At 41.7% G+C, this 144179-nt stretch overlaps 3 protein-coding genes across 7 annotated transcripts; all 3 read left to right on the top strand.

Moving 5' to 3' along the window:
- The first annotated feature begins 5749 nt into the window (after positions 1-5749).
- On the top strand, positions 5750-28172 carry ARHGAP11A (Rho GTPase activating protein 11A). 2 transcript variants are annotated; one of them, XM_014847305.3, is made up of 12 exons: positions 5750-6624; positions 10069-10139; positions 11908-12004; positions 12533-12786; positions 13453-13616; positions 13783-13932; positions 18357-18431; positions 19498-19665; positions 22331-22460; positions 22965-23073; positions 24880-25018; positions 25429-28172. In XM_014847305.3, the coding sequence occupies exons 1-12, from the start codon at positions 6496-6498 to the stop codon at positions 27012-27014; spliced, it is 3072 nt and encodes a 1023-aa protein (XP_014702791.2). In that variant the 5' UTR covers positions 5750-6495; the 3' UTR covers positions 27015-28172. The 2 variants fall into 2 exon arrangements, with proteins under 2 accessions (XP_014702791.2, XP_014702792.2); XM_014847306.3 differs by having other exon boundaries at positions 5762-6624; positions 19498-19578.
- A 2185-nt stretch (positions 28173-30357) lies between these two features.
- On the top strand, positions 30358-86139 carry SCG5 (secretogranin V). 4 transcript variants are annotated; one of them, XM_014847304.2, is made up of 6 exons: positions 30358-30689; positions 32194-32426; positions 70934-71083; positions 74967-75076; positions 81762-81815; positions 85565-86139. In XM_014847304.2, the coding sequence occupies exons 2-6, from the start codon at positions 32201-32203 to the stop codon at positions 85658-85660; spliced, it is 636 nt and encodes a 211-aa protein (XP_014702790.1). In that variant the 5' UTR covers positions 30358-30689; positions 32194-32200; the 3' UTR covers positions 85661-86139. The 4 variants fall into 4 exon arrangements, with proteins under 4 accessions (XP_014702790.1, XP_070359851.1, XP_014702789.1 ...); XM_070503750.1 differs by having other exon boundaries at positions 30383-30689; positions 83464-85919; XM_014847303.2 differs by having other exon boundaries at positions 30466-30689; positions 74964-75076.
- Positions 86140-108813: 22674 nt separating this feature from the next.
- GREM1 (gremlin 1, DAN family BMP antagonist) lies at positions 108814-120611 on the top strand. The gene is made up of 2 exons (XM_014847302.3): positions 108814-109060; positions 117786-120611. The coding sequence occupies exon 2, from the start codon at positions 117787-117789 to the stop codon at positions 118339-118341; it is 555 nt and encodes a 184-aa protein (XP_014702788.1). The 5' UTR covers positions 108814-109060; position 117786; the 3' UTR covers positions 118342-120611.
- The last annotated feature ends 23568 nt before the right edge of the window (positions 120612-144179 follow it).

The following is a 144179-nucleotide window of genomic DNA, read 5'->3' on the forward strand; positions in this document are numbered from 1 at the left end:
TAGGAATTCTTCATTCATTCATTTGAAAAGCATTCACTGGGAACTTTATTCAAAGCTCTGGGCTACACTTTGTGGGAAGGAAGCATGAACTTGGCCCCTGCCTTCTCAAGGGACCTAGACTTAGAGGAGGACAGGTAAGTCATGCAAAGAGATCACTCAACGGGAGTTGCTCCTGACGAGGGCTCTAGTGTCGCTGCTTGAAGCTGTCAGGGAACATTGTGTGGGAGAAGTCACCTTCGTGCTGGCCAACCAGCGTCACCTTCCTTCTTGTTGATTATAGCTCCATTTAATTTCCAAAATGGAAATGACGTTACTTTTTAATGATTATAAGGTAACATGCGTGTATTAGTTTTCCACGGCTACTGTAACAAAGTACTGCAAGGTGGGTGGCTTAAAACAAGAGAAATTGATTCTCTCACAATTCTGGAAAGCAGAAGTCTGAAATTGAGGCGTTGGCAGGGCTGTGATGTCTCTAAAACCTGTAGGGGCAAGCCATTCCTCTCCTCTTCCGAGCTTCTGGTGGTGCCATCAATGCTTGGTGTTTCTTGGCTTGTAGACACAGCACGTCAGTCTCTTTCTCCATCATCGCAGGGTGTTCTCACCTCACAAGGCTGTATCTCCTCTTCTTATAAGGATACTAGCTATATTGGATTAAGGACCCACTCCACTCTGGTATGACCTCATCATAACTAAGTACATCTGCAAATGCGTCACATTTTGAGATTCTGGAGCTTAGGACTTCCACGTATCTTTTTTTGGGGACAGAATTCAACCCATCACAACACACTCATTATAAAAAATTCGGATGATAATAGCAGAAAAGCACAAAGAAGAATGTAAAAGTCACCTGAAAACTTACCAGAGATAACCACTGTTAATGTCTTTCCCTTTTTCTTTGCATACACACATATAAAGTACAATAATCATACATATAATTTTGTGACTTGCTTATTCTCAAATTGTATCCTGGACATCTTCCAAATCAGTAAATACATATCACCCACATAATTGGTACACAATAATCTATCTAATCAAACCTGTACTGTGGTTGAAGGCATTATTAAACTGTCCATTTCTTAGCTTTGTAAGACACAAAAAAGTTCTCAAGCCTTTATGTACTTATAGTTTTTATTTAATCATTTTGGTCTATCTATCATCATCTTTTTCCATCTCATTTTTCCTACCTTCCAAAAAAAAAACGGCAGCTTGAATTTCTTGCTCCAGAACAGAAATTACTTCCTAAAGAGAAACACGTGTTGATCTCTATGACTCACAAGTCTCAGAAGGCTATTACTTTATGTTTGACATGTTTTGTCAGTCGTTTCAGAGTTGGCACAAATCCTGGACTACTCTTTCAGATGTCAGAGCACCATACGAGGCAACCTCAAGGTCAAGAGAAAGCCTTGGGACCTGAGAGACTAGAAGACCTAAAATTGTCTCGTCAGATGATCACATTTCTCCACTTTTTGTTTAATTTGCATATTATAAAGTACAACAAAATATTTTGTTTGGTTTTCCCAACTAATAATCCAGAATAGCTGAGACCATTGTCTTTTGAGCCTAGACCAGAGCTTCTTAAACTTTAATGTACAGACAAATCACCTAGGAATCTTATAAAAATGCAGATTCTGGTTCAGTAGTTCTGGAGGTAGGCCTGAGTTATCTATCTCCTAACTAGCTTCCACGTGATGCCAATGCTGCTGGCCCATGGACCACATTTTGATAGCAAGGTTCTAGTTGAGAGCACTGGTTAGGGAAAACCATTAATCCTGTATCTTAAGTTGGGCTGCCTGAAAAACAGACACTGAGATGGAGATTTGCACGCAGGAGGCTTGCTGGGGTGAGCTCTTGGAATAACACGAGTAAAGGAGTGAAGGAAGCAGGATTGGGCAAATGGAGAGGCTGAGCTGTGATACAGTGGCCACATAGGTCTCAGCACATCCTATAGGAAGCTCTGAAGCTGGGAGGCCCTTCAGTTGTCCTTAACTGAGGCAAGGGGGCCAGGCCTATGTACCCCTACATCAACTAGACACGGCATGCAGACTGCAGACTGCCCCAGGGAGGAGGCATCTTCTGGGGTGAGGGAGCTCCCTTCCATGAGAGCGGTCCTCAGAGGGGACTCGGCTGTGAGCCATCTGTAGCCAATACTCCTACAAGTGGGGAGAAAGCGAGCACCTCAGCCCTGGAGGGGGATCTTGGTGAAGCACCGTTGCTCTGGTGATAGCTCCAGTGACCTGAGGAAATCCTTGTATTATTTTTTATCTTAGTCAAGTCCGAATTTAACATAGACGTTTCCCCCAATGTTTCCATTTTATTAATAAATGGAATCATGTGTCTGTGCAATGTGTCAGGCCTTGGAGCTGTGATTTCAAGGACAAGCATTTTGGCTTTACGGAGAAAAGCTCTGGATCTGATTTGAAAGGCTACACAAGTCTTCTCATTCCAAGCAGGGATGGAGGAAGAGGGTTCAGGAAGGCACTTCAGTAGCTACTTGATTGATGGATTTAACAGAAGAGAGCAAGGTGGTAACATCTAAGAAAAATGATGTGTGCCACCTAGCGGTACTAACTATAATCAAAGTCTAATGTTTCCATAAAGATCATTTCCCTTTATGCAGGCAAGGTATTCCACAGTGGCGTCAGTAGTAGTGCTTTGCTACTTTTAAAGGTAGGTGTGGGAGTTCACCGAAGTGAGATAAAATAAAACTATCTAGGGCTAGATAGCCAGATGAAAACAGATAAAATTGGATCCATTCTTTATTCCATACTGGATAAATTCCAAATGGATCCGAGACCTAAATACAAAAAATAAAACCATACCAGTACTTAAAAAAAGAACAGTGAATTCCTTTATAAGCTGGGACTGGAGAAAACATTGCTATGACTCAGAATCCAGAGAATTAAGGAAAGAGATTGATCAACTACAATTTAAACAAACAAAAAAATGCACAGCAAAAAGTTCCATGAAAGCCATTTAAAAAGTTTAACTTATATCACATAGGGCTAATATGTACAAAGTTTCTAAAATTTTTTTAAAAAATAAGGCCATCCCAATGGAAAATAGGCAAAAGATGGACAATTCAAGTAAAAAGAAATGCAAATAGCCCTTCAACTGGTGAAAATGTTAATTTATGTATTTCAGTTTCTTTTCCATTTTAGAGGTTGCTTTTAAATTTTATTTTGTATTTTAAACATGTTAACCACGGTTCCATGGTCAAACTATAAAACAAGATATATTCAGAGGTCTAATTCCATTCCTATCCACCCCCTACCCCATCCTTGATCTCTCCCTATTGGTTACCATTTTTATTAGATTTTGGTGTACCTTTTCATTGTTATTTTTGAAAATAGAAGCAAGTGTCTGTTTGTGTACATATTTCTAACACCCCTAACACACAAAGTAGCACACTACACACATTCTTTTGTGCCTTGCTTTTCCCCCTTCACTTCGTAACTGTATGTCTCCCACATTCCTTAACAGACTCATCGTGCTTTGCTGTATTCATGCACCATTCGAAAAGATGCTCCATGAGATACCATTTCCCAACTATCGAGTTAGCAAAAATCTAGGAGTTTGACAATCCACTCTATTGGAGAGGTTAAGGGGAAACAGGAACCCTCATACATTGCTACTGTGAATACAAAATCACACAACTCCTGTGAAGGTGATTTTGGTAATATTAAATAAAATAACATGTTCTTTTACCCTGTGATTTAACAATTCCATTTGTGGGAATCTATGCTAAAGATCCATTAGTAAAAGCATATTATGTGTGCACAAGGAACTTTTTGTAATGGCAGAAGACTGGAAAAAGCCTACATATCCATCAATAGGGGCCTCGTTAAATAAACTTCGATGCAACCATAGATAACCAAAGAACAATGTCTAATTCATTTAAAACACAGTATTTTGTTTGTACATCCCTAATGGGATAGAATATGAAGAAAAAAAAGCACAAACTTAAACTTTATTCAGCAGTCTTGTTAGCAATATTGTTATTCTGTTCTATATACGTATATGTGTGTATATATATATATGGATAAAGCAAATAATTATGTTAATATCTTTAAGAACCTCTATGTTCATCTTAATAGAAAGGAGACAAAAAACAAAATCAAAGAGCTTAGCTTTAAAAAAGGATTGGGACATAGATAGAAAAAGGCACTTAGTATTCAAGAGTAGTCGTGGGTCTTTGAGAAAAGGAAATCTGAGACATCTAAAATCCAAAAAAATGTCAAGTTTGGGGGTGGGAGAAGGCTAAAGACAATAGAAGTAACTTTTTATGTCTGAAGCAAGAAGAAAAGAGGAGGAATGGTTTGGTTTAGTCTCTGACACACCAGTTCCTGTTAAACGATGGCTTTTCTGCAGTGCCTTTGTCTCCTAAATGCGGGTCCCACTCCGTCCATCCCTACCTTCACTTTTTACCAAGTTAATTTCTACTGATTCTTCAGATCAGTAAATCATTGGTACATTCTGTTCCCCAACCTCAACAAGGATCTTTTATTCTACCATAACATAGAATCATATTTCTTTCCTTAGTGCACTTCTTTCAGTTTATATGCATGAACCATTAATGTAACCACTTGATTCATATTCTCCCCCACTTCGAGGGCCGAAGCTGTTGCAGATTTTGCTCATCATCCTATACCACAGTACATAGCAGACGCGCAATAAACAATTGTTAAAGTAAAGCAACACCCTTAACTCCCATTTTTTTCCCATTTCTTCAGAGAATCTTCTTTAGATTGGGAAGGACTTGAACTCCAAAGAGAGCAAAATGATTCTAAGAAAACGTACCCTACTCAAGTTTGTTCATTCGGCAAAAATTCATTTAGCCCCCGGCACTGTTAGGCGATTGGGGATACAACAGAGGATAAGGCAGATAAAGTTCTGTCCCTACTCTTACTAAGTAGACATGGGCACGAGCAAGGTGGTAGTAAAAGTGTGGTAGGTTGTCTGTATTTAAATTGAATCCAAGTCTCCTGCTCTAAATGAATTACATCCCAGAAAACAGAGAACACCCCGACGGGATCGCTGATGTTTGAGAATAGAAAAACAGCTTGAGGACACGAGCTGAGGATGTGCAGTCCTGTTTGTCAACAAGCTAACCAAGGTTTCGGCAATGTGTGGGCGCGGAGCCGGCCTCCTCCCGGATCTCCTAACTTCAAATCCCACCAAATGAAGCTTCTGCAGCTGCTGCCTCCTGCGGACTTCGCATTTCTCCCGCACTCTACTCTCTCATGACAGGTCCTCTTTGTTGTAGTTAAGTATGCGATCAGATTTGAGCGTCACCATCAGTCCCCCAAATACGGACCAGTTCCCATAGTCGAAGTTTCCATTAGAGGCCCTGGGTTGGGGTTACGAAAATGAGCGTTTGTGAATCCCGACTTAAGTTGTCTCACTTCGCGTTCTGTAGAACCGGTTTCTCCGGAAGAGGGTCTTCAGTTTCAGCCAAGTTCTGAAAAAATGAGAATGAGGTGTCTACTACATTTCCCCGAATATATTGTCTCAGGCGCAGGCCAGGTGTATTAAAATACGCTTTAAACAGTATTTTTGCTCCAAAAATAAGGCTTTGAAGGAGCAACTAGAACTCATCTTTCTTTTCATGTTTCTTGGGTTTGCCCTCCACACCCTTCGCGGTCTGAACAGGCAGCTCCTGGCCACCCTCAGAGGTCCTGATTTTGAAAAGAGGAGCGGGCCAATCAGAGTGCGGAGCGCAAGTTGGCGCTGCCGTTTGAGCCTGGGCTTCAACTGAGGGTGGGACAGTCACAGTGGCCACCGGTGTCTGCAGAGGCGGTGGGGCGGAGGCATGAGGAGAGCTGCTGGGCTTCAGTGAGCGCACCCGGATGTGCAGGCCGGGGGCGGCAGGCCCGCTGATGGGGGAGGGAAGGAGCAGCCTGTGAAACGGGGTGACGGCGGCCACCAGCCCGGGCGGGGACCGGGACTGGAAGACGCGCCCCAGCAGCCGGCTGGTCCGGCGGCTGGACCAGGGCGGGGGGCGCGGGGACGGGGAGACGAACACCCAACTGATCCTGCCGGGGCAGGAGGGGCGAGGAGCAGGGTCGTCTTTACAGTTCGGAGAGGGATGAGGACAAAGTGAGGTTTGGAGGAAACGGGATCTTAGGAAGTGGCCGGAAGTGGTGGGAAGCTGGTAACAGGCGTTGGTACAAGGAACCGAAAGGATCAGGGAGAAAGAAGGGAGGTCTGTGTAAGTGACTGAAAGGATCGGGGGACAAGAAAGAAGGTCGTTGTAAGTGAAGGAAAGGTGAGCTGTGGGTAGATCAAAGGGCTAAGAGAAGACAGTCGGTGGAAGTGGATAGAGGATCGAGGACGACCGTGGAAGTGGCTGGGGTCCGGGGCCGGAACAGTGCCAGACGGGGCCGGAAGGCAGCGGAGCAGAGGGCAAACCTGAGAGTGTTTGGAAATTGGAAGACTTGGTGGCGAACGAGGGTCAGGACTCAGATCCTGCCTCGGAAAGTGGGCGACGTTTCCGGGATGTGGGATCGGAGGCTGGTGCGGTTGGCCTTGTTGCAGCAGCTTCGGGCTGCCTATGGCATTAAGGTCAAGGGTGGCAGAGGGCAGTGCGATCGCAGGAGACATGAAACAGCAGCCACGGAAATAGTGGTAAGTTCTGGGGAAGGAAGTTTAGGTTAAAAAAAAAAACAAAAAAGAAAGAAAAAGCCTCACCCTGTACCATCACTTATTGCCAGGTCATGCCAAAATGTTCATTCTGTATGGATCCAAAAGAAAATGTGGTTAAGTGTGTCTAATTCACTCCAGATGGTCAACAGCTGAAATTTAAAGAATGGCTTTCTTGATTCTTTACAGGGATTTTTGGTCATTGAGAGAAAGTTGCAGAGTTTTTCAACCTCTGCAACATTGACATTTTGAATTAGATAATTCTTGGGGGCAGGAGGTAGCTGTCCTGTGCATTGTAGGATGTTTAGCAGAATCTCTGGCTTCTACCTATTAGATGCCAGTAGCGTCTCTCCATTGTGACAATTAAAAATGTCTACAGATATTGCCATTTAATTGTATTTTGAACAAGTAGCGTGTGGGAAGGGAGAGAAACAGTACCCCACCGCCAGTGTTTTAGAGTAAGATTTGGAGAGGGATGGGGGACCAGTACTTTTTCCAAATGAATCAGGAGGTATGACAGCATTAGAAACAGGCTTCAGATGATACCTCTATATTCATCAATTTGAAAAAAACAAGCTTGCTGCTTGGCTATATCAGACTTTGGAGACATAAAGCAGTTTTTTTAAGTGGGTAAACTGACAAGCCACAGTGTGATGATTAAAAAGCCATTGATAACTTTTGGGTGCTGAGGGTAAGGGGATTTTGAATGAGATTTTAATGTCTCTACAGAATCATCAATTTCACTGTGAAAAATAAAATAAATAGAATATAATGCATTTTATTTTAAATTTATTTGCCTAATTATATGGTACTTTCTAAGTACTTAGAGAAGAAAACTAGTATAATTAATTTGCATAGCTCTTGGGAGTCTATAATTTCTGAAAGAAAATAGTACGTGGAGAAGAAAATTACAAAAATAACTTGTATACCTTTTAATAGGTTATAAATTCTGGAGAAATTATTTTTGTTGTTTGCAACTTAATAGCAACATAATGTGTTTATATTTAAAAACTAGAGTGGTTTCTTCTGATTGTAAAACTGGCTGTCCAAGATCTCAAATATGGTTGGTTTTGTATGTATATGAATTTGCACGTGGATTTTTTTTTCACTCAAGAAAAACTGACACCTGCCTTTAGAGTCAGATAGACTTGAGTTTGAATCCTGCCCTACTTCTACTAGGTATGTGATCTTGGGCTCTTTGTTTAATTTGCCTAAGCTTCAGTTTCCTACTTTATAAAGTGGGAATAATGCTATCTCTCCTTGGATTGTTTAGGGGATTTAAAAAATGGCAAGATGTGTAGATAGGACTAGCACAGTGTCACATGCCATTTATTCAACTGATGATCATTGTTATGATAATCAGTGGTCTACATCCTAATTGATAGTCATGACCCTAGTAAAAATATTCTAATAAAGAAATACAGAAGATCATTGTGTTATAAGAATGGCATCTAGCAGGATAGGTAATTCTTTGAAAACTGGGTTTCTTTAGCTCTTTGATTTTTTTTTAGCTAATGATAGTTTTGAACTTTTTAAGAAAAGTACTAGAAATCTTTTAAAGATGAGATTGTAAATGGTATTTCAATACATAAAATTTAAAAAGTATGTTATTAGTTTTATTTTGTGATATTAAGTTATAGCAGTTACAGGCTGGCCCAGTGGTGTAGTGGCTGGGTTTGCATGCTCCACTTTGGTGGCCTGAGGTTCACAGGTTGGGATCCCGGGTGTGGGCCTACACACCACTCATTGGGCCATGCTGTGGCAGCCTCCCACCTACAAAACAGAGGAAGACTGCCACAGAAGTTAGATTGGTGACAATCTTCCTCAAGCAAAAAAGGGAAGATTGGCAACAGGTGTTAGCTTAGGGCCAGTCTTCCTCACCAAAAGATAAATAAATAAATAAATTATAGCAGTTACTTGTGAAGCCAATTGTTGACAATAATGAGACTTTAGGAAAAAAAAAACACAACCCTGAATTCTAGTGATGCTTCAGCATCTGATTTGTTTTTGCATTTTGTTTGGTTGCACAATATCAAGGAAATTCTGATTTACCCAAATAAGGGATTGCCCATACTAACATTTTTTTTTTAATAGCTCGTCTTGAAGTGACAATCATAACAGCAACAAATGTTCTTTGAGTTACTTAACTCTGTGTCAGACACTGATTTAAATGCTTTACATCTTTAATTCATTTAATTCTCTCAACAACTCTATGACTTAGCACTTATATGAGGATACTGAGTCGTGGAGAATGTTGGCATGATGAGGTCACTCAGCTAATAAGTGGAAGAGCCAGAATTTAAAACCTGGCAGTCCTCCCTCTAGGAGCCTGCTCTCTTAAGCACTATACTGTACTGTCTTTTCCATATTTGTCAATTAAATGGAGCCAGATGCTTGAAAAGGAACTAGTGAGATTTTGTTAGTCTGTTGAATCATTAACAATGCTGAATGATTTCTTGGTGTAGATAAGAAATCTATAGATTAGATAAGATAGTCTTAAACAGTGCTTCAGGAGCATTCCTGTAGAGCGTATGCCTTTCAGCTCATTAACACTTGTGAGATTAGGTATAGCACTTATTTAATTTTATGTAAGCGACATATACAGGCTTGAGTTTAGTTTTAAGTCCAGTGAAAGCTACCATCTTCATCAGTGACATTTTTAAGGTTGAATGCGTGCTCAAAGATAGTGGCAGATTCTTTATTCAGAGGTGTGTACAAACCCTCGAGTTAACCAATTTACTCTTGGGATCTTCCATGGATAAAATTTGAATGTGACTTTTGAAAAATGGTTCTCAAAGTAATTAAATGAAATTTGAATTAAATGTTTGCAGGATCCCTCCTTGGGTACTTCAGAACATAGTTTGAATAGCACTCTTCCATTGAGTGTAGAAAAGATAATCAGATCTAAAAACAGCCACTTCAGTATAACTTTAGGAAATACTCAATGAGTGACAGGAGTTACATTATATCAACTTATTATTTTGATTATATCAACTTTGCCTTTTGTACAAGTTAGTATTTATAAGGTGAAGGAAGAAAAGTATAAGGGCAGCACGGTATTTATAAGGTTACTGAAGGAGCCTGTAGTATTTTTCAGGAAATGTTAGTGTTGGGGGCCAAATTCTGTTTGAGAATTTCCTGACTGAATGCTAACTGGATTGATTTTCCATTATGGGATTGGAAACTGACAGAATTTGCTACGTTGCTTGAGGGCAATGACTTTATCTTAACTATTTTTGTACTCCTGGTATAATGTAAAGTAATGTAAAGTGGTTACTTTTTACCAAATGTACGTGAAATAATTGTTTTCATTGTCGTGACTGATTATTTCTGCTATCTTTTTTTATTTTCTGAGGTTATTTTGCCTGTTTAAGAAAACTTATATTATGCCTAATATTTGTGTTAGAGTAACTGAATTTGTCATTTCAGGGTAAAATATTTGGAGTACCTTTTAATGCATTGCCCCATTCTCTTGTACCAGAATATGGACATATTCCAAGGTAAGCAAAGTTTGAAATGAAGAATAAATATTTCAAACTGGTGTTTGAGTGTTTAAAAATAAATAGTTGCTTGGCTCACACATTTGATTTGAACTAGCAATTATTTTATTTTCAATATTAACTAATGTAAAAATTGCTTTTAACCTTTTACATATTTTAACTTTGTAATTTGTATTCATTCTCAGGATTGAATTTTAAGGTTCAGTAATGAATGAATGTTAGAAAGCAAATTATTTTTGTTTTATTAAGTCAGAGTTTTCACTTCTATACCAAGTCTTTTGCTGCCAATTCGATTATATTGAGTAATATACTGAATACCAATTCAATTAGAATTTTAATATTTTCTGTTCATTTTAGAAATGTTGAATAAAAGAATATTTAAGCTAAGATATTGGAGTATTTGTGAATAATTATGCAACACTTGAGCTTTTCTCTGTCACTATTTATAACCTTTTGGACTGACTGTATCAGAAATTACTAGGGAAGTTTATATCTTAAGAAAATAATTTAAAAATGCATATAAAGAAACTATCTTAGCTCTTACTAATTCATTTCCCCTCTCTCCAAAATAGAGTTCATTCTGGCTGCTGTAGTCCAGTAACCTAGGTTTTTAATTAACGCATTGTCCAAAAGCGTTTATTGAACACCTTGCTACCTTAGAACAGTTTTCCCTCATTCAGCCTATAGGTAGATTCACAACCTTCATAAGGTAACCACTTACTATTTTGCTTTTTAAATGACCTGTAAAAGGTTTGTTTATAATGATTTTCAGCGTTTAGAATTGCAAAGTCGTATCCCCAGTAATAATGACATTACCTCTCAGAAAAGTCAGATATGTTATGTTGTGAGACTGTGATCTCTAAATATCATTTCCCATTAAAGGGAAGCAGGGCTCTGTGAATCAGTGGCTGATTCTAGATCTGGAGCAGAATATGGAAATGGATCCTGGGTCATCTTGTACAAATAAATCTATTCCAGTCTCTACTCAGCCCTTTCCAGACTCTCCCCCATAACATATCTGACTTTTCTGAGAGGCAATGTTGGGATGAGAAAAGAACCCTGCCTTATTTTTGGGCAAATGTAGTAGACGGTAAATATTTTAAGCTATGTACGCTGTGCAAGATCATATGTGGAGGGTGAATAGATAAAGAAGGCCTTAGACAGAGCTCTGAGGCATCCTAGCATGTAGGGGTCTGACAGAAAAAGAAGAGCCAGGAAAAGAGTTTGAGAAGGAGCAGTCAGGGAGACAGTAGGAAAACCAGAAGAGTAGTAAAAAAGTATTTTCAAGATGAGCAGTGAGAGGTCAAGTGTGTCAAATGCTGGTAGAACAAGCAAGATGAAGACAGTGCATTGATCATGGATTTGGCAAGGCAGAGGTCCTTGGTGATCCTGATGAGAGCTGTTTTCCTGGAGTAATGGGGGAGAGTCTGGAGATGGTTGAGTAGAGACTGGGATATGAAGAAGTGGAGGCAGTAAAAAAGACAAATGTTGTGCTCTGAGTAGAAGCAGAGAAGTGGAGTTGGATTGACAAGGTTGTAGGATTAAGCAGTTCACTGAAGCTGCCATGGGTAAAATTGGGCCTTAGAGAACAATTTAGGAAGCAAGAAGGACAACTAAAAGTAACCTTTCATCACAGAGATTGAAAGGATTTGTGGCATCAGAGCTTCTGAAAAGGGGCATAGTGCTTGGTCTGCTCATGTACTTTGGCAGGAGAATAGGATTTAGTAAGATGTGTATCTGGCCACCTGAAAAGATTTCTCTCTTTCAGTTTTATTGTTGATGCTTGCACATCTTTAGAAGAGCATATTCACACGGAAGGACTTTTCAGGAAATCAGGATCTGTTATTCGTCTAAAAGCACTAAAGGTAAGCATATTTTTGAATGATCGTTTTTCATTTGTACCACTTTTTGATTTGGTTTTTACAATTGAAATATTTAGAACTATCCATGAATTACTGACAGAAATTGAATTTGCAAATAAATTTTCATGGCAGAAGAACTCCCTTTTTTTACTAAAAGAAATTGTATATCATTTATATACTGTTTTTTTTTTTTCAGTTTTATTGTGTACGTTTAAGGTACACAACTTGATGTTTTGGTATACGTATATATTAGGAAATGATCACCACAATCAAGCTATTTATATGTATAATGCTTTAAAAAAGTTTAGAGTACTTTGAAATTTATGGTCCTCGTTCCTATAGAGTACTATTTGAAATGGAAAAAAATTTTTTAATTTTATCGTTTTTAGCCGTCTAAAAGGGAATGACATATTTTTTAAAAAAGTTAAGAGAAATGTATTAAAGATAGCTTTTTAGGGTATAAGAAAGGATACTTTCTTTGCAATAAACTCTTAAGCTCCCATCTGCTCATGGTGATTGCATTCCTTTCAGAATAAACTGGATCACGGAGAAAGCTGCCTGTCTTCTGCACTTCCCTGTGACGTTGCGGGACTTCTTAAGCAGTTTTTTAGGGAATTGCCAGAGCCCATTCTCCCAGTTGATTTGCATGAGGCGCTTTTCAAAGCTCAACAATTAGGAACAGAGGAGAAGAACAAAGCTACATTGTTGCTCTCCTGTCTTATGGCTGACCACACAATTGATATATTAAGATACTTCTTTAACTTTCTCAGGAATGTTTCTCTTAGGTAAGTAGTAATTAAAAGTCTTGGGAAATGATTGTTTGATTTCTCAACTAGCTAGATTTACCCTTATAGATAATAAATTAAATTTCATTTGGAATGGAAATTTTTCTAAAAAATATTATATATTTCCTTACTATAAGAAGTATACCCTCAAGAAACAGTATACCAAATGATTTAATATTTCCTTGCTGTCTTAGAGTCATCATTATGAATGCCTTAATGGCTTATTGGTGTTATAGGATTCTTTGTCCACTGAATGGCTTCAGATTACTGTGTTTTTAAAATATTTGTGTTTTACTTTTCAAATTTGTCCCCTCTCCCTGCTCTCAGTGAGGCTGCTTGTTCTAGACATACTTGCGGCCTTCTGATACTTTGAATTTTCCATGTGTGGGTTTGAAAATCAAATAAACATGTTAAATTTGTGTGGAAGAACAAAAGTTGGAGTCTATGGTTAGCATGATTTTTATGATATATATTAAGCACACAGAAGCTGTATGTTTCCTGTTCTGTCTTATTTCAAGCCATTCACGTAGATGGGTAGATGAAATGTAACTGTATTTTGACTTGTGTTTGATAAAGTAAGAGATCTTCAAAATGTGCTAAATAACGTTATTTTAACTCTGTATTTTTATCTTTGGCTCCATCTGATAAAAGCTTTTTTCGTTTAAGGTCCAGTGAGAATAAGATGGATAGCAGCAATCTTGCTGTAATATTTGCACCAAACCTTCTTCAGACAAGTGAAGGACATGAAAAGATGTCTGCTAACACAGAGAAAAAGCTACGATTACAGGCTGCGGTAGTGCAGACTCTTATTGATTATGCATCAGATATTGGTAAGCTATAGTTGCATTATTAAGCTACAGGATTTGTTTAAATGAGGGAGATCCCAGCTCTTTCCAAGTGAACTATGAAGACAAATGTTAGAAATTTGGTATGTGCTATTTAAACATTTTGAGGGGGAGTAGAGGAAAGATCTTAATTATGAACATTTTTGTTTAGGGCAAGTTCCAGATTTTATCCTGGAAAAGATACCAGCTATGTTGGGCATTGATGGTTTCTGTGCTACTCCATCACTAGAAGGCTTCATTGAAGACGGTGAATGTGAAACTCCTGGTGACTGTAAGAGAAAGCGAAGACAAAGTGTAGGAGGTAAGTGGCAGTTGCAGTCCCATTTTGCAGAGGTCAGCGACTTGCTTTTATCCCTCAAATGCATTTGAACATAAAGAATCATAAGCTGTGGTGTATATCTTTTTGGTGCTTACAGCATAACTGGAAAGACATAACATGCAAGTGAAAAGTAAAAATGACCATGCAATCTAATATTGAGTGCTAGATCTTTAGCACAAACATAAAGTGTGTTCAAAGAAGAACAGTTTCTGTGGTTGTAATGATCAGGGACTCTTCAAAGAGGAGGTCAAACTGAACCTTCTTGAAGAATAGGTAGAATCTGGGAGAATTGGGTGGAGGGTCAGAATACTTGTATCCTATTCTAGATGCGAAGGATATTAAGAAAGATTTGTGTAAGGAAGAAGTAATCTATGTCTGTAAATAGACCAGTGTGACTTGAGTGAAGGGTTCATCCTGAGGATTAGGATGATATTCTGATGATCTCAGTGTCGGGCTAAACAATTAGAACATTAACCTGGGTACTGGAGAACCATTGAAGGCTTATGAGTAGAGGCATAACATGATTAAAATATTTTAGAAAATTATCTGGTTTGAAGAATTGAGACATAGAGGTAGGGAGAATAGAAATGTGTGGCAATAATCCGAGTGTGAGATCATGATTTGAAATAGTGATATAAATTAGTTATGCATATGAACTAAATAATGAAGGAAACGTTACCAAGGAAGAATCAAAAAGACCCAAAGTTTCATCATGTGGAATCAGTCATAAGACTTCTTGTCTCCTTCTTGATCAAGACGACTGAGGCCATTGTCCTCCAGTTGCCTTAGGAAATTTCTTATCTTTTGAGTATCAGAACCAGTTGTTATTAACTATCCCATGCCTTTTTGAATCTTTTGGCTTATTTGGCATTCATTGCCTTCTTTAGTTTCTTCTTTGCCTCCTTTGTAGATTCGCCTTATACCTTCTGTGTTAGTTTCTTAGGGCTGTTGTAACAAAGTACCACAAACTGGGTGGCATAAAACAACCAAAACTTAGTGTCTCAATTCTGTCACAGCATGGCCACTGATAGAGGAGTGGAACTCTAATCATGTATCTCACACACACACACCCATTTAGAAACTTTCATTGATAATACTGATAGTTATAGCCTAGATTAAAGGTCTTTTGTAGGATGGCTTTAGCATGCCTTTCTACTGTTTCCTGTCTCTCCTTTATGCACTCTATATTTTGGTCAAACTGCATTCTTTATTTATTGTTTTCTAGACAGTTTGTTCTTTTGCTTATACCGTTTATTGATGATAATGTTTTTACTTCTGTCTGCCCCTGCTGTTCAAATTATATCCAGTTGTCAAAATTCAGCTGAAATGTCAAGCAAGCCGCCCCCCCACCCTACTTTTTTTTAGTGGACAAATAATCTCTTTTCTGCTCCAACATTCTATAATATTCTAGATTCTAACAGTTTTTATCTGGTTTTATATTTATTCCTTGTGCAAAACTCTCTTACCAGTTATATTTAATACTCTTTGAATACAGAGAACATGTTTTATTTGCGTTCTTTACTGAATAGGCGTAAACTACTGAATGAATACAATAAATCGAGTTACTAATATTTGGCTTAAACCCAGAGGTACTTTATTCATTAGAAAACAGGAAAAGATGGCGTTTGTCAAGTGTCACTAAAATACATCAATTTCATTGCAATTTGAAACTGTTTAGGAGCTCTAAACCATCAGTGTTTATTTTTCATGTTATAGGCTAGCCTTCTATTTTTTTGCATCTCACTTTCAAATGTCGCAAACATCCATATTATTTGATTGCATTTGCTCTGAAGAATCTTTTGACTTTTTTTAAATTGTAGAAAAATATATGTACCATGAAATTTACCATCATAACCATTTTTCAGTGTACAGTTCAGTAGTGTTAAATACATTCACATTGTTGTGCAACCAATCTCCAGAACTTTTAATTTCGGTATTTATTATTTATGAGTTAGTTACTCTACCTTAATTTTATGCTGGGTATGACAGTTCTTAATGATTGTATTGCCCCAGAATCTACACAGGATTCCATGAGCAAACTCTTATAATCTGAGCAAGAGGGATTTGTCTGTCATAATTTTCCTGTTCTTGCTTCTGTACGTGAGTGTGTGTGCTCGTCTGTATTGTTATTGCCCTAACGAATGTCTGTCATGGATGGTGGTGCAGGACTGAACTGATCTGATTAATACGATGCCCTTAATAGTGCGGTGCTTCCTGAAATACATATAATAAGCTCATGAGTTATTAAAGGGATTGAGACTTAATTTTTCCCTTTCTCCAGAGACACAGTCTGTACTTTCAGTGTGGCCCGTGATGCAGTCAAGACAGTTTCAGATTAAGGAGGGAACAGTTTATCTTTCCGTACTTCTGATTTTGCTGCGCTGTACTAATCGTGTTATCTGCTGTGGCTGAGTCTGCTGCTTAGTTGTTTCTTCTCTCTTCTGCTCTGCTTTTCATTTCTCTTCCTTTTTCCTTTGTTTCTTTTCCCTCTCCCATATTAACCTGGTTTAATGCCCAGGTGCCATATAGGTTAGGTTTGTTTAAGCCATTGCCTGCCAGTTAGAGCACTGCCTATTTTTGGCTCTTCATTGAGGTTTTCAGTATTCTCCTCTGGTTTGGACCTATTTCACTTGAGGGTGTATGATTTCTCAATACATAAGTGGGCTCTAACAGAACTTAAATAACTATTTTGATTGATATATGGTGATTAAACAGGTAAACATTCAAAGGACTTTTGTGTTTCATTGTGGCTGAAAATTAGGGGCATATTTTTGCATGAAACTGTTTCCATTGAAATCACAATTTCCCAGTAGCTAAATCCAATGTATATTTTTTAGACTTGTATTTTTCAGAATTTCTTTGACCACTTGACTATTTCCTCCCTGATATATTTTTTTCTTTCCTTGTGTTTTATAATACTGTGCTTTCTCTGTTTCCCAACCTCTTTACAGCCATTTGTTCTGCTCACTTTCTGGACTTTCTTTTTCTGACCACCTCTTAAATGTTCCATTCTTCCATATTTGACCTTCTTCTTTACCCCCTTCTTAATGATCTCATTCACTCTTATTTTTGAAAGCTACCATTTCTGGGCCGATGGCTCCCAAATCTGCTTCTCTAGTCCTGATCTTCCCACAAATGGATTCATATCCATTTCAGTGTCTCATAGGCATGCCGGCTTCTTCTTTGTATAATTACCTTTTTCTTTGGGTGGCACCCTTGTCTACTCAGTCATCAAAGTCAGAATTCTAGATGCCCTTATCTACTCTTTCCTCAATCCCACATCCCACTGATCACCAAGTCTTTTCATCTTGATGTCTTAAATACCTTTATTCCTGCTTCCGTTTCCACTGCACCTGCCTCATTTCCGACCTTCATCTCGTGCCTGGCTAATTCTCACTCTTCCTTCAGGTCTCAACCTAAATATCACTTCCTCAGGGACACCTTCTCTGACTCCCCAGTCTAAATCTGTAGTTACATTTGTACTTCAGACTACTTACCCATTTGTCATTATGTATTTATGTCCTTAGGATATTTAATGTTTGTTTTCTCCACTAGAACGAGTTCCATAAAGGCAAAGACCATGTCTGTTTTGGTCACTGTTGTATCTTCAGTGTTAGCACTGTGCTTGACACTTCATAGGTACAAAATAAATATTTGTTGAATGACTGAGTAATATACTTAGAAGAACCTTCCGCTAGTTTGTCTGCTTCCAAGGAGGCTTACCCCCTTATATCTGTCACATGGCTGCCAAAGTGATTTTTCTAAAATGCAGATCTAATGATTTTGCTCCCCTTTGCCTTTGAAGAAGTTCAAGTTCTTCACAACGACATACAGGCCCTGTTCTGCCTAATACAGAAGACTTATCTTTCACCATATCTGCTGCTCACTGTTTACACTAGCAATATTAAACTACTGGTTCCTAGAGTACATAAATCCTCTTTTCACTCACGTGCCTTTGCATATGCTGTTCACCTTGCCCGCAAGCTATCTTCCTACCTAATCAGCACCTACTAGTCCTTCAGAACACTGTCCAGGTTTTACTTCACTTACAAAGCTTTCTCTCTCATTGCCATTTCCTCCCTTCCTCAACAAGTAAGGATTCCCCTTCCATACTCTTTCTGCATATCTACACACACTTGTTTTACATTTCATTCTGTATTGTATGTCTTTTTTTTTTTTGAAAGAGATAGGGGACTGTAAGTGGGGAATGGACTAAAAATATATCCTTTAGGTTTTTTTCTATTTTAAAGTAATTTCTTTTAAATAACCTTAAGTGACTTTAAAATGGATAAGCTGATATAAACTTAGATTCTAGAAGACCACAAATACCAATAAAGAATTATTGGTGAAAGATAGGTAAATGTTGTTATAATTGATTATATGATTATATATGTCTTGCATTTCAGATTTTGTTAGTGGAGCATTAAATAAACTTAAATCTAACAGAACACCCTCTATTACACCTCAACAGGAAAGAATTGGTAGGTATTGTATATATTTATTTAAATGAAAATTTCTGTATATTATATAAAAAGTAATTATGATAATAATTCCCTAACTTATTTTGGTTTAATCAAATCCAAATATTAGTTTCTTTTTTTTTTTTAAAGATTGGCACTTGAGCTAACAACTGTTGCCAATCTTTTCTTTTCTCTTTCTGCTTTTTCTCCCCAAATCCTGCCAGTATATAGTTGTGTATTTTAGTTGTGGGTCCTTCTAGTTGTAGTATGTGGGACGCCGCCTCAACGTGGCCTGATGAGTGGTGCCAGGTCTGTGCCCAGGATCTGAACCAGAGAAACCCCGGGCCGCCGTAGCAGAGTGTATGAACTTAACCACTCGGCCATGGGGCTGGCCGCACCAAATATTATTTTCAATGGAGATAATGTATTATAATATTGTGTTGTGACATTGCTAATTACATTGGATATAATGAACCTAAAATTGTAGATAAGAATTTCTTTTAGTCTGTTGTTACATGTTTAATCTTCTAAATCCTGTTTTTCTGTTGCTTGTAAATTGAATGCTATTGAACATGTAAAAATAACTCAATCTCATTTTTGTTTTACAACCAGAAGTTTATTAGTATATCTTCCAATTTTTTATCTTGGTTTGCTTGTGGTTGAAATTATTCAGCCCAATAACAGACAATATGATCATTTGTTTTGTTTTCCAGATTGAAGAAATTAACTCATTAACACTGAGTCATGATGAAAAGCAAAAATCCTATTTAGATCCATTTTTGTTTTAACTCTTTGTTGTAATTTTCTTTCCTATGTTAATATTCTTAATGTGAGTGATGTGCATATTTTAGTCTATTTGGTTTAAGTTACTACTGTTTCTTAAGAATCTTGCCTCTAAGACTTCCCTATTTTCATTTTAAGTAATTGCGTAGCATTGATTTAGTTATATATTTGATAATGTAAACATATCCCCCATTCCCCCATTCTTTGGTTAGATCTAAGTAATAGCTTTATAAGAAGAAACTATACAAAGTTTTTGTATTTTATCAACTCTGTGGGAGAAACAACAAATTGTTTTTTTTTTCAGCCCAGCTGTCTGTATCACCAGTGATTCTTACGCCAAATGCTAAGCGTAAACTGCCAGTAGATTCTTCTCAAGGTTTCTCAAGTAAGAAAAGGAAGGCCATCAAGCACAATTTTAACTTTGAGTTGTTGCCAAGTAACCTCTTCGGTAGCAGTTCTACACCAGTATCAGGTAGCAAATAGAACTTTTGTAATTGTGTTGTCAACATTCACAAGAGTGCCTATTCTGGGCAAAGTGCTATTTCATAAGAATACCAGCCTTGAGGAGCCAGAGCTTTATTCTGTTTTGTCAAATGTCTGAATTTTTATAAAGTCCCTTAATTTTTAAAACATTTTTAGATACTAGTTCAGTATAATTAATGTACGTGTGTGTGTGTGTCTGTGTGCGCGTGTGTGTGTTTTATGGCCATGCCTATTGAAAGTTATGATAAATAACTCAGAGTGAGAGTTTGGGCTTCTGTGGATAGCACTGGTGCTATCTGAGCACTGGTGCTCAGGTTTAGTGTGATGAGACATCCTGAATTCTACTTTAGTTACCTCCCGATCTATTGATAGGACTGTACTGCTGTCTTCTGTTGAGTTGAGGTTGCCAGAGTTTGAGCTTCTCTGAATCCAAAGTGAGGGTGTTAACATTGGAGTAACCATTGCGGATTGTTGTTTGGGGAGGCAGGAGTGGGTATTTTTAAAGTTTTATACTCAAGTAGCATTTTTTAAATGAAAACTTTGTGCTGTTCCTTGTGGCATGGTTTCCAGATCCCTTACTAGCCCAGCCATTTTCTTCCAAATGGACTCTGAGTGCCTAATGTGGCCCACCAGAGCCTGCAGAGAGAAATATAATATAATCCTGCTCATTTGGATGCCAGACTTTTGTTAGCATGGTCTTAGATTGAGTTGGCTCCTTTATCATGTTGGCTCAGATAAACCTTTTGGTCAACCCAAAATGAAATGAAACCCTAACTAAGCCCAGAGTCTCCCATCTCATGTTTCTCTCACATTTAGTCAAAATGCGAGTTGATCTCTGATGCTTTTAGATTTTTATTGATTTCAGACAATGTTAAGAGTTTCATTTTGAATTCATTATCTGGGTTACGATCTTCTTCCCAAAAGCCTCTCTTTTGTTTCTATTACCCAAAAGGTTTATATTTTCCTTGTTTATTTTATTAAAAAGTTGAACAAAATAGCAACTTGTTCTCTATATGGCCTTCCACAGGTTCTCTACAGTTCACTAAAGCGTAACAATAAGAACGCTGACTCTATGTCTATGGTTCGTTCACTGTTCAGAGGTTGGAGACTTAAACTCCTTTGAAGTAACTTAGCGTTTTCTTAATATTTAAAGTCTTTTCCTCTTTGGAGGACTATGTCGAAATGTCACATATGAATTGTAGTTCTACCTGCCTTTGTTTATTAGCATTACCACATCTTCCCTAACATCTGTTGATTCCTTTGTTCCAAGCTCCCCAAAAAGAGGTTAAACTTTCTTGTGTTACTGTACCATTACTATGACCCTACTTAACCAGTGAATTTTTTAATTAAAAAAATTAATAAGTTCAACATCAGAAATCCTATTACTTGAATTCACCATTTTTCTTTGACCCTACTTTCTCAGCCAGAATTCAATACATTTAATCTACAAAATTGAAAATGGGTTGGTTTGTAAGTTTGGATTATAACAGATATGATGCTTTTTTAAATGTATAATGGCAACAATATTAATCTATAATCTATAAAGTACTTATTTATAATTGTTTTCTTATATGTGTCATAACTGTGCGTTATTCTGTATATTCTGGCTGCGCCTCCTTGTAACCACTGCTGCATTTTCAGGATGACTAGCCTGCATCCCTAGGATAAAGCCGCCTGTGTCTCATTGGATATATTATGTTGCCTCCAAAACTTTCTTTAGCCAAATGCACCCAAAAGTCACTGGAATGGTTGTATTATTTTCTGGTTTTGTAACTGAAAAATATTGGTTGTCTCTGTTTGGGGACTTAGGTGAATTCTTTACTAATAGCAACGATGAGTTGAGAGGGTTTATATTTAAGAGTACCTGAGCATGATTCAAATATAAGTCAAATGTATATCGAGTCTTTGTTCATAACTATTTTATATTTTTCCTAATTTTTTATTGTAGTCGGTTTCATAAGATAGTATTAAATACCCTAAAACAAAATGAGCTCCTGTAACCACCAGTTGTTAGAATGGAACATAGCAGTAGCCAAGTGGTTAGGCATGAGTTATAGATAATTAATTTTTGTTTGTTTGTCAAAAATATGGGACAAATTACACTCCAGAGTCAGGTGGACGGCAGTTGGCTAGCAGCTGCATACTGGATACTGAGATTCTGAGCTGAATTGTTTTTCAATAGTTCATTGTTGATAATGGCATTAATTAATCTTATGTACCAGGTGCTATGCTGGACATTTTATATACATTACAGTAATATTTATATCCACCATGGAAGTCCATTCTCAGAGCCTAAAGCCATTTAGTAGGTGGTGGGACAAACTCAAGTCTGTCTCGCTCTTTCTCCAGTCTGCAACAGTGCACACTCCTCCCTTGAATTATTAAAAGAGTTTAAAGCAAAACTCTAATATGAAAGTAATGTTTAACCTGACCTTTAATAGGCAAGTAAAAAGTAAGGAATTGATTTTTTTTTCCTTTTTTTTTTTTTAGCTGAGTTGGGTTATTTGGCTCCCAAAATTTCTAACCAGAAATGATATGATTTTGTTGTTGCTTTGGGGTAAAAATTAAGACTTTAAATCTAATTGCTATTAATCCTTTATACTTTGAAAAGAAAGGAAGTATGTGTGGTATATTACATGTGATTATTTTTATAGTTCACTGTGATACAAGCCCAGAAGGGTCATCTCAGAGCTCACTCTCTCCTGTAGCCGTCAGTGGAAACCATTTGATCAGTACAGATGTGCTGAGGCGAAGTAAAAGGATTGCAAGCAAAAAGGTTTGCAGGTAATTTACCCAGGACATTTCATTTTCACTAGATAGATATAGGTATATATAGTTCAGAAAATATTTTGTTTGTCTTTCTATTGAGAATCATATTTGAATCATAATTTTAAAAAATCTCCTCTGCTTTTATAGTCTTATTAGTCAAATGCCCTTTATACATCTTCCAGAGAAAGATTCCTAATTTGAGTCCACTTTGCTTGCTTAAAATCCTATTTTATGTTGATGTGTATAATTTTAAAATTTCCTGTTAATTTAAAAAGCTAGCCTATTCTAATAATTCTAGTTTATAGGTGACTAACTGTTGTGATAAAAAGGAAAGATGATTTTTATATGCAAAACAAGAGTGTTCATATATGGTGTCTTAAAGCTTAACTGATTTTAGAAAATTATTACTCCATTCAATTACTAGCAAGGTGATTTGCTCTGGACTTTCAAATTTAATTTTTCAAGAATTTCTCCAGTTTTTATGCTGTAAACTGACTTTTTTAATTTCACTCTTCTTAGGGTGGAATCAGGAAAAGCAGGTTGCTTCTCTCCTAAAATCAGTCGTAAAGAAAAGGTTCGAAGATCTCTTCGTTTGAAATTTAGTCTGGGGAAAAGTAGCAAAGATGTAGTAAGTGTCTTTCACCATTTCATTGATGTTCACATGAGCATAGAGCTATAGACTTGATGCTAAAAGACCCTCTCAGTCCTGCCTCTCCTCTGTCTACTGTCCCATTCTCTACTCTTTATACCAAACTCTTATACTTGAGTTGCTGTCTCCAGTTCCTTCTTTTTTATTCTGCTTAAATCGATTCCAGTGAGGCTTTCATCCCCAACACCCTCATTAGGTCACCCATGAATTCAACATTGCTCAAACCAGTAGACAAATATGAGTCCTTGTTAGACTTGACCTGGCTGACCATTGCTCTTTTTTGGCATACTTTCTTTCACTGCTTCAAGGACACTTTACTTTCATGATTTGCTTCCTTCTTCACTGGTTACTTTTCTAATTCCTTTACATTGGAATACCCAAGCTTTGTCCTTGGACTTCTCTTTTCTCTCTGCACTCACTCAAGGTGATCATCAGCTTTAATCATCATACACTATTTACTTAAGACTTCCAAGTTTGTATCTCCAGCCCAGAAGGCTCTCCTGAACAACCTGACTGATTCCTAACATCTACCTACTTGACTTCCCCACTTGGATGTCAATCCAATAGATGTCTCAAGTGTAACCTGTCCCAGATAGAGTTCCCAAGATGCATTTCTTCACTGCCGCTGTTTCTCCGCTCCTCCCCCTCACTCCTAACCACACTTCCGCCTTCAGTCTTCACCATCTCAGTTATGGCAGCTCATTCTTCAAGTCTCTTAGGCCAAAAACTATTCAGCCATTCTGGACCCCTCACTTCTGCTCTCAGGCCCTGTCTAAACCATTAAGGAATCCTGTCATACCTCTGCTTTCAGAGCATATCCAGACTGACCAGTTTTCACGGTATTACATCTCGAACCTTCTCTAAGTTCTGTCAACTCAAACTTGGTTTGCTGCACTAAGCTCCTACTAGAGGGCTACCTGCTTCTACCTTGCTGCACTACTGTAGCCAAAATTATCCTTTTAAAACCCAAGGTAAGTCATGTCACTCCTCTGCTCAGAATCTACCAGTGACTCCTCATTTCACTCTGAAAACAACCAGAGTTCTTACGTTGACCTGCAACGCTCCCCATGATCTGTACCTGGCCCACCTGTCTGAGCCCTCCTGCCACTCCCCCTTCTGTCCACTCTTGCCTCCTTGTTATTTGTCGAATGTGCCAGACCTGGCTTCAGCCTTAGACTGGCATTTTCCTCTCACTAGAAAGTTCTTCCCCCTTATGCCTTCATGACTCTCACCCTCATTTTTCTTTACTCACAAATCATCTTCTTCTGATCACTCTGTTTAGTAATACCCTACCCTTCACCACTCCATATCCATCTTACCCTGCTTCCCTTTCTCCACAGCATTATCACCTTATACATTGTATATTATACAATATAATCTACTGTTTATCTTGTTCTGGTCAAAATTCCCCATCTAGAATGTAAATTCCATGAAGGTAAGATTTTGGTCTGTTTTGTTTTGCTTTTCTTTTACTTTTGTGAACAGGCCCTGGCACAGAGCCAGCACAAATTTTTTTTCCTTTTTTTTTGTAATGAATATATGGGGCTTTTATTTTAGATCATAAAATATCAACTAATAGCCAAGTCAGATGCTTGCTGTTTTCATCAGCATGCATGCAAGTATATTTGTGTTTGCTATAAAATTGTTTCTCAATTAGATGTATCATTCTTATTAGCTGTAGAGGATTCTGATAACTATAAAAAATTTAAAACTTTGTCTTAATATCTTGAATTAACTAGGTTTATTTCTTAACCAAAACTTTTTCAATTTTTCTTTTCTGTACAGAATGGGTGTTCTGGTGTCAATAGATGTGAAAATGTTGGTCGACGACTTGCAAATCAACAAAATTTAAAAAATAGGATTGAATCTGTAAAAACAGGTCTGCTTTTTAGCCCAGATATTGATGAAAGATTAACAAAGAAAGGTACGTTTACATGATGTTATTAGAGTATTACCCCAAAGGTCTACTTTAGTTGCTTCTTAAATAAATTTTTTTCCCAGCTTTATTGAGATCAAATTGACATACAACCTTTAGTTGCTTATTTAATGATAAAATATATTGAGTAAGTTACTATTCTAGAAATTTAAAATTTGTGTTTGAATAGTGAAAATATTTGAATTGGCAATGTATTTTTCTGTGAACAGTTGGAGGATGCTTATAAATGTAAATATGAAAATGTTTGATGTTTTTATATTAAAAATTATTTCTTTCAACACAAATCTTTAATTTATTGGAATTAAATGCTTAGTACCTTTATTTGCCACGTATTTGGACAATATTGCAAAACTAAGTCAAATATAAATGATTAAAAACACTGAACTGCTTTATTTTAGGTTCAAAAAAGATCAGTAAGTCTGAGGAAAACTTATTAACTCCAGAGCGACTAGATAGAACAAGTTACCGGATGTCTTGGACAGGACCTAGTAATTCAAGTTTTCAAGAAATAGAGGCAAATGAAGCTTCTCCAATAGAAGGAAATCTTGAGGTGGAAAACTCTTCTTTGGAGTCTGACAGTACGGTTGAAAAGTCACCTGTTAGTTCATATGAACTCACCCCTTCTAATGTACACAGTAACCAAAATAGCAACACAACTGGAAGTTCTCTTAGTGGGGATGAAAATAACTTGACCACAGAGACCTTGGTGAAAATTCAGAAAGCATTTTCTGAATCGGGAGGTAATCTTCATTCATTGATAAATCACAGGCAGTCATCAATAACTAATGTGGGGAAAGTAAAATTAAATGAAACGTCTTCTATGGAATATAGCCCAGAGAAAAACCTACTTGAAACTAATGATTTGACTGTGATAGAATCAAATGAACACTACACTAGTAAAGATGAAAATAGTTTTTCAGAAAGAGACTTCTCATCACATCCAACTCAAAAATTGGATAAAGAAGCAACTATGAAATGTTACTCAACTCAGATGAAGATGGAACATGAAAAAAGCATTCATTCAAATATACCAAAAGATCATTTAAGCAAAGAAGAATTGCCCAGTAATGAAGAAATAAAGAAACAACAGTCCCCAAGGGATAAACGAAATACTGAATTAAAGGCGAACGAGGATCTGATTGAAGAGAACTTACAGACATGCACAGCTTATAGGGAGGACGCGGCTAACTCCTCTTCCTCCGAGCAGAGTACATGCAACATAACAAACTTGTCAAAACCTAGAGTTGTGAGAATTGTTAAACAGCAATCACTTGTGGAAACACGTGATAAAATGGTTTCTGAAAGTTTACAAATGACAGAGCAGGGGAAGGTTTCAGACCACATACAGTGGTTTAACAAGCTTTCTTTACATGAACCGAATAAGACAAAAGTAAAGTCACCTCTTAAGTTTCAGCGAACGCCTGTCCGTCAGTCTGTCAGAAGAATTAATTCTTTGCTGGAGTATGGCAGACAACCTGTAAGGCATAAACTGGCAAGTGTCGGTGACGCCACTTCTCCTCTGGTTAAATCAGTGAGCTGTGACAGCGCTCTTTCCTCTTGTGTAGAAAGTACAAAGTCAAAAGATTCCTCTATTTCATGTCCCAAATCAGGTCCTCAAGAACAGAAGTCGGCATCGTGCAAACAGTCAAATGCTGATGCAGTCTCAAAATCAAGCTTGGAGTTAACTTCTAAATCTTTCTCACAGATGAAGAGGCTCCCGGACTCCGTGAATGCTTCTCTTGGGTCTACCAGAGTTTGTCAACAGGAAGTGAAATCGGATGGCCAAATTAAGGTTCCCTTGGATGATCTGACAAATCATAATATATTAAAATCTGTCATAAATAATAATATGGGCTTTTCTGGGATAAATAACAGGATCCTTAGGAAACCTTCAGAAAGAGAAAGAATCTGGTATAAAGGGTCTCCAAAAAATCCTATTGGAAAAGCTCAACTATTGCCAACAAGTAAACCTGTGGACTTGTAATTGCTAGGAGTTGTCGTTAATGTAAATAAAATTAGCAATTGGTGACATGACTTGCAAGGTAATCCACATGTCAGTCTGTAGCTCAGGATTATTGCTGTGCGCATCTATCCAAGCAACTTGGATTCTTATGCTTACATAAATGACTTTGTTCTTCTTAATTATGGCAATACTTAAACTTTTTAATTTTATTTTGATCTCTTAAAGCAGAGTTTACGCTTTTTTAAAGAAATTGTTGACTGAGTTTATAAGAAATTAATTTTGAGGGGGAGGTAGTAGGAGATTAGCCCTGAGCTAACATCTGCTGCCAGTCCTCCTCTTTTTGCTGAGGAAGATTGACCCTGAGCTAACATCCGTGCCCATCTTCCTCTATTTTATATGTGGGACGCCTGCCACAACATGGCTTGACAAGTGGTGCGTAGGTCCGCGCCTGGGATCCGAACCGGCAAACCCTGGCCACTGAAGTGGAGTGCGCAAACTTAACTACTATGCCACCCAGCCAGCGCCTATAAGAAATTAATTTTTGAAAATTGAATGAATTTTATTTTTTAAGTGTGATAGGAAGAGTGGAATGAGTTGTGCCTAATGCCCTGTTTTTCCTCTTAAGTCATAAGGTTTCTACAAGAAATTTCTAATGCATAAAGGGAAGAGATAAGCCCTGCAAATCGTATTTCTTGAGTTACGTTTATGTTCACTGTCTTTACTAAAACCCCTAGATAGTAATATGCTCCAATAGCATCTTCATCCTTTCTTCCTATTTGGCGCAGTGTAATTGTTTGTCTTGCCTGTAGGTGTGTACAGTGTGTTCACTGAATAAGCATAATGGTGATCAGAGTGACTCACGTGTGCTCATGTAGTGTGATGCTGTAGAAGTAACTGATGACTTTGAAGCCATACCATATTGTTTAAGTTAATTTGCACAAATACATTTGTGTCTGTTTTGTCCAATATAGAATTTAAAATTATGTAAGGAGGAATAATTAAGCTTGGAAAATTCTAATCATGGTGATTTTCTTATATGCAGATGCTTGATTTTAGAATTTGAAATAGTCGCACCTCTGTACATTTACCTTGGATTCTTATAAAAAGCCTATGATGGTTTTGTCTTATGTGTAAATGTTATTTATTTAGCATAGACATTAAAGACAACTTTCTGGAAAATGACTGCCTGAGACTCTAATGAAATTCAAAATACCTTTTAGAATTTGTTCCAGTTTGTCAAGCACGTCTATCTAAATTTTGTATTTTAAATTGTTAGAAATCACAAATCTTGAAGGAAAGAATAATATCAACAATAGAGGATATTTGCTGAAGTTTTAGAGGAGGAGTGTGCAGGCAGAATCAACCACTAAAGAGAGTTGTGTAGGTCAGTTGTCAGAATGCCACATTCGGATGTTGGCAGACTAGAAGAGCCCTGCACACCAACTCAGAGCCATCAGACTCACAGCGTGTGTCTAGATGAGGAATTCAGAGGCACCAGATGTTTGCTTTACCAAGTTATGCTTGATAGCAGTACATCTGTTTTATTTCAAAGCTCTTTCCTGTTTCTATATTTATTACCTAGGAATCAGCCTTTTCTCAGAACTAGAAAGTATTTGACTTACATAAAGACTGTGAAAATCTGTTGATTTTCAGGTTTTCAGATCTGAAACAATCATGTTTATCTGACATCGAAATAGGTTTGTAATATAGACTGGATATGAGTTTCAGATATTTATAGTATTTCTAATAGTAAGTACAGACAGAAAATATTCATAAACTCTGAAATTATGTTGCCTGGTTCAAAGCAATTTTTTAAACTTTTAAAAATGCATTAATGTCATTTTATATCCGGGGGTTGGGCGACATGTTGAATTGGAGGACTAATTCAGTAAGAAGGCATAGGAGACTAACTGTACACATCACCTGAATTAGAGGCTTTTCTAAGAGATGAATCAGTAATCAACATGAAAGATATTAAAAAAAACAAAACCCACGTCACTCCCATTTTTGTTAATGAAAGCTTCAATACAGAGTATAGGACTGAAAGTGAATAGTTTAGAGTGGTAGTAATTGGAGAATTAGGAAAGTTGAGTTTCAGACTTGATTTAACCTCTGTTTTCATTTTATACAAAATGGGGATAATAATGCTACTAACCTCATGGGAATATTTGATCAAATGATATACAAACATACTTAAAATTGTCTTGGACATGTGCAGTAACTTAAGGATTATTTTCACTTTGTTCTTACAAGTAAGTAAAGATCTAATGTTAATGTGATTGTTAGGAGCAACAAACTACAATTACATAGAACTTAGTAGGTTGCTTGGCAACATTCTATAATCACTAACAATTTATAAGGATTTTGATAATCATCAAGCCCAGGATATATATGATAGATGTTTTTAAAATAGCAAATTTCATCTGAAGCGTAAACATTTTGGTGTATTTTGGTCAAATTTTCATTCAACACAAAAGCAGTAAATTGTAATGACTTCTCCATTTTTCGAAGTACAAAATGAAGGTAACTGAACAATGTTAAAATTCAGAATTGAAAAACAAACCCTCAGTATGCATGAATAATAAATACTAAACCCCAGCATGGTCTTTGAGCCTGGAATCAATAGACAGTATTTGTCCTGTTGATTTACCGTGCACTGAAACAAAAAGCTGGAAACCAGGGTATCCGTGGAAGAAAAGGCGCTGGAAGGAGCGTTGGTTCCCAAGCTAAAGGCCACATGTCTCCTGAACGAATTTTGTGGGCCCCTCTTCACTGCACAAAATTACCACAGATGATGGATTTGCTGCGTAGAGCCAGGGCAGAGACCTGGCTTCTAACCTCACCAAGTTAGTTATTCTCAGACCCCCAGTCTTGATGAAAGAAATTTGCAGTACTATATTTACTATATGGTTTACATTTCAATTTTTGTATTTGAACAAAATTCAAATGTTCAAGATTGCTCTATGAATCTTTAACAAAAAATTTGAGTCTACTTGGATAAATTTCTGCAATGTGCCAGGAGTATGGTTTCTTTTCAGGCCAAAGGAATTCTGCTTGATAGTTGATGTGGAAATTTAGAAAAAACACTCAGAACTAATATTCTTAGAGGTTTTCACGTGCTTTTGCTGTATCACTTTGATAGAAGTTTCTAGCATCTTATATTAAATATCCCCATAGTTTTCCTGCTCAATGAAAGGGCTCCTGAAAACCCTTATGATATACCCTATCACTGCCATCATTACAAGTTCTCCGAACCTCTTCATCTTTTGTTTGTCTGTCCTACCATTGCCCCATTGCCTCTTCCTTCTTCAAGCTAAAACTCAAAAAAATAGCTGGAAGGTGGCAAAATTAACAGTGTGCTAGTAGGGGCGAAGGACAGAAGTGGATATGGCACATTGTTTAGATAATTGCTTGAGAAAAGGTGACTTAATTCCACAGAAATCGCTAGACGGAGAGGGTCTCTAGGAGACGCGTACCTGGAATGTGTGGCTTGAACGCTGCCTGACAAGGCACCAGCATCTCGCTTGCATTCTAGGGAGTCCGGGCAAGGCGGCCTCCACCTGCTGAAGGAGGGGCCGGGGCGGAGCTAAGATGGGATGCGGAGGGAGGTGACGCAAGAGCGATCCCGAGCGCCCCGCACCCCGCCCGCCCCCCACCAAGGCCCAGACTGCAGCAGGCTCCTCTGGCTGCCCCTCGGTGAGTCCTGCGCTGATGCCCGCTCGACCTCCTGATGCCGCCCGAGACAAGCGGGTTTTTCTTCGGGATCGGGAGTGGGGGAGGGCATCCTGCTGAAATCCTTGAGCTGGAGGCTGGGGGCAGACAAAGGATGGTTGCGGGATTAGGAGGTTCGGCTCTAAATCAGAGGGAAAGAGTACTGAGGAAGGAGATTGGGTAGCTGTAAATCTGGTGTGGGCTGGGGGTGTAAATGAAACAGGAAGACATCCTGCGTTCAGAGCGGACGAGGGAAAGATGGAGATGACTGGAGAAGCTGGTGTCTGCCTCCGGCCTTTTCCGTCAGAATTGCAGGCTTTGCTGTCTCAGCTCTTTGGGGAACAAGGTTATATATCCAGGAGTGGCCAGAAAAACCCTGTTCTTTATAGGAAAAGAAATTTGGAGTTATGAATATTTCCGTTTCAGGGAAGAAAATGCATGCCCCGCCCCCCCCCCCCCCCCCCACCAAGAATGATCAAAAAGGATTTGCACGGCCGCTGCCTGCAGCGTCCCTCCTAAAGAGGGTCAACAGCTGCAGAGGGAAGCGGCATGAATATTTGTCCCCTTGTTCTGCAGGCTTCTGGTTCCATAGAAGCCAACATTTAGGACAGGCTGACTGCAGACTAGTTTTCTCCTTCACCTGTTCTGTCTTCCCTGTCATCACTACCGCTTCCCCAAATTCTAACCCCCAGGACCATCAGGCAATGTTGTCAATATAACTGCGATATAGGGGGCTCTGTGCCTGGCATCGTTCTGATCCTTCCTGCATGTGCTGCCACACTTATCCTCGCCACAACCCTGTAAGACAGATGCTTTTCTCATCCCGTTTTTGCAGAGGAGGAAGCTGAGGCATTTGGCCAGGATCACCCAGTTATTACATGGTCAACAAGCCTACCTCGTCTCTCCCAGATGCAGAGCAGGCCTGAGTGGCATGTACTTTCAGCCCCGCTCAGGATCTCAAACGTATTAGATGTTTCTAAGCTAAGATGTTCCCTTCCACCGCTCCTAACCTGCTGTGACTTTTCACCGTTTGCAGCTTCCTAACTCCTTCCTGTGAGCCTTTCCTCCCCGAGACTGGGAACACTCAGGCTGTCCCCCTCTCTGTCTCTTTCTCAAAATTGAAGCACATTTTTGCTGTTTGTTTGTTTTAGTAAGAAGGCGATAGTGCTGGGTTTAGGGGTAATGCAGAACTTTCAGGGAGCTGCAAGGAAGATAAAAAATGAGTGAGAACTGCCATTCCAGTCTAGCCTTCCCAAGAACGCAAGCCAGAGGGCATTGGCTATCTCGGACTGTTTTGTTTCTTTAATACCATCCCACAGCAGATGTCCTGCCTGGAGTGGTCACCTGAAACAAAAACAAACCCTTAAGGATTTGTCCTCACAGTCCTTTTCTGGGTGGTCCTTGAGTCACTCCCTGGAGTGACTGCATGATTACATCGTCAAATTACCAATTGTGGCCAATCGATATATGTTTGGTCTCTTTCCTGCAGGTTAAAAATGGTCTCCAGGATGGTCTCTACCATGCTGTCTGGCCTAGTGTTTTGGTTGACATTTGGATTTACCCCAACATCTGCTTATAGCCCGAGGACCCCTGACCGGGTCTCAGAAACAGATATCCAGAGGCTACTCCACGGCGTTATGGAGCAGTTGGGCATTGCCAGGCCACGGGTAGAGTATCCAGCTCACCAGGCCATGAATCTTGTGGGCCCACAGAGCATCGAAGGTACTTACTGTGTTCTGCCAGTTTGAGACTTCCGTTAGCATTTAAAATTATTAACACATATTGAAGAAGCTCTACTTCCTCTGTTTTCCCTTTCTTCTTTTTCTGTGTTGTATCTACATACAAACATCCGTGTGAGAGTCTAAGTCCCATGAGATCAGGGACATTACCATCTAATTCACAGCCAGAGCCCTAGTGTCTGGCACAGTCTGGTACATGAATATTTACTGAGTGAATAAAGGAGCATCTAGTGTTATCCCTGAAGGATGGTTAGAACCCAGACCCCACATCTTCGCCCGTACTGATCTTCGGGAAATTGTGTCCCCCAGCTGGCTGCCTCGTTGAGCCACTGCCAGCCAGTACCTGTAAAACGTAGGACCTGCGGGATCCTCAAAACATAGGACCTGCGGGATCTGATTTGATTCTTACGAATGACACCATAGAAACCCAAAGGGATCCAAACGAGATACTGACATTGAGTTTATGTCAAAAACTTTAAAAAAATATTTAAAAATATAACAAATGTTAATTAAATTGTTTTTGTGTGGCAAGATCATTTTCCTCCAAGATTTTTCTAAGCCTCTGGCAATGTGGTTGTAATACTTTTCTTAGAAAGCAGTACTCTGTTGTTCAATGATTTATTTATGGAGAGAATCTGAATCTGGCTCTTACTAGCTGGTGGCGAGCAGCTCTTAGGAGCAGCTGCCTTATTTCCACGCCTGGCTTTGTGTCCTCTCTGATTCTGAAGGATCTCTTCCTCCGCTGAGGTGGAGCCCTAGGGCAATAGCATGGTTAGTTTAGGTTAAACACAAGGCAGCACTTGAGGTATTTGCCTACGGGAATGAGTCCTAAGGAAAAACGTGAATTCTTTCTCTGAGTTTTGTCAAAACACACACCCAGCAAATGCTATTTCTTGTAGATTGATTATGCATAATTTTGCCTGTGTCTATAATTTCCTAAAAATGCTGTCTACCTTTGGGTCCTGTGAATGCCATGGATATTGTTGATATGTGATTCTCGTTTCTGTCTTGATACCCATAGTTTTAAGCCATCGAGTAAAACTAGCTCTGTGGGACTGTGGTCTGTTTAGGTTGGCGTTTGAGTCCAGGAACGGATTAACACAGGTGATGTGAGTCAGCGAGCGTACGAACCTCGCACAGGGCTTGAATCAGAGCAGATCAGACAGGGCTTCACACCACCGCTTTTATGGAGACTCGAAACCCTTCCCGGCACCTGCCTCCTGTTGTTTCAAGCTCCCCTGTCCATTTCAGACCAGCTCCTTGGAGACAGTCAACACCTGCCCTTTTGATGCAGGAAGTGCTTGGTTAGCCACCCAGCTGCTGTCATGGAGAAGGCTTTCCGAGTTTCCATTAATACCTGCAGCCTGATCATCTGTGTGGAAAAGAAATAGCAACTCCCTGGGCATTAAAAGCCTGTGTTTATCGCCAGCCTCATTTTCTTCACTGGGTCTCCAACTATTTAGCGCCTGCCCTGTGCCAGCCATTGTGCAGGAGCCTGGGGCAGCTCTGCCCTAGGGGATTCTCAGTCCTGGGGTGGGAGCGAGAGGGGAGGTTGTTACAGTGCGTCAAGGCAAGAGTTTTAGTAGATGTACAGAGAAGCTGCTGCTCTGGAAGCAAAGAATCGGAGTAATTTATTCTGCTTGGGAGTGGCTGGGGGTGGCTGTAAGGAAATGCTGCTTTGAAGAAGCAACGTTTGACCTGAGTTTCAAAGTTTGAATAGGAATTCATCAGGGAAGAGCCAATGAAAAGGCATGGGGGTATGCAAGAGCATGGATTATGACACTTTCCAATTAAAAACTCTGTTTTCATCATTACCCTTGGGGTGATGTGCGGTCATTGCCACGTTAGGTCTCCTCTAACAGTGTCTGTGGAAGGGAGGAATATTGGCTTGTGTTTTAGTTTTCCATTACTGTGTAACAGACAGCATCTTAATGCAGTACCCAGGAGCGTTGTAACACAATATCCATGTATTATCTCATGGTTTCCTTTGGTCAGGAGTTGGGCATGGGCTTGCTGAGCCCTCTGCTCAGAGTCTGATCAGGCTGAAATCAAGGTGTTGACCAGGTGCTGGCCAGGTGCCATAGTGGTTAAGTTTGTGTGCTTCAGTTTGGTGGCCCGGGGTTTGCAGCTTTGGATCCTGGGAGCAGACCTAGCACCACTCGTCAAGATACACCGTGGCAGCATCTCACATAAAATAGAGGAAGATTGTCGCAGGTGTTAGCTCAGCGACAATGTTCCTCGAGCAAAAAGAGGAAGATTGGCAACAGATGTTAGCTCAGGGCCAGTATTCCTCACACACAAAAAAAGGTGTTAACTAGAAATGCAATCTCAGCTGGAGCTTGGAGGGGGGTTCCTCTTCCAAACTCATTAAGGTTATTGGCAGAATTCAGTTTCCTGCTGTTGTGGGACCGAGGTCCCCTTTTTCTTGCTGGCTGTCAGCTGGGGTCCCTCTCAGCTCTTAGAGGCCACCCTCAGGTTGTAAGCCACATGGCCCTCTCACAACATGGCAGCTTACTTCGTCAAAGCCAGAGGAAGAATACCCCTTTAGTCTCCTAATTATAATGTATAATTATGGGAGTGACTCTCGCATCACCTTTGTCATTTATCAAGGGGGCACTATCCCATTAGATTCACAGCTTCCACCCACACTCAAATGCAGAGGGTTCTGCAGGGCATGTACACTAGGGTGGGAATCTTGGGGGTCACATTAGAGTTCTGCCTGTTACGGCTTGGATGAAAACTAACAGAGAGAAAGTAGTCCAAAGACTTTGGGGAAAAAAGAAACAAAATAAGAAACTTGGATTTTTCCCAGTCCTGAACCTTGGCATTTAATTTGTTGAGTGGTCTAATACTTATTTATGTGAGTGTAGCATCATTTCCACTCGTCTGTTTGTTTGCATTGTCTCTGCTCAGACATTCACTCCTGCTGATTCCCAGGCTTCTGACAGATGGAAGCAGTATCTTCTATAGGCCTTCCAACATTTATTTTAGGATTTTATTGTGAAGGACCAAGTTAGAAAAACTTTCCTCTAATTTTTATAAAAAGAATATACGTAATACACGAATTCTGATGTGACTTTTAACACACATTTAACATAGACTGTTCCCAAAGATGCCCGGATTTAAGTGCCAGCTCCATCATTTATTAGAGATGCGACCTTGAGCAAATTACTTAACTTCTCTAAGTTTCCGCTTAGCTGGGGGGTAGGATTTAAATTTACTCACGTGCAAGCAGGTAATATTCCAGATCAGAGAAGCAAAAATAAAGTTTCAGCCTTCATGACTGCACTGCTGTGAAATCATTTCTGAAGAATCATCATCACCTTAGATGACAATTACTGGACACTACGATCCTTACAGGCTAACACGTGGCATGTAGAAGACAATTTTCTCTTATTCTGTCTAGTCTGTAATTAATTGTGTGATTTTGAGGTTAATCTCGTTATTGAAGATGTATATTAGCTCTCAAACATAGGATTATAAACTAGCTTTTTAGTATAGGATGCAGTATCAGTACAAATTACTATTAGGTTACTGAGATCATATATCCCGTTGAAAAAAATTCCTCCTTTGATTCCATGTCTCTTCCAGTTACTGTTCGATTTTTCTGCTCTCCGTCCCAGCATCCTTTCGACACATGCTAACTGTACGTCCTTACCTCCCGTTCTGTCCTGGTCCATTGTTGTCCACTGTTCCCACCACTCACTTTCCAGGTCAACAAGTATTTCTTGAATGCCAGGTGCTGGTTCAGGTACTGAGGAAATAAACATGAACCTCGAAGAGTGGCGGGGCACAGGAGACATAGTCTCTAAATAAACAGATAAGTAAAATATATGTCAAATGGCTGTAAGTACTGTAAAAATGTAAAGCGGAGGAGGGGGATGGAGGAAAGAACTGAAATAGGGGTAGGGGGCTCCTCACTGGGAAGGTAAGCAAAAATCTGAGGGCTGAGAGAGTGAGCTGTGTGATGTTTGAAGAGGTTCCAGGCAGAGACAATGCGAGTGCAGAAGCCGTACAGTGGGGCAAGGAGCTAGTGTGGGGAAGCCCAAGACTCAGGAGAGTAGGAGATGAGACTGGGGTAATGGCAGGAAGTGGGGTAGGAGGTTGAGTGCGTGGAGACAGATTGCATCATAGAGTCGTATGGTCCTGTAATGACTTTGGCTTTTCTTCTGAATGTGTGTCTGAAGCCGTTGGAGTCTTTGTACAGAGTGATGTGTTCAGCCTTGCTTCAAAAAGGATCCCTCCAACTGCTGGGTTGGAAACATTCCTGTCGGGAGGGAGGCCTGGAGTCAGGGAGATTAGATAGGAGGCTATTGTCATCATTCAGGTGAGATGTGAACAAGCATGACAGCTAGAGAAGTGGTCAGACATGGGCAGATTGTGGATATATTTTGATGTTAGGGCCAACAGGATTTGCTGGTGTGTTGGAGGTAGGAACTGAAAGAAAGAGAGAATTGAGGGTGACACCAAGGTTTTGGCCTGAGGAACTGGAGAGGAACAGTTTTCTACAAGAGGAGCAAACTGAGGATCTTCAGGGGAAGATCTCAAGTTCGGTTTTGTGCATGTTAATTTTGAGATGCCTTTTGGACTGTTCTTGTCAAGGCCAACAACTTCCATGCCAAATTCACCACATTCTGCCTTCATCCTACTCACCCTCTGCAGCATTCAGCACACTTGACCATGCCCTGCTTAAAACGCTTTTCGTTGGTTTCTTGGTTTTGGGGCCGAGGTGTCGAGACATGCCGAGATGGCACACTTTGGGCTTTCCTCATTTCCGTTTTTGCTTTAACCATTTCTTCACAGTTTTGTCTGCAGGTTCCTCCTGTTCCCCTAGTCCAGACTTTAATTCTTGAGTTCTCCAGGGCTCAGTGCTGGATCCACTTCTCTTATTCTTCTCAATTCTCCCTCTAGATGACCTCATTCATTGTCTTGACTCAAAATACCATTTCTTGGCTGATATCTCCAATATTTGTATTTTCAAGCCAAACTTCTTTCTTGTGTATCTATAGGCTTAATGGATTGCTTTATTACCATGTGCCAATCATAATTTCTCTGCCACCACCTTCCTCAACCTGTTTATATCAATCTTTTCTATCTGAATGACCAGTGCCATCACTTGGCCATACATGCAAGCTAAAAACCTGGAAGTCATCCTTGATTTTCTCCATCACAGATCAAACCAAAATTATAAGCAATTTATTTCATTTCTGTTTCTAAAATGCATCTGTCGTTTGCCTGTCCTCTCTTCTCTTTAGTCCCATTCCAAACACCCTTCTCCAAGATGCCGTGGAGTCGGGCATGGATTTCTAAGATTGTCAGCTCACTGGTCTTCCTGCTTCTACTCTTGCTTTCCTTCAAATTGTTTTCTGTGGGAAAGGTGGAGTTAAAATTTAAAAATAAATAAGTCAGATCAATGTCAATCCCATGGTTAAAATTCAGTCAGTGGCTTCCCATTGCACCTAGATAAAAATAACACTTCTTGCCACGACCTGGAAGGATCATGTCCCCTGTATGCCCTCCCGCTTCCTTTCTCACCCACCCTGGCCTCCCTTCTGTCCTTCAGTCACCCCGGGTCACACCAGTCTCTTCCTACCTCCTGTCTTTCACACGGCTTGTCCTTCCCACTCTGGGTAGCTGTATCTTCCTCTTCAGGTCTCAGTTTCAAATCACCTCCTCAGAGAGGCCTGCCCTGACTGCCCTATCTGAGGAGCCCCATTCTCTGTCACAGTGTCCTTTTGTTTTTTTAAGCTCCATAGCATTTTTTGTAATTTATGTTTAATATTTGTTTCCTTGCTTATTGTCTGCCTCCCCACTGGAATCTAAGCTCCACGAGGCTATGTCTGTTTTATTTACTGATTTATTCCAAGACACATAGTAGGCACTTAGTACATATTTGAAGAATGAACATATAATCTCAGGGAAAAGTAAATATATCTGGAGACAATAGGTATGTAAGCACTATATGACATCCAGATCTGTTGAGACTCTTTTCAGTTCAAGGAAAATATTCCATTTCTATTCTGTACTTTAAAAAAATCTACCTAGAAGTTTTTGCCAAGAGCTCAGTGACTTGTGCTCAGCAAAACTTCTATTTCCTTTGACTGTGATCCCCGTGGGGCAAGGTCTGTGCCCTTGGTACAGCTGCCTATTGAGAACTGACTTTTTGCAGTTCTGGAACGAAACCAGCAGGGGGCCGACTAGACTGGAAGTCCTGCCAATCAGAGGATTCCTGAAACCTGGTGGCCAGCCTCCTGCCTGTTGATTGCCCTAAGCGGTCACTGCGGAGGAAGCATTTGCCAAAAACATCCAGGGAGGATCGGGGGTTATTTTTTACTTCTTCATAGGCACCTTAAATATGACTTGGTAAAGAGCATCTTTCAAATGTATAAATTCTTAGCCCAAAGTAAAACAAAAACACAAAGTAAAGACAAATAGGGACCAACTTGATTTATAGAGAGGAAACGTTGCTTTGATGGCAAGGAGACCCAGGGCTTAGTCTCGGCCATACTATTTATTAGCTGTGCATGATCTTGGCAACTTCTCTTAGCCTTAGTTTTCTCATGTATCAAGTGCGGCTTCTGGCCCGCTCTCTTGTGTGCAGTAAGGGGGTGCTGTTGGTAACCGAATTGCAGGCTTGGCCCCTCCTCTCGCTTGGTGGATTATCGACAACACATTTTCAGTCCTTGGTAGCTTTCCCCGGTATTGTTTTTGATTACCCGGCCAGTTAGCAGCACAGTGCAGATACGCTTCCAGACACCTGTATTTCAGCAGCGCCATCTTCCCCTGAGCCCAAAGTTGCTCATTGGCCCCTATGACATAGCCAAATGGCTACTGTTGTTATATTATCCCTGGAAACAAATAAAGCCACCAGCTGTCTAAGGGGTTGGTTCAGAGAGCCGTTTGCCATGGGATAGAGACTCTTGGGAGTCAGAACAGGCTCTGCCAACTGGCACTCATGTTGGCCTTGGATGAATCCAACCAGAAAATGTGCTTTAGTTTTCGGAATGTTAACAGCTTCAGGTCAAATAGTCGTTCCAGTGCCCCGGGTTCATTTTCCCCACACTTCTAGGCCAGCAGGTATCTAGCACTGTGATGACACCAGATATCGAGCCACTGAGTAGATATTTATAAATGTCTGAAAAAATTTTAAACCTATATTGCCAAACATAAAAATACCCAAATTCTTTTTTATAATACTGACTTTTGGACCTCGCTTTTTTCATTTCAAAATAAAGAGAACCGAGACTATTTTCTTAACAAATATCAGGTAGAAAAAGAGTCCTTTGTAAGATAATGTCTATTTGAAGGGGCAGATCTAAGGAGCCTTTACTTAGCCCACCCTTGGCCTGCGTATAGGAGCTGCAGTGCCTCCATGTTGCCACAGGGTGGCAGCAGTTGCCTCCCATTTGAAGGATGGAGCGGAGAGAGACTTAAACGTTGAACAGGACAGAGACCTCACTTGGTTTCTGGCTCTCCTCTCTCTGCAGCTGGAGGAAGGAGTGGGGCTGATCTTGACCCCAGTATCCTGCCTAAAATCTTTTTGTAGTGCATCCCCATCCTGGAGGACCCAATGAGAGCTGAGGGTTTGAAGACTGTCTTTGAGTGGCCAGGGCCTCATTTGGCCCATGTACTTTGAGGTTCCATAGGCCCACCTGAACTCAAATCCTTAAAAACGTCCCTGGGTGATTTCAGTTTTTTGTTTTGGGCAATTGCACAGATGGTGATAAGAAATTCGGAAGAAAGAGAGGGAGGGTTGGGGCTTTTTAGGGGGTAGCAGGATAGGGAGATGACAATGATGACTTATTTTTATGTTGTGTTTGTGGTACTCTGGGGCTCCCAGGAGGAGGTGTCAGAAGGTGCTTAGACGTCTCTGGCAGAGGAGAGATGTGTGGGTGAAGGGAGAGATTTGGGAGTTATCCTGTGTTTGTGGTGGCTGATGCTACAGGAATGGATGAAGTGACCGTGGGCCAGTATCAGGAAGAAGAGCAGAGCATCTTAGAAAAAGGCCTGGAAGACTCGATACATAAGGGCCAGGTACAAGAAGAAGAATCTGCAGAGGAAACTGAGAAAGACTGGGCATCAAGGAGAACCAGAAAGATGAAGTGTAAAGAAAACAAGGAAAGAGTGTTTCAGCAAGGGGCAGCAGTCACCATTGTCCAGATCTGCAGAGAGCATACGCGACATAAGCACCATTGGGTGTCAAGTGTTCATTGGATACAGCACACAGAAGTCCCTGGGGGCTTTGGGCAGAGTAGCGGGGCAGAAACCACAATGCAGGAAACAGGGAAGAAGGCACAATGTAAAAATCTGTTTCCAGATTCTCAGGTGAGGGGGAGAAGACTGAGGAATAGTTGTGGAAGGATGTGGGAGGTGATGTGGAGATGAGGAAGGTTTTTGTTTAGGTGGTTGTTTTAAGATGGGAGAGATCTGAATTTGTCTAAGTGCTAATTGGCCAGAACTGGGGGAGGGGGGAGTAGAAGATGTGGGATGAAGAGCAGATACCCGAGTGGTACAAGTTCCCGAGGAGGTGGGAGGGGACGAGAACTGGAGCGCAGGGGGAGCCCTGGGTCTGAGGTCTCTCCTCCACGGGGAAGAAAGGGAAGAGGCAGAAGTGCATCAGGATGCAGTAAAATTCAGAGGTTTTGGCCTCAGTATTTGCGATACTTTTTACTATTTCAAGCCACTTGCTCAGAATTAAAATAAGAATACAAGAATGAAATGCAGTCAGCCTCCCAAATCTATACTCTTTGCCACCTCATACATCTCACCTCACCTATATGTTTTTTTGATATTTTAAAATATCAGACAAGCCTGGTTTTAACTTTGTATGAATTGTATTAGAAAAACTCACTTTTCCTCCTGTTTCCCTTTACCATCACACTCCTACCTCACTCACAGCACTTCTGACCTCAGATGTGTGGGTTTTTTCCCACCAAGCAATTCTCTGCAGCACCAGCTGGGTGTCTTACAATTAAACTCAACTCTGACATTGTCTACCCAGAGAGAGCATCAGAGCCCACAGGTAGGGGCTCAGTCCTGCAAGAGGGCTCCCACTCCGCTCCAGAGGCCAATCGCAAGTCCAGGTTGTCACCTGTGCGTCTGACCAATTGGGCCATGAGTCCGTGATTCCCACAGCCCTCTCCTCGGGTTTGATTAGTTAGCTAGAGCAGCTCATAGAACTCAGGGAAACTCTCAGTTACATTTACCAGTTTATTAAAGGACATGATCAAGGATACAGATGAACAGCCAGATGAAAAGATACATAGAGCAGGTCTGGGAGGGTCTTGAGTGCAGGAAATTCTGTCCCCATGGAGTTGGGGAGCCTCACCCTCCCGATGTGGATGTGTTCACCCACCTGGAAGCTCTCCAAACCTCTTACTATTGGGATTTTTATGGAGGCTTCCTCACATAGGCATGATCAATCATTAACTCCATTTTCAGCTCTTCTCCCTTCTCAAGAGAATAGGAGCACAGGGCTGAAAATTGCAGGCTTCTAATCCTGGCTTGGTCTTTCTGGCAACCAGCCGTCATCCGGGAGCCATCCAGGATCCTACCCAGAGTCACCTCATTAGAACTAAAGACACTGCTATCCCCCAGGAAACTCCAAGGGTTTCAAAAACCCTGCATCAGAAATGGGAGTCAAAGACCAAATATTAGAACAAAAGATGCTCCTAGTACTCTTATCGCTTAGGAAATTACAAAGATTTCAGGAGCTCTGTGCAGGAACCAGGGGCAGAGACCAATATATATTTTCTATTATCTCACATGCATATAATCTAACTAGTAGTTATTTAGCAAACATATAATAAAATTTTTATATTGACATTATATAACTCCTAGATATCTTATAAAATATAATCCAAGATCAAAGGATCAAGAGAGTGTCGTCTTTGTTTGTTTTTTTTTTTTGCTTAATAGTAATGTTTTCGTGAGGCACAAACCAAGAACAACAATGGCCACTAATCTTAATGAGCTGTTGGGGAATGCTATGTGTACGTTTTATGTGACTTTGCAACAGTGCACTATTAGAAATTAGTACAGTCACTCTGCATACACAAAATATGGAGTAATGTGAATCCCCCCAAAGTAACAATTTGTCAAGAACTGTCGTTTCAAAGTAGTGGGCTTAGTAATTGTGAACAATGCTCATTGCATTTTAGCTGATAAGTAGAAGTAGTCATCATCCTTGGTCAGGATCGTTCTCGAATTACGTGAATTTTGAATCATATGAGATCTTCAGCTCATCCCTTAAATACAATGTGACTGTCTCAGAATGGCAAAGAGGTGCACAGAAAACCCGCACAATTACTGAGATTAAATTACTTCTATCATGACTGCTAATTGCTCTGCCAGGTGTCTGACTCTGGGACAATCATTGTGAAGAGCTCACCGCCATACAGACTGGAGCCTGAGTGAGTCTGAGCCACAGCGTGTCTTCGTGGAAGTCAGTGGAACCCCGATGTATTAGTCAGGGCTCTCCAGAGAAATAGAAATAGAACAAATTAATAAATAATTATATTAATATTGATTAGTATTAGTATATGATATATAATTATTTACATTATTTATTTCTAAATAAGTCTGTATCTATGTAGGCTGACGTATAAAACTGGGCATGTATGTTTGTTATGGTCTCTAAAGTTCATGGAGTTTATCACTTTCTAGGAGTACAGATGGAAGCAAATCGGTAGTGTATCAGAGTTACTTCTCAGTGCACCATGACATCACTCAGATGAATGCTGTAGTGTTACAGGGCTTTCAGGTTTGTAAAAACATAGCCATAAATTACGTTGACATCATATATGACCTGGGTATCTATAAAATATCACATCTATCTCAAAATATCGGGCTGCTGTTTGACGACTGAATATTGCTGCATAATTTTCTTCTATTGTCCTGTATCCTTTTGGAGAGAGATTTAACAGGATTTGAAATGTGCAAGCTGCCTGCATAAGATGCAGTCAAATAAAGGTGGTTAAAGTAAAAAAAAAAAGAGAAGGAGAGAGATTTATTTTAAGGAATTGGCTCATGCAGTCGTAGGGGCTGGAAAGTCTGAAATCTGCAGGGCTGACTGACTGGTTGGAGACCCAGGGAAGAGCGGATGTTGTGATCCTGAGTCTGAAAGTGGTCTGGAGGCAGAATTCCTTCCTTTTTGGGGGCCCTCGGTCTTTTCTCTTAAGGCCTTCGACTGATTAAACAAGTCTCACCCACATAATGGAGGGTAGTCTGCTTTACTCAAAGTCTACTGATTTAAATGTTAAGCACATCTAAAAAATACCTTCACAGCAGCATCTAGTATGGTGTTTGACCACGCGGTAGGGCACTACAGCCCAGCCAGGCTGGCACGTGAAATTAACCATCACACCAGAGTGGATGAGCAACACAGTAATACACTTGCCATCATGCTGCTATTTTCTAAGGAAAATGATTATAATCCACAAAAAGACAATATTTTGCTTTTGAATACGTCTTTATAGATTCTGGATCTCAGACTGTCTTCATGCTCAGTGTCGTGCTTGCCCCTCACAGTCACTTCCTTGAGACAGACGAGGAGGGCAGGTATTTCTTTCACATTTTCCAGATGTGGGAAGAGAAACTCAGAGAAGTGACTTATCTAGGGCTGCAGCTGGTATTTCTATGTGGGTTCAGAGCCTGAACTCGACCCTGAGCTAGTTCTCTTCTGTTCCGTCCAGCACAGCGTGCTGCTTCTTAGGCTAATTGATTGAAATTATAGTTGTGGACAGGGTTGATCTAGACCCATTTGTGAAACAGGTTTATCTTTGAGGAGGTTCCTTCCTCCTGGGCTCATTGTTGATCCTTCTTTGAATCTACAGCTTACAGACGCTTTGTGAATTGGCATTTCCAAAGACACGCTGCTTGCCTGGCTAGTAGACCGCAAGGTCCGCAAGAGCAGACGTGATGTCTGCCTGCTTTTTGTATCTGCAGGGCTGAGACAGGACCAGGCACATAATAGGCGCTCACGAAATACAACCTCGCTGTATTTGCTCCTTTGAAACAACATTGACCTCTGAGATGCCAGCAAACGAGACTAGTGTTATTCTAGTCAAGCTCATTCAGCCTGTAATACAACCTGTAAGTGCATTTGGAGTATTTAACCCAAATAATCCAAATTCACTGACTTTTCTCACATCTGCTCACTCAGGACCTCAACTTCCTACAAAGTGCCCTAAATATTTCCAGAGATGCTAGAGCACACTCCATGTATGATCCTGAACATAGTGAGCCACCGGGTCCTCCAGCCTCCAGCCACTGAGCCATTGTGACCTCAGGGAGTTCTGTTGTAATGTGTTGGGTGGAGAGGGCAAGGGGAGAGGCCCTCAGTGTACCTTGGGCCTCTAAGTCCCAGAGAGTTCTTAGGAAAACAGAGCTTTCCATTTTATTTCTCATTGTTCCCAACAACCCCTCCATCCCCGGCCCCTGCTTTTCATAGGATTCACGTGAGCAGTTGGGCACAGAGATAGATCTAACTAAGCACTGGGCACCACAGGGTCTAAAACTCCCTCTCTCCCCATGGGCCGTGAAGACATGATCTATTCCTGCCTCGGGGTCCGCAAGCCAGACTCCTCTTTCCCTTAGTGTGAGCTTTTCCCCAGGCGGTGTCTCAGTTCCTCATGCAAATAGGCATCTGGCAGGTGTCCTCCCAGACATGCTGTCCTATCTGAAGCCCACAGTAGGTTCAAGCTGGAACCCTGTTCCGTGTCACCTGAGAGTGCCATCTGGAAAAAGGGTCAGGCAACAAGAAGCATGCCAATTCAGGGACGCCGCAGTGACCCAGTTTTCCATGGATAATTGGCAAAGTGGGTCATGCACATGTAGGAAATGAAATAGTGGTAACTAAATTTTATATAATATTTTATGGTTTGCAAAAATACTTTCTTGTGCTCTGTCTCGTTTGATACAACATTTATAACAGGTAAAAAAGTTTAAAGTTGCCCACAATCACACAGCTCGAGATTTACTAGTCAGTTGGCAAGCCAGCTGTGTTGGGTTTGAATGCGTCTCTCCCACCAGCTGTCTTCTGTCCCCATAGACTTGTATAATCCTGGATCGTTAGCTGAGAGGCTATAATGATGCTGGCAGTCGTGGTAAACCACATGCCGATTTGGGCAGATGTTGTTTCAGGGATATGAAGCTTCAGGAAGCAAATTTTCTGACAGACTGCCCTCATGGAAAAAATTGGCACAAATACCTTGGGCACCACAGTTTGTAAAGAAAGCCATGGAAGCAGGCTGGAAGGGTTTTGCGGACCACAACTTGGCACGGCAATGAAAACTAAAGCGTGCACTTTTGACCATGATGTGCCATGTGACTGGAGTAGCGGAAGGGGTCCGTGGGATGGATGATGCGGAAGGTCGTTGTGTGGGTTGCAGGAAGAGGACCGAGGCAGGAAGCCCAAGGGTTCTAGTCCTGGCTCAGACCAGCCGTGTGGCCCTGAGCAAGTCCCTTATACACTGTGAAGTTTATTTTCCCAATCGAGTCCATCTCACAGGAAAGACATGACAGTCAAATAACGTATATAAAAGTGTTTGGGACAATGTAAAATGTTCCGCAGACGGGAAGCATCATTCTCACGATCGTTACCTCTTCCATCCCACCACAAACATTTCCAGGTGTAAATGGCTTCAGGGCTGGAAGATGGTCCTATCTATGGTCATATCCACTGTTCCCTGTTCTCTCTGTCCTCCTAGGCTCGGTCTGGGGAAACTGCCCCCCATAGTCGCATGTTCAACTTTGAAGAGACCACTCTGCCTCCGCTCTTAGTCAGTGCTCTGCGCCCTATCGTGCTGACCTTAGGAGTTAGGAACGTGCGACTATAGTGAGGACGGACGCTTCCTGAAAACCCTGGTAGACAGCAACTTTTCCATACTCAATCCTATTCTATTTCTTGTCCTTGTGGCTTTGTAATGATTTTGTTTTGCCGTGAAATAGGTTATAGAAGCATCGTTAAAGTCAAGAAGGCTATTTAGTCAGCCACCAGTCCAAGAGTGAAGCCTGCTCATGTGGATGTGAGTCAGTGTAGGAAAAGCATGCAGATGAATTGCAAAGCGTGCTGCCCTCAGTGGTTCGAGAGCAGACTCTCTGCTGGCATGTCAGGCAGGCCGTGATCAATGCCGTTCCCCTGAACCATGCATCCTACCAAAACATCATCTAACATATTTCCATTTTTAATTATTGGATGCCTACCACATGCCAAGAACTGTGGCTTTGCTGTGTTTTAAAACCAACGAACATGGATCTAATTTATTTCCATAAGATCTTTGTAAAATAGGTAAGATTTAGGCATTATCTTCTTTTAACCTGTTCGTAAAGGTTAAACTCTGACCAGAGGCATTGAGTAATTTTACAGAAAATCAGGATGGACAGGATGGGACTGCTTTTTCCCTTACTCCTCCCCTCCCTGGCTGCATTTTCCACTGGTGCGTCAGTCTAGAGGCATCCAGAGGTGTAAGAACGACAGAACACAAGAAAGATCAGAATGGTGCACTGTGTTTTCACACATCACCTCACTCTGGTGAGGTGGGCCAGTGATATGGGCGAGATACAAGCTGATACCCAAGGAGCTGTGCAGAAGAGGAACAGGGCCCAGTTTCTCTTACTGTGACTTGCAGCCCTTGTTTAAGGAACCTGAAGTCTAGGCCAGGGAAAGGGACATAAAAATTGAAATGCATGTCTGCAACATGCTGGGATAGAAGCTGAGAGCCAGGATGTGGATCAGACAGTCACCGCAAAAGGAGTTCTGGGTGGGGGTAAGGCGTTGACCCCCAGAAAAGATGTCACACATCAGTTGAACTCGAGCTGGCCTTCCCTGAGGAGCGGTAGGACGCGGATCATGGGGACTCAGGTTCAGATGGGAAGAAGGGGGAAGAAATATACTTTTTAGCCAGTATGTGTTGAGTGCAGGGTGGTTATGGTGGGAGGTGAAGGGAAGGCTGGATGTTTTTAAGGGTGTCACTAAATTTCTCTACTTAAGAGAACATGTGGGGACAAGAGCATGTGGTGTGTGTTACTCAAGGCCCTAAGCTCCCCCAGAGAAGCTCCTGCCTCCCAAAGCCTATCCCTTTGCCTGCAGAGTGTGCCACACACCTCTCTCTCCTTGCAGATAAACAGGATGCCCCAAATCTGGAGACACCCTTGATGGCGGCAGCGGTGTTGGTGGTGGTATTGGGCGGGAGGGAGGACTGGATATTTCTTTTCGTGTTGGTCAAATACATGCACATTCAGGACCAACACTTGGGATCTCAGGGGACGGAGGTAGGCATTTCTTCAGTCATTCAGCATTGATGGATGTCAGAGAGGTAATAAAGGGGGCGGGGCTCCTGCAATGCTCAGCACGTGCTGAATAATCTGTAGAATGGATCTTTCCTGGGGCAGCTCCACCTTTTCCATGTGGTTATTCGCTTGCACACATTTGATGATAAGTTCCCAGAGGTCAGACACTGACCCAGAGTGACCTCACACTCTTTGGAGTAGACCGGGTGCCCAGTGGGACGTGGCGTAGCACGTAGTGAGAAAAGAAGGTTTCCACTGGCATTTGGCCTGACCAAGACACAGTGATACTTCCTGAAATGATCCTGGTGATGGACCCTCCATGCAGTCTCCTGGTACCACTGGTCGTTTCCCCCAGTAGCCAGTCAAAGTTTTTCTTTGTGTGAGACAGAGGTTGTGGCTGAGGGAACCGTCAGTCCAGGTGACTGGCCTGCCCTGCAGAGGCCTAGAGGAGCTTCCTAAGGCCATCTTTCTGGTACGATAGCTCAGCAGGCCTGTGTCGACAAGCCCTGCATGGTTTGGACAAGATGTGGGTGACTAACGTCTTCCTTCCAAGCAGCAGGAATGGCGGGGCCTGCTGGGAAGGATTCCTGTGCTGTAAACTACCAAAGACGCCTGTCTCCTGAGTGGAACCAGTGGGTCTCTTCTCCTGTCTCTCGCTTTTTTTTCATTTTTTTAAAAAATGATGGGAGGGACCGTTTGTTGAGTTTGTCCAGACTCTGAATAGTCCTTGGTCGCTGAAGTGTGCAAAAATATGGCAACGATGCAGGTGCTATAGTCTGAAAATGTTTTCGAAGGGAAGGGGAAAGAACAGCAGTTATTCTGACAGGAAATGATGCATTATACTAATATCACAAGGATCTTTTTTTCGCATGTGTGGTCAGTGAAGAGAATTTTTTGACAGTTGGCTCTCATTTAACTAGGTCTGTATACAGCACGCTGGAGCCTGGTAAGTGACTCTGGCTTTTTTTACAGGCAGGGTTTTGGTGCCTCGGGGTCTGGGCTGTGGACAGGCAAGACGTGCCTGCAGGCAGGGAGTGGTCAGCTCACTCCCAGCTCACCAGATCCATGGCTGTGACCCGAGGGAGTTCTCTCGACCCACGCAGCTCTCTCCACAGCCTGCCTACCCTCCCAGGCCTTCTGGCCCTCTTCAGTGCATTCATCTGGGCTCCCAGGGAAGTCAGATCACCTCCCTCAGCCTCAGCTCCAGTACAGAGGAGAGTACGTGGATGACCCCTAGCCTCGCTCCAATTTAGGCAAAGGCGCTGAGAGGCTACTGGCGGGATGTCCCACTGCTCCAGGTAGTACCAATACAGTCTGACATAGAAGCAGTAAGAGTGAGGATATCTTGAGACTAGAATTTTGCTCTCTCTAAACCATTCTTAATTTCTGTGAGCATATTTGTAAATAGAGCTTGAGTCATTCAGGGAAGGGGAAAAGTACAGGAAACCCAAATGGACAGATGAACTGTCAATCATTCATGTGTAGCTTTGGTCAATAATGAAAGACGCACACAGGACACCTATGCTTGTGTCCTTTGGTGCTCTGGTCCCCTCTCCAGGCTCAGCCTTTTGACTGCAGGGCAGACCCGTTGGGCAGCATTGGCACAGGAGATCAGCTTTTGACTGACATTGGCTCCAGTACTTAGAATGTTGGCCTCCATGAGTTTTTGGTAATCACTCTTGTAGACCCAAGAATTCATTTTTTTCATCCTATCAACCTGAATATTAAAGCTCTAGAATCTGAGGAGAGCTCATCAAAGCTTACTTGACTCTGAAATTCTGTTTGAAATGGGTAATCTCATTACAGTGAGATGTAATTAAAAGGCTAGAAAGCACTCTTTTTATAATAGCTACCAAAAGGAAACACAAAATTGAGTAATAGTGTTATTTCTTCAAATATGGTTCTAGGGGAAGAGAGCTAATATTTCTTTTGTATCTACTATGTGCCAGACACTTTGTATATTGTTTTTGTCCTCAGAAGTCTGTGCAATGATTCCCTTTGATGAGGGCAAGTTGAGGTGTGGAGTGGGTGAGCAACTGGCCCGGGGTTGACCAGCTAAGGGGGATGGCATCTGGATTGAAATCCTGGGAGTTGGTGTCTAGAGCAAGGTTTTCCGTTAGCACTCGTGACATTGGGCCAGAGAATTCTCCGTTGTGGGTGTTGCATCCCTGGCCTCTGCCCACGACATGCCAGTAGAATCCCCCAAATTGTGACAACCAGCAGTGTCTCCAGATACTGCCAATGTCCTCTGCCAGTCAGCAGTGGAGACCTGCTTCTCTAAATGCCTAATTTCTCCTGCCACTGCACGTTCAGAAGCAAGTTTGGGGTACCTTTAGAGACTATAGGTGGTATGGATTACTTATGTTTGTAGCAATTTTTCTTATAAATGTAGTAAAGGCCATTGTGGATGATTTGGAAAATACATTGTTTATCATCTTGCCAGCTGGAGATACCCACTTTCAACATTTGCTGTCTTTCCTTCTAGTACCTTTTTTAATGCATCTATATGTGGTTTTTAAAAATCATACTGTAGATATTTTTATCTGGATTTTTATACTTTTGTATGCAGCCTTTCGTATATCATTAAAAAATCACTGATATTATTTTTAGTAACTGCATTATGTCTTACCATATGCTTATGCCGCAGTTCAGGCAAGCATTCCCCAAATGTTGGACACTTTCAGTTTTTCCAATTTGTCCCCATCATAAACATTGCTTCGGTGATGATATTTGCATGTAACTTTTTGTGTAGACTCCTGATAAATTCTCTGGGGTCTATGTTTCTATGAAAAGAAGAAGTGGGTCAAGCTCCCTGCGTGTTTTTAGGCTCCACGTCCTCCATACTGTCACATTGCTTTCTGTAAATGTCAGACTAACATGGCTGCTTCTCTCTGTCTCTTCCTGCGAATCTTGTCTCACTTGTTAACTATGAGTATTATTACCTTTTTTAATCTTTTCATTTGAGAGGCAAAAATGACATCTCATTGTTTTAATTGGTCTTTATTTGATTACCAACAAAACTGACCATCTTTCCATCCAGTATATAGCTATTTGCTTTTCATTTTCTCTGAAATATCTGTTAATGAGACCCTTTGCTTCTTTATTAGATCTGACTGTGTCTCACCACTTGAAGGTTTGCTATTCTCCTTTCACACAACACAGACTTGTAGCTGAAGTTCCTTAAGCTTTTTAGCAGCCGTAGAGGGAGACACGGGGCAAGAGTTGGAAGAGATGGAAGGGAATGTTTCTGTATAGATTGGAGATTACCTAAACTAGAATTAACTGAACCTTGAAGCTGGAAGAAGAAAAGAGGGGAGAATGGCTTGTGCATGAGCGCCGTGGGTGGTGAGGGAGAAGGTGGAGCAGAAATATCTGGTGAGGCATTTCCTGTGATGGCCACCAGGTGGTGCCATTGGCCCGGACGAATTGGTTTCTCTGGTGGGAGGGCTGGGGGAGGGGATTAATAAGTACTCATAAGGGAGTAAAGGGATAAGGAGGCTCAGGGCCGGTCACACACAAAGGACATTCATTAGCTGGGCGTTTGTAATTAACCTGCCGCTGATCACGAGTTGGTGTGGTGCACGTGTACACGCATGGAATTGGGGAGCAAGGGAAGGTTATGGCTGGTTTTTAAAATAGATGTATCAGTTTTATTGAGATATAATTCACATACTATACAATTCACACATTTAAAGTATACAGTTTAGTGGTTTTTAGTATAGTCATCTCACCACAATCAATTTTAAAACGTTTTTAATCATGCCAAAAAGAAACCCCATTCCCCTTAGCTATCACTCCCCAATCTCCACCCCCCCTTTCCCTGTCCCTTCACCTCCATCCGCCTGCCCGCCAACCTTGGCAACCACTCATCCACTTTCTGTGTCTATGGATTTGCCCACTCCAGACATTTCATATCAATGGAATCATATAATAGGTGGTCCTTTGTGATAGGGCTGTTTTCTGACTTGCCTCAGCCCTTGACTTGTTATTACTTGCCCCAGCCAACGCTACCCCAGTTTAGTTTGTGGCAAGAGGCATCCAGGTGGCCAGGTCGACTGATTATTTCAAGTGCTCTAGCATTTCCAGGCCTGTTGGGACAGAGAAAACTACTCAGAACAGTGCTATGCTGACATGATAGATAATCCGATTACCTGGGAAGCTCCCAGCGTTAAAGATTCCTGGCCCCCATCTCTCCAGGAATTCAAATTTGGTAGTTTTGGGGAGTCGGGCTGCTTTTTTGGTGCCCCAGGTGAATCTAATAATTGTCTAGCTGTCAGCAATGGGCAGTCAAGTCATGGAGAAGAGGAAACATGGTTTTGAATAGAGGCATGAGAAGAAAATGGCCTTTCCCACAGACTGGCTCGACCCACTGCAGCTTCAAATCCTGTGCCTCTTCTGGGAAAGGAGCTGCACGCTCCTCATTTGCCATGTCGACATGCTACAACGCTGGTTCATGTCAGAGTGTCATCTTTGACTCGGCATGACAACTGTGCATATTTGAAAGCCATCAAAACCAATGACGTCAGCCTTAGTTACTATTCTTCTGGCAAATATCTGCAATGAGGTATAGCAGAAAGAACACTGAATCAGAAGTCTGAAGCTTGCCAGAATATTCCACTGAATACTCCCTAGGGCTATTGTGATCATCCAGTGAGAGAGGGTGTGAGATGTGGCACACTGAGCAAATTAGGGTATTGGGATCACAGGACAAGATGGGACTTCAGAGAGCATTTTGTCCACCTGGCTCGTTTCATAGTAGGCAACGTAGTGGTCCCAGGAGGTGAAGTTCCTCACTGAAGGCCGTGTACCAGCTCTTAGTAGTACAGTCAGCACCAGGGCTGCGGGATCAGATCCTTTGCCTCCTCTCTTTTCCCACTACGCCTTCCTTCTCCACTCTCTCCCTTTTGGGTTCTGAGGAATAATGTCCAATCACCTTTCATTTTCAGGAGTGAGGAAACCCAGGCTTAATTTGTCTGTGGTTACAGAGTGAAATGATTTATGTTTACTTTGGATGAGTAGGAGTTAAAATGACAACAGATGAAAAATCCAAGATGGCGTTCATGGATGGCTTTTAAGAACAGCCCAGAGCAGATCCAAGTTTGTGAGGTCTGAAGCTTACACAATTTGGAAACCCTCTTTCAGAAAGATAATCCAAAATTAACCAATACCAAATTAGGTCCAGGGCCTTGGAAGTGGACTGTGCAGATGAGGCATCCTGAATCTTTAGCTTCACTCACTTCACTGTAAATCCAACTCTAGAAACAGATACAGCGAGATCCCTCATCACATGTGTTCTGCTGGATTCTTTTCTTTGTATAAGTAACGTGTATCCTGCTGAGAACCATTTGGTCACCTCCAGTCTCAAGGAATGGAGCCCATTCTGTCAGCAAATGAGTATTGAGTATCTGCTGTATGTAAAGAATGCTGAAGGGGACAGAGGAGTAAGGAAGCTACAGCCTAACTCGGGAGATGAGGCTCAAACGCATCATTAACAATGGTGCCCGTCTTCCTTCCCCGCTGTGATCTGGGCCTGAGGGAGTCCATCCTCTGTTTGTGTCTCTAATTTTGGTCTCAGAGAGTCCTCTTCCTTTCCTAGTCTTTTTCTCCCTCTGTCGCGTGGAGAATGGACATTGACAGGAGTAAAGCCCTTTGGGATTTCTGGTGAAAAACTTTTCAAGGTTTAGGTGACAGTTCTGTGGTTGGGTACCCCTCTCTCCATCCCACCGCCAACCAAGTCCCTTCAATCTCAAATCATTGCCTTGAAATGAATTAAAAGTATATTTACTCATCAGGGCCACGTTTCCCTAAAAAGTACCTGATGCCGCTAAAATAATTAGAATAGCAGGAGTATCCTGAATAATCTCTGTGCGTATTCTCAGGAAATGGGTTTCCATTTTGGTGAGACAATATCTTTATCCAGTTCTGTTTATTTCAATGATTGCATCGGCATTAGCTCCTATATTAAAAAAAAAAAAAGTCTGGTTTTTGCCGCTTTCTGAAAGATAACACAGAGACAGAGATAAATCTGGGTGAGGAAGAGAGTTACTTTAGTGGAGGGTGTTTTCGTTATTTCATTTTTTATTGCTGCGTTTAGTTTTATTGAATTCCCGTGGGGAAGTGGGGAGTCAGAACTGTGGGGTTGTAAGTCCCTTTAGGTAAAACCAAATACCGTTCGTGTCTTATCAAAAATTTCCCGTTCCGTTGGCAAGAGAAATGACTGAGTCCTCAGTCTCATCCAAAACTCATTTCGTTTTTCATGGCAGTTTTACTGTCATTCGGAAACAAGCCTCCTGGAACGTGAAAGCTCGAAGGGGCATTAAACCTTCGGAGGGTTTACGGCGTCTCCTTGAAGTGCGTGTGGATGGTCCCGAGCCAGCGGTTTGAGGAGTGGCCGGTCACTTCTGATGTCATAACCAATCCCATCACTCTTGTGTCCCTCCCTGTTTTGAATCATGGATTTCAAACATCCTCAAAAGCTCTTCCCTGGTAATTCCAAAACTCTTAACAAATCAATCCTAAGAGAAAATAAACAAAGATGCAGAGGAGCAGAAGGATATTTAGGATATGGTTTTAATTAAAATTTTTAAGTTTTCCTTCTCAAAATCTTGTATAAGCCATTAAATATGAAAAAACAAACCTCTGAGTAGGGAAGCAGTCAAGGCCAATACCATTAGAGATTTTGAGTTATATAAGAAGCAAATAGTTTATTTGTTTTTCTTCTTATTAACACCAAGGGAATCCGGTCATGGCTGTAGCTTTAAAATGCTGGCTGGCTGTCTATTGCATTAGGCATACATGGGGAGTTAGCGTATAAGATGCACATACCGTCCTCCAGCAGCCTGTGAGACAGGGAACCTGCCTGCTGGCGTATAGCTTCGAGTCAAGGGACCACAAAAGAAGCACGTCTAGTGTAGACTCTCAAACTGCCCGAGGGAGGTTGGTGGCACCTGGATGCTTGCCTGCAGCCTAGTTACCTCGAGATGGTCTGGTTTGTCAATTATCCAGGTCCTTTATCTCCATTCCGCTCTGCTGGCCCTGCGGCTGTTTCTCTGTTTATTGACACCTGAATCCAAGGGGCAAGAATCGAACCTTTATTAAGTGCAATGTTCGTACCAGTGAATCTTCTCAATGGAGTATTCTTATCACCCCTGTTTTTCAGAGGAGGAAAACGAATATTCGAAGAGGTAAGATAACTTGTCCAGGATCATGTAAGTTCTTAAGTATAGGGCTCGTGCATTGTAGAATGACAGCCACTTAGTATTTGCAAAAAGCCTTACAAGGGAAGCTAGCCTGGTGGCACAGCAGTTCAGTTCGCACGTTTGTTCCACTTCCAAGGCCCAGGGTTCACCAGTTCGGATCCCAGGTGTGGACATGGCACTGCTTGTCAAGCCATTGCTGTGGCAGGCGTCCCACATAAAATAGAGGAAGATGGGCATGGATGTTAGCTCAGGGCCAGTCTTCCTCAGCAAAAAGAGGAGGATTGGCGGTGGATGTTAGCTCAGGGCTAATTTTCCTAAAAAGAAAAAGTCTCCCTAGGACTATTTTATTTTATTTTATCCTCATACCAATTCCTTAAGATTGGCATTATTGTATCCTCATTTTACAGACGAGGGTGTACAACTGGTATGATGGCACCAAGATTCAGACTCAAGCAGTTGGAGTGTAGAGTTGGCACTTCTGCTCTCCAGGCCAGACCTCTTCCATGTACCTGAGCGGTCCAGCCACGTGTGGCCACTAGACAATTGAAATATGGCTCGTTTGAATTGCAGTGTGCTCTAAGTATAAACTAAACACCAGATTTTGAAGGCAGTATGAGAAAAAGAGTACAAAATATCTAATCAGCCATTTTTTTTTTTTTTTTTGAGAAAGATTAGCCCTGAGCTAACATCTGCTGCCAATCCTCCTCTTTTTGCTGAGGAAGATTGGCCCTGAGCTAACATCCATGCCCATCTTCCTCTGTTTTATATGTGGGACACCTACCACAGCATGGCTTTTGCCATGTCCGCACCCAGGATCCGAACTGGTGAACCCTGGGCCGCTGAAACGGAATGTGTGAACTTAACCGCTTCACCACTGGGCCGGCCCCTAATCAGTCATTTTTATATTGATTACATGTTGAAATGATAATAATTTGGATATATTGGGATAAATAAATTATTAAACTTAATTTCACCTGTTTCTTTTTTGAAATGAGGCTACTAGGCAGTTAAGAATTAACTCTGTGGCTCACATTATATTTCTATCAGATAGCGCTGCTACGTACTGACCCAAGTGAGGAGAGACTGTGAGATGTATTCAAGCCAACATTGTTTCTCAGCAGTAGTGCTGGTTAAACTTTTGGTTGGTGGAGAGGTTGAAGCCATTTAAAAATTTTTTTAAAAATTATTTTTAAAAGTCATGTTTAAATGTAAGTCTGGGTTCATTTATGAATTTGAATTGTGCTTTTTCACCACCATTACCATTTGTGGGTCCGAAAGATTGCCATTTGTAAGGTTCTAAAGAAACAGGTGAGTTATCATTTCGCTGTCCACATGGAGTGCTATCTGGGTGCATATTGCCAGATGCCCCTCTTCTGGACTCCATGCTGTGAGTTGCTTACCAGTTTCCACACAGCTTTGTGATGTCCACCTTTGTGTCTCCCCCAACAGCTGTCGTGGGGCCAGCGCTCCAGGTGTGGTGCCTGGCACTTAGCTGACAGTCAATAAGTATCTAAGTGTTTTGCGTTGTTTTGGATGTTGTTTTATTCTTTTTAAAAATTATTGATGGACGTTTAGTTTTTTCCTATTTTTTGGCTACTGTGTATAACGTTGCTATGAACATTGTCTACAAGTTTTTGTGTGGGTGTATGTTTAATTTGTCCTGGATAGATACCTAGGCATGGAATTGCTGGTTCATATAATGATTTAACTGTTTGAGGATCTGCCAGACTGTTTTCCAAAGTGGCTGCAACATCGTACATTCCCACTGGCAGCATACGAGGATGTTGTGTTGTTCTTCTTATTTCTTTTTTTTTTTTTTTGGTGAGGAAGATTGGCCCTGAGCTAACATCTGTGGCCATCTTCCTCTGTTTTGTATGTGGGACGCTGACACAGCATAGCTTGATGAGCGGTGTGTAGGTCCGTGCCCAGGATCTGAACACAGGGCTGCCGAAGCTGAGCGCACAAACTTAACCACTATGCCACTGGGCCAGTCCCTTATTCTTAATAACTATTGCCAAGCAGATACATGGATACAAAAGGAAGAAGTTGGGATTATTCAAGTGAGACAGAAAAACTATAGACCAGAAAAACCATACCAAAGATTTGCAGAAGATTTTAGTCTGAGCGTTGTTGAGTCCCCCCGACTCCCTACCAACTCGCCCTCTGCTTGCCCTCCCTCCCAAGGCTGGAATTTTAAAAAAGGAAAATAGAAAAAGGTAGGAACTGCTAGAAACTCAGAAACAGAAAAGAATGTCCTCCATAGAGATCACTGTTTGCTTGTCTAAAACAAATGTTTATGCCTGCACGTTATAGAAGACACGTATTTACACCAGCTTTGGATGGAGAAAGGGAAGTCAGGGATGGCTAATTACGCAGGTACTGATTTGTAAGCCCAAGTGAGAACGTTCTTTGTCAGGGCCCGAAGGCCTTCCCTGACCCAAATAGAGTCCCCTTGTCTTAATCTACAGACGAGTAGCGGGCACTGCCATATGAGATCATTGCATTCCCAAGCCATGTGCCCCCAGTCTGGGCTCGGCTGCTGCTCCCATGGCTAGTGCAGAACCTCAGAAAGAAGACTCTTGACCTCAAGCCGGCTGACAGAAGTGGGCTGTGGGCTGGCATAGCGCTGCAGTGCCCTGCCACCTCCCGGCTCCATCCCGTCCAGAATGGGTGAATCGTGGCCTCTGCCACCCTTATTCACACACGTTCCCAGTGACCTGCTTCTCCTGTAAAGCCCAGGATGGCTGGGAAAGTTCGGCCTCAACAGAAACCATCCAAGAGCTTTGAGTCTGGGGCAGAGGATCCCCTCCATCATTGCAGTGTCTTGGTGTCTTTGTCATCTATTGGCTCACCCATTCATTGCATCCCCATTTTCTGGCCTTCTACGCATCTCCTGTATTTTCTTTTGTGTTGGAAACTCTCCCCTTGGATGCTTGATCACTAATTAAGAGCCTCCTAGCCATTTGCTTGGCTCGGGTTTGGCCTATGATGTCCTACTTACGTTGATGTCTACCGGCCCACCAGGATCATCACTGCCATTGCCCTTTCTTCTTACATGGGAACCTGGTGTGTCCTGGTTGTCTCTCTAGCTGGTACGTGATGGAGCATGGATGTCCTGTTAGTGAAGTCACCACTTTAAGCTATAATAATTATCCCGGAAATTCTCTGAGGTGCAAATATCTTATACAGGAGCGGAGTACCACATGCTAACTAGTACTCATTATCATGTTGGTAGAGAACGTTACCCAAACGAATGACACACAGGACTTGTCACGTCTTGGAGGACAGAGAAGTAGGGTCAAGGCTCTGGATGAAGGACATCATCCGTAAGTGAAGTTTCAGAAAGGAAGGTGAAGTTGGGAGCTTTACGTCATTGGAGACAGCAGGACTCTAGATGGAATCAGTTGCTAGAAGGCCCAAAGTCATATTTTGACTTTTTTACAGTTTTCCCCACATCCTCACCTAATCCCAACCCCCAGCACAATTTCTTTTATATGTCACGTTATGTTTTCAAGAATAGTTGATACCTCAACTTAAGCTCTACTCAGTTGTCATAGAATTTCAGCAAGAATCATAGAATAAAGATTTTAAAGGACCCCAAATGAGCCTTAACCTCTGTACAGAAATGTACTTGTCTTCCATACAAATTGCTGAGTAGAGACTTCATTTCAGGCAGCGAATAAAGTTATATGAAGGGGCCAAAAGTGCTACTGCAAATTGCCTATTAAGATGACTTTTTCAAAAGCCTGCAAAATTCACAGCCATCCTAAAAATGCCTCATTTTAAAATTAATGCATTTTATTTTAACTTTGGCTTTTGGGTGTATGCATTGGGGAGGGGGAGGGCTCGTGGTGGCTGCAGGAAAATTAGTTAAATTCACAGAATAAAATGTGAACTTTTGCAAATGAGTAAACAGCCAAAACAAACACCACTTTGGAAAAAATACACATTTTCGTCTTTTGAAAAGCAAACAATGCCTAAGCAAAATACCTTAAAAGTGAACTAAAAAGCTTTTCTAAAATAAACAACTCTGCTTGTGATCCTAAATTGGGACCATATGTAGATGGGAAAGCTACAGACGCAGGACACTTCGGCTCTGAGTTTCTCCCTTTACTGTTTGCGTGCCTCCGAGTAGATGATGATGTTGTTGCCCCTGGTCCCGAAGGAGCCTGAGTTTTTTAGATCCTAGTATGAGGGGGGAAGCAGCAGAAGAAAGAAAGCGAATGAAAACAAATGCCAAGACAAAATATCTGAACAATGAGTTTTATTTTGCTTATCTGCCAGCAGACTCAGCTCAATTCAGATCTCTCCTGCACGCATAGGATGGTGCCGGGGAAGTGCGGTGTGTTGGCCAAAGATGCAGGCCATGTGGGGAAGTCCTTGAGAGGGACCAGGCTCGCACTCAGAGCATTAGGATCATTCTAGCAAACGGCCTGAACCAAACCCCTGCCCTGGGGCAAATCAATGAATAAGCCAATTCAGCATAGATAGAATCATTGCTTTGTTTTTCTCAATTACCAAATGCTGTGTGCTTTGGGGTCACTTGTCATGGGTTTAGAGAATGTGGATATTGCAACATAAGTCCTCACCATTCTAAACAGCTTAAACTAAATTCTCTTACTAGAGAGGTGGAGAGTTGAGGCCATAACATCCATCTCTGATTGTAAACGATCATGTGCTCATTTTCTCATTCTAGGATACATATTTCTCTTCCCCCATAGGGCTCACGGTCTCTCCTACTAAACTGGTACTTAGACATCAGAGGTGTGATTATGTGGATGTGTTCTGTCCCCTATAACTGGATGGCAAATCCTGGAGAGAAGGATTATGCTGCCTCGGTGGGGATGAGGGATGCCTGCCCCCAAAAATGAGTAGGTTAAGTCCAAGTGTTAACTTAATTATTTAGTTTTAAGTGGATAAGGAGGCACTGCTGTTAATAAAAAGTTCAAACATTTTGAGCCCCTGTTGCTCATTACCCCAAATACAGGACTGTGATCACCAGAAGGAAAAATATGTAGGATCATTAATTTGCGCTCTGTTAATTGTGCTGTTAGGAAATGTTGACTGGATAATAAAATTAGTTAATATTTGTTGAGTGCTGACTACATACTAGCCACCTAGCTGAGCATTTTACTTGATCCTCCCATAAGCATACTATCCCCAAGGTACAGAGGAGGAAATTGAGGTCCAGAGAGTCTGGATATTATGAAATACGGGTCAGAATGTGAACTTGAACCCAGAGCCCTAACAACAGGAAGCTATAAATGATTCTTAGTATAAAAGGTGATCTTCTGTCTGTGGGTCCACAGTAAATGAAAATTAGTTGCTTTCAAAACTATGTTTGAATTTTAGGACTCTCATTTCTCACCAGGAATCTAGGCAACAAAGGTCTTAATGCGCAAAGTTAGTTTTGAGGATGGACATGTGCAGAAAATACTCTTAATTCTTTTCATTTCTTTCTTTTAGCCCACTTAAATTACTTGGCTTGAAGGAAGCAGAAACATGGGCGTTAGACATCTAAAATGTTAAAATTTCACTGTTAAGTTTGGCCATGTCTTTCAGGTGTTTTACCCTCCCCATTAATAAGGGCTAATTTATCTTTCTCTGGCTCTTTCTCCTTGCTTCTGTCTTCTTTGCTCCAGGGGAGACAGTAAGCATAGTGCAATGGCCTGATTGCTAAAGAAGGAGAAACCCAAGGCAGGGATTGTACAGAAGGTGACAGAATTGTCCTCTGATCTTTGGGAAGTGATTGCTTTTTGTAACAGTGTATGTTTACTTCAAGTTATGGAAAAACCCAGAACTTGCAGGGCAAGCCAGACCTTCCTCAGTAAGGCCTTCAGGGACTCCTGGGGCTGGGGGGGAGCTCCTCTTCGTCCGCCATGTCCACCCCGTGCTTCGCGATGACCATGACCTTCCTCATCCCCTTTCTTATCTGCTCTGCAGCCTCTGAAACCACATGTCAGATGCCTCGTCTGCTCCACTTTACTTTCACCTGCTCTTGGCTCTGGGGGGGCCCTTTTCCATCCCCACTTTTTTCCTCATTCCTTCAGGTGCTCTCTCCTCTGAGCTCTCTATCAGGAGTCTGAGGGAAAACGCCAAGGGAGGCAGCTTCGGCTGGAATAGCCAGCCTATCTGACTGCTTCAGTCTCCCAGCCCGTTAACAAAAGAAACACTGGTCATCGCTTTATAAATGATGTATCGAGTTGTGCTGGAGGAATGAAGGCCGAGCCCACAGTATATTTTTAGAGTCTGCTGTTTGTGGTAACTTAAGTGAAAACTGCTGGATCCTTTCCCTTCGGTTGAATGGCTGGTATTCAGGAGAGTGTGCCCGCTCCCTGCCAGACTCTCCTCTGGAACTCCCTTTTTATGAGGTGGGTGACTGGCACCTTGGCACCCGGCTGCCCTGCCACAATTCTCCTTTATTGCCCATGTAACTGATGTCCAGTTACATGGTTCTACGGGCTGCCCCAGTGTGGGGCTCTGGGCGGGGGTGACGGTATGGATGAGACTCTGCGGCTGCGAGCTTGTCAGGGTGTTACCAAACTGTGAGGCAGAGCCTGCAGGGCAGGGGCTGTGTCTCTGCTCTAAACCTTCTGGTATGAGGTGGACACTCACACAAAGAAGCCACGGTAGCGAGGACCACAGCTGGCTTCCTATCTCAGTGTCATTCATCTGGTGCCTGTCTATGGTAGGAAGTTGACCTCCCTGGTCACTGACCCTTTGGGTCCTCAGAGTGAGCTGGAAAATACAAGAGAGTTCCCTATTATTCTGATAGGCCATTCTATCAACTATTGCTCTGGAGCTAGAGCTAATCTTTGGAAGATGAAAACCCACTGTAAAGGGTATGGATGGGCTGCATAAGGCTCCTTGGGTGCTCTCCTGGTGCCCTTGTGGAGTGGAAACAGTGCTGAGATCCCCATCTCCAAATAGCACCTACTTGCCGAGTGGCTTTAGGCAAATAACTATCTTCCAGGACTTGCTTTTTCACTTATAATTACTGATGCGGGGTCGGTAAGCCAAGGAGTCGAGAGAAAGATTTCTTGGACTCTCAAGATCTGGCAGTAGTGCTCTTTTATTTAGAGAATAGTGTGGAATAGCATGGGGACGGGGCCCATGGGCAGTCAGAGCTTCTGCTGCCCCCGCTGGCATGGGGACAGGACCCATGGGCAGGCAGAGCTGGTGCGTGGGGACAGGACCCACGGGCAGTCAGAGCTCCTGCTGCTGCTGCTGCCCCCGCTGGCATGGGGACAGGACCCATGGGCAGGCAGAGCTGGTGCGTGGGGACAGGACCCATGGGCAGTCAGAGCTCCTGCTGCTGCCCCGAGTTGAGGGTTAGGGCTAAATTTAAGGCATAGGTATGTGAGTCATCTCTTTACAAAGACAAAGGAGAGAACATGAAAAAAGTTAAAATGGTATCAGTGCAGGTGGGGTCTGGTCATTGGGTGATCCCATGACTTTTAGACAAGAATCAAATCGGATTAAGTAAAGGTTAGAAAGGTTAGAAGCCACCACCCTAAATCAGTTACATGAGATTACCAGACAGCAACCAACTTAAGTTCTTGCCTCTGGCATTAAGAGTTTCTAGAGATAAGGCCATCCCCCTTCTTCCTGGCACAGAGAGGGAGGCATCTTTACAGATAGAGGTTTCCCTTAGAAATGTAAATGTTTCCCAACAAAGGGACAAGCAAGCAAATTCCACTCCTTGGAGCCTGCTTCTCATCTGGAGTTTTAAAATTAAGCAGCCTAAAAATCCTCATCAATTATGAGTAGTAATTCTTGTGTGACTGGCCACACCACAACATTTTTAGCAAAGATACAAAAGTACTTTGAAACTATGGAAACCATAATATTACAAAAAGGTCAGGGGAGTGGCGCAGGCCCCTGTTTGTTTGCTTCATTTCTGACCGACTTTAACTTCTATCAAAACTGCTCCTCCCCCCCACCCCCCCCCCCCACCACCACCCAGTCCAGCCTTGAGGGGCTCTGGCGTGACAGTCTGATCCGCTCAGGCTCTGTGAAGGACATCGCTGCACTGGGATGATTTACCATCATGAGGGATGTCCTCACCTCTGGTTCCCAGAGTATCGGTTTGAATGAGAAAGGGTTCTGCAGGATCCTTTTGTTGTGAAATGTCAGGGAGTGCCTCTATAATTAGAATAAAAGCTTAAAAAAAACCTTCAATAAAAGGACTTCAATGGTAGCTATAGCTGCTTTCTCTGAAATCTCAAGTGACTTTAAAAAAGCCTCTCAGGAGCCACACTGGGTGTCACAAGCTCCGTGAACCAAGATCGTCATGCCAAGGTCTCTCTCTGAGTTAATTTAATCATACGTATCACTAATTTGAATAAGTCTGGCTCTGCCATGTTCCAGCCCTTTGCTACTGTAGGTGGGTTTGTAGACCAACAGCATCACTTCACCTGGGATGATCTTCACCTTGTTAGAAATGCAGAGCCTCAGGCCCCACCCCTCACCTATTGAAGCAGAATCTACATTTTGCCGTGATCCGCACATGGTTCGTGTGTGCTGTAAAGCAAATTAGAAGACAGGACTTGGCAGGGCCTGGGCACACTCTCCACTTATTTATTTGTGAACTGTACTTCATTATGGAAAGGATGGGGGATGACCAGGATTAATAGCGTACAGGGAAGGAGGAAACAGAACTTGAAAAGCTATAGCACCTGGGACCATTTAATATAGTTGTATTTGCTGTTCACACTTTAATACTCTGGAGACACACTGCCGCAGTACTGTATAGTCATCGATAGTCCCAATAGTAGTCCCAGATGATCATCAAGAGGTAAAGTCATACTTTAAAGCTGCTGTTTAAAGTATTTACCTAAAATTCATAGTAAAATTTTTCCTTTAAAATGGTTACGTAAATGAATATTGATGTTAAAGAGAATGCTTCAGTGATCTGTATCCTATGTGGAAAACTACATTCTCTAGTAAAAAGGTAAATGAGATGTTACTATAATTGGAAACCTCAGTTCACTTAGATCTTGTTTTTTATGCACTACACTTAGGAGAGTCAAATGACATGAAGGTAGGGTGGAATACCAGAGATTTACTCTACAACTAAACAACTAAAAAACCCAGCCAATACAAGAACAAACTCACGACTGCTCAGAGCCAAGTAAAATTTCTTGGGTCAATAAATATTCAATTTTCATATTTTTATTTACTAGATACTGGCAGCTGATCTTCAAAATCACTAAGGCAGGAAAATGGATTTGAAATCAAAAGGAGTTTTTAATTAAACAGAAAAGTCAATGTTGTTGATGTGATCTATTGGCTCACCGATTCATTGCATCCCCATTTTCTGGCCTTCTACAGAGCTCCTTTATTTTCTAAGTGAGTATTAGAGGTGCTGGACCCCAGCTGGTGGTCCTCCGGAGTCTTGCTGGAAGCTGCCATGTTGCAACTAGACAAATCTATGGGTGGCAAAGCATGGAGCTGAGGTTGACCAGATGGCCAAATGAAACCAACATGAGAAACTGCCCAGCTGAATTGCCACCCTAAAGGAGACCTGCAGAGGAGGGAGAATCCAGGCACAAATCAGGGAATGGGAATGCTGAAAGCTGATGGAGAAATGTCCCAAAATGTAGAAAAGAGCCTTGGCAGATTTTATGGAGGGTTCGAGCACTGGCCAGGGAGATTTAAGGGCCCTGGCCTGTATCAGACCAACCCAGTCCCCTTCCTCTTCTTCCTCACTCCCTGCCCTCCATGCCTCTGAACATTAATAACAACTGACTGGCTCTTGATTGCCATAACAATGCCAAGAAGACCTACCAATCATGTGATATCTAAAGCTAGGGAAAAAATAACTGGATGGTACCAATCTCATTATGTAAAGCAAAGTTTATATCAACAAAACTGGGCTTAAAACTTATTTGGCAAGAATTAAATGTTTTCTATTTGTTCTAGAGACATATGTGGAGTGCTATGGCTGTGATGGAAACAGATAAATAAAGCATCATCACAGGATAGAATTAATTAATTGCCTGAAATAATTTTAAAGCTGTAGTGAAAGATCCTGTCTTTACCAATGGCATTATTTTCCCAAATCAGGGGGCCTCCAAATTTTGGAAACCTCATGGACTCTGACTCATCTCTCTCTCGTGTGATGTTTGAAACCTCTCTTTTTTCTACTCGTATTGAGGCCATCCTAACCCCAATCCTTGTTGCTTCTGCCTTGAGTTTCAGCAATAGCCTTATAGCAGGCTTTCTTAACTTCCCTCTAATCTACCTTTGTACTGTGGTCTGCAGAAGACACTTGAATACAGTGGATCTGGGGTAGAGGGTATTGGAATTTTTTTTTTTAACTCCACAAATGATTCTGATAAGCACCCTTATGTGGGAACAAGAATTTTAAACTGTTGCTAGATTAATGTTCTACAGGAAATCCAATTATTACATCCCTTCCCAGAAAGCTTTGGTTGCTACTTAATACTCTATCAATTCATACTTTTCTGTTTGGCGTTGGCCTTCTCACCTCCCATCCAGCTCCTCCCTTCCCCAACAGTGCTCATCCCTGATGCTCAAACACCCCATGCTCACACCTACCTCTGTGCCCTCACTTGGGATTTTTTCGTTTGCCACATGTAAGGATGGATCCTGTCTTTCATGATTCAACTCAAGTGTCACCTCTTGCATGGAAGTTTCCCTGGCAGGTTCCCTGTTTCCTGAATTTCTACGTCATTTATAGTCTGTACCATAATGAATTATATCTTATCATGTACCACAGGATTATTGTGTTAGTCTCGAATAATTAACTAGAATGAACAACCACCTAGAGTGCAGGAGCCACGTCTTTCACATTTATATCTTCTACAGCACCTAACAGTCATTGGTAGGTTGCTTCCTGCAGGAAGTCCTCTATGTCTTAGATCTGGGTTAGGTATTTCTTCTCTGTACACCTGTGAAGCCAGCCCTGGTGGTCTAGTGGTTAAGATTTAGGGCTCTCACTGCCACGGTCCAAGGTTCATTTCCCAGTCAGGGAACCATACAGCCCGCCTGTCAGTTGTCATACTGTGGCGGCTGCATGCTGTGTTGCTGAAAGCTATGCCTCCGGTATTTGAAATACCAGCAGGGTCATCCATGGTGGACAGGTTTCATTGGAGCTTCCAGATTAGACAGACCAGGAAGAAGGACCTGGCCACCCACTTCCAAAAACATTGGCCATGAAAACTCTATGAATAACAGGGGAGCAGTGTCTAATAGAGCACCAGAAGGTTAGAGGATGGCACAAAAAGACCGGGCAGGGTTCTGCTCTGCTGTACACAGGGTCTCCTGTACACAGGGTCACTAGGAGTCAGAATCGACTCAATGACACTAACAACAAACACACCTGTGACATCTTGCTGTATGCCAGTTACATTACCAGTGCAACACAACTCTGCGTTTTAAGTGTGTGTCTTTGTGTATCCCCTATAAGCAGCAAACTGTATGAGAGCAGGGCCCACATTTTTCTGGTTCATCATTGGCCCTCTTGCACTTAGTCCAGGTCTCAATAGGTAGTATGTGCTCAGTACATATTTTTTAAACCAACTGAATAATTAATGATTTAAAAGTATATGTTTGCTTGCAACTGGGACAAATGGACCAAATAGCATCCTTAGCACCATAACATTTTGATTGATTTGGCTTCAGGAATAACAGATCAGCATAATTTAAACATTGTAATGAACCAGATAACTAGCGTTTGGTTGTGTACCCAACTATATCATTTTCAAATTATCTTCTGTACGTGGTTACTTTTCTTGTCTATAAAATTCAAGCCTCTGGAGAGCAAAGGATAGCATTTTTACTTCCACATATTTCCTACAGTTCCTCCCTCAGTGAGTGTTTCTTGATTTGATGTCATTCGATGTAGTTTTAAAAGAGCCAGTGTTGGGGGAAGGAATGTCCACCCAACAACAGCCTTATGTCTGTAGTGTGCTGGAACCAGCTGTACTGCTTGTGAAAGCCAACTTAAATTTTCAGGGATTTTGTGAGAGCGTTCGTAAACATAGTCTTAATAAAAATTAAATTATAGTAATTTACAATTAAATAAATTATGTTAAAATGACAGCAATCAATACTCAAAACTCATCACTTCCTAATTATGTTACTACATTTTACTATTATCTATGCTCTTGAGGTTATTTATGCCCATTATATATCTGTTTGTTGGAAATTCTATATAATGGTGTGCTATCGAGCGTCAATTTCCAATCCCCTCTTCAGTGATGTCACTTTGGAAATTTGAAGTGAGCCATGGAAATTGGCTAATGCTACAAATCAGGGTTTGATTTACCGTTTTCTTTTTTTATTATCTAGACTTAAGAAAATAATGGGGAAAATGCAGATTATACATAATGCAAATTAAACTCAAAAGTATTCATGTCTATAGCTATGACACTATAAATAACTACAAAAAATTTGAGGAAGCATTCTTCCAGTATTCAAAAACTATTACCCAATTCAACAAAGAAGTCACTCACATAAATTCTAGCATATATCTTTGTTTCATCATTAAGATAAATGAAAATACCAACCAATGTTCATGTTGAAACCACCTTATCGTCAATGGTAACCATAGGTTGGCCACACACTCAAGAGTTAAGCAAAAATCAGTGAGAGTATCCTGTGAGAATCAACCTGCTATATGGAATTTACAGCAAAGAGTACGGAATATTTTAATATTATGTACTTGAAAATTCTGTGCTACATATCTTGTATAACAGTAGAATTTATAATAAAGTCAAGTATGTATGTAAAAAATTAAATAAAAAATAAAAGAGCCAGTGTTATAATGTATCTGCCTGGTGCTAAACATCTGTTGCTACTAACAAGTGTTGCATTCATGTTAATGGCACCGGTGCATGGAGGTAAGCAGAGCCTTGGCAGGCCTTCCATAAAGGAAACTGTGTTTTCTTCCTTCATTAATTACTAATGGAGCATTAAGACATGCCGTCTCCCTGAAGCCAAGTTGGATAATTCCTGGCACTTAGGGTGCTTTCCAAAGTTGAGACATGTATTGACACACCAGAGAGTATGCCCTAGGGCAAGCTCAGCAGTGGCTGTAGTGCCAAGATTGTACAAAGCTTCCAATATATCGATACCAAGTGTTCTGATCTGTGTGTTTACCTTTTGCAGGTCTTGGGTTAACGTGGGATAATAAATAGGAATCCTTAGGATGTCTCTGAAAGCAGAGTGTGAATTGGACAAACCATCAGAAAGATACAGAAAGGTTAAAAATAAAAGGATGATCGAAGATTTACCAAAAGCAAACAACAGAATGGGAGTGGCAATGCTAAGAGAAGAAATACGAATCAAAGTATGATTTGTCAATTAATTTTTTACTTAACAGCCAATTAATAACACAATGAAAATGAGGAACTTATACTCTTGGACATGCCACCTAGCATAGCCTCAAAATGCAAAAGCAAAAACAGTAAGAAATCAAGAGATTGACAGACACTTATTGCTAGTAATAGATTTTGACCTATAGCCATCAGATTGTGATAGATCAAACAGATAACATATGAATAAGGAAAGAAAAAGAATATAATTAAGAATATTGAATATTTTGCTATATGTAGATGTTTATGGGTTATATAAAAATATGCCTTATTTTAAATATTCACATGGAAAATTTACAAAACAATACTTTTTTAATGCAGAAATTTTGTAGGCTACTTGCTCTCTTCACAAAGCAATGAAATATAATGTAAAGGTAAACCAACAACCCAGCCACTTAGTGGTGTCTATATTTGAGGACTACAGGAATTTGGAATTAATGAAGATAAGGTTATCCTTTTAAAGATAAACTTTAATCAAACATAATAAATTAAGACTGAGTAATACAAAGTCACTTCAAAGAGTCAGTATAATTCCCAGGACACTGAGATCTAGCCTTGATCCTAATGAATGTATTAGTATTTCCAAAGGAAAAAAATGTGTCAATCCAAAGGGGAGATGGTTCTACCAAAAAATTAAAAAAAGAAACCCCAGTGTCAGAAGGTGCACCTTGGCAGTCAGTGCTCATCTAGGGGAGAAAGGAGCCTCCTCCAGCTGCACTTAAATAATACGACCTGTGGCAAGACCATCCATCTCATGGAGGTGGACGTGTGGAGTCATTTTAGCCTGATTTTGGTTCTAATTTCACTTCCACCGAGGCACCTTTTGATTTTGATTTGGCCCTTCGTGTATGGGTCTATGTACAGGGAGATTGTGCATTAAGGCAGCTGGGAGTGTGGGGCCTCTGTGTCCCAATAAAGCTAGTAAATAGAAATTCATTCCAAGAAATGGTCTGCTCTAGTGCTGGAAGAGTAGGATTCCTGAACCTTACAGGGTAGTAAGGCTACAAGAAAAGGAAGAGTCCAGAAATGGATGTGTATTGGGATAGCTAAGTAAGGCGAGTTACACAATGTAAGTTGCTCTTATCTACTCCTGTGCGTTGGCACTTAGAGCAGGTTTGGGGACATGCGGGCACTTAAATATTTGTTGGAGGAATGAAATAAGGGGAGAAGGACAGAATTAACAAATGCTGATGGGATAAATTGGTTAACTATTTTAAATTCACTAAAACACACAGCATATGGATTAAAAGTTAATTTTAAAAATAGAAAAACCCAATTGTTGGTAGTACTGCTGAAGGGGCAACAATTTTGTAAGTTTAGAAGGATGAGATGAAATCACAAAGGAGAATAATAGCAACAAGTCTGACTACATAAATATTACAAACTTATGTTAGCAAAATATTATAATAATATCCAGAATTCACAGTAAGACAGCTTGGGAAAATGTGTGCAGGAATTGTGACAGCCAAAGGTCTGATATCTTTGTTATGTAAAATGTTCATACAAATTGATAAGATTTGATTGATAAAATTCTAAGAGCATGAACAGACAACTCACAAAAAAAGAAATTAGAACTACTAAATAAACACCTGGAAAAATATTTGAGCTGGTAATCAAAGACATTCAAAATAAAACAGTAATTTTTCTAAAAACCTTTTAAATTAGCAAGGAAAACATCAACGTTTATTTTACTAAACCCAATGTTGGTAAGGATGTTGTGAAATGGTATTCTTATATTCTGTTGATGATATTTTATAATTTGGTACCTCCTTTTTGGAAAACAATTTGACAATGTAATGTAAACAGCCAGAAAAATGTTTAGAGCCTTTGACCCAGTGATTTGACTTCTGGGAATCTGTCCTGAGGAAAATTAATCCAAAGTATGGAAAAAATTAAATGCCTAAGAGTAAATTGGGAAACATTAAATGTCCTACAATAGTAAAATGATTAATATGTCACAATAGAGCCTCTGGGTAGAGAAGTGCATAGCCATTTATACTTATGGGAATAGAGACCATGCAGCCACATGGGAAGATGCTTGTGCTTAATATTAAGTGAAAAATGAATAAGCATTTATACGTAAAAAGACATGCAGAGGAGCAAAGGTTGGAGTAAATGTACCAAATTTTAAGTGGCTCATCTAGTATGGAAGGAGGATAGTGACTTTTTTTCTTTATCTACCTTTTGGGCGTTATGTATTATTCTACCTATTCTCATGGGATGCCAATTGCCTCTCTTCTCTTCCCCCACCTTCCCTCTCCCCACCCCCAAGCTCCATGCCCAGCTTCCAAAGCCCTACCCATCTATGCCAGTGCCACTCAAATTCCAGCTCGTCCAAGAAGCCCTCTCCATCCTATCAGCCAAGGACACTCTCCCCTTACTATGCTCCCATAATGCCATGTTAACATGTCTATTATGGCGCTTGTGTAACGTGCCTTATGTGGAAATGATAGACGTGCCGTATGTGTCTGTTTCCACAACTAAGTTCTTAAACCCCTAGAGGGCAGGAATTGGTTGATTTCTTTTTCTCTCCCACAGCATAGAGCACAGTGTTTTGCCTGTGTGGTATGCCTGAATAAATATTTTTATTTAAATAAATAAATAGTTGGAAAGGAATTTAACTACACTGAAATGAACGACTTCTGCTTCCCGGGAAGGTGGAGCGCATGAAGGCCTGCAGCACTTGGGTCCTTTCGGCAACATCCCAAACATCGTGGCAGAGTTGACTGGTGACAACATTCCTAAGGACTTCAGTGAAGATCAGGGCTACCCAGACCCTCCAAATCCCTGTCCCATTGGAAAAACAGGTAACGGACATGCGCTTGGATTCCCATGGAAGGTAGAGGCTTTGGGAGGAAATTAAAAATTCTAACATCAGCTATAAATATTCCAAGAAATAGTATTTCTAGTCCGATGAGCCCCTATGTACTTGTAAATAGATTGGAAAGGGAAGTTTCCTCTAGAACCCTTGGTGAGTTCTGGTGTTCAGATGCACCCACATAGGACTCCCTTGCCAAGGCTTTACCTTCTGTCTCTCTCCGTCTTTGGGAATTGATGCTCTTTTCTGCACTTGCTACTTTTTTCATAAAAAGGGAGACAGATTTTCTTTTTTCCCTCTTCTATGATACAACTGCTGCCCATTTTTAGTGTCTTTGGAACTTACTATGTATTTCGTGGATTATCCATGCCCATCTGTTTTCCTTACTTCTCTTGACAATCAACGTTTCGACTATGTCACAGTTAGCATTTATCCTGAAATATTTCTTCGGGGCCCAGAAGGTGGAATTAAAGAGAAGGGGTCCAGTAAGGTAAAAAGCTGGCTAAAGAAGAAGGTTGAAACATTCCTTGTGACTCCTGTATCTCTCCCACTTTCCTACCCCTAATGGCAAGGAGAATGAATGGTGAGTGGGCTACCCTTACGTTGGACTTTGAGCAGCTTACCTTGCTGGTTAAAAGCAGTAAGTCTAGACTCAGGCTGCCTGAATTCAAAACCAAGGTCAAGATATGTGACCTTGAATGAGTTAATTAACCACTTTGCACCTCAATTTCCTCATTTTCAAAATGGGGGGTGTTATGGGAATTAAATGAACTTATCCATGCGAAGCACTTGACAAAGCACCTAGCACACAGTAAGGACTCATTAAATGGCTTCCTGATTATAATTAGCCTTGCCACTAGCAAATAATGTAACTCTCACCTTGGGCTTGGGCTAGCTTCTAGCACCAAAGTAGTCTTTTTCCCCAAACCTAATAATAATAAAAGTTAGTAATTATTATCCCTACTTTATGGAAACTGAAGCTTAGAGAGTAAACCCAAGGTTGTCTCTGTAGTAAGTAGCTGAACCAAACTCAGATGCAGGTCTACCTAATTCAGGACCATGTACTCAACCCCCATGACATATCACCCTGCTTTGAAAATTGAGAGAGTATTGACCCCTCAGCTTTTCTTAAGCACAATGCAGGCTGTCTCTGAAAGAGGCTCTCTCTGAAAGATATTCCTCCTTTCATTTAGGGTGAGGTCTCTATTTCCTATGTGGCACAGAACCTCCATCCTGGGATAGAACAACCATAGTAGTTGGACGTGGCCAAGCCAATGTGGGGATGCTGGCCCAAGACTGCAAGAAAACCTGAGACACTGCTCACAGCCAATCACTTCAGCCACATTCTACTTGCTTGTAGGGTTTGGGTAGAGTAGGAAGAGAGACCAGTTCAAAGTCTGAAGAGCAACAGTCTCCATGGGGATTTGGTTAAATTGATTAGATATCGTATAGTACAGTGTTTCTTAAAGTGTGGTCCCAGGACCAGCAGCATCAGCATTTGCTGGAAACTTGTTGGAAATGCCAATTTTCAGGCTCTACCCCAGACCTATTGAATAAGAAACTCTGGGGGTAGGACCCAGAAATCTGCATTCTAACCGGCTTTCCATGTGCTTCTGATGCATACTAAAGTTTCAGAACCAATGTTGTAGGAGAATGGAAAGAATGCTGGGGTTTGAACCAAGAGATCTGACTTCTCACCTTAATTACAGTATGTCAGTTTCCTTCCCTGGCCTTCGGTTTCTTCATCTGTAAAATGAAGACATAGTGCTTTAAAAAACATATAATGTAGTTCTGGGTTATCCTGAAAAAAGAAAACTATGAGTCTATTGCAATTAAGCACTACTCCTGTGCACTTAGGAGCTCTGAGTCAAAAGTAATCAAGGCAGGCTGATAGAGTTGGATAAAATTACAACTCCCAGACCCCTTCTTGTCACAGATTGTCTGCCATTTCCTTTGCTGTCTTTCCACTAAGCTAACATATTTCTCATTCTTTGTTCTACCATAATTTGCCTTCTGAAAAGGAAATCACTAGCTAAATTTAGCCATTATTTGTAAGAAATTGCTTGAAATCTTCCTCACTGAGAATCTTCACACCGCACAGTTGAGCAATCCGAGAATAAAACCTTGACTTCCCCTCCCGTGCCATGCTGTCCTCTGATTCATGGCCCACTCACCCTGGGCAGAGCAACAGAACTCAGAGTCCATCCTCAGGGAGAGGATGTGAGTTCCAGGGCACATTTTCAAGCCCCTAAGATACCTTCGGTTCCCAGAGCAAGGCTTTATCTCTGCATCTCAGTCTGGGCCCACTCAGAGGTACTTGAGAACAATTATGAGAAGGTTGTAAAGCTGCCATATGCAGACTGCCTGACCTCTCTTGAGTTGCCATTGCTTTCCTACATGGTAATTGCCATAGATGAAGAAGTTAGATAAATAGTCCAGTGAAAAGTGGAGAGCCACATTAGAGCCACATTAGGGCTTCATTCAGAATGCTGATGACTTCCACACGAGCTGCCTGCTGCTGAGAGCAGAGGGGCTGGATGCTTAAAGCTGCTGGAAGGCTTCAGAGCAGTCTCAAGAGGCTAGACTACCTGGCTGATTGTATTAGACCCCTTCTAGCATTGACTTTGATGCCTTATTATCCCTTTGAAAAGGGACTCTCTTTCCTCCACCTAGCCCTGCACAAAATTCACAATCCCTCCCCTGCCCCCCTTTTAAAGCTGTTGTCTAAAGCACATCAGAAACAGGAACAAATGACTCATTTTCAGAGCCTCTTGTCCAGTAATGATAGGGTGTAGGTAAAAGCAGCAGCCGAGAGGGATAACCTTTCTTGGGTTTGAATGAAAGACATGCTTTATTTCAAAGAGTAGTCTTGGTGTGAACTGTCATTTAAAGAGAGATGGTGGGAAGAGAAGTAAAACATAGAGCAGATCTGTTACATGCCAGATGCTCTATGTGTGACCATCTCTGTTCCTCACAGCTATCCTGTAAGGTAAGGATTTGATTATCCCCAGCTCACAGATAAATGGACTTAGAGAGACTAAGTTAGCTTTCCCAAGAAACTAAACCCAACTATCACTATGAGCTAGGATTTGAACCCTGAGCTCTGGTCTGTCTGACTCCAAGCTTACCCTGTTACCACTGTAACACACAACATCCAGTACTGTCTAGTGATTATTATTGTTCTTGTGTAATGTGCTTTCATTTATAAGCTGAAACTGTTTCTAAAGAGCTCATCCAAGAGAAAACAGTGAGTCATGTGGAGTGAAAGTATATTAGTGAAGGAAATAATTGCTGTTTGACAGACAAAAAATTATAATGGCTTATCACAACAGAAGTTTACTTCTCACTCATGTGAAGTCCTGCCAGAGGTGGGTGAGAGTGTGGTGGGGGTGGATGGTTCAGCATCCCAGACTGCCATCTTTCATCTTTACACTTGACATCCACAGTTGCCGTGATCGGCAACATGTAGCAAGCAGAATAACAGATGCGGGTGGGGTCGGGAGGGGAGAGGGGATCATATAGGAGGTTTTTATGGGCCAAGCCTGGAAGTGGAATACATCACTTCTGCCCACATTCCATTGGCCCAAACTCAGGCATATGACTCCACCTGATTGCAAAGCAAAGCTGGGAAATTAGCTGTGTGCCGAGGGAGAAAGGGAAGTGGGTTTGGTGAGCAGCCAACCAGTCTCTGCCACAGGTTGGAGGAGGAGTGAGAGTTTGGGAAGAGCAAAGCCCAGAGGGAAAGTGGCTTAGAGGGACTGATGTGAATAGATTCTGACCTTTGGCCATCTAGTTGTTTTTAATAAGTTAACTCTTAGAATAACGATAAATGCCTTGGCCATACCTCAAAAACCTTTTGCTGTTTGCAGTAGATGATGGATGTCTAGAAAACACCCCTGACACAGCAGAGTTCAGTCGAGAATTCCAGTTGCACCAGCACCTTTTTGATCCAGAGCATGACTATCCAGGCTTGGGCAAGTGGGTAAGTCCACTCTTAATTACTTGTGGATTTTACACTCTGGTACTCTTAAGCTACTGATGGCAGAGATGAGCAAGATGGGTAGAGAGAGAGAAGAAACATTGTTTAGAAGCTGATTTTTCAGAAATCTCTGGTTGAGAGGACTTTAAGTAATTACATTCCAAACTGCACTCATATGTCTAGGATGCAATATACCAACCCACCCGAAGAGTCAGTGACTTCAGCTGATCTCATCAGCTATAGTCTCCAGAGGCTTCTACTTTGGTCTACTCCACAGCCTGTGTCATAACACGTCTTAAAGTCTCACCAGTGTTTCATGCAGCTTTTATAGGAAGTAAATGATTTTTCTTAAAAAGATACTGAGAAAATTTGCAAATTTTATCTCTAGCCTGAGAGAGATGATCTCTGAAGAACCAAGAAAAAATGATGCCAGAAGCTTAGGGCTTTAAAAAACATAGAGTGTTTTGCATACAAAATCCCCAAACATGTAGCAGTGAACTTGCTGTCAATACCAGGCAAGGGTCTATAACTGTCGGTTAAGGAAATTGTTTATAAGCGCTTGGAAAGAGAAATCATAACCATTTGGCATAGGTTTGCTCAAAACAAGTTTTGTCAATCTAATTGTATTCGTCTACTTGCCAGCATTATTCATCTACTTGCCAGTTTGATGAGGGAAATGAAGAGAGCATGGTGCCTTTGGACGTCGGCAAAGTGTTTGATGAGATCTTTCACGATCTCCTATTGGAAGAGGTGGAGAGATACAGCCTAGGCAAGAGAACATCACCAAAAGGGAGCTTATTAAATAGTCTGTGTCAGTAGGGAGAGAGATTTCACATGGTAGCCTACATGTCTTAGCGCCACTCCGCTCCACAGTTTTATAATGTTTGCAATAAAAAATATAGAGCATATACTTACCAGATTCTCGAAGGATGACACAGAGTTGGAAGGAATAACACTGAATAAGAGTTAGGATTCAAGAAGATCCCAACAGGCTGGAACAATGAGTCAAACAAAATCACAACTGAATGGGGATATGTCTGTGTTCCTGTGGTTGCGCCTATGTAATCAAAAGCTGGAGTCATGTGATAAAAGTGGAAAAATACTAGTAAGTGTTAATTCACGGATAAATAGGTGGTCAATACATCTGTAGAATGAGTGAATGAGCAGAATTCCGAACTGCTGAAGCCCTTCTAAAGCCATTGATCCCTTCTCAGCTCATTACTGGCAGCTGACCTTGCTTCCTGCTTTATTGGGAATAATGTGGTTTCAGGAACAAACTCTCTCCCTCCCTTTTACACTGTTTTAGAGAGAGTCCCTCCCCATTAATGACCGCTTTCATTTTCCCATCATCTTACCTTAACATTGCACTGAGGTGATTCCCTCAGTTCAACATGCATACATTTCCCATCTTCAAAGAACAAAGCAACAACACCCTCTAAGTTAATTTTGCTTCCTCCAATATGCATTATTCTATTTCTCTTCTTTTTCATCCGCGGTTCTGTTAGGGAGAATTGATTTGTGGAGCCATTTTAAAGCATACTGGTAGAATTTAAACATGTTGAGTTACATAGGCAAATATCTGTAGGTTCTTGAATAGGAGACTGAAATCCTGAAAGTCTTCTATTAAAGAAGTTATCCTGGTGGTATACGGAAGGATGAAATAGAGAGAGAAGATAATAAAGGCAGGAAAAAATATAGGAAGTAACTGCATTTATGAAGGCTGTGAACATAGTGAATTCAGGAATCTCACCAACGTGATGAGAATCCAAGACATTTCAAAGAGGGCCGGAGAACTGCTTAGAATTGATATATGGCATAAATATAACATGAAGAAGAAGAAGAAGAGATATGTCAGGTTTATATGAAATGGATGACGTGAACTTTTCCTCTGAGGGAATTTTAAAAAGAAAGGAAAGAAGACAAGAGGGAGACAGGAAGGAGCGAAGGGAGCAGAAAGAGGATGGGAAAGAGTAGAAGATCACAGAGAAGCACTGGGCAAAAGTATTGCCAAACGGGAGCAAGGGCCACGTTCAAGAATGAGCAAATAGAAGATGTTTGAGCCTGCTTCATTCCAGGTGCTGTGCTGGGTGCTCGATAGACAATAGTCATCAAGATGTGCTACTGGTCTTCAGTAAGCTTACTTTGAGATGAACTGCATGAAAATAAAAGGAACCCAGCTTTGCACTGTTCAGCTTCATGTTCTAGCTATAGCATGAGCATCAGGTGCAATTACTGGGTAAGATGGAAGATAAGGGTAGAGGAAGATCCCGTACTGAGGACTCCCATGGCCCATTGTGCCACAGCCATCGAGGAAGTCAAAGGTGCTAGAAAGGGCAGAAGTGAAGTCTAAGGTGAAAAGGTGCCTTGCATAACTGGTAGGCTGGAAATGAGCAAGAGGAAGCAAGAGGGAGACTGAGAAAAGTCTGAGTGAGGGCAGAGAGCCCAGGTGAAGAAGCGGGAGAGACGGAAACTTCTTTCTTGCCAACTTTCCTAGCCTCTCCTTGAAAACCTTTGCAGAATTCTTTCACCAAGTTCGCTGAGTCCCAACACTCCAGTAAGAGATGAACCGCCACCCCTCATTCTCTTTGCTTCCATCTCTAAATACTGATTTGTCTTCTCTCAGTCACTCCCATTCTTCATCTACATCATAGCTAAAGACTGGAAATTAGGACTATTAAAGATCAATGACCAAGAACAAAGTTTACACACCTTTTATCATCTGTAATTATGTCTTTGTTTAACCTTAAGTTTCCTTCTTGTATTTTCTCATTACCACCCAGCAGTAAAACATGATTTGCTTGACCTTCGCATGGAAGTGTGAATTGAGTGTGTCTTGCTTTTCCTAGATGGGGTCCACCAGCCATCCTCAGTGATTATGTAGAATGATGGTCTCAAGCTTATCTTAAGCTCAACCATCCTTTAAGTTAACAAAGTACTTATCTTTCACAAGAGAACCACACACAAGACCCTGACTCCTTATTTGCTAATAATGGCTCCCTGTTTTTGACATTGGCTGGAGCTCAGCTGGGTCTTTAGCAGTGGTTCCTACATTACAAATATCAGCGTCTGTCTTGTTTCCTGCATTTCTCTCTCTTTGTCAGTGCATCAAGACACATTTATTAAATGCACATCATATGCCTCCCAGGCCCTCTGTTAGCTGATGGGGATACAAAGATGGATGATAATACATAATAATTGTATGTTATAATATGATAGTAAATAGTACTATTTATTGAGCACATACTGTGTGTCAGACACTATGCTAAATACTTTACAAGAATTATCTCGTTCAGTCTGCCCATCCCCATCACTTTCATTTTACAGATGAGAAAATGCAGGCTTAGGGAGTTTGCACAGCCTACCCGACCCCACAGAGCTGACGATCGGCAGAGCTAGGATTTGAACCAGATCACCTGACTCCAGGAATTCTTTAAAAACTGGATAAATTCCATATCTCTTCCTGGCTCATTGCTCATAATGTGTTCTGTACAGCGGTCCTCTTGAGTCCTATGTAGGACTGGTTGCCTTTCAGACAATGTGTGTGCCCACAGCATTGAGTGGCTGTACCCAAGGGCTGGCTGCTGTAAATGTCAGTCACCCACCTCCTGCACCCATTAATTGCTGAGTGTTACTCACTTAGCAAAAAGTTCTCTCCAAAAGCAAATGTTTCTCCTTTCCAAGTGCTTTTCACACCTTTTCATCAGCAGCTGGGGTGATTAGAGGCTCTTCTTTAAAGTGAAGCCACTGATCATGGCCAGAGCCTGAGCTATGGGAGGAATGAGAAACATGGACCCTCTCTGCCTTTCTGTATCTTTCATGATCTCAACGTGTCTGAAGAGTTGAATGCCCCTCTGTTTGAGTTTGTCTCCTGTTGCCCTGTGATCAGACTTGAGTTATGCTTTTCTGATAGGTTCTTCTTAGTACTTCACACGTGATGCTGGTTTGTCCCAGAATTGGTGGTGACTTGGTTAGAGTGGTTTCTGCCAGGTTTCTCCAGTGTAAAATTACTATTTTTCCCTTTGAAGTTAATAATTACTCTGTAAGGAGATACTTCACCCCATGTACATATCCTGTCCCCATTAAACTTTCAACGAACTATTTTAGAATCCATTGATGATACTCACCAGAATCAATTATAACTATAGCAGTTGTAAAATGGTGATTTTTTTTTAACTCTATTATTCTTTCTGCATTTGTTGGTTGGCTTTCTAGTCTAAGCAAGGATTTCCCATGCTCCCCCATTTATTTATTTTTTGCTTTTTACATTTGTTTATTTATCATCAATATGGATTCATTGATTCCTCTTATTATTTATTTTGGTGTTGAAACTGTCCTTGATTTAGCCAGTGGGAGTCTGCAAGCTGGCTTTCCTTTCCTTTTGACATGTGTCCTATCATTGTTTGAGCACTTCCTTACTTTCTGGCCCAATCAGATATTTCAGCTTCATTCATCCTTGTACTTTCTCAGCCCTAGCCCTGGAATCAGACACTTCTCCAAGAAGCCTCCCTGGTTCCATTTAGGAATGGAATTTGAAACCAAGATCTGGGCAGTTGTCCAAAATCTTGATGGCACAATGGAAAGCCCTTTTTATGATCTCGAACCTGCTACTCACATGGAAAACAGGCTCACTGCTCTCCCCTCCCCATCCCATCTATAAGGAATGGGTGTCAGGAGAGGGGGCTTGTTTCTTCTCGTTCACTGTGTATACTTCTTTTACCCACACTATGCCTGCCAATCCCTGCCTTTAAATCCATACAAAGCAGAGCTAATGGGGAATGCCCCTGCCACTTCCACCACTTTCATGCAGGGGTAGGGAAGCAGCATCCTGCTAAGCCTAACCCTCTCTCTTAGGGAAACACAGGGACCATCTTTGAAAGGAAGACTTGCCAGAGTCTTGCATGTCCTTTTTTTTTGGTGAGGCAGACTGGCCCTGAGCTAACATCTGTGCCAGTCTTCCTCCATTTTGTATGTGGGACGCTGCCACAGCATGGCTTGATGAGTGTGTAGGTCGGCACTGAGGATCTGAACCTGTGAACCCTGGGCCGCCTAAGCGGAGCACACGAACTTAACCACTGCACCACAGGCTGGCTGCTTGCATTTCTTTCTGAATGAAAGCTTTTATGGGTATAATCTACTCCTTGACCTTCTAAAGGAAACTAACCAAAATGATGCTGCCTTTCCCCTGCTAGTGGCGCAATGAAACTCTGTCATGGCTGATTGGCTATCGTACTCTGTGGTGCCAGCTCTCAGGCCACTATGCACTCCCTTCCACTCAGGCAGCTGAACCCAATGATGCACATGAGTGAAGAAGCCTCTGCCCTGGCCCCCTGTCTCCCAACCCACTTCTCCAACTCTGGCACAAACACCCAGAACATTCTCTGTGCATCAGGAGTTATTACATCCACAGAAAGGCAACCACAGATGACAGAAATGAGCCTCACGGCAATATCCTCATTCTTCAAGGGAGTGATCTGCACTTCCATCTTTTCCCTTCCAATATTAAATTGACAATTTCCCACGAGAGCAGGAGAGGGAGGCTGCTGCCAGTCCTGGCCTTTGGGCGGTGGAGGCCCCTTCACTCCCTGGCATGGCCTCCGTGCATAGTTGAGGTTGGGCAAGAGATACGCATTGTCGACGGTGGGTGGGGTAGTTTTAATGAACATGAAAATCATCAAGCCCATTCTTGGCATTTGTCATTTTCATTTCCGAATCTACCATTAAAAAAACTTTATCCCCAGACAGCTCAGAGAATACAAGTGTTGCATAAACTTGTTCCTTACCAGAACTCTGTCGTCTTTTTTTTTTTTTTTAAATCAGTGTCCCGGTATTTTATTTAGGGTGAGATGAATCACCTCTTTTATATATAATTTCCCTTTTGCTTAAAAAATCAAAGAAAAAAGACCAACACAAGTAACCCCCGCTTCCGCCTCTCCTGTTCTGCCTTCAGGTTAAGGGTTCTGTGTTCTATAATCCTAATAGAAGGGAGATCTGTCGAGCATGTGAATGATATTCTAGAGCTCATTTAAGTCCACTGTGTGTTTGAAATACAGCAATATGTGGAAACACTTATACAAACCGTGGTAACAGAGCCCGATTTTTCCCCCAACATAACTTTCCTTCTGCCAAGAAGTTTTTGGCAGTTTTCAAAAGGTTCGCTCTATTAAAAATGTTATATAGACTGAATGGTTTTCCGATTGTCTTGACTGGGGGCACTGGGTGAAGCCTCAGGAGGGAAGGTGGCAGAAGTCAGAACGTCTCGTTTATTTACATAGAGGATTGTTGTTAATCATCAGACACTACTCTAGAGAATGATTTATTTGTATAATTCGTAAAAAGGGAGTTAGATATGAGATACGATTGCTTGTTTTAAGCAAAAGCTGTTCAAAGTGAGGAGATGGGTTTCCAGCACCCCTTGTGTTGTAGAATGTCGTATTTTCCTGTTTATATGATTGTTGATGACACTGGTGTGCCTTGGAGCATTGCAGAGAACTTTATTAAAAGCTGCCCAACCACCAGCTTTTCTCTTGTGGTCTATCTTTCTGACATGACATTCCTTTCATCTAGTTTTGTTTCCAAAATATGTGTATGCAAATATCCAGGGGACACACCAAGTGTTGCTTTTAAAATAGACATTCACCAAATTTGATCCATACTTCTGCATTTCTGTTTTCTTTTCTCTCCACTCTAGAACAAGAAACTCCTTTATGAGAAGATGAAGGGAGGACAGAGACGGAAGCGGAGGGTAACGCGTGGCTGGCTGGGGGTTTGCGGGCATGCCTGGAGCTTTCTGTTGACAAGCTGTAGCCTTCAGTTGTTGACAAGTAGCAGAATCCTCTCACTTGTGGTTCTAGGAGGGCAGAACAGTCGTCCCATGTGACAGGGGCCACACCCAGAAAGTCCGCCCTTGGTGTCTGCGATGGCTTCCTCGGGCTTTAGCACAGGGGTTGTAGTAGAAAGCCCATTTTTTGTGGTGATTCTATCACCTACCATCAGGAAATGTGTCTTGCAGCTTCCCATGGGTGTGGGAATGTGGGGAGTAAGTGAGGGTATGTCTCTCCTCAAAGTGTCTGTAGGCTACTGAGGGAAACTGCTCACGCATCTGCATCAGTTATATAAAAAACACAAACCAGGAACAAGGAAGTGCTGAACTGCATGCTCCAGGCAATAATTTTGAAGGAATGTAGGGGCAAAAGATAAAACGAACAAACTTCATTCCTCCTACATACCTTTTCCCTTGGCCTAACCAGATTGATGTCAAATCCACTGGATCTATTATATTGGTTTACTGACTGGTGAGTTTACTGCAGGCTTAGTTATGAACCATCTCAGGGCTGCCCAAGGTGGGACCTTAATCTGGGTGCTCTGCATTTAGCCACCACGTTGTTGTCTCATATAAAGCTGAATATCAAATTTGCTTTGGGTTTCCAATGCATTTTCTGGCATCGAGGCTGAATAAGTGGTCAATGTCCATTCTGCTAATCCATTGGTGCCTTACTAGACAGGATCGTCCAGCCACCTGCCGTCTTTTCCTGATCAGATGGAGGAAAAAGTTAAAATCCTGCTATTACATAGCAAAGTGCTTCCAGATAGTAACCGTTTTAGTTAAAATATGCCAACCAAACCGTATACCCAAGGCCATTGACTGTTTGTTTAGAATTGCAGGTGCCTGGATCCTGGCAAAATTTGGCAATCTGGATGGTGGTAATTGTGGCTATTCTGAATAGTTTGCCGAATCCAGTCAGAGAGTGCTTTAAGAGGTGTAGATTTTTGGACTCAGCATTAATTCTCAGGTCCATGCAACACAGAGTTCCAAGCCCCTGCTACCTGGCAAAACACAGAAGACCCACAGCCAGTTTTCTATGTGAGAAGCAAAGTGTCGATGTCCGGAAACAGATCTCCTTTGGGAGAGTTAATGGGCTTATTAGGGGTTTTTCTTGGGTCGATTGTTACAGTTTCCAATGGCAGATGGTGGCAGGAAGGGTCTGAAGGGTGCAATGTGGTCTTGAGAGAACATCAAGAAATTCCATTCTGGGAGCTCGGAATACACATAATTTACCGGTGAGATGGCTTGTATATCTCCCCATGGCACAACAAGGACATTTCCAAATAAGACCAATGACTGACCCAAAATGAGTAACTTAGCATGAAGCTCTAATTGTCTCTGCTTCCTGGCTCACCATTCCTTCTTCTTTGACTTGGTTAATGACTTGTGGGTCACAATTTAGGTCATTTTTCCGTGAGACCAGTGATTACCAAAACTCAGACTTCTGGCAAAGACGTGTTATAAAGGCTTTTACTTTGGCCTCACTTCCTCCACATGGGAAAGGTTTAAAATTTATGAAAATAAGGGTCACTTTGACCAAGAGGTATCAAGTTCTTCCTGTTCGCAGGCGTCTACAAAGACCCATGCTCATGCCATAAACCATGGGCCTCTCAGGATTGATGGGGAAACAGAAGTTGCCGCCCTTGTCATCAGGCCTCCAATGGCGTTCCCATCTTGATTGAAGACTTTACCCCCTCAAGTGCATGAATCAATATAAGAAATTATGGGCTTGTTTTTGTGAACAATCAAGGCTTTCTCCAATGAAGCTCAGCATTTGCTGTGGGTTTCCAGAGGACATCAAAAGCAAGGATCCAATCTCAATGGTTCTTCCAGTTATGAAATGGGAATAATGTTCCCTGTGTAACCTAACCAGTCTCTCACCCAAGGACGAAGATAAGTATATAAGTACCTGGAGGTCTTCAGAGGCTAATTAAAGCCATGTATCATTATTAATATTACTCTTAGGTATAGGATTCAATACTAATAGTTAAACTTTTATGAAAAAGTTCAAGTGATTACTCTTTTTTCCTCCTCATTAATTTGCTTCCCCTCCCCTCCAACCCTTGGATTTTCTGGGTCTGGGCCAAATAATTTGCTCCTCTGAGAGTCCCTTACCAAGAAGGATTCTCCCCAAAGTTACAACCAGAGCCCAGGTGGTTTTATGTGATTTCTTTACTTGCTCAAACCCAATTGAATTCCCAGTTGCTTCTAAATCTATCTATCTTATTTAAAGAGTTTATCAACTTCTTATTCCCATATTTGATAAACATGAAAATTTCATATCCTTTTTGAATATATTAGAATTTTCAGAATAAATATTATTACTAAAAAACAATCAAAGTATTTATGATAGTGAATACACTTTTTCAATGGTCCTTTGCTCCACCTAGCCGAAGATTCTGATAAGATTCCCTGGGGTAGGCCAGGCCATTCCAGCTGACAGTCCCTGATATAAAAAGTATTTTAGTTATTTTAAATATTTTAATGATGCCTTCCCAGCAAAGTACTGTCTTTTTGTGATGCGTCACTTTTCAGATATATGAGGGCATCGCACACTTTGTCATTCTCAGCTTGTGTGTGATGCATTTTTGCAGGATGCGTTGGACCTTGCATGATTCATGTTTTTACCTGCAGAATGTGGAGGGACATTTACAATACTAAACTCAGGTTCCATTCGTTCTCTTTTGGAGAGTGTCTACTCACCCTTCAAAAGAGCCAGGCAGACAGTGTCCCATGGGCAAGAGAGACCCACCTGTGAACTGCCTCCATTCGTTCATGGGGAGTTGGTGTGCAACAGGATGGCTGATCATTTGTACTACAGCTTCTGCCTTCTATTTTTACTCAATTATTGGAAGGCAACTTCAATAAACAAATATCATCCAAAGCTTTTGAGATTTTTTCTGCTTGCTAAATACTGTGTCATAAAGCTCCACTTACTAGCTCAAATCCAAACCGCAAAAAATAGATATGTATGAGAGAAAGAATGGAAAAACCTTGACTCATTCAGAATACTAACAGCTGAAAGAGATTTCAGACTATGGAGTCTTGAGTCAAAAATAAAGGAACTTTCTGTATAACTTCCTTCTTTTCTTCAGCTTTTGAATTTGAGTGAGGAAAGGTGGAAATGATTGCCAGGACTGCTGATGAATCCTCTTTAGCAGAAGGCTTGCGTGGAAGAAGCAGCACAGCACAGGATGTTCTGTGACCGGTGTGCAGATGCTCATTCCCGCTGGGTCCCACTCTGTCATCTTCTCGAAAACATCCTTCTTGTAAAATAATTTAATGCATTTCGGATTCTCTCTCCCACCTAAATAAGGCAGTAGAATAATAATTCTCTTTCATATGGGGTTTGGTATCTAAGTTCATAGTGAAAGTTTATTACCTGGTTCACTCCAAATCTTTGTGCCAAAAAAAGGCAAGGGCAGCCCATATTGCATCCGATAAAGAACTCTATAGTTGCATTAAAGACACAGTCGTGTGTAGACACATCTGTCAGTCAGACAGTGGTTCTCAGACAATGCACTGAAGTAATGATTAGTGCACTGGAGTAATCATTTGGTAGGTGGTAGGTACCCAAAAGGCCGGAAATGATTCTCATTCACCTCTTTTGTGAGATGTCTGAATCTGATGTTGAGGTATAATGCCAAACCATATATTTTTTTTTTCAGAGTGTCAATCCATATCTACAAGGACAGAGACTGGATAATGTTGTTGCAAAGAAGTCGGTCCCCCATTTTTCAGACGAGGATAAGGACCCAGAGTAAAGTGAAGATGCTGGGTGGAAACCCACACCGCCTGTCAGGCCTCCGTCTGGCTTATGTACACGTGTTGTTAGAGCCCCCGTGAATGGCAGCATGTTTCCAGTTTAGACAAGTAGGGATGAAAAGTAGCTGTATTTTGATATTGCATTGTCCTTCACACTGATCACTCCGCTTTCTGCTAAATCAGAATAAGAGCCTTTTTTAAAATGTGGTTCTGCAATGAGTATTAAAATTAAAGTGGATATGTCAACAACAATAAAAAGCAAGACTATGAATGAAATGTCCTCAGATTTCTTGCAGTTGAAAATGGTGTTTTGGGCTGCACTGTTTTGGCCAAGTCTGTAAAAAGCTGGCATTTGATTTTGATTCTGTTGTTCATCCAGCCCTTGGGTGTCACTACACACCAATAAAGAAGATTGTTCTCAAGAGGAGGAACTGACACATTTCACCTGGCTGCATCTTAATAAATGTGCATGCAAGCACTGCTGTGTGAAGTTTTTTTATTTAGATTATTATGAAAACAATTTCTTGGTTTACTAGAACAAACTCACAAATATGATCTTATCTGATCTTATCAATAGGACTGTGAAGTAAATGAGGGCCGGTATTATTATCCCCATTTTACAGATGGTGCAACTAAGACTCAGAGAGCTTCCGTGGAAAGCTAAAAGTCCATACGTGATGACTAAGGTCTTCTGACTTTGAGTTATTTTGTTTACTCAATAAATATTGGGTTTATACCATGTGCCAGGCACAGGGCTGGGCTCTGGGGGTGCACTGGGGACTCAGACTGACACAACTGAGGCCCTCAGGCAGCAGAGTGTACGATCCAGGTCTCAAAGCATCTCCGTAAGTACTGAATAGATCAGTCAACTCCACTCTGCTTTTAAAGTTTGTTTGTTTTCTCCCTAAAGCCCCCAGTACATAGTTGTATATCCTGGTTGTAAGTCCTTCTAGTTCTTCTGTGTGGGATGCCATCACAGCATGGCTTGATGAGTTGTGTGTAGGTCTGTGCCAAGGATCCGAACTGGGGAACCCCAGGCCACTGAAGCAGAGCATGCAAACTTAACCACTCAGCCATGGGACCAGCCATTGATTTTAATTTTAATAAGTGCACAGTACATCTGAATGTCAGTGACTTGTCTAATAGAAATAGCTTGACCATAGTTAGTTGACATGTGAGTCTGTTATTATCACTTATAAAAATCAAGAAAGGTATTGACACATTTTTTGTAACATGAGGCATTTTTCCTAGAGAGCTTCAGCAGGCGATTTCTCTGCATTCCATAGCATGACTTCAGAAGCATCCTTGTCACCTGATTCCAAAAGATAGTTCCTTCACGTTCTAGAGATGTATAGAGCTGGGAATGGGTACCCTCTGAATTCTGTGTTTTGTAGGCATTTGGGTTATATTTCATTCCGGTTCTAGCTCTCTTAGAACAACCAAAGGACATCTCTTTCTCTGAGATTGGAGAGAAGGAAGAAAAAATAGCTATAGACAGATGTTTTGAGGTCATGATGGAGGAAGTATAGTGAAGCAGGAAGGAGTTATGTCGCTGTGTCTAGGTCGCTGTGCCTGTCTTTGGTCTGTTTGCCTTCGGATACGTTCTCTGCCCTCCCCTGTTGTTCTCCAGATAGCAAGTGGGGTTTCCCAGCCTCCCCTGTTAGCTGATTTCTGGCTGGATTTAACGTGAGGTTACTGAGAGAAGAGTAGAAGGTAAGAGAATGGGAGAAAGTGAGGTAATTCATTTTCTCTCCCAGTAGCTGCATCTTCTCTGAGGGTCTGTCTCCTGCCAGGTGAACATGGCCCCCAGATTCTAGTCTTGTCATCTCTTCCTCTGGTCCTTGCAGCCTAAGGAGGCCATGGCTTATGCCATATTGTTAATCTCTGGGTTATTTCACCCACCAGTTTGACTTGTCTCTTCCGTCACCTGGGTAACCAATTTTCTATATTAAAATCCTTCTGTTTGAGATCCTTAGAGTATTTTCTGTGTTCCTGGTTGGACCCTGACTGATGCAGTCGTCTGGAGGGAATCAAGATTAAGTACTACGAGAAAAATTTAGAACCACCATTGTGGGGAACGGACAGGGCAGTGCTTCTTGAGCTTTAAAGTGAATATGATTCACTTGGGGATATTGTTAAAAATTCACATCTTGATGCAGTAGATCCAGGGTAGGGCCTTAGATTTTGCATTTCTTATAAGTTCCTAGGTGATGCTGATGCTGCTGGTCCATGGACAGCATCTTAAGTAGCATAGAAATAGGAAAATAGGAAAAGATGAATGAAAGTAGGCAAACAGTGCTGAGAGACTGGTTTAACTGAGTCTGAGTTTGTAAGGACACTGTCAGCATTGCTTGGTAACCTTATCCATCACCTTGGGAGGAAAATCAGATAGGGCAGGTGTGCGAGTGAGCCCCACAGATTTGGCACATGGTAGAACATCAAGGAGTCGAAGATTCTGAAACACCAGAGAAAGCAACACTGAGGCTTGTATTTTCAGGCATTATAGATTTGAGGCTTTGTAATGGGTTGGGCTGAGAGCAAAGATCTGAGAGAGGTCAAAAGAGTGAAGGACATGACGTGGACCAAACTAAGCTTCAATAGGTATAAAGGAAAAAGAGAGGGAAATGTCGAGGAGTTTGGTGGTCAGAAGGAAGCTGAGTTTGGATTCATGGCAAAGGGAAATTTCAAGTGACAGTAAATGGTATCTCAGTTGTGACAGCTACAGGAAGTAGGGAGAGTTAAGTGGAGCCGAAGATCAATGGACTTGAGGAAGTAGCAAAACCATGAAGTCAGGGAACAAAAGACAGAATCATGAATGTGAGAGCTGGAGTCTTCGATTTAGAGGAGAAGAGCAGGGTAGAAAGATTCTGGACAAAGTCAAAGCTGCTCCACAAGCTTGTAGAGTACAGGGTGAACCTGAGGCCCAAGAGCTTCTAGCACTAACTGGAATTCTGTGCAGCTACGCATCTATGTGTTTTTTTTTCTTATGAACAGGTTCCAGGTTCTGAAAGGGATCTGTGACCCCCAAAAAGTTAGAAATCACTGCTGAGAGTCATAGTGTGAGCCGTATTGACAGTCACTGAGGAAGGTAAAAGTTTGTCATAAAGGTCTCTCAAGAAAGAAAAAAGAGGGTGGAGTAACTCGTTTTATACAGATTTCCAAAGGAGATTGTAATGGTCAGTAATCATCAGTGGCTTCCAAACCACTGGGCGAAACACCAAGGAGTTAATTCCCAATGGATAGATGAGGCCAGCAGCATCAGAACCTACCAGTCAATCACATCAGAAAAGAGACCAATAAGATGTGCCTCCTGATGGGATCAATAGGAAGCATTGTCAATAAAATATTCTTGCTAGAACAGTCTAAACTGAACCTCTAGATTTAACTTCCTGCTAATAGAAAATACAAGGAGTAGGGAAATATGTTAAACACAGCATGAGGAGGCAATCACCAAAATTGGGAATCGGGGAGACTACAGGACAAGTGGCCTAGATTTTTTTCAACAAATAAATGTCAGGGATTAAAAAGAAAGACTTGAGACATAAAAACCAAATACGATGTATGTCTTATTTGTATTCTGACTCAAACAAATCAAATGAAAAACACGTTGATCAGACAATTGGAGAAATTTGAGTAGTGACTGGATATTTGGTGACACATAGGTGTTACATGGCATTATGACTATATTTTTTACAACAGCCCTTATCTCTTAAGGATAAACACTGAATTATTTACAGATAAAATTTTAAGATCTCTTGGATTTGCTTTAAAGTACTTCAGTGGTAGTGATGGCGGGGCAGGGAATTGGGCATACAGATGAATAAAGATTGGCCATAAATTGATCATTGTTGAAACTGGTCATGGGTGCATAGGGGTCATTGTGCTTCTATCTCTACATTTATGTATATTTGAAATTTTCCACAATAAAAGCACAATTCATGGTTAAAAAGTAAGGGTAGATTATGGTAAGCATCGACCTAGAAATAGCAATATGGGACAAGGTATAAAGCTTTACTGGATAAGCCTATGGAAAATGTGAGGAAGCAAAAAGGGAGATTAATGAAGAGAATTTCCCCAGGGTGCTGTGGAGGGAAGCAGCAGATGGTTCCGAGAGCAAACCTGGGGGTGGGAGTGAATTAAATGGTGAGGAGTCAGAGTCCCTGGGAGGAGAAGGGATTCTCAAGGAAAGAGGAAGGAGACTTGAGGCAGTAAAGAAGGGAAACCTCCATGAGACTGACAGACTCAAAAAGACCACTTCTTTGATTTGTTTGTTTTGGTTTGGTTTTTGTTTTGTTTTGTTTTTGTTTTGTAAATCACTTAATAAATTGAGACATGGATTTGCCATCATGAAAATACATTGTACACCAGAATAATTTTTTCTTTCTCTTTTTGTTTTAGTTTTACTATGAGATTTTTTTTATTGCAGTAATATTGGATTATAACATTATGTAACTTTCAGGTGTACATCATAATATATTTCGAATTCTGTGTAGATTACATCATGTTCACCAACCAAACACTAATTACCATCCATCACCAACCATTTGTGCGTAATAACTCCTTTCGCCCTCCCCCTCTGGTAACCACCAATCCAATCTCTGTCTCTGTTTTCTTGTTGTTGTTTTTATCTTCTACTTATGAGTGAGATCATATGATATTTGACTTTCTCCCTCTAACTTATTTCACTTAGCATAGTACCCTCAATGTCCATCCATGTTGTCACAAATGGCCGGATTTCATGATTTCTTATGGCTGAGTAGTATTCCATTGTGTATATATACCATATCTTCTTTATCTATTCGTCCCTTAATGGGCACCTAGATTGCTTCCACATCTTGGATATTGTGAATAAGGCTGTGATGAACATAGGGATGCATGTATCTTTTGCATTTGTGTCTTCAGGTTCTTTGGATAGACACCCAGCAGTGGAATAGCTGGATCATATGGTAGATCTATTCTTAATTTTCTGAGAAAACTCCATACTATTTTCCATAGTGGCTGCACCAAAAAGACCACTTATTTCTGGTGGAATCTGGACTGCATCTTCAGCAGAGACACACAGATTTTCCCAGGGGCTGGATAAGTCATTACCTCACCTCTGGAGTCTATCAGTTTTTCCACAACATGCTAGCCAAGGATCTTTGAAACCAGGAAGATGGTAGTACTCTCTGACCCCCACCAACATTTCCTGCTCCACACCTCACGTGGAGAACAAAGGAAGACAATGCTGGGCACAGTGGGCAGAATGTGAGACATACGGTGCTAGCACATCAGCCATTAATCCTGATTGAACTCACACTGTGGGTCTAGCCAGACAGAGGCCCTGGGGAGCAGTTACACAGCCTGAGGACACGCTGCCCTAGCCCTGGAGGAGGTTACAAAAGGACCATTCTAGAAGAGAATTCCCTCTGTGCTACTGAGAAAGAGAGGGAAGGAGAGAGAGAAGTAGAGGGAGAGAGAAGGAGAGAGAATTTACTGCATTATTTTCCACAGATGTGTCAAAAGCCAGTTGCCCTCCCCTCTGCACGCCCTCCAACAACACACAAATGGAGCCAAATGCCAGGTCACCAGACTCGGTCTTCTAGGGATGACTCCTCAAAATACATTTGCCCCCAACAATGCAGAATGTTCCAGGACACACCTGGGATTCCTGAAAGGACCAGTTTTGAGCATGAAGCATTTCTGTCCGCGAGTTGGACATCTGTCTGGGTTAGGCAGCTACCTGGAGGTGACAAGATCTTGAAAAACTGGATTCATCCACTTAATCTACAATTCCACACTCACTGCCACACAACAAGAGGCAGCATGACCACCCACCCCACACCTCCCAGGCCTTCTGGAACAGAATTCTATTTCTTTGGCAAGCCTGCAAGGGGGATGTTTCTGCTTTACACAACGAGATACAAAGGGCAGCAGGTGCATCCTCCCTCTTCCTCTGGAACTTTCAGAGACACCAAACTTCACTGAGAAATGTCACAGACGCCAGCCACAGCCAGAGGCACAGGACCTGGAGACTAGAAATCATCAGGTCCTCTGTATCTGCCACAGAATGTAAGACTCTGCCAGTAAGTTGCCACTGCCTTGGCCCAGGGGCACAGCGGAGCCAGGAAAATGGGGACATTTATTTAAAATAGCAAATTTCAGCTGGATTGTCAACCAGAATCTCCTTCCTTAGGGCCCCTCCAAACAATTGTCTAAGAACCCCAGAGTACTTCATCAACCTGAAGTGGAATGGGGTGGGATTACTGGAGCGTGGTCATCCATGGAGGACATTTCTTGCTGCCACACAGCCATGTTGGTGAAGCTTAGTGTTGCCTATTGCCTAGACACTTCTCTAGTGGGATGCCTGACTCAGGCCCTAGGGTGGCCGACGTAGGGCTCCAGGATTGGGCTCTGAATTTAAAACTCTCTTAACACACAGTCACAGCTGTTTTCTACAGTGTAATCCAGCTCCAAGAACATGTGGAGCAGCTGCAACGTGTACGGCCTCACCATCCTCACCCTTGCCCTCTCTCCAAGGACTGCTAAAAACAGAATAGGTCTAGTTACATCCTTTTCCCAGGATGCTGGGATCTCCCTATGCCACTTATATAGTCAAGAAGAGCCAGTGGCCTTTCTCCCAGGAATAGTACTGATTTCTTCTCTCTTCTCCAGATTGCCTTCAGGTTCTCCCCCTAAACACAGAAAAGACTGGCATTAGAGGTAGCTCTTTCATTGGGCACTCAGTTTAATCTGTGCAGAGACTATTCCTACACCAACAAGTAGGAGGATAGCTGAGAGATTTCATGAGTGAGGACTGTCCCTGGTGGGGAGATAGAAATGATTTATGAACCCAAGCAACTCACAACATAGAGAGACTGATAGGGTGACAGAATTTGTACCAGAAGCCATGCAGGTATTATGAGGACCAAGAAGAGGGGCAGTTAACCCAGAGTGGGTGGAACAGGAAAGGGAACCAAAAGCTCACACCCAACCTGAGTCTCAAAGAGTTTTTCAAAGCCAGGAGGGAAACTGGAAGGCAGATGTTTCAGGGAAAAGAATGCATGTGCAAAACTGTAGGGGAGAAAGGGACAATAGCGCATGTGGGAGTCCAGTTTGGTGAAAGTTTTAGGGGTAACATGTAGGGGAAAACTAAGAGAGAAATCTGGTGAGGGAGGCAGAGACTATGTCATGAAGAGCTGAACCAGCCACGTTAAAGCATGTGGGTCTTATCCTGAAGGGTAGGAAGTCCCAAGATGATTTCATAAGGGGTAGGGCCATTATCAAGTTCATATCTTAGAAAGATCCCTGGTGACAGTACACAGACCAGGCCAAAGGCTATTCAAGTTTATAACCTAGACAAGAAAGAATAGAAGAAGGGTGCCAGGGAACTAGAAGTACTGAAATTCCAGGCATGTAGAATTTCCAGGTCTTGTGAGTCCTGGGAGCTATTTGTACAGCTAGATGGACTCGATGCTGGTGTGTGTACCATCTGCATCTCGTTATGTCAGAATATTTAAGGGTAATTCTAGGAGAATATGAACTCCTACATATTGGGTAGGTATTCTTCCCAAAAATGTTCACCTAGAAGTAGTCAGGTCACAGATCACTCTTTCCCCCAAATCAGGCAACCCTGACTCTCTTATCACCCTCCTCTGTGTTCCTGGGGACCTCACACATACTTCCATGCAGTCCCTGTAACGGGGCATAATAATGAGAGTTACTGTATATGCAGAGCGGTTTCTGCATATGCGCTTCATTTAATCCTCCCTCCCTACATTTTCTAGTGGAAGTAATTGATGCTGAGAGGTTATTTGATTTAACCAAGACTCCACAACTAGTAAACGACAGAGTTGGAACCTGAACTTCGGTCTCTCGATCTCCACAGTCGATACTCTTTCCCGTGTACCACACTGCTATCCGATGCTTACTCATCATGTATCTGCCTCATTCTACTGGGTTGTAAGCTCCTTGAGGCCATGGACTGCGTCTCATTTTTCATTCTATCCTGGTAACTTGCGTGGGGCCTGACAAAGGCAAAAACTGTTTGCTGAATGAATGAACATTATGGAACATTTTAAAGAAGTCACAAAAGGTTTATTATCTTAGACTATGTGTAAAGAAGGAAGGGTGGTATCACCTCTTCCTTTAGTGGGGTTGACAGATGGACTTTAAGTTGTGTATATGATTCTCAGCTCCTTTGAAAACCAACCAACAGAACTTCTCTTTTCTTCCCTTTTTTCCTAAGTCACTTCCCAAATGTTGGCAGTTAGGAAGTGTCAGGGCACAGGGTTCTAGGCAAATACCTCAATTTGCTGCACTCCTAGGATAGCTGTGCATGACCTATTTATAGAGAAATAGACCAGACTAGTGCAGTGGTCTGGTCTGCTCACCTCATGGTCTCTAGGAGGACAGATCCATGGGCAGCCTCAGCATCAATTTACATCCTAGGCTTTCCTCTGCCAGTGATCCTCTGACCATGGGGATATCCTGTAGCCATGTGGGCAGCACACAGGGCATATGCCAACCTTTAACTACATCAAGTGCTTGGAAACATCGTTGGGAAATAGAACAGAGAGACACTGGGAAAATTTGGCCAATCAATGGGAGCTTGCTTAGAGCCCCAGTGAGGAATCAGCGGGTCAGGTCAGCGCCATCGCTCGTCAATAGAAACTCCCAGAAACTCAATAGAAACTTCATGAGATCTATTGAAACCCAGACCTACTTAAAGGGGTGTATACAGTAGTCCCCTTTTATCCAGTTTCAATTACCTGTGGTCAACCGCAATCCAAAAATATTAAGTGGAAAATTCCAGAAATAAACAATTCATAAGTTTTAAATTACACCCTGTTCTGAGTAGCATGATGAGATTTTGACCTGTCCCACTCCCTCCCACCTGGGATGTGGATCCTCCCTTGTCCAGTGGATCCATGCTGTTAGTCACTTAGTAGCTGGCTTGATTATCAGATCAACTGTAGTGGTATCGCAGTGCTTGTATTCAAGTAACCCTTGTTTTACTTGATAATGGCCCCAAAGCACAAGAGTAGTGATGCTGGCAATTTGGATATGCCAAAGAGAAACAATAAAAGGCTTCCTTTAAGTTTTTTATTTTATTCTGGTAATTTTTATTACAGTATATTGTTATAATTGTTCTATTTTATTAGTTTTTGTTGTTAATCTCTTACTATGCCTAATTTATCAATTAAGCTTCATCATAGGTATGTATGTATAGGAAAAAACATAGAATATATGGCGTTCAGTATTCTCCACTGGGGGTCTTGGAATGTATCCCCTGCAGCTAAGGGGGGACTACTGTATCTTGAAAACGTAACATTCCCTGAAGCCTCCTGAAGCCTGGGTTTTATCAATAGCCTGGGCATGGCATGGCAGGATTCGGGGGGCTTGCTCTTCACATACCTGACTTCCTGTTGCTAAAGAAAAAGAGACTCTACCAAGACTTTGTGGCTTTCAGCCTACTCTCTCCAAATAGTTTGGTGACATTATTGTAGATGAATCAGAAATATACACATCAAATTTCCTCCTAAAATACACATGGGTTTGGCAATTAAAAGAAAATGTGTAAAGTATAACAGATTTGGTGCCCACCAGCCCTGCAAAAAGAGGGCGGCTGCTACAAATTATCATAAGTATTTAGTGAAAGAAGCTTGATTGCTAATGAGCACAGAGGAAACTGGAGAGAAAGCTGGCAAGAGATTTGTGGATGTCGCACATTGGCTTCTGAAGTTCGTAAGCAAAGGCAAGGTGTTTACAAAGATTCTAGTAGAAATGTGTCCTTGAATTTGCATTTAGAGACATTAACTTGTAAGCTGTAAAGAAAGAATCTTTTAGAAAAAGCTGTTACAGGATGGGGTGAGACAGACCAAAAAGCCCATCCTAACAGATTTAATGTGACAATAAAACTTGCTGATAAGCTATCTCTCTCAACAGAAACCAAAAATAGATACACAGAAAACATAAAAATATTTGCAACAGCTTTTTGCAGAGGCATTTGAGCACACAAAGAGTGAGAAACATCATAATAAAACCAATTTGGCAACTATAGTGATTTATCCTCAAGCAGATCATCACAAATTTTTCATCTTTTGGTGTCACTTTCCTTGATAGGACTCATCATAATACCATTTATTTATTCATTTGTTCATTTATTCTTTCGGCAGTAACTTATCAAAGACTTGTTCCAGGTGCCAAATACTGAGCTATGTTCTGTGATTTGGGAGTCCTAAACAAAAATGTACAAGATATAGACTCTTCGCTCACGTAGTTTAGAGCAAAATAAGTAAATAAATCTTCAGCTTTTTGTACATGATTATTATGTACTTGGTCCTGTACCATCACAGTTTAACAGAGCGGTCAGGTACGGAACTTTGTAATTAGATGTGCATCTGACCTTGGGTTCTGCTACTTTATGAGTTGTGCGACTTTGAACAAGTTATTTCATCTTGTTGAATCTTAGTTCTTTCACCTGACGACCGGGAAAGGTAATACCCACCTCATCACACTGGTGTGAGGATAAATTCCCTGCAATACAGCACCTGTCTTAATCCTTGAGTTGAATGCCGAATTCAGAATTAATCAGATTTCAGTGTAAGAAACAAATTCTTTACTCTGGATATTTTCAGATGAAAGTGATTGAATATAAGGAATGGGGTGCTTACAAAAATTATTTGAAGATGTGGAGAAGCAGGGGGCAGGGATCCATAGCTGGGCTTAACTAGTTCAAGGTCACCAGCATAGCTGGGGTACAGAGGTCAGGAAGTGGTGGCTGATGTCACTACCACCACCACACTGATACCACTGATGCATGACACCCCCAAAGTTGTAGTCTTGACAGGGGAATGCTGAGTTTGCCTGGGGCTATGGTTTCTAATAGCAGAAATAGCAGCAGAAAAATAGTTTTTCTCTCTTCTCTTCCACATACAAAATCTTGTGGGAGTTCACCTATTTAGTGTTCTATTTTGCTTCCAGAGCCCTAGCTGCCTGGGAGTCATCTAAAATAATTTTGAGCTTTCCCGCCTCTACTCCACAAGAAGGCACATAGAAGGGGACAGGAGTAGATACTGTGTGCCAGTTGACCATATCCAATATTTAAAGTACTTATCACAGTATTAACACATGATAAGATCTTAAATGTTAACTATCATTATTAATTGATACACAAATTTAAGCCAGCATTCATAAGCTATTATTCTTATAAGTGAAAGTGGTCCACATCATATTTTCCTCCTCCACTTTGTCAAAAGTATAGAATCAGGAAATCTGTATTTTCCTCACAGAAGGAGCTGAAGCGTGGGTTAAGCTGAATGCTCAAAGGTCAAAGTCGAGCCCAGTTGTTCTGATCTCAGTTTAGTCCATCAACTCACTATTTTATAACAGCTCCAAAGGAGAAAGTGTGACCAAAGGGTAGACTGTGGAATTTTAGAGACAGCTTTTTTTCACAACCTTCTTATTTGATAAAATAAGGAAGTGCATTCTAAAAAAAAATGACTAATTTCAGCAAAGATGTAAATCAAACCCAAACTTTATTATTAGTATTGACATGGGAACCATTTTTTCCCCTAGATGTACGATGGCATGAATGAAAAAGATGAAGATAGGGGTTTTACTTTTTCATTTTTTGCTATCCTTTGACTTTGTTGTTGTTGATTTTTGGATCAGCTGTTAGCTTAGTTATCCTCCACAACTTTTGGAAGCTTTTGACTGGATGATGCTATTCTAGAGTGTCTGATGAGGAATAATGCATCATATTTAAATGACATCAGTTATCCAATAAGGTCAAATTACTTTGCAATTAGTCAATCATACACCAGAAATTTCTGAGAGAGGTTGGCATAGGAGACAGGGAGTTATTTTTATTTTAACAGTGGATAAACTTAGAGAGTGAAAGGGCCAATGAAGAGCCAGAAAAAGGATGGACAGATGCCCCAACCACCCCCATCCACAACCCAGGAGAAATTTTCCAAGTCACTTTTTACATATACCTTGACAATTGATTCATCAAAGATGTCTTCAATAGATTCACAACTCAAACCACATTGCAGTATTTTTTTTTAAATAAAGAGGAGGATTGAAAATGTGACCATAGTATTTATTCTATTTTTACAAATGGATGTGTTAGATACAAAACAATGTCAGCAGCTAATACTGCATTTGTTAATACGCTCAGACCGACTGGGTCCACAAGCAAAACTGTAGCATTCCCGAATAATGTGATCAGATGCTCTCACACGTAGTTTGCCTTATTCCCTCACATCATAAGAGAAAGGGCTTTTTTGGGCACATATTATCAACACTGGACAGAGTAAATAGCTTTTTCAAGAGGCCAGAGTGTTTTCCTTCTGATTCATTGTGGATGCCAACGAGAGTATTTCCTTTTAAGTTAAAGCATTTTACGAATTCCTCCTACTGAATCAATTTAGATACTTTAATCACCGCTATTTTTAATAAGTAACTTTTCTTACTAAAAATTCATTTCACTTTGTCCCAACCTTTCTGTGATCTTGGGAGAAAAGAGGCAGAGTTCATTTAAAACACTCTTGTTTACGGTGGCTGAAACCACAAACTTTGTGTGATGTCAGCCTGCTGACAGACAGAGACTCTGAACTTCATAGTATTTTGTGTTTGGAGGGAAGGCACACCAAGGAGAATGGGCTCATTTCAATTCAATATATTATAGGAAGGAAAAGATCAAGGAAGAGCTGGTCTTAAAACTGTCAAAATATGAGAATTTGATGGGAAGAAAGAAGGAAAACAGAGCAGTTGGAAATGCAAAGATGAAAGAGTTGGATCCAGACATGTCTATGTAATTTCCCAGAAATGGAAACTGTACTGGCAAAGAGATATCAAGAAATAATACACATTATGTTGAGCGTTTCTTGCAGCAATGAACTTGGAAGGCTTTTAGAACACATGGCATAATGGTCTTATGATTCATCTACATATGGCCTTACGCTTGGTGACTGACAAAGGGAGAAAGCAAGTTTCATAAGGAGGTAAACAAGGGGAAGCTAAACACTATTTCAGGAAAAGACTCTGCGAAGCTTCTAGGTCACCAGCAGAGTACTAACCAACTCAGCCTATTAAATACACATAGGGATGGATCACATATGTAATTTCATTTAATTCTGCAACAACTCTGTTATGTACATGTCATTTCCTCTGTTTTCCAGATAGTCCAAGAGTTGACTTGTCTAAAGTTGCTTAGGTAGCTGAGCCTAGGTGCAAATAAAATTCTTTCCACTACACCAGTGATTCCCAAACCTGGCTACTCGTCAGAATCATCTGAAGAGCTTTGTAAAAATACAGATTCTTGAGCCTCAGCCCAGGAAATTCTGATTCAGGAGTCTACAGCAAGCTCTAAGAATCAATTTTTTTTTAAGTTCCTTCAGTGACTCTGATACATGGCCAGTTTGAGGAAACAATGCCCACAATTGCAACCGGAGATAGCATGAGAGTGGGTGAAAACAAAAGGCCGGGAGAGAAAAGGGTACAATGGAGGAACTCCACTGCTGTGTGAGCAGCCTGCAAAACTACAGCTGGCCTCACAAGAGGTATTTGGTCACAAAAAATTTTAGTCTGAAAAAATTCTACCAGATCTGCAAAACATGCTTTGGTGTCACCTAAATTTATTTCTAAGATCCCGGACCTTCCTAAATAGCATACTTTCTCCTAGATGCCTATCAGATAGATACTCCTGTGGTTTGGAATTCTGCTTTCAGAAGCCACAACAACCATGATAAAATGCTGTTGCCACACCCTGCTTCCTCGAGATGAATTAGGATGAGATACTTAGGCCTTCATCTATAAATAGCAAATGAAGAGGCATTTGGAACTATGGATGCTCTTACAATGTACTTGGCCTGTTGCTTGACCCTGTTTCACAAAAGAGTAAAAAATTAAATCAGTGGCAAAGTGTGCCTCATTCCTGGTCACATATGCAAATGTTCCTTCTCTTCTTCAATATCGCTTTCTTCTTTTGTGCCCTATTTCACCAGGCTAGGAAAACTAAAACATCTGCCTACAGCAAATCATTGAGGTCTCCCGGAAACACAAGAGGGAAGAGTGCATTATTAATTTCTCATGAAACTTTCCCGTGATATTTTTAGCAGAGTGAATGCTATCCTATCTGGCAAACTATCAAATTTACTTGCTTCTCTGGGGTCTTTGGGATGTTGTCTCATGATTGGGAAGTTGCCAGGGATGCGGCTAAAGCTCCCAGAGGGAATCTGTGCCATCACTGCTGGCTGTTCCTCAATGGGTGGGGCACACGCAGAGCACAGGGATATGCTTTCTGATTCCACAACAAAACTAAGGACTGAGTTCCACTGGAGGGCTCAGATCCAGAAGCACACCATGCTCCTTTCTCCAGTGAGTTCCAGTCAAAGGGCAGAAACCAGAAGCAGGGCAAGGAAAATGGGAGGTAGAACAAGGCTTACGACATGAAGGAGAATGATAACAACTCTGCACTTTTTATCTATTCTTTCCAGAAATCTTTGTGAGCATCTATGAGATTCCAAACACCATGCTAGAGGCCAAGAAGACAGTGAGCCAGACAGAGATGGTTCTCACCCCACAGAGCTTATAGGCAATGTGGAGGAGACAGACGGAAACGAAGCAAATTAACAAACCGAATAATTTAAAAGTTTGGAAAGAGCTGGGAAGAAAGGGTTTTAGGCAAGGGAAGGACATGATCTGGTATGTGATTGATTTAAGAAGTTTACTCCAGTAGCAGTAGGTCAGCATCGGTGGAAGTGAGGAGAGCAGTAAAGGATGGCCCAGCAGCCCTTGGGATGAGAACTGACCTTGACCAGAACTGGGTGGTAACAGTGAAGACATGGGATGGACTTGAGCTCAGTACATGAACTGCCACCACCAGCAACCAAATTTGGATGAATACTGTCACTTAGTACTAGTGACACAGTTCCCGTAGGCGATGGGATAAAGCAGAAGACTGAAGTGGAAATAATGAAGAGATCTGGAGCAGTTTTGTTACGATTCAACTCGGCTTCCTTTATGTTAAGCTTGCTTCCAGTTCAACCAGCATTTACTGAGTGCACATCTTCTTTATTCAGGACACAGCGCTAGACCCACAGGGAACTCAAAGATGAGGGAAGACATGGTGCCAGCACTTAAGGAGTCTACATTCCAGTGAAGAAGATGTCAAGTATATAGGTAACTAAAATAGAGCAAAAATATGACAAGAATCATAGAAAATGCTAAAGAGTCTGAGAAGGAGCCTTGAAATAAGAAGAAGAATTCAACAGGAAGAGATGAGGATGGGAAAATTCACGTAAAGGGAACAGCAGAAGCAAAGGCATGGAGGTGGGAATCTGGGGGATGTGTTTTGGAAGGAGAACATGGTCCCGTTTGCCTCAAGTGTTGGATTTGCAGAACGTTAGACTGAGGCCATTAGGTAAGCACTGACCACCAGGGGCAGTAGCACACACTTGAGGCTCAGCCTCCTCCTTTCACATCCTCTGCTGAACTTGTGCAACTTTCTATCTGTATCAAATATTTGTATCAAAAGCAACCCTCACTTTGAAAGTCATCTTCCTAGCGGCGGGATTCTTTTCCCTAGATTGACAGCACAGAGCTCACATAGTAATAACTGCTTTGAAAAGACACTTAGAACTACAGAGCTAAAGCTTAGGTACCAATTAAGGAAGCTGTTTTCTGAAGTAATTTGTCTCTCTTATTTAAAAGGACTGATTCCTTCCCTTCCCTTCCCCCTTCTCTCCCTTTCTTTCCTTCAAGGAAGATTGGAAACACAACAAGGGGCTCAGGCTAGTATCCTGAGGTTTTTGTTAGGCAAGCTTTTGGAGGTTGCTAGTGCTGAGAGGGGGCCACAGAGATTTGTCTAGGAAACATATACAACTAATCTGTCCACGGACATTCATGGATTGTTCTAGCTAGTACAGTAGCTGCTGCAGGAATCCTGATTTATTTTCAGAAAGTTTTTCTTCTTTGGCTCTGTGTCCTTGTGGCCAAGAACCACACTTTACAGTCTTTCAGAGGCTGTCCTGTCCTCAGCCATGCACGGTGGGCATGTGGGCAGGCGGACATATGCCTCTGGGAGATCCTGAGATCCCGTCACCACTCAAGCTGATGGGGTGACCAGTCACCAGGAAACCCCTGCTGCACCTGGGAGACCCACGGGACATCATCTGGAAGCCAGTATCTGGGGACACACTGTCATGTTGTCCAGTCCAAAGTATATCCTCTCTATTCTCTTTCTTGTCACACAGACAAGCATCACAGAGTGTAGAACCAAACATTACAGGCAAGGCTGTCTAGTTTCCTTGGAAATGTTTCCATCATACCGCCCTGGCCTTCAACATGGGGGAAAATGCAGCGTGATGCTCATCTTCAAGTCTTCCTTTCATATTCTGGATGTGAGGACAAAGGAATTTCACTTACCGTTGGTTTCTTCTTTCTCTGAGCCTCTCCAAAGACACCACATTTCTCTAGAGAGTGGGTCCCAAATGCCTTATGTCTACGAAGCTCTTTACAAGCATTAATAGACAAATGGCTGGTTTATATAAAGCACACATGTATTACACTGACATAAGCAGCGAGGAGCCCACAGTTTACATTTTTTTGTCTTTCTTTTAAAAAGGAATGAGAAATCATATTCCAGATGATCCAACCTTTTAAGCTGGGGAGAGGAGTAAAGAAGGAACCGAGATTTAAAAGAGATTTAAATTTGGACCCTTTGTGAGCTAAGTATAAATTGGCCTACAGCTCATGTTGATCTTTCAAAGGAAAAGCAGCTCTTAAATTTACTTTTACACCTTCAGCTCCTTGCTTCGCTGCCCTGAGCAGACTCCAAAACACTGAACTTACTTTTGAGTCCCTCATTTAAAAAGTCAACTGATACTGTCACTAATAACAATTAGTAAGACAGTAAGGCAGCTTTCGTCCAAAATCTCAAGAAGACAGGGCATAGCTGAGCTTTCAATGGCCATGTGTTCAGAATTCTTTATAAGTAAATTCATGTAGTATCCAAATGCATATTTCTCATATATATGTTCACATTTTACACAACCAAATGTCTTGAAAATACCAGTTCTTGAATTATTTAAACCATTTGGCATTTAGGGTGCTTTTTGGTGGAGTAATCATGGTGTTTAAATACCATTCTAACACAGTGTACAGTGTTGACTTTCACTACGCAGTGTACAGTATAGAAGGGACGTGGAGGGGTCATGGAGATCAGACAGCAGTGAATTCCTCCTCTGCTTCATACAGCTGTGTACCTTTGACACTGTTACACCACCATTTTGGACATCGGTTTGCTCATCTTTATAAAGAACAAATAATAGTAGCAACTTCATAGAATTATTGTGAAGATTAAGTTAGACAATGTATATAATGCCTAGTGTTTGGTACATATTAAGTAGCTAATAAAAGCCAACATATACTTATATATATACATATATATACACACACACACACTTTATATCACTGGAAAGAAATCCATATACATATACATATATATCATGCGTGTGTGTGTTGTTTATGTATGTGTAAACAGTGGTTATTGTGGGATTATGGGAAATATTTATTTTCTCTATTTTCCAAGTTTTCTATGATGAGTTTATAATATCTTTTATAATGTTCTAAAATCTTTTAAAAGATGTAACCAATACAAACAACTTATTAGGACAGTTACAGGAGGGGGAAATCACATGTATGTTTCCATGCCTTAAAAAAGAACAAAAAGTGAACAGGTAAATCTTAAAACATGGCTCCTAGCAAATAGCAGAAACCTTGAGGGAGCAAAGGCTGGAAATGAGTTAAATAAGCCACAAGTAAAAGAAGAAAGATCAGGGGACAGCCAAAGACAATGGGGGAAAACCAAGAGACCTTCAGTTTAATAACCATCCTCGGCAGATCTTCTCCAGGCCGCTGGCATATTAAAATCACAGCAGAATGAGCTTTTCTTGGAAACTGTACTAAAAAAGATTTAGAAAATGAAAAACTACAGCAGTTCAAGCTCTAAGGGAAAGCAGAAAATCAATAACGGATTAAAGTCCCATGCAATTTTTTCCAAGAGTGAGGTCACGTCAAACAGCTCACAACAAATAGGAACTTTTTCAGACTTAACGAGTCACGCAGTCTGCAGACAATGCAGGAGCCCCATTTCGAGGCGGTTCCGTTATCTTTAGGCGCTGGGGATGTGAACTTTTACTGAGAAATACATTTCTGTCTTGTTTCACCCCCGTATCTCTGCCAGCAGCCTCTCTTGCTACACATTTCAGGCATTTTCTGGTCTCTTTTTCTCAAGTTCTGTCACTGCAATGAAAACATCTTGAGAACTCTAACTTTTGGTTAAAATGATTCTTATAATGTAGGCAAAAGAGAGCCAGAAGGGTTTGCCATTCTGTCCATGCCCCTCTGTGGGGTATTTATACCATTTACTAGTTTTACCAAAAATAGAAGTTACTGTGCCATTTATTGGAATGGTATCACTGCTTTTCTTCCTCCCTCCCTCTCTCCTTCCTTTCTCCTATGCAAGTACTGAGTAGCTTTATCAACCACCTACTATGTGGCATCCACTGCCTTAAGCACTGTGAATATAAGATATATAAGACAAGACCTGTGCTCTTTTACTTTCGTTATTTTTGTTTTAGCGCCAATTGAACTCTAAGATCCATGCAGACACCACCGTTTATTAGGTGTCTGTTATGTTTCTGGCACTTTCACAGAGCTCATTTTACTTAATTCCGTCATCCACCGAGAAGTGGGTATTATTACATTCCTATAACATAGATGATTGAATTTAGGCTCAGAGTGTTTAAATATCTGGCCCTATGAGGAGGAGTCAGGAATTTATTCTGATTTTTCTGACTCCAAGCCCAGTCCTGTTTCCACTGTGCCTACATATTGACTATGAAGGACCATGTTCATACTTCTATGCTTTCGTTTTTGTACACTGCACTGCACATGTAGTATACACAATAAATACATGTATGGAATTAGGTCTGAATTGCATTACAATGGTCTGCATGATTCATCCTTTCATATGCTTGTATTTGGCAGCATTAGTTAGAATTTTCATATGCACATGCATTTTTCATATATACGAAACCGATGAATATTTTACCACTTATGTGTCAAAAGCAAAGTGGATACCTGAGAGCTGACCCTCTCCTAGAGGAGACACATCAGCAGACATATAAATACCAATGAGGGCTTGTATATGTTCTGAAAACATGCCTACCTTGACTCAAGCTGGTTACAGAGGACATACAGGAAGGAAAAATCCCCAGTGCCCAAATGACGTCAAAATCACTCTCTTGAAATCATGACAGAAAGATCAAATTTTTTTTTAATCTTGAGAAATTAAAAAAATTTCCAAAATGTAAAGAGAATAACCTAACAAATTTCCATGTACCTGTCAACCAGAAATTAAAATTGTCAACATTTTATCATATCTGTTTCAAAATTTTTAGTAAAATTTTTAAAAACACTATGGAGTTAAAATCTCTTTTATCTTTCTTCCCCAATTCACCCCTCTCCCCGATTCCATTCTGGTGGGCACCATCAAAGGTCTGGTTTCCAATCCACTGTGTATACATTACATAAACACATATGTTTTCATAAACAATTTATACTATTGTTTTATTTGTTTATTATAAAATATACATAATGGTGTCATACTGCTTGTACTATGTTACAAATTGTTTTTATTTAAGCATCACTATGTTTCTGAGCCCTACATTGAAATATAAAAATCTAGTCTATTCCTTTTAGTAGCTGTAGAGCATTTTGTTATATGGATAAAATAATTTCTTATGCCTTCTGCTACTTCTGTTGATGGACACTAAGATTGTTATAAAAAATATTGTAATAGAAGCGCTCGCAGAAGTTTCTAGTCCTCGTACATGTGCTCAGGTTCTTCTAAGGTGTTTACCTAGAAGAGGAATGGCTGGGTGGGATACTAGGTGCTTGTTTAATTTTCTCACACTTTGACATATTTCTCTCTGAAATAGTTGTACTAATTTACACGCTCACTGGCAATGCATTTAAGTACCTGCTGCTCCATACTCTTTTCAATGCTGACTATTGACAGATTTAAATCTTTGCGAATCTGCCAACTAAACCAGGGTATCTTCTTATTTCAGTTTGCATCTCCCCAATTTACCAGTGTAATCTAGCATGTTTTCAAGTTTATTGGCTGTTCAGGTTTCTTCTTTTGTGAAGTGCCCAGTCGTGTGCTTTGCTAACTCCTATTGGGTTATTTGTGGAGTTTTTTTCCTACTAATTTATAAGAGAAATCTATTCTGGATATGAATCATTTAAGTATTATTTGACAGTTGCAAATATCTTTTTCTTTAACCATTGTTAATTTCATTATCACTTTTTTTTCCTTTAGGAAGGGCATACAAGGTCAGTTCCAAATAGGGCTTTATTCGTTTTTAATCCAATGCAAGATGGCATAGATAGTCTGCAATTAGATGAACAGTATAAACAGCTTCTGTAGATCTAAGCAAAAACTTCCCTATAAAGACCTTCAGTTCTTCCTCAAATCTGGAGAGTAGCCCCCTCTTAGCATCTTGGGAATTAGATGGAGACAAACACATTCTATGGATAGGTGTGCAAAACAAGAGAAATGGACTTTGTTTGTACCAATCAGTAGCTGAGCAGGATCCACACTTCTCACAACAGCCTCAAAGTAAGTTGAAAGTAGTTTCTGTGAGTGAAATTTATCATTTAGTGACCATTGTTTAGGCATCTCAGATTTAAAAAGTTAACTTTGACTACATGGAGTCATTCTACTTCTTCCCCCTCTTACTAAGAGCAGGTTTCAGTTATGTAATTATGGTTAAAGAGGTCTGAAGAGTTTTTACTCTTATGCCTTCATCCTGATGGGATAATGGTTTGCAATGACTGGTTGAGAACCGTGAAAACACAAATATGAGGCAAAAAGCTTGGATAGCTGTATAAATATTTACAAACATACTAGAGTATAAACCCTGTGGAGGTGAGGGCCCATGTTTGTTATATCCATGATGGTTATGTCCTCAGCATTCGGCTCAGTTAAGAATCCTAGTTAGGGGGGCATGTGCTGAGCATTCTTAATCCACTTCTATTTATTGAATCCCAATTCGGTGTTAGACACTTTGTATTCTATCTGCTTCTTGTAATCAAAGTGACCAAGATAGACAAAGTCCCCACCCTCACGACACTTACTTTCTAGTGGCAGGGGAGTTAAGTGACAATGAAGAGAAATGATGCAGTGAAATGGGATAGAGAGCTGTGGGGTGGTGGGATGGGAGAGTTTCTGTTGCAGAGTGTGGTTATCAACAACAGTTACTAGATAGAGACAGATTGAGGTATACAAAACCACAGCGTCAGTGCTCGAAACAATTACTTCCACTTCAGGAGGAAAGCTCCATCTCTTTGTATTTTTATTTGGAGCAGTTTATATGAGTCTTGAAAAAAGTGAGGAGAGCCTTGATTTTAGATCAGAAGGAGTTAATGAATTTGTAAAACATGCTCTCTTGTCTTTTGGGGAATGGTTTACACGCCCAGAGAACAGCTAGCTCCTAGGCTTTACGGTGAGTTTTGGCTGGACTGTTAACCGCCCAAGTGTTTTGTGTATTTCTGACCACCTCTCTCTCCTGCAACCCATTCGACCAGGATAAGTCTTTAAGCCCCGTTGAATTTTCCATCCTGCAGCCAACTGCAAACTATGGCTCACTGGATGATTTAACAAAAAATTGCTGAAAACACTTAAAGTGCAGCCCTGAGTTCGTGGGTAGAAACTGCGGTTTGCACAAACACAACATTCAGGCAATGAGGATTCTCTAGATATTGACTTAATGCAGACTTCTTTCTTGTTTCATTTCTTTTGAAAAATCGATTGCAAGTTCCTAACAGAACCTCATAGACGTTCAGTGTTCCCTGCCCCGTCTCCCTAGTGCCTGCCTAAAGAGCAAAGACCATGCTCTTTTGGGGTTTTGTTTTGTTTTCTTAGCCAAGTACTTAAATCACGAATGTTTCATAAGTATCTTTTGATGGGTTTCATTGTTTTGTTTATTTTGCTGTGGTAAGTACAGACACCTTCAAATTCCCTTCTCTAACAGCTTTTTTTCGAAGTCGTCATCCGCCGCGGCTGACGCAGCCGGTCTGCAGATCTTGCAGCGGGGTTGATTTTTGCACAGGCTGTAACTTTGACACTCGAAGCTGACGGCCTCTTTGAGGAACCAATTTTCAAGCTAAGAGAACAAACGAAAGTGTTCTCTCCTCTTTGAAAAAATATTTATGCGCTTGGTGTGTTCGCCACTATTCATAGGGTTCTTACTAATGAATACAGAATGTGACATCGGTTTTTCACGTACGTGGGTTTTTGTCTTAAATTTCTGGGGGGTTATTTCTCTTCTCATGTTTTATTTTCCTGATTTATTCATCTTTAACGTACTACAGAAAACCTCTTCTCGCCTAGCGATTGTTCTCTCTCTTTTTTAAGCTGTCTCAGGAATGGAAATCTTGACTTTTGAGGGTCCTTTGCGGTTTGTTCTCCCCCGTTACTCCCTTCTGTACACTCACAGCCGAAGCCGCCAGCGTCCGAGCTGAAAGAACCCGTGGCGGGCGAGGAGAGGAGGGTGTCATGTTGGCGACAGGCTCCTGCTGGCGGCCGGCGAGCCCGCCGGGGTTAACGGGGGCGCCGGGGTCAGAGCCCTCGAAGTTGGGGGCCGCGGGCGGAGCCGCGCCGGAGCCGCGGCGACCGCTCAACCAGAGCGTCCTGCGGTCCCGCTCCTTCCAGCGGGAAAGAACCGCCCGATCTGTCGCGATCCCACGGAGATCTTGCTCGTCCCAGTGCAGTCTCCCCCACCGGGCGCGTCGCGGGGCCGACGCAGGCGAAGCGGAGCTGGCGAGAGGAAAAGCCCAGGCCCGAGGCGGAGGAGGAATGAGGGGCCGGGAGCCGGGGGGGATTTCCTCCCGCGCTTCCCCCTCCAACGGGAGCGGAAAATGTGATTTGCTGTGCATTCCAGGCGCGGTTCCCTGGGGTGACCTCTCCCAGCCGGCCTGGGCGGGGGGAGCAGACAAAGAGGCGAGGCAGGCGGAGAGGGGACCCCGCGGGGAGGCAGGAGGGGTGCGGGGGGCGGGGGCACTACCGGGAAAGGGGGCGGATAGCAGGTCCAGCGGCGGCGGCGGCGCCTGGCCAATGGAGAGGCGCTGCCCGGGCGCCGCGCTCTGCTGCCGGCATTTAAACGGGAGACGGCGCGATGCCCCGCACTCGGTGCGCCCTCCGCGGACCGGGCGACCCAGTGTGCAGCGAGAGCGTCACGCTCTGTCCGGCTGACCCCGCGCCCAGCCCCGGCGGCTCGGGCCGCGGCCGCACAACCGCGCCACGCGTCGAGAGCGCAAGCCTAGAAGACCCGCCGGACTGACAGGTGAGCGCCCAGGCGCGGATCAGGGCGTGTGTGTGTTGGGGATTATGGGGAGGCGCAGGGGTCTGCAAACGACTCCCTCTCCCCGCTCGGTGCAGACGCGCGGCAGCTCTCGGTGGGCGCCGGCCCAGGCCCCGCGGTTCCCTGGGATGAAGCTTGAAGAACCTTAGCGGGGTCCTTCCTGCCGAGGTCGTGGCTGTCGTGACCTCACCTTGCGCGATCTGCCGGGAAAGCCCGGGAAAGCGGCTGTTAAGAGCCAGAGCGATGGCCCCGCATCGCGTTTCCATCTCCCAGAGCCCGGCTAACGCGCTCCTGGTGCGCGTGGCAGCCGCGCCTGCCAGACGCGCACGCACCGCAAGGGCGCGGAGTCCAGCGGCGGGCGCGCGGGAGCAGAGCTATGGTGAGCCGGCACAGTAGGGAGCAGCGGGGACCTGCGGTTCCGCTGCAGATGGCGGGGCAAGTTGCACTGAGAGGCCCCCATGTATTTGAGGCGGGGCCCTGGGGCTGGGGACGTCTGAGGGCTCCCGTCCAAGTGCCGTGAGTGATCCTGCGGCGGGCTGGAAGATCCGGAGAATCGGCGATGGGTCCATTCGCCCATCCTCAAGGTGAGATGGAGACTCGGGCAAGAGCGGAGCCGCTGGGTTCGGTTCGGCTGCGGCAGAAACCCTAGCGTCGTGTAATCTGACGGCTGAAGTGCGGCGCCCTGTCCCGGACGCCGAGTCCAGTGATCCCGCTGTGCTCACGCCGCGAACACCGCACACACCCACGTGCTGGCTGTGCACTCGTGGGCCCTCGGTTCCCTCTTCTAGGCATCTCTCCACCCCAGGCGCGCCTCGGCTGAATCGCGGACGTCCTGGCGCCGGGCAGAGACAACCTGCCGGGTCCCACTTCCGTGGGTGCCTCTTAATTTGTGTCCTAGAGGGCCCCGCCTTGCCTCGCTAGCGACGGACCACGCGGGACTGGCGGCGGGAGGCTGGTCCCCGGCTTGGACGCCCAGGTCCTCTCTGGTCCTCGCCCGCTGCCTTCTCACACCCACTGACCCCTCTGCAGCTCGCGGATGAAGGCCGGGGGTGTTGGGACGTGGGGGCTGTCACCTCGCCAGTCGGAGTTATTTGTAGACTTCAGGTTTGGGAGGAACAGATGCGCCACCACTCTGGCTTAGCATCGTCTTTGGATCCTAGCTTCGCCTTGGGGGCGCCCCAGCCTGGCATTTGTTCGCTCTCGGCTCTGGTGATGGTCCCCGGGCGAGGTCGGGGGCAGACAGGAGGTGACCAAGTAGTAGTCAGTGAAGCCCTTCCTCCGCGCCCAGAGGGGCCTGAATGGGCTCCCAGGACGAACCTGGCTGCCGCCTCCTCCTCCCCTGCGACTCCGAATCCCGGCTCTTTTAGACAGAAATATAGCCTCAAAGTTAGGGGTTAAAAATCTCTTCTTAAATAGTACAAGGGCAGAGAGGCGACCATCGGTAGGTAATTGGATCTCCTGCTGGAAACAGCAGATTCGAGCGGTGTGCGCGTCTGTTTATGTTCGCCTTCGAGGTGGTGCCAGGACACGAGTTGATTAAAACAATCTATTGTGTTAAGTGGGTCACAAGGGATTTAAGCTGTCGCAGGGACCCCAGAGTAGCGGCTTCCTTCTGGCTGTACACACAAGTTAAATAAATAGTGGAGAAGAGGTTAAGATAACCCCGATCCCAGGGTGAGGGGTCTTCTTTCACCCCAGGGCTTTCCAGCCCCCCTTCCTTTGGTTCTTTCCTTCTTTTATTTGGGCGGGGGCAGGGGTGCATGGGGTACTTAAAGGGATAGACTTTTCAACGCAACGAGGGAAAGATCTTAAGAAAACTACAGATTCTCATCTCCTCCCTGGTATACCCAAGTCTAAAACATAGGTGATTTGATTACTATCACTGGATAAATTGCACTCTCCAGGTGTTAGTATTAACCAATTATTTAAGAATTCTTTGGAACTGTAGTTACTCTGTGTGTGTGTGTGTGTGTGTGTGTGTTTAACCCGAGGGCATTGTAGGAATTAAAGTCTTTGTAAACTTTGTAATTTCACAGGTTTCCTATTTTCTTAAAAGTTCAGTTTGAGTGAAATGTTTTGGTAACCCACAATCCATAGGAAATCCAAGTTGGCTAACACAGTCTTTATATGAGTGGTTATACCGGGAAGAATAGAAAGGTATTCTATCCCCGTATCTCTGAATGAGAGCTGCCTGCCTTGTCTTCTAAACCAAAGCCCTCAGTCTTAATGTTTAAGTGTTAAAAGCGAAATAATGACAAGAAATTTTATGCCACATACCCCTCTCCCAAGAAAGCCTTGTCAACAGCAAAGCTGTGGAGCGTGTCCTAGAACAGAGAATAAAGGACAGCCAGGAAAACCTAAACCTTTTACGTGGGGGTGGGGTGGGGGGAAGTGGTGGGATGACTGGAGCATCCAGCTGAAAGGCACAGATCAGGCAAGTGTTACCAGCTTATGACTTACATCTGCAAGGAATTTTCTTTAGTTTTAACATATGCTCTTAGAAATGCAAAGTGCAACAGTAATTCCTGGGACAAGAGAAGTTTTTTTTCTTCAACACCTGAACATACAAAATAGATAGTTACTTGACTTACAATATTCCTCAAACTTGATCGCATTAGAAACAAGTCCATGTGTCACTTGTTAAACGCTGCGCTGAGTGTCCATAGAATAGTGGTTAAGGACGTGTGTTTGGGGGCCAGGCAGAACTGAGCTCAAACCCTGGATCTCCCACTCAGGAGCTGTGTGACCTTGGAGAGATTCCTAACTTTTCTGAGTCTGGATTCCCTGACAGGTAAAAGGAAGACAATATCATCTACCTCATATTTTGTTGTGAAAAATACATTATAAAATTTGGTTGGAATTTAGCATAATTCCTGGCATGGTGAGGTTCAAAAACATAGGTAACTCTTATTATGAGTAGTGGTATTGGGAGAGGCCATGACATTATATGGCACCAGGATATATGACAAGGTGGTTCTGAAATTAAAGCCCAAATCCCACTCACACGGACGAACACACGTTTCACTACAGTACAGAACCTCTAACTTGGCTGTCTCTCAGTAGTGCTGCTCAGTGAACACTTAATATTTATTGCTTTCTAACTTGTTTCTTGTTGACCACGAGAAATGGATACAATCTTTAACTTCACCAAAAAATCTTCTGATGAGCATAGAGCTCCTGGGGTACTTAACTACCAGCTCGTCTGCTCCCTGCCTACGCCTTGTTGGGCCCCACCTGATTTAGCCTGAATGGTCTTCAGAATAGGGAGGTGGTAGTTAGTGTACTTGCAACACATAGAGGGTAAGCCTTTATCTTAGCTTCCTGGTGCACCTTGTCTGGAAAAAAAATTAACCCTTTATATTCTTAAGAAATTCTCTACTTAATTTCTGAAAGTTGACTATCTTTTTAAAAATTAAAGAGCAAATTAAAAATAACCTTTGCTCTTCTTGAAGATTTAGTCCTGAGGAAAAGGAATAGATTATAAACCTGGCCTGCACTTAGAGCCCTGGCTGGCACTTCCTTTATTTTTTTATGCTGGGAGAATCATTTGACGTTGTGCCTGTTGAATGTCTTTCCAGAACTTAATTCATCAGGAGGAACTGATCAGACGTTCAGGCACAGACATCTGGCTTGCTGACCATTGTCCCTTCAGTGTAATTCCCACTCAATACTCCATTTAACTGATTATAAGCAGGTTGGTTAGCTAAAATGAGAAACAGGGCAAGAAGAGTGCTGGAAGGAGCTGGCCTAAACTTTCCCAAAGACATCGAGAACATTGGAAACAATTCACACATAGTGTTTTTATTTCTGATTCCTCACAATCAGATGATTGTGTTCTTAGAGCTTGTGAAGATTGGAGTAAACCACCATGACGCATAGGACAGAGGTGGCTAATAAGCCTTCTCTTCCATGCAGATGTTTGCTCTTGATAGCTCAGGGAAACCTGAAGGAGAGCATCAGGTAGAGAAGACCAGCTCTGAGAGTATCTGTCCTCTGGGACAAGTGGATTGGAGGGGAGGGCAATGGGAGAGGAAAAGAAAGGTGGGGGTGGTGTGGGTCTTGCTGGTGGAGAACAGTAGCAGAGAAAGCTCACCGTGAAAATAGGATCACATTACTTGCAGAAGCAGAAATACAGTAAGGGGAAGTTGAGGCAGGGTTTGAAAAGAAGAATATTGTCTGCAAAGGAGAATAACGGGGGGGTCTTTGGATAGTGTCATGCACTCTGGGACCATGGGCTTCAGCTTTAATTTAATGATGTGAGTGGGTCATTTCGTGAATGCAATGTTTGCAGCTGCTGGTTGGACGTGGGTGGTAATTCATAGGAACCTAAATCTGGATTAAGCATGTAGATTGGTTTTGATAATGGGGCACTCTTCTAGCTGTTGATGTGGAAAAGAATCGTCCTCCATGAATTTACATCTTAATTTCCTCCATGTCTATGATATTTACAAAGTGTGAATTATTTGGTGGCAATACAATTGGGATTTCCAGAGCCAAACAGTCCTGTTTCCTTCACTGAGTAATCAAGACGAGTTTGGTGTGGGGGAGAGGTTATTTCGATTGACCACATGACTTGACAGAGCCCTGCTTCTAATATTAATTATAGTTCTCGTGCCCCTTACTCTTACTCACGTGGAATAAGCAGAGTCCTTCAGAGACTGCTCTTCTCTAGGAAGCTCAGGTCCCTATTGATGGAGAGTCCTGAAGCTGCTTTTTACTTCTTTCCAAATAACTAATTAATTGTAAGGTTTAAGAACTTGAAAGCCCTGCAATAAGTGCTGAAGGTCTTTAAAGCATAGGGTTTTTAAAAATGAAAAACTGTTTCATAGTATTTTCTACACCTAGTAAATCTTATTTTGAGAAAAATTTACTTGAAAAAAAAAAACAAGAAAACACCTTGCCACTCTCTACCCCTTTGGCTTATGGGGTACACACGTTCCCATGGGAACAGGAAGTCTGTCCAAATTAAAACTGAAAACCACAGTTGACTAATTTTGAATGTACTGCTTTATTGTTGGTTTCTGCCATAATGAATACAATGGCTTCAGTTAGACAATAAACCCCACAGCATTCTGCATGGGAGCAGGTAGAAAGTAGTGGATATTTGGAGGTTTCTAGAAAAAGGAAGACAAGTCTTAAGAAGCTCCCTAGGTTAGAAGGAGTTTGCTACACTGAGGGTCAGAAATCAAAAGGATTGATGTTGGCTCTGCTGCTCCTTGACACGTGTGGAGGCATTTTAGAATGCAAGGAACAGACACTGTAAACCAATGTGGTCTCTAACAATCATTCATTTGACAAATGGGCCCTGAGGATAAGGTTATAAATAAGCCCTCATGACTCTCAGCCTGGGTATTGATTTAATGACAGATGTGAAAATGCCAGAAAGGAAAAGTTGAATATATAGAAGGTGGGTCTGGAGACAGAAAATTGCATTTTGGGGACAGATGGTTGTGGGACGGGATGGCCTGATGATGTGAACCTGTGTCATATACAGTCAACATACATCCCCAGTCACTCTCAGATTGGCCTCTGTGATATTGGGCTCTGAGGGCCTTGCTCTGGGAGGCTGAGTTGTCCTGGAGCCATTTTTAGGAGGGATGGGGAAGAACGTGGGTGCGGGCCCAGGGCTGTCTTGTGTGCTCCTCTTTGAAATGGGCAGAGAGACTGAATGTTAGTTTAGATACTGGCCCCAAGTTGAATAAATAGCAAAAATTTGTGAAGCTTCTCAAATTCACAATATTTTTGCCCTGGAGACTGACCTATCGTGGCTCAGGTTATCCTGGTCTCTGGAGAAATCAGCACTGCTTTGTAACTGGACTTTTCTCATGAGTGATTTTTTTTTAAGACAAAACAAGGAAATTGATTTTTTTGTTGTTGAGGCAAAAAAGGCTCTGTTTAAAGGACAGGGATGTTGCAACATAAACTGACAAAAGCCAGGGAGTCTACAGACAGAGCAGGGGCTGAATGTCACATTGTCAGCTCCAAACTTGAACTTGTCCAAGAGTATTAGGTTAGTGTTGGAAAGATGGTGCCATTTAAGGATATTTTAAATTTAATATTTAATGATCTTAATTTGACATTATCCTTAGGGTTGCCTGGTTTTGACTTACACAGACTGTCCTTTAGAGAATGTAGAGTCCACACTGCCCTTGTCTTTGAAAGGTAATTGCTCTAGTTACTGATACCAGCTTGGACAGTTCCTTGGGGGGCCATGATAAGGTCACTATTAAATTGCGCTTAGTGGTAATCATGGGTAACACTGGTGTACAGAAGAAAGCAGGGGAATCAATGGGTGCTTCACAGCTGTATCCTCAGGTTCAGATCCGTGGCGGGTGCGGGAGACAGGGGAGGCCTCAGGATTCAGGTCAGATTTGGTGTGATGGCCTGAGGAGGGAGGCTATGAATTTGAAACTGTACTCATTGAAAAGAAAATCCTTCCACATTTTAGTAACTCCCTCTGTGCCCCGTGGCTGCAAGTGCTACAGGTCTTGCTACTCAAAGCTTGTTAGAAAGGCAGACCTACTAAATCAGAGTCTTCATTTGAACAATAGCCCCAGGTGATTGTCTGCACATTCAGGTTTGAGAAACCCCATCCCAGGAGAATCTTTATAGGCTGATGCTTCTCTCTTGCACTCTCCTTTTTAAAACGATGCTTTTTCCTAGATGTGGAGAAAAGGGAACTCTCATACACTGCTAGTGGGAGTGCAAACTGGTGCAACCACCATGGAAAACAGTATGGAGAATTCCTCAAAAAATTAAGAATAGAAATACCATATGATCCAGCTATTCCACTGCTAGGTATTTATCCAAAGAACAGGAAAATATGAATGTATAAAGATACGTGCACCCCTATGTTCATTGCAGCATTATGCACAATACCTAAGACTTGGAAGCAACTTAAGTGCCCATGAAGGGATGAATGGATAAAGAAGATGTGGTATATATATATATACATATGGTGATGGATTGTAATTAGTCTTTGGGTGGTGAACATGATATAATCTACACAGAAATTGAAATATAATGATGTACACCTGAAATTTTTATAATGTTGTAAACCCATGTTATCACAATAAAAACAAGGGAATAAAATTTAAAAATACAGAAATAAAAATATGGTTCTCCTCCTCCTCCTTTTCCCCCTTCTCTGTCTGCCCTGCCTTCCCTGAACACCGTGCCTCTAGAATAGTCCCCCTTTCTCTGATTTACATTCCTCACTCCATTCATTTTTTGGTTTCTCCACTTGCTTTCCTGTTTTGCTTTTTTTGGTCAGTTTTCCCTCTGCCTCTTCCCCTTATTTAAATATTTTTTTTGTCATTGTTCATGGGCCATTGCCCTTTCTGACCCACATCTAACTCTAGACCCATCCACAATAACTCTCTGTTGTTAATTTGTTCAACATATCTATGGCACTTACTAATGTAAATATTTGCACATACCTGTTCTCTTGTGCCCGTTTTCTACCTTCTAAGTTTTGTCACATGCACACATTTATGTGAATGACATATTTTATCATTTAAAAGTAGAAAAATGGGGGCCGGCCTGTTGGCATAGTGGTTAAGTTCGTGTACTCCACTTCGGTACCCGGGGTTGTAGGTTTGCATCCTGGGAGCAGACCTAGCAGTGCTCATCAAGCCACTCTGTGGCAGCATCCCACATAAAGTAGAGGAAGACTGGCACAGATGTTAGCTCAGGGCCAATCTGCCTCGTACACACACAAAAAAATTAGAAAAATGTCTCTCATGGTATAACAAATATCTGTGCCCAATTTAAAAATGAGAATAAGTGAAGGGTCCAGGAGTCTCCGGTGTAATGTGATCTTTCTGGTAAAGTAATTCGTCCTGTCTGCAGTACTGCCATACATTTGGGTAGTTCTCAACTGCTTTCACTTCTACATGAAATTTGATCTGAACAACCCATCTGGGGAGGCGGGGTATTTGTCTCTTTGCTCAAATGAAGTTATTTGTTGAGAAGTAAAGAAATGCTTCTTTCTGTCAGATAGCAAGTTGTTACCCCAGGACTTCAACTAGAAACTCAGTCTTGACTTTTCATCCAGCGCTCTTCCTGGGAAGTGTTCTCTCTCTGTCAAATGCTTTCTGGTCGCCCCCACGGGTCTCCTCCCAAGGCCTGATAGGCAGTCAGCATCTTGTAAGCATCCAGCCAACTGAATGAGGCACAGCTCAAGAAGCGCTCAGGCTAGTTGGGGAGAAAAGACTGGGAGCGTTTGCTGGCGGATGAGTCCTCTGGGCAGTGAGGCTGATTCATCTTGCTACAAAACCACATAGAAAATAAGCTTCCCCAAAGAGGTGCAAAGGTAATCTGGCTTTCATACAGAGGGAACCTACTCAATATTGTCACGTACAAGAATGAATATAGTTAGGTGACCATAATACAAAGTCAAATGTAGTTGGTGTCAGAAGCAGGAAGAAATTCCTGTGGGAGTCCATCTGATGAAGAGGTAGGCCCTGGCTGAGTTCACATCTTGGCTTATTCACTGTGTGACTCTGGACAAGCTACTTCATGGCTTGATGGCCCAGAGGATAATGGGAATAACAGTACCTAACTTATAGAGATATTGTGAGAAGTAAATGAAAGATTTTACATAAAGTATTTAACAAGTGCCTGATAAAGTGTTAGTTGCTATTATTAATGTTTTGATTAATTTTCCATCTTTTGTGTCTCCCCTCTCTGTGCTTCCCTCCTTTAGCATGAGCCGTACTGCCTACGCTGTGGGAGCCCTGCTTCTCCTCCTGGGAACCCTGTTGCCCGCTGCTGAAGGGAAAAAGAAGGGGTCCCAAGGTGCCATCCCCCCACCAGACAAGGCCCAGCACAATGACTCCGAGCAGACTCAGTCTCCCCAGCAGCCTGGCTCCAGGAACCGGGGGCGGGGCCAAGGGCCGGGCACTGCCATGCCGGGGGAGGAGGTGCTGGAGTCCAGCCAGGAGGCCCTGCATGTGACCGAACGCAAATACCTGAAGCGAGACTGGTGCAAAACCCAGCCCCTTAAGCAGACCATCCACGAGGAGGGCTGCAATAGCCGCACCATCATCAACCGCTTCTGCTACGGCCAGTGCAACTCCTTCTACATCCCCAGGCACATCCGGAAGGAGGAAGGCTCCTTTCAGTCCTGCTCCTTCTGCAAGCCCAAGAAATTCACCACCATGATGGTCACCCTCAACTGCCCAGAACTACAGCCACCCACCAAGAAGAGGAGGGTCACTCGCGTGAAGCAGTGTCGCTGCATATCCATCGATTTGGATTAAGCCAGGCACACCCAGCCTGGCCTAGGGATGCAGCCCCAGGCAGGCGCAGAGCCAGATCCCAAACGACCTGATTCTTATTGGCTTAAACCTAGAGGCAAGGAGAACCATCAGCAGCCTCCTGACAGAAGCCTGCTAGTGCGTAGTTTGTGTGCATGATTGTGCATGGGTGCCGTGGGTGTTTGCAGACACCAGAGGAAACTCAGTGTCTGCTGCAGGGCACTTCCTGTTATGTAAATGTATTTGCTTCCACAGGGGATGGCATGTTCAAAGGGGCAGGGCTGTGTTCTGGTTCTTCCTTTGTCTTCCGTGTGCCCTACTGGGGACCAGAATCTCCCTGCAGAATGAATGTTAATGGAAGAGGCTACTCTGAGGGCAAGAGACCTGTTTTAGTGCTGCATTAGACTTGGAAAAGGTATTTCAGCCTGTGCTTGCTTCCTCCCTTCCTCCTCCCTTCCACGGTCCATCCTTCTTAGGAGCTCGATGGCTATTTTAGCCTCGTCTCCTATCTGCCAAGGGTTCTGAATTAACTCAGTTGACCATAGATGTAAATGTTTCCCATTTGGGGAAGAGCCACCAGACTCTGGGGAGGCTGGTGTGGACAAGGGCAGAAAGGATAGAGAAGTGAGAGAAGGGAGGGACTGGGGATGAGGACCAGTTGGGCTCAGCAAAATTTCAGTAGGGAGATGTGCAGAGTCTTGAAAGGCCAACCCCAACACAGAGACCCAAGCTTTAGCAAGTGTTTTCCTGGTATTTAACAGAACTCAAGTGAACAGAGGAGAAAGGAGATTGCCAAAAATCATTAACTTTGGCTGTCACTATGATCTGCTGAAACTAGTCCTAACCCAATGCCAACCTTCAAAATGCATATGGACCACTCCTATTTTCAGAACCAAGTAAGTGAGCTAAACCAGAACAGCCCCTCCTGCTTTGTCCCTCGGGTGGACAGTAGATATAATTCAGAAACCCTCTACCCAGGGATAGGAAAAAACAAAACCTATAGGCAGAAGGACCTAATATCTTTCCTTTTGCTGGTTGTAGTCACCTCATTCCCAGATCATTATTTCTGTGTAATGTTTCTGAGAGCCACAACCCCGTGTTATAAAGATTCTGCGTCTGCTGAGCGTACCTGAGAGTGAACACCAGTCTAAAGGAGAGAGTTTAGGGCCTGCTCCATTTTAGCTAGAAGTATATTTTGGGTCTTTTCATTTTAGCCTTTGATAGGAGTTTGAGCTGGAGAGCAGAGGAGAGTAAGGAAATAAAGGAGATTGCCTCTGGCTGAGGAGTGGTTTGATATCTGGGAGGAGCTGTAAGGGATATGACTTCCCCTTCCTCCTTTGCCCTCAGAGGGTCTACTGGGAAACTCCAGTTAGGAAATCAGAGCATTCAGTGCATTTAGCTGCCTGTCTCCTGCTGGTGGGATTCATGTAACATGGTAACAATTCAGAACCTACTGGTAAGATGCTGTCCTCTCTTTAAACTTGGGCTACTCCCAATGCCTATTTAGGATTTATCTAATAACCAACGTGCAAGGTGGGTAAACCATAATGCATTTTAGATTTGGCTAACCTATTCTCTTCAAGCCTGAAGTTTTATGTGTTACACCCCTCTCCTTGCCCCTGCCAAACACTCTTTATGCTTCCTATCAGCCTCCCTAGCCAAGTCATATGTAACATGGGCGACAAACACCGTAGACTTGCATTTCAGTTGCCCATCATGACTCCAACATTGAAAGAACCATTGCAACAGAAGAGGCTGCTTTTATTTTATTTTTATTTTGGTCTAGTGCTCTCTCAACTTACAACTAAACAGGAACCATACTTTGAGGCAGAAGTTATCTTGAACACCCAAAATTTTGGGTCTAATTTTAAAACTTTGAAACTCACTACTGATACTTCTACACCAGGCGAATTTGTGCGAACACATAGTCTGTGCGTTTCGTATACACTGTATGCCCCTGCCCTAAATCTTTCTATCATCCACATCCTCCAACAATAGAGCACAGAATGGATTTACTTAAGCACGCAAATGCTAAGCCAGAGTTTTGAGGGTGGGGGAGAGGAAAAAGAAGGGGAAGGAGCTGAAAATGTAAAACCACACTAGAGAGGAAAAATGACATTCGGAATAGCAGACACTGAATTTCTCTTGCTGTTTTAACTCTGCCACAGGCATGCAGTTTTGTTAAAAAGAGATGACTTAAGTTGGCAGCGGTAATCTTCTTTTAGTAGCTTGTACCACAGTCTTGCATGTAAGTCAGATTTGGCTTAAGTAAAGAGAATTTCCTCAAAATTAACTTCACTGGGATAATCAGCAGCATAACTGGCTTAAGAGCACGGCACTAGCCAAAGAGGGGAACGTCTGCTTTTCTTACTGTGCCTATAATAAGACTAGCACAAGTACGGTGTGTCTTCCAACATTTATTGAAAGTGCCATATCTGTTACATATTGTATTGGAGTCACCGATGATGTAATGATATGTTTTCTTCATTACTATAGTAGATTTTTTTTTATGGCCAGATATTTGTGATCTCGATCTTTCCTATTAAAATAATGCCAAACACCAAATATGAATTTTATCATGTACATTTTGTGCTTGGCCTTAAAAGAGAAAAACACACATCCTGCAAGTCTATAAGTTGTTTTTTGTGATTGTAGTTCTTCAAAGTTAAAAATGTAAGCGAAAAATCTGGGGAAAAGGATAATTTCCACTGTGTGGAATGTGAATAGTTAAACAAAAAGTTATGGTTATTTAATGTAATTATTAATTCAAATCCTTTGGTCACTGTGATTTCAAGCGTTTTTTTTTTTTTCTCCTTTGTTTGACTTCCTCTGAGTTGAGTGCAGAAGAGGCTGGCACATCGTCTGTTGTTGGAGGCTTTCTATGGAGGGAGACAATAAAATCTTAACATAGCTGAACATGTGTTACATAGTCAAGACCTGAGCTTTTATTTTTTTAATTGAATGTTCCTTAAAGGTTAACATTTCTGAGGCAATATTAAGAAAGATTTTAAATATTATTTTGGAAGACTTAATGACATGTGTATACAAACAAATAGCAGAGAATAGTGAATAGTTCACGAGTCCTTTTAAGGAGAAAATCTAAAATGAAAAATGTATGTACAGAACATTTATAAATGACCAGTTAATGCTTAAGAGTGAAAGTAGTTCTATTGATTTGTCATTCTCAAGATATTTAATATCAACTGCATTATGTATTATGTCTGCTTTAATCATTTAAAAACAACAGAGGATTATATAGACTCTAATTGTAAGGTACTTTGCTGTGTATAAGGATGAGAGGGGATTTGCTAATCTCATTAAAGTTCATTTGGTTTAAAGCAGTTTGAGGAATCTGTAGCTAGAATTTAATTTCACCCCAATAATGTTCTATATAACCTTTCCCAAAGAGCAACCAATAAATTGAAACTCCTCTCCATATGTGTGTGTGGGTGTGTTTTTAACTGGTACTGTTCACAGGGTAGCGGTGGGGCAGGGGCGTGGGAAGGGAGGTAGAAAAGAGATGATTAGACCTCTTGTCATCTCAAAGAGAGTTAATGTGTTTCTTCCACCTCGACCTTTCAGATTCCACTTGATTTCGGTAGGACACCTCAGGCCGTGGTAGTTAAAGGCTGGGAGAAACTGGTGTGCAACAGAAAGTATCAACCTCTTCCCTAGAGCTGAAAGAAGAGCTAGAAAGGGTTATGAGAAGCCTTCATATAGTGGAAGAGTGGTCATACAGAAATGATAATAGCTTTATTTTACAGTGTTTAAGGGAAGAACGAGAGAAAGATTTTGGGCTCAGTAGAGGGAAGAGCTTTCTAATGATGAGGGTGATTCAGCAATGCAATAAGCTGCTTTTGAGATGGTGAATTCCTTTGTCCTTGGAAATATGAAAACATGGTAGGTATCATTTGATAAGGATGTGTGGTAAAGTGAGTTAATTGCCTTGGGTATGCAATTGAACTAGTGGATTTCTGAAGTCCCTTCCTACTCAGACATACGATACAGGATTTCTACTAGATATTAGAGCTCTGACAATGATAATGAAAATCCCAGCAACTATGCTTGGAGTGCTTATGCCAGACACTGCACTAATAATTTCATTTGGATTATTTCCCACTTAATCTTCAAAGTAGCTCAATGACATGTCTCCCATTATTATCACTGCCAGGAGGTGATGAACTCATATGATCTTACTGCAGCACCTGTATCCTTAAGCACTATGCAAAATTGTGAGATTTTCAACTTATATCAGTTTGTTCTTTTAAGGACAGAACATAGCACTGTAAAAACAGATCCAACTCTTGATTACTCACCGCCAATGATTAAGACCATCCTGAGCTTGTAGTTGGCATCACCAGGAGCAATAGCTCTGAAGCATTCAAATCCTCTTTGCCAATTCTCTTTGTTATGGCATCTGTGGACTTGGAGGGGAAAGATGACAGCAAATACCAAGGAGACAGTGTCCTCAGAAAAGCCACACCTACACCCGGGAGGTAACATCTGAACAGGATAGTGGGACTGGATACAGAAAGGCATTCTAGATTTAAAAAAAAGTACGTGGCAGGACATCAGCAAAAATGTTAGAGTTGGTACCACCAAGGCGGGGTCCTCTGCTTGCCACAAGACATGCCAATAGTCAGGAGGCAAGGTTGTAGGAGAGAAAGGACTTTATTACAGCTTGTTAGCAAGAGGGAAGATGACCACCTCATGTCCAAAAGAAGCATCTCACAGAACAAAGACTGCAGGCCAGTTATATACGGGGCTATTCTTCAGGTGGAGGAGACAGCTGGTCTCTGGGTGGGGGCAGACATCTGGTCCCAGCTCCTGACAGTCCTTTGTTTTACTGGATATGTATCAGAGAATGGAGCAACACCCTATACCCTGATCTTTCGGTTGTCCTTGATGATGGCTATCAGCATAGGCTCTCTGCCCCAGGGTGATCACATTCCTAAGGAACTCAAAAGAACATAGTTATCTTTTTTTTTTTTTTTTTGAGGAAGATTAGCCCTGAGCTAACTGCTGCCAATCCTCCTCTTTTTGCTGAGGAAGGCTGGCCCTGAGCTAACATCCATGCCCATCTTCCTCTACTTTATATGTGGGATGCCTACCACAGCATGGCGTGCCAAGTGGTGCCATGTCTGCACCCGAGATCTGAACCGGCGAACCCCAAGCTGCTGAAGCTGAACGTGCCCACTTAACCACTGCGCCACCGGGCTGGCCCCCAGAGCTATCATCTTAAAGCAGCTGGGAGGAGCCACAAAATCTACAGAGCTTGCCTGAGCTAATTAGAGGTCATCTAAAGTTATAATATGGTTTCCTTTCTACAATATGGCTTCCCTTATGTCAACTTTGTGTTGAGCTGGTATCAATTGCCCCCTGTCAGTTAGACCCCCAGCATAATCATATGCTGGTGTAGGGAATAGGGCTGTCATGTCCAATCTGACTACTTCCTGCTGAATCAGGAAAGTGTGAGGGGACTCTGGCATAGAAGAGAGTTACCCACTTCTTAAAATGGGCCAGGGAATTTCTAAGAGGGAGTTGTCGTGCTGTCAACTTGAAAGCTTTGGTGGATAAGGGAGATATACATTTTATTCCCAATTTAACGACTAAGCAGAATAGTAGACCTATTAATACTAAGGTGAGGCCCCATTTTATTACACCCACAAGGATAGATCCGATCCCAGCTGATATCCAAGAGAAAAGGTTAGTAAACCAGTCACCTAAATCTGATAAGAAAGGGGTATGATGGTTTACAGTTGTCTGTTTCCAGGTGGCTTGTTCCCTTATTTTTGCGGCAGATGTGTTCCCAAAGTTAGGCCTATATTGTGTGAACAACTAACTGGGTATTTAGTAAGAAATATTTCTAGAAATACAAAAAGAAAAACAAGGTTAATGGTGGGAGCAAGTTATAAACCAATTTTGGAGCCCAGATAGCAGACAGTCAAAAAGATCTCTAGGTGTTAGTCGAAGCATCTTTTGCAGTTTGAAGTGTCTCTGATGACGTCATTGGATGTTCAGGGACCTTTCTGAGCGGCTTCCACAGCAGCAGACATGAATCTCTCTTAAGTTTCTATCAAGTCCTCCAGCTTCAGATTGCAAACCTTCAGGGAAAAGGGCAGGTTCTGTTCTCAATGACTCAAAATGAAAATGATGGAAAAAGTTGAAAACCTTAGTTTGAACACTTGCAGCCAGATATTTCAGGAGACTAGAAGAATTCATGATCCAGTCCAGTTAATAGATGTAACAAAAACTTCAAAGATAATTAACAGAAGTAGAATCTAATATCCATGAATGTGTACTATCGCTTCTACTACAACATAACTTTTCTCTCTAAAAACACCCTCATTTTTTATAAGAGATAGCCAAATTAAGATGAACTGGTTTGCCAAATGTCTAGTTTCAATACAACTTAGTCCAATTATTTACATAAGTACAGCAATAATAGCCATTGATCATATAGGCTCTTTTCAATCTGCTTTGCTGGAACTTTTTATAAGGAATCTCTGATTGAACTTTGAAGCCCTCTCAAGGCCACAAAAGCCAAGCCAAGGACTTGCCATCAGATTTTTCCTGCAATACCTACAGTTTTGGGTGGATTCCTCTCTTCTGGAGGTCCCCCAAAATATTTTGAGGTTTCAGGTCCCTGCCAGATAAGTGACCTTCCTTATTTACCAGGTAGGGTTGCTAGGAAACAAGGTCCTAGGCCAATATTTCCAAGTGGCTTTATTCCAGAAAGTCAACCTTTATTCCTCAAACGCTGTCTTCATATCTGAGTCTGTATGTTTCTCTTAAATATGACATTCCAGTCAAAGCCTTAGCAATATAACCAGTGTTTCCAAATGTGTCCTCTTTTAAGGAGAACAGATTCTTATTGAACTTACGCAAAAAACTATATTGCCATGAAAATAACCATACTCACTCACTCACTAAGAGTTTCCAAATTCTGGAGGATCAGGTAGGGAGAAAAATGCAATGTTTCAATTTTGCTCACAAAGGTATAATTTTACCAAATTGCTATAAGTCATAGTTAGCATAAGAGAAAAGAGAAAAAGATTTCCTTAAATCTGAGAAAACAAAACAGCAAAAAAGTCAACAATATCTCAATGAAAAACTACAAATTATAATCATCCTCAGCTTCATTCAGTCCTGTGTAATCAATTTTTGACCTTAATCTTGTTAGCAGTTCATGAAGTCATTATTTTCTCCATTAGAGTTCTGTAATTTCTTACCTAGTTTAGTTTTATGATCTGAAAGTTTATCAGAAACCTGTACGCTAGAGTAAGGACCAAAGTCCTTCCCATGAATTTCCCTGAAGATGAAACATATTTGCAAAAGCATCAAAGCAAAACAATACCTGTAGACAACAAAAGACTCATAACTGGAAATTGACAAAGAAATTTGGTTAATCTTGTGACGTCCAACACTTTAAAATAACCAGAGTTATAGCTGACAACCAGGACAGACCAGAATTTTAGGAATGTTATACAATTTCAAAACACCTGTATCAATAGCATTCACCCACATAATACCACCTAAGAAAGTTTATCATCACTTATTTGACAATGCTTTCCGTCTAATTTACCAGACCAAATAAGCCTACTTAGTTTAGTATATTCCTCCTTATAGGAAGAGAGAGCAAATTTCTTTGAGAAGACTCAGGGGCCCTCTGAAAACCCTCAGAGAAATTCACTTCCTTCTTCCAGGTTGAAAGAAAGCCTTTATTCAGGACTTGAATATTTTGGGGGGAGTGGGGCAGAGAGTTTGCCAAAATATCAAAAGATTTTAAAATACTTGTTCAGATAGGAAACAATGCTCACTGCAAAACAATGCTCAGGTATCTATTCAAAGTGACAACAGAACCAGTCAAGAGCAGTTAAAACAGTCAAAAAATTTTGAGAGAGACTTCTTTCTTTCTGAACACAGGAAATTATTTTAGCAAAACATAGATTTCCTGTCTTTTAGGTAGACTTTGAACAGGCCAAAAGTTCTAGAAAATTATCCTTTGAGAGAAAACTAAATTTTAATTTTTGCACCAGCTTATTTTTAACATTAAATCTCATTTACTGGGGCCAGCCCCATAGCCGAGTGGTTAAGTTTGTGTGCTCCGCTTTGGCGGCCTGGGGTTTCACTGGTTCGGATCCTGGGCGCAGACATGGCACCACTCATCAAGCCATGTTGAGGTGGTGTTCCACATGCCACAACTAGAAGGACCCACAACTAAAAATACACAACTATGTACTGGGGGGCTTTGGGGAGAAAAAGGTAAAAAATAAAATCTTTAAAAAAAAACCTCATTTACTTAATTGGATTTACTTAATCTTAGTCAACTTGACCAGCATAAAATTCCTTTCTGAATATTCCTTCACAAACCTTCTACAACTTTCTTTTTACATTCAGAATTTTTCCCTTGCTTGCTTTCTTCCCTTCTAGTACTTTAGGATAAATTTATCCTTCTTAACCCAACAAACAAAAGTACTTCCATTTTTATATCTTCTTTACTGAAAACATACATTTTACTTTCCTTGAATACAAAGATGTCTGCCTTATTAATTTCCAGTAACTTTCATTACATATATTAATTAGAATTTTTAACCCTTACAGACTCTAGTAAAAACTAAAAAGTTAAGCAATTACGAATTGTCTTTTATAGCAGAACTCTAAACACTTTTCTTAATTTCTAGAAACATACTACTTCATAGCACAATTTTTTAATAAAACACAAGGCATGTTTATTGATAGACCCAAACACTTTTAGCCTTTCTGCAATAAGAAGCCAAAAGTAGATAACTTAGACATGTTCAGCAATAATGTTTGTCTTCCATCTTATCTGAAAATGACCCAGATACTCAACAGATTTTTATCATTTAACTTAGCTTAGCAAAACTCTAAAGTTTTAAGTTACCAACAAGAATTTGGAAGCTGTTTTTTCAAGTATACAGACCATAAAACAATTATTGTACCCAAAAACTGTTACCCATTTTCATCTAAATAATTTGTTTCCAACAATTATGTTCAGATTATCCATGAAAACTTCATGAGATATTAGACAAAATCAGCCATTATTTAAAGCTATTATTTTGCTGATGAATTTGCAACAGACCTGAGCTCATTTGACCAGTAAACCCGGGCTGCACGTCTGCATCATATCCAAATACTGACAACTCTAAAGACAGGCCTATTTCAACCAAACCAACAATCCTAAACAAGCTCTCATTTAGCAAAGATTAATCTATATCATGTTAACTTGAAAGACATTGGGTTAATTTCTATGACATTTAGAATTTAAGTAAGTGCTTACTTTAAGCCAGTTAAACAGAGCTCTTAATTTTGGCCATACCATCCAGAGGTAAAATATCACACATATATAACATACATAAAGACAGACATACACAGAGTCTCCAGATCTTTTGCTTTAAAATTACTGCCATGAATCAGGTAATGTAATATCAAGCTCCCTAGTTATGAATACAATTTTTTTTTTTTGAGGAAGATTAGCCCTGAGCTAACTACTGCCAGTCCTCCTCTTTTTGCTGAGGAAGCATGGCCCTGAGCTAACACCCGTGCCCATCTTCCTCTACTTTATATGTGGGACGCCTACCACAGCATGGCGTGCCAAGCGGTGCCATGTCCACACCCAGGATCTGAACCAGGGAACCCCGGGTCGCCGAGAAGCGGAATGTGTGAACGTAACTGCTGTGCCACCAGGCCGGCCCCATATGAATACAAATTTTAAGTCTTTTTACCAATATTTGTGGAGAAGACACTCAAGATGCTAGATTTTTGGCGAGGGTACTCATATTGGCGTTTTTTCCTTTTCTCTTTTTTTTTTTTCCTTCAGACCTAGGAATTAACTACATCACAAAGGCACAGAGAAACCACTCAAGTTTTCTCCAAGATGGAGTTTCTGGGGCATAAACCATCCAATTGAAAGCATTTCCAATTAGTTAAAAGGCACCTGAGGGGTGAGTCTCCTGGGATGTTTAGGATGTTCCCCATGGCAGTAAAGCTGTTGTCTGACTGACATCAGCCAGAAAAAGGGTGCAGAGCCTGACTGTGGGCATCAACATAGTTATAAGATTTAGTCAATTCCCACTCAGCCCGGGCACTTTGTCCCTGAGCCAGCACAAGGTGAGCCAGGAAAGGAGGAGGCAAGGGCCTGGAGCTGGCTGATGGCTGGGGCTCCCAGTGCCAGGGTTGAGAGTTAAGTACAGAAGGTCCAGGTTCTTCCCAGGTCCAGTCTGAGAAGCTAGCCTTGACTTGGTGACAACAAAGGAAGTGACAAACACGACAGACAAAGAAGGGAAAAGAGGGAATCAGGTCTCACCCTCATGGCCTCTTCCCAAGGGTTATCAAGATGAGGGTCACACAACAGTTCCCATGCTGGGGCACACAACACTGGCAGGACAGATTACAGAATAAATTCTAGGTCTCCTATCCTCATAACTGACTCAGTAGGCAACTAAAATACTCAATGAGTCAGTTGCTAAGAGAGGGCACCCCTCTCGGGGTTGCCAGGGTAATCAGGCCCAGAAACCAGAGGGAGGGATCCCAGGGGTGGAGCCTTTGACTCTTTAAAGATTTTTTGTAGGCAGATTAGCCCTCAGCTAACATCTGCCCCCAGTCCTCCTCTTTTTGCTGAGGAAGATTGACCCTGAGCTAACATCCATGCCCATCTTCCTCTGCTTTATATGTGAGACACCTACCACAGCATGGCTTGATAAGTGGTGCCATGTCCACAGCCAGCATCTGAACTGATGAACCCCAGGCCACTGAAGCAGAATGTGTGAACTTAACCGCTGCGCCACTGGGCTGGCCCCTAAAGATTTCTTTCTTTCTTGGTTTGAAAGCTCAAAAAGAGCCCAATAGGGCCACTGTAACCTTAAATTATCCTGGGTTATCTTGCCAGCTATTTACAGTTATCTCCAATTTTAGGGGGCCTTTCCCAAGGTGGCCTCAACAAGCAAGGTAATTTCTAAAGATAGTTTGTTATGATCACCGAGAAACTCAGTCCCCAAACAGCCAGTTTTGAGCTATTTACCAACACAGACACAGACACAGACACATAGAAAAACCAGATACCAGTGAACTAGTTCCCAGATTTAGGGTATAAAGTCCTACAACTGTTCCCACTCCAAAGGTGCGCCCAGATGGTCCTATTGGATGCCAGATGGCCCTGCCATAAATGGAAGGACCCCAGATGGAGGGGAAGGGAGTTCATAAGTGTCCTCAAGGTGCCTTACCCATTCCAGATTGAGAGCGTCGACTCACCAGATGTAGCCGTTCCTCTCTCTACTAAAATCAGTGTTAGGAGGCAGCCAGTGTAGCACAGGAAAGGAGGAAGGGCAGTTCCCTGAGACAAAGAGCCTCAGTGGCTGCTAGGGACTTACCCAATGGGTTGCCCATCCAAGGTCGACTGGCCATGAGCAGGACATGGTGGTCCCTTCATGGTCACCAAATTGTTACTGCCCAAGGTGGGTCCTCTTCTTACCACAAGACATGCCAATAGTCAGGAGGCAAATTGATAGGAGAGAAAAGACTTTATTACAGCTTGCTAGCAAGAGGGAAGATGGCCACCTCATGTCCAAAAGAACCATCTCACGGAACAAAGACTACAGGCCAGATATGTACAGAGTGGTCTCTGGGTTGGGGAGACAGCTAGCCTCTGGGTGGGGACAGACATCTGGTCCCAGTTCCTGATAGTCCTTTGTTTTACTAGATATGCGTCATAGAATGGAGCAACACCCTATACCCTGATCTTTCAGTTGTCATCAGCATAGGCTCTCTGTCCCAGGGTGATCACATTCCTAAGGAACTCAAAAGAACAAAGTTATCATCTTAAAGCAGCTGTGAGGGGCCGCAAAATCTACAGAGCATGTCTGGGCTAGTTAGTCAGAGGTCATTTAAAGTTATAATATGGTTTCCTTTCTACAATATGGCTTCCCTCATGTCAACCTTGCTTTGAGCCGGTATCAGAGTGAGGAGCTCTGAAAATTCTCTCCTCTATAAAACCAGCGAGAAACTAGCAAAAATAGTCAGAATTAACTTTTTTGAACTTCAGAAATTAAGCAAAGGCTTGCAGCGTCTGGGGAGCATTTATTCAAGAAGCCTGAATCTCTGTAAGAACAGTGAGCACTGTGATATTATAAGTTGGCTTGTTCTCATCCTCCCTCTCCAGTTCCACAGAAACCTTGAAAACCAGCAGCCTACAATTATGGTGAAAACCAGCAGTCTGGCAGCCACTGGAGGGGGTAGAATGGAATTGGAGTTCCTTCAAAGCCAAATACCCAGAGAATTGTCATTATTTGACCTGTCAGGCCCTGGAGGCCTCACTTGCAAAGCCATTTATCTTTGTTTGACCTGACTGGAAACTGCCCAGTGTGAAAAGCCTTGTTGAAGACAATTAGAGGCAATTGATTATCTTTGTGGCTGCCTGAGGCAGTGGGTAGCAGTTGGGGCAAGCAGTAGGCTGGACAAAAAGCTTAAACGGAAAAGCTGGGGAATGAGATTGCCTTGGGGCTTTGAAAAACTCCAACATATTACCGGAAATCTAGAAGGCCAAATGCATGCATAGGGCTGTATGCATGCCCAGGGCTATGCACATGCTCAGGAGGAATCTGAAAACACCCTAAACTCTTACCTCAGGCTGACTTTGAGGCTCTGCACAAGCAAGAAGTGAAGGCTGAGGCCACATTGTCAGCTGCCTGGGTGAGTATTGAAGGTGTGCCCCAACATTTACACAGAACCCCTTGGCAAAGACTAGTAGACTTATTGCTTCCAAGTGTTTAAGAAAATCACTGTTCAACTATTAGCTGACCACTAAGCTAACCAAGCAGAGATTTCAGTGGTCACAAACAACAAAAAATACAGATTTTACAGAATTAGTTCAGAAAAGTCACTAAACAAAGACACAAACAAATAACAATAACAAACCTGGAGAGGGAGGGAGAGACTGATTTCAAGAGTTACTACATTATATTACTTAAAACTATTTCTCTTTTCACGTGATATGATCTCGTATGTAGAAATCCTAAGGAATTCACAAAAGAAGTATTAGAGCTATCTTAGTCCATTCAGGTTGCTACAACAAAATATCACAGACTGGGTAGCTTATAAACAGCAAGCATTTATTTCTCACAGTTTTGGAGGCTAGAAGTTGAGATCAGGGTGCCAGCAAGGTCAGGTGAGGGCTTGCTTCTGGGTCCCAGACTTCTCGTTGTATCCTCACGTGGTGGAAGGGGCTAGAGATCTCTCAGGAGCTTCTTTATAGGGCATTAATCCCATTTGTAAAGACTCTACTGTCATGATTTAAGCACATCCTAAAGGCCCCACCTACTAATACCATCATTTTGGAGGGTTAGGATTTCAACACAAGAATTTTCAGGGGACACAAACGTTCAGACCATAGCAAGAGCTAATAAATGAGTTCATCAAGATTTCAGGATACAAGATCAATACACAAAAATGAATAGTATTCTATACACTAGCAATGAAAAATCTGAAACTAAAATTAAGAAAATAGTTTCATTTGCAATAGCCTCAAAAAGAGCAAAATACATAGGAATAAATTTAACAAAGGAAGTTTAAGACTTGTACATTGAAAACTATGAAACATTGTTTAAAGAAATTAGAACATCTAAATAAGTAGAAAGACATCCTGGGTTCATGGATTAGAAAAATTAATATTCCTCTACAGATTCAATACAATCTCTATCAAAATCCCAACTGGTTTCTTTGCAGAAATGGACAAGCTGATCCTAAAATTTATATGAAAATGCAAGGGACCCAGAATAGCCAAAACGATTTTGAAAACGAAGAACAAAGTTGGAGGACTCACGCTTCCTGACTTCAAAACTTACAACGAAGAATTGTTATAAGGCAAACACTCTTATAACTACCATTATGTTAAGAAATAGACTTTTTCTAGCCTCTCCAGAAGCTCTCCTTATGCCCCAACTCAATTTTAAACCTTTTCTACACCACAATAATAATCACTCTCCTAACTTTTATAGTAATTTCTTCTTTGCATATCTTTATAGTTTTATCACCAAAGTATACATCCCTAAACTCTACTTTTCATGCACTGGAGTCAGATAGAACTTGGGGCTGGAATCATCTGAGGCTTGACTGAGGTAAATGCCCAAAACGACTCATGCACGTGGCTGGCAGTAGATGCGGGCCACAGCCGGAAGCTTAGCTTCAAGTGGTCTCTTCGTGAATCTTAGGCTTTGAGGACATAGTGGATGGGTTCCAAGAGCAAGTGTTCCCAAAAGAGGTGAGAGCTTTCAGTTTCTTAAGGCTGGGCCTGAAAACCTACACAGTGTCACTTCCAAATATTCAATTGGACAAAGCAGTCTAGACCTGCCCAGATTTAAGCAAGGGGATATCCCCACCTTTTGACGACAGAAGTGTCAAATAGTTTGTGCCATCTTTAACCTACCGCAAATGACTTCAGTGGCTGGGAGGAGGACATGAGAGTTCAGCTGTTCTGTATACAAACTTTGACTCATCTCCTTGTGTTCAGCCCTGCAGCTCACTGTGGCACCCATCTTCTGCTGCACCTTGCCTCTGAGCCTTGATTCTTTTAGGATTTTTAACTCAGTTTGAGACTTCTTCTATTTTGCTGTCAATTTCTACTCCCCTGTCTGTCTTCCATCTCCCCCCAAATTTACTGAAATCACTCAATCAATTCTCTCTTTCTTTCTTATTCTTTGTCCTTGCGTGCTCAACCTTTTAAATTTTTACTTTCATTTTAATGGAGTTCCAAAAGAAAGAAACAATAAATTTATATGGTGCATTTATGTGAATCCAACAAAATTTATATCCATTGTTACTTGATAACAACTTGATTTTGTAGAGTGCTTTAAAATTAAAAACATGCACTTCTGCATACATCATTTTATTTGACCCTCATTAATTTTGAAACAAAGGCAGGACAGACATTTAAATGATCTCTATTTTAGAGGTGAACAAACTGAAATGAGAGACATAAGGTGAACTGCACGATATTGCATGAGTGGTTTGCTTTCTTTTAAATCCTCTAGGGACATGTTCTGGAATTAAGTCTAAAAGTGACAAGGGCAAGTCAAAGAAGGTAAAACTTGTTTTCTTTTTTATTTGAGGGAGAGAATGCAGAGCATGGAATTCAGAAAAACTAGAATTTGTGTAGCATTGAAGCAACCAATTCACAGTCTGGGTTTTTTTTATATAAATGGGCAGTTGTGGTGGGATAGGTCAGGAACTTATTTAGTAACAAACCAGGAAGAATTTGATGACCTAGTTCAGCTTTGTACTTCAGGCCACACTACTCATTCTGTTCGCTTGATCCACATGCTGGGATGTGAGAATTTTTTTACCACATCTCTTTGCAGGAGCCCATTTTGGCTGTTCTTATGGTAGCGACTGAGTTTCAAAGAGGAAGACCCTATAATGTCTCCCAGGCATACTACAAAGGAAATATAAGTCATCAGACAGTTGGATCTGGATCTGGGCCAGGATAACTCAACTCTTCTTGTAGAAGGTGCCATGGGATCTATAGTGATGGCAGGTGATGGAAGAAGTGGATCCCCTCAGCTTTATGTCTTGTCTGAAAGATGATAACCATGCTAATAAATTTAGTGCCACATTTTTTACAGTGTGCTCATCCGACCCCTAGAATAAGGCCATAAACCATAATGGGGTCCATGATGCTTTCAATTATTAGAGATTCATTTCTGCTCTTCATTTTGTTCTCTTTTGCCAAAATGTGGCTTTATTGATGTGCTTTTGGAGGCATGGCCGAGGGCAGGGGTGGAAAAAAAGTCTACTTTTCTAGAAATCTGAGGAAAATTATATGTCTATCAAAATAAAACCTAGGCTCCCTGGTGGGGGAAGATATAACATTTTTGTCACTATTTCTGCAATAAATACGTAGACATATCATGATGAAGAGAGCCTGTTTGGGGGCATTTCTGGGTCTTTTCAGAGCCATAGGCTATTTTATATTATCAACACCCTAATTAAGAGAAGCATTGTTTTTCTTTTAGTAGTTAGGACATGTACAGTCCCACCTCTCAAGCTTTTTGAGAGCAGGGAAGCATCTAGAAAAAAGTTTGCGAGATGTGGCACTGAGCTTCAGAGAAAGGCTGAGTTAGCAAAGAAAAAAGGAAAAGAATAGGAGTCTGTGTTAAAGAAGATATGTTATTTGGGTTTCTTGCCCTGATACTCAACACTGAAAATTTGCCTTTCCAGTTGTGCAAAGCAAGGCTCAAAGGTAGTTTCTTCCCTGTTAGTCTCTTCCTCCGTATTTTATTAAACATTTCAACTCTTCATTTTCTCTCCAGACATTCTGTCAAAACTTGAATGCCAGACTCATACCGAAATCTCATCTCTGATGCTCACTGTGACTCAAAGGAAAATGGACACTATTCTCAAAACAGAATTAAAAAACCATTAATGTTGATAAAATACTAGATGGAAAAATCTTAATTCCAACTCCCTCTAGAAATTGAAGACCCTCAAATATCCTTCTACTCTGAGACCCTGTCGTGCAATAAAATTAAAATTTCCCCATTCACTCTTATCTCTCACTGAAGATTCTTTGTATTTATGAATGTAAGTTTTTCATTAGCAATAAAATGTAAACTTAGTGAAAAATGAAGCAAGATTATAGAAAAGAATCATGTCTCTTGGAGAAGATTATCAGGCTAGGATTATGCCAAATCTCTTGGTGATTTCCTTTTTTAAACTTTTGGTTGGCAGAGAACCTTTCACCTGGAAAATTGGGATAGGTGAGAACAGGTGAGGAGAAGGTGGCTTAGCTGGTAAGTGAAGACAGAAAATTTGGTTTGCTCTGTAAGTTTCTAAAAGGCCTTTAATGCAGAGAGAGAACCAACATCATTAGAAAGAAATTGTGGTGGAAGGGAAATATATAAGTTGGACTGAGCAATATCAAGCAATTTGTGGGGATCCTTCAGTAGAAACTTTGTCCATTATATTGGAAAGTGAGTGAACCATGTTAATAGTCGAAGAATGCTGCTGGGAGCTTTATGTGATGGCCCAAATACAGCCTTAATATTGCCATTGTCTGCATTCCTCTCTAGACTTACGGGGGTGAAGAATTGGTGAGGGGAAAGAGGGTTGTGTTGAGGCACTAAGTACCTGGAAAATGTTCTTAATCGTGGTGCTTACTTCTTTGATTGTTCCCCTCTGAAACAATCTGAAAAGCAAAAACAAAAACCATATCTTGCGTTTGTGCTAGTTGCTCAGGAGAACAAATGAAATCAGAGCCGTGTACTGACTGAAGAGGTTTTAGTTTTAGATATTAATAATGGCATTTAAATTGCTATAATTCCCCCATCTATGCTACAAGGGAGATCTTATTCACGTAATTTAGAACTAAATCATGTATAGAATTTCTACAGACACTAAGTAAATTGCTAGACCAAGGGCACAGTTGACCTTTCTTTTAAAGTTGTTATGAAAAATTTATGGTAAGACAAATCTATGCTTTTATAACCAAAATGGAGGAAAAGAAGCACATAAGTTTTCAACTACACATTTTGGAACTTGGTTCCAAACTGCGATTTGGGCAAAACATTCAAATAATCTAACACGGATGTGCATCCTCAGTTATGAAGTTAGTTTTGCAAACCAGAAAGTTCTAGCTCTGGGGAAGGGGTCTAGAGAAGAATGGTCAGTGGACTGGGCCACATGATGACAATGTGGCCATGGCTTTGAGCTCCTGAAGGCCTCCCACATGACCAGAGAGGCACAGGGTTGAACTCCTCAGTACATTTTTATAAGATCCCATGGAGTTTGTTTCCTTTCAAAACTATCAGGAGGTTTGACTGATTCACCCAATATACTTCAGTGGGAGCTAAAAAAGCCATGTTCTCTAGACCTCAAAATTGAGAGAGTGGATGAATCTTGCGATTGGTAGGTAATGTGATCTGCCTTTTGTAGCAAGCCAGAAGCCAGATGTCCCCTCCCCTTTGATCTGAATAACACTTTAGGCTGCAGACAATAAGATTGGTTTTAAATTTATTGTCTCTTTGATTTCTGCATTCTAATGCTTTTTAAATTCTTTACACAAGACAAGGCTATATATAGGCAAATGGGTGGTTCAATGGAGGCCAAAAAAATGCGAGTAGCTTTGGAGAAGTGCTACGCAGAGCCTTGTACATAGGAAACAAAGACAGTTTACTTGGGGGCAGGAAATTTTTCTTTTCCAGTCATTTTACTCCACAATGAAGTTTCCCATTCTTGGCCCCAGCCAGATTTGTGAAAAAGTTCCTTGCAAAACACCCCTCTTAGCAAAGTAATAAGCAGAAGTATCCAATTAAGTGAAGGAAACTAAATCAGAATGTCGCCATTCTCTAAGGCCTCTATACCCTTCACCCCAGTTAACGTTTTACTCCTGTCCTTGGTGCTGCAGACTGTAGTCCTGTTGATGGTGGAGAAGCAAATGCCTGGGTCCAACCTCACCCTATGAGGAGAGCTAAATGGCATCTATGGTTCTCCTTTAATTAATATTAAGTGAACAATATTGACTGGGCATTTAATCAAATGGGTAAAAAGATGTGGCCCAGTTCCTGCCCTCAAGTGGATCAAACCATGGACGATTGCCCCAAGAGGTCAGCCTATTCTGGGAAGAACACCAGGAGGATGGCAGGAAAGGGGTTCAAGTCCCAACATGTTTTCATTGCAGCTACGTGACCTTGAGTGAGTCATGGTTTCTCTATATCTCTGTTTTCTCTTCTGGAATATTAGTGAACTCATGTTCACCCAGCATTTTATTAGATTCAAAAGACTTTTCACAAACAAAATCTTATTTGAGCTCAATAATCTCCCTGTGAGGTAGCCAGGCAGCACTGTCCATATTTTAGCATGAAGAAGTTAAGCTAAAGTGTTTAAGTCCTTCCCAGAAGCCTCACTACTAGTCTGAGACAAAGGTGAGACTGGCACTCAGATCCCCTCACACCTTCTGCAGTGCTCTGTCCACTTAATAAGATTGCCCTGCCTCTTTGCCTGTGAGTTGTATGGACAGAGGAGGTTTTATCTGTAAAAAGGTTTGCAAATGGCTACAGTGATTACAACAAAATTCTGATGCTTTTCCCCAAGAATTCCCTACAAACTTCTCCCGGAAGAAAGGACAAGCCGTGAAAGCACTCCGTGACATGAGGAATAAGAAAACAGTGACCACTGACTTTTTCCTGCATTCTATGGTGCAGCTCACCTTTGCAGCACGGGAGCAGAGCCCCAGAGGCTCCCTTTGTGTCAACACACCTATCAGATTTTCCAGCCCGTTTTCAATCAATTCCTTGGATATCAGGTATTAGGCCATAAAGCACTTCTTTCTACTTTATGGTTATGAAATATGAACGATGGCCACAGCTGAAGCTTTTAAGTCTCACAGGGATGGCTCCCAAGAGAGGCTCTTAGAAACCGAAAGGATAATCAGGAGGGGCTGTGAAGGTGGGAGCAAAAACAGACCCTCACCACACCGGATAATCAGGTCTCCCTAATATATTTGCTCAGTGGTCACAGAACACTGTCCTGGATGTTTTGAAGAAATATAAAGAAAATATTAGACCCAGTCTGTATACCCAAGAGCACTACAGACAAAATGGTATCAAAACTCTTAAAAAAATCTGTGAAGTTAGCAGCTACAGGGTTATATCCAAATAGGAATACATGCAGATTGATTCAGGAGCAGTGATGGAACTGTTGATGTGGCTGGCTTCATCCATGTTTTACTTTTTTAATTTTTATTATTATTATTATTTTTGTTTTTGTTGTTTTTTTAGGAAGATTAGCCCTGAGCTAGTTGCTGCCAATCCCCCTCCTTTTGCTGAGGAAGACTGGCCATGAGCTAACATCCATGACCATCTTCCTCTACTTTATATGTCGGACGCCTACCACAGCATGGCTTTTGCCAAGCGGTGCCATGTCTGCACCTGGGATCCGAACCAGCGAACCCTGGTCTGCCGAGAAGCAGATGATGCGAACTTAACCACTGTGCCACGGGGCTGGCCCCTTTTTATTTTTATTTTTTTTAAAGATTTTATTTTTTTCCTTTTTCTCCTCAAAGCCCCCGGGTACATAGTTGTATATTCTTCGTTGTGGGTCCTTCTAGTTGTGGCATGTGGGATGCTGCCTCAGCGTGATTTGATGAGCAGTGCCACATCTGCGCCCAGGACCCGAACCAGCGAAACACTGGGCTGCATGCAGTGGAGCGCTCGAACTTAACCACTCGGCCGCGAGGCCAGCCCCATTATTTTTATTTTTTAATGATTGTCCCTGAACTAACATCTGTCACCAATCTTCGTCTTTTGTTTTTCTTTCTCCTCAAAGCCCCCCATTACACAGTTGTATACGATAGTTGTAGGGCCTTCGAGTTCTTCTATGTGGGACGCCGCCTCAGTACAGCCTGATGAGTGGTGCTATGTCCGCGCCCAGGATCCGAACTGGTGAACCCCAGGCTGCCAAAGGGAATGCACGAACTTAACCACTCAGCTACAGGCTGACCCCTTTGCTCCTGTTTTAAATAGACATCTCTTAAAGTGACTGCTTCGAGGTGTCCTTTCAGACCCAAGGCCCACCTGCCTCTTCTCTACACTTTCACTTTTTCTAAAAAACTTAAAAAATTCATCCTATCTGAATAGAGATTTCCACTGCATTGAATGAATGCCCAAGAGATTCCCACTATGTGATCAGATTACTTTAGATGACCTGAGGAAGAACCATATAGGGCCTATGGGATTTTATCCCAAATGACCAGAACCTCACTTGCTGAGAACGAGCACCAGTTCTTAGTTCAGACACAAAGGTTCCTCCTCTGACTCCCAGTCTGGCAGAGGGAAACGGGTGCGCTCAGCGATGAGGTCTGGTCTGCAGGTGACATGATGCTGTGCTCAGGGAAGCAGGGTTCTACTTCTTGGAATCTGCATGAGGGAGAGATCGCTGCTAGGAGCTGAGATTTATGTGTCAGGCTGGCCTTTCCCATCCTAGAATTCAGATGCACATGAGATCACTGGGGAGCCTGGAAATTCTGTTACCATCCGTTGGCCTAGGCCAAATCAAAACATGAGGAAGGTAGCTGGGTGATGCCATTTAAATTGAAATCATCTGAGGTACATAGAGTGGGGATATTTAAACATGAAATTTAAAGTGTAAAGAATATTCCAGTACTACTGTCTTACAACGTACAGCAACTTGCTCTTTCTAAAGTGCTGCTATCTGGCATCATTTGAGTCTCAGAACTGTGAGGTAGGGAGGTGAATGCACATTTGTCAGATTGAGAAATCAAGATTCTAAAAGGTCCAGGGACTTGCCTAAAGTCAGAGAGCAGAGTTATGACAAGAACCCAGCTTCCCAATGCCTAATTTAGCCCTTTTTAAAATTTTTGTTTATTTTTTGCCACATAGCCTGATCTGCATTAGGCTCCAAAGCTCCCTGGATTGGAAGGATATGGTGGCTTCTGTGTTTTGTTTTGTTTTGGTCCTTTTTAAGATTTCCTTCCTTTACCATGCTTTATCATATACATACCGAGAAACACACAAAACGAAGCAAAGTTCATGGAATGATTAGAAAACAAAGACGTCTGTAGCGTTGCCAGCACTGTTACAGAGTACTGTAACACGGTGGAGGCCTTTTGTGCACGCCACTTGGGGAGGCTTCGCGGGCAGGAAACAGGATCCTCTGCTTTCGAGGGCTCCACAGCTGGAGTAAGGCTTTCCCGTCACTGTGCGAAATTCTTAATCCCTTATGACAAGGGACCCTCTAGTTTCATTTTGCACTGGGCCTGTCCTCCTGCCCATCCTGCTCCTTCCCTCAGAATAACCATTATCCTAACTTTTCCAGTGGTCCCTTCTTTACAGTTATATCACTTCCGTATGCATATGCAAATATTATAGTTTATTTTACCCGTTTTTGAATTATATATAAATGGAATCATATGGCATATTATTTTGTGTGCATGGCTTCTTTCAGTCAACCTTGTTTGTGAGATTCATTCATGTTGTTCTTTGTAGCTGTCATTCATTCAGTCTCATTGCTGTGTAGTATTCTAATAGGCGAATATATGTAGCACAATTCCTTTTTTATTTATTCTGCTTTTGATGGAAATTTGAATCGTTTCTAATTTTGGCTATTATGAACAAGGCTGCTATGAACATTATCGCATGTGGATCTTTGTGCAAAAGTGCTTGCACTTCTGTCAAGTGTTTACCTAAGACTGAAATTGCTAGGTCATAAAGTGTGTGTCTGATCAGCTTTAGTATATGATGCCAAACTATTTTTCTAAAGCAGCTGTCTCAATTTGCATTCTCTCCAACAGCATAAGAGAGTTTTCTTGCTGTGCATCCTCACCAACACTGGGTATCGTCTGTCTTTTTAATTTTTTTTTTTTTGAGGAAGATTAGCCCTGAGCTAACTGCTGCCAATCTCCCTCTTTCTGCTGAGGAAGACTGGCCCTGAGCTAACATCTGTGCCCATCTTACTCTACTTTATATGTGGGATGCTTGCCACAGCATGGCTTGCCAAGTGGTGCCATGTCTGCACTTGGGATCTGAACCGGTGAACCCCAGGTCACTGAAGCAGAACGTGTGCATTTAGCTGCTGCACCACCCAGCCAGCCCTCTGTCTTTTTAATTTTTAAAAAAATTATTTTATTGAGGTCGTAATGGTTTATAACATTGTGAAATTTCAGGGGTACGTTATTTATCAATTTCTGTATAGACTGCATCGTGCTCACCACCAACAGACCAATTTTTATCTGTCACCATATGTATATGCCCCTTTACCCCTTTTGCCCACCCCCTGTCTTTTTCATTTTAACCATTCTGCTGGGTATATTAAATCCTAGTGATAGCTCACTGTGATTTTAATTTGGACTTCCCTGATCAGTAATGTGGTTGAGTATCTTTTCAAAAATTGTATTGGTTGTTTGGATAGCCTCTCTTGTCTAGTTTCTTGCTGATTCATTTATTATATTATTTGGGCTCTTTTCATATGAATTTACAGGAGTTCTTTATGCATTCTGGATGGGAGTCCTTTATCACAAATAGGTATGGCAAATATCTTCTCCCAGTCTGTACCTTCAAGATATCCTTTGATGAAGAGAAGCTCTTAGTTTTAATGTAGTAAAATTTATCGATACTCACGGTTGGTAACTTTTTGTGTACTGTTTAACAATCTTTCCCTTTCCCTGGTCATGAAGACAGTCTTCTGAAAACTTGATTGCTTTGCCTTTCACATTTAGATCTACCTGGAACTGATACTTGCGTGTAATATTAGCAAGAGGTCCAGATTTCTTTTTCTTAGCTGAATATAGCATTATGCCAGCACCATTTATTGCTAACGTCCTTTCCTCACTTCTCTGGAGTGTCACCTGTGTCATGGATCATATGTCCATATGTGGGACGGTTTTGGAGCTTTCTCTTCTATTTGTCTGTTAGTCTATCCTCGCACCAATACCACACTGCTATAATACGTAGAGTTTCAAAGATTTTTTTTGATATCTGGTAGAACACTTTTTTTTTCTTACCCTGTTCTCTTCTTCAGAAGTGTCTTGGCTATTCTTAACACTTTGCCTTTCTGTTCAAATATTAGAATCAGCTTGTCTAGTTTCATAATGAGATCTGTTGAGATTTTGAATGGGATTGCATTGAATCTATTAATCAGTTAGGATCAAATGAATACCCTAGAATACTCCATGTATAAATATGTTTAGGTCTTTAATTACTCCAATAGTTACTTATAATTTTCTGTGTAGAGATTGTGCGCATATTTCACTAGATTTGTTCCTTGGTACTTGGTATTTTGTTATGCTATGGCAAATGGTATTTAAAAAATGTATTAAAAAGTGTGTGTGTATATATATATGTATATATAATACATACAAATATATATCAAGTTTTATATAAAATATATTTACCTTGTATTGTATCCAATACATAGCAATGCTTGTTAATTCTAATGATTTGTCTATAGATTTTAGATAGTATGCACATACAGATAATATATACATATTATAAGATATACATATCTTATACATATGTTACATATATACATATATATAAAAAAATAAGTTTTTTTTTTTTTGAGGAAGTTTAGCCCTGAGCTAACTCCTGCCAATCCTCCTATTTTTGCTGAGGAAGACTGGCCCCAAGCTAACATCCATGCCCATCTTCCTCTACTTTATATGTGGGACGCCTACTACAGCATGGCTTTTGCCAAGCGGTGCCATGTCTGCACCCGGGATCCGAACCGGCAAACCCCGGGTCGCCGAAGCTGAACATGCAAACTTAACTGCTGTGCCACCGGGCCGGCCCTGTAAATAAGTTTTATTTCTTCCTTTCTAATTTCTAGAATTTTTACATTTTTATTTTTTTACATTATTGTATTGCTTAGGAACTTTATCCAGTATAAATGTGATTAGAGATGATGATAGTAGCATTCTTGTCTTGTTCTCAATCTCAGAGGGAAAGCTTTTAACATTTTACTGTTATAATGCTTGCTTAGGTTTTTTTTTATACAGATACATATTTTTTTCTTTTTTTGTGAGGAAGATTGGCCCTGAGCTAACATCTTTACTCTACTTTATGTGGGATGCCACCACAACGTGACTTGACAAGTGGTGCTAAATCCTCACCCGGGATCTGAACCAGGCCGCCGAAGCAAAGTGCGCTAACTTAACCACTACACCACCAGGCTGGATTCTATACAGATACATCTTTTTCAGATTTAGGAAGTTCTACTGTATTCTAGTTTGGGAAGAGTATTCTTTTCATTATTAACGTATGATGCATTTCATCAAATGCTTTAGAGGGTATCAATTGAGATGATCATTTTTCCGTTTTATTCTGTTACTATGGTGGATTAAATTGCTTCATTTGCCAATATTAAATAAACATAGCATTCTTGGAATAATAGACCTGAGTTAGTTATGGTATATTATCTTTTATATATTAGTTGGATCCAGGTTGCTAATATTTTGTTTAAGATTTTTAGACCTAAAAATCTTGAGAGTCACCTGTAATTTTCCTTTATTATATTCCTTTATTAGATTTTAGTATCAAGTTCATTTGGTCATTTCTTTTTTTATTCTCCAGAAGAGTGTGTAAGATTGGTGTTGTCTTTTCCTTAAATTGTTGATAGATTTCCTGTGAAGACTTTGGGTTGGAGTTTTAATTATGTTCAATTTCTTCATCAACTTTAAGAATATTTGTATATTCTATATCTTCTTTGTTAGATTTGGCTAACCGTATATTTAAAAATAATTTTTCCATCTCATCTAAGTTTTAAAAAATGTTGGTATAAAGTTTTTAACTAATAAATCCTCTTATCTTTTTATTTTCTACAGCCTGTGTGTGATGGTCCATGTTCCATCTTTCATTCTTGGTATTGGTTGTCTTTCTCTCTCTGACTTTGATTCAGTCTTGCCAAAGGTTTAAAAAGTTTATTAGAGGGGCTGGCCTGGTGGCTCAGTGGTTAAGTTCACACGTTCTGCTTCTCAGCAGCCCAGGGTTCACTGTTCTGATCCCGGGTGCTGACATGGCATCGCTTGGCACGCCATGCTGTGGTAGGCGTCCCACATATAAAGTAGAGGAAGATGGGCACAGATGTTAGTTCAGGGCCAGTCCTCCCCAGCAAAAAGAGGAGGATTGGCAGTAGTTAGCTTAGGGCTAATCTTCCTCAAAAAAAAATAAAAAGCTTATTAGATTTTTTAAAGAATTAACTTTTAGCTTTGTTAATCTTATATTATTTCTTCATTCTACTTTTTTTAGACTTCATTCACCATTACTTTTCTAGTGTCTTGAGATGAATATTGGTTCATTAATATTCACCCTTCTTTTGTA

The sequence above is a fragment of the Equus asinus genome, chromosome 2 (assembly GCF_041296235.1).
Source record: "Equus asinus isolate D_3611 breed Donkey chromosome 2, EquAss-T2T_v2, whole genome shotgun sequence".
Lineage (NCBI taxonomy): Eukaryota > Metazoa > Chordata > Mammalia > Perissodactyla > Equidae > Equus > Equus asinus.

Excerpts from the sequence above, each read along its gene's own strand:
- GREM1 (XM_014847302.3), top strand. The coding sequence starts at position 117,787 with ATGAGCCGTACTGCCTACGCTGTGGGAGCCCTGCTTCTCCTCCTGGGA.
- SCG5 (XM_070503768.1), top strand. The coding sequence starts at position 32,201 with ATGGTCTCCAGGATGGTCTCTACCATGCTGTCTGGCCTAGTGTTTTGG. Across the intron at positions 71,084-74,963 it reads CTGTCCCATTGGAAAAACAG|TAGATGATGGATGTCTAGAA; the intron begins GTAACGGACATG and ends TGCTGTTTGCAG. Across the intron at positions 75,077-81,761 it reads ATCCAGGCTTGGGCAAGTGG|AACAAGAAACTCCTTTATGA; the intron begins GTAAGTCCACTC and ends TCTCCACTCTAG.
- ARHGAP11A (XM_014847305.3), top strand. The coding sequence starts at position 6,496 with ATGTGGGATCGGAGGCTGGTGCGGTTGGCCTTGTTGCAGCAGCTTCGG. Across the intron at positions 12,005-12,532 it reads TTCGTCTAAAAGCACTAAAG|AATAAACTGGATCACGGAGA; the intron begins GTAAGCATATTT and ends CATTCCTTTCAG. Across the intron at positions 13,617-13,782 it reads TGATTATGCATCAGATATTG|GGCAAGTTCCAGATTTTATC; the intron begins GTAAGCTATAGT and ends ATTTTTGTTTAG.